The 144,179-nt window shown below is 41.6% G+C and overlaps 7 protein-coding genes and 1 non-coding gene across 10 annotated transcripts; 1 reads left to right on the top strand and 7 right to left on the bottom strand.

The window, feature by feature from the left end:
- Positions 1–20,074: 20,074 nt before the first annotated feature.
- Positions 20,075–21,004, bottom strand: LOC108709057 (olfactory receptor 52N4). Its single transcript, XM_018248687.1, has one exon. The coding sequence runs from the start codon at positions 21,002–21,004 to the stop codon at positions 20,075–20,077; it is 930 nt and encodes a 309-aa protein (XP_018104176.1).
- Positions 21,005–35,982: 14,978 nt separating this feature from the next.
- Positions 35,983–37,055, bottom strand: LOC108709056 (olfactory receptor 52N4). Its single transcript, XM_018248686.2, has one exon. It carries the CDS (start codon positions 36,940–36,942, stop codon positions 35,983–35,985), a length of 960 nt encoding a protein of 319 aa, XP_018104175.2. The 5' UTR covers positions 36,943–37,055.
- Positions 37,056–45,163: 8,108 nt separating this feature from the next.
- On the bottom strand, positions 45,164–46,106 carry LOC108709156 (olfactory receptor 52E2). The gene has a single exon (XM_018248762.2). The coding sequence runs from the start codon at positions 46,097–46,099 to the stop codon at positions 45,164–45,166; it is 936 nt and encodes a 311-aa protein (XP_018104251.1). The 5' UTR covers positions 46,100–46,106.
- A 10,094-nt stretch (positions 46,107–56,200) lies between these two features.
- LOC121400820 lies at positions 56,201–56,319 on the bottom strand. Its single transcript, XR_005965950.1, has one exon. It is a non-coding gene; the product is annotated as a 5S ribosomal RNA (ribosomal RNA).
- Positions 56,320–60,751: 4,432 nt separating this feature from the next.
- LOC108709155 (putative olfactory receptor 52P1) lies at positions 60,752–77,935 on the bottom strand. The gene is made up of 2 exons (XM_018248761.2): positions 77,848–77,935; positions 60,752–62,351 (listed from the first exon to the last, which is right to left on the bottom strand). The coding sequence occupies exon 2, from the start codon at positions 62,245–62,247 to the stop codon at positions 61,279–61,281; it is 969 nt and encodes a 322-aa protein (XP_018104250.1). The 5' UTR covers positions 62,248–62,351; positions 77,848–77,935; the 3' UTR covers positions 60,752–61,278.
- Positions 69,531–81,527, top strand: LOC108710084 (ecto-ADP-ribosyltransferase 5). Its single transcript, XM_018250482.2, has 5 exons — positions 69,531–69,910; positions 77,867–77,985; positions 78,863–79,559; positions 80,312–80,344; positions 81,257–81,527. The coding sequence occupies exons 1-5, from the start codon at positions 69,532–69,534 to the stop codon at positions 81,337–81,339; spliced, it is 1,311 nt and encodes a 436-aa protein (XP_018105971.2). The 5' UTR covers position 69,531; the 3' UTR covers positions 81,340–81,527.
- Positions 81,528–84,269: 2,742 nt separating this feature from the next.
- On the bottom strand, positions 84,270–94,775 carry LOC121400731 (probable serine/threonine-protein kinase mkcD). Its single transcript, XM_041584675.1, has 19 exons — positions 94,614–94,775; positions 93,929–94,139; positions 92,380–92,430; positions 91,292–91,345; positions 91,007–91,153; positions 90,713–90,817; positions 89,098–90,000; positions 88,582–88,656; positions 88,367–88,471; positions 87,728–87,763; positions 87,438–87,503; positions 87,173–87,229; positions 86,769–86,894; positions 86,461–86,568; positions 86,278–86,368; positions 85,898–86,016; positions 85,360–85,414; positions 85,102–85,180; positions 84,270–84,741 (listed from the first exon to the last, which is right to left on the bottom strand). The coding sequence occupies exons 2-19, from the start codon at positions 93,965–93,967 to the stop codon at positions 84,576–84,578; spliced, it is 2,382 nt and encodes a 793-aa protein (XP_041440609.1). The 5' UTR covers positions 93,968–94,139; positions 94,614–94,775; the 3' UTR covers positions 84,270–84,575.
- Positions 94,776–109,432: 14,657 nt separating this feature from the next.
- On the bottom strand, positions 109,433–138,162 carry rhog.S (ras homolog family member G S homeolog). 3 transcript variants are annotated; one of them, XM_018250481.2, is made up of 2 exons: positions 137,875–138,162; positions 109,433–112,862 (listed from the first exon to the last, which is right to left on the bottom strand). In XM_018250481.2, the coding sequence occupies exon 2, from the start codon at positions 112,836–112,838 to the stop codon at positions 112,263–112,265; it is 576 nt and encodes a 191-aa protein (XP_018105970.1). In that variant the 5' UTR covers positions 112,839–112,862; positions 137,875–138,162; the 3' UTR covers positions 109,433–112,262. The 3 variants fall into 3 exon arrangements, with proteins under 3 accessions (XP_018105970.1, XP_041440607.1, XP_041440608.1); XM_041584673.1 differs by lacking the exon at positions 137,875–138,162 and adding an exon at positions 112,962–113,427; XM_041584674.1 differs by lacking the exon at positions 137,875–138,162 and adding an exon at positions 113,004–113,427.
- Between the last annotated feature and the right edge of the window lie 6,017 nt (positions 138,163–144,179).

Genomic DNA, 144,179 nt, shown 5'->3' with positions numbered 1-144,179 from the left:
GGAATATACAGGGAATATACAGGGAATATACAGGGAATATACAGGAAATATACAGGAAATATACAGGGAATATACAGGAAATATACAGGGAATATACAGGGAATATAAAGGAAATATACAAGGAATATACAGGGAATATACAGGGAATATACAGGAAATATACAGGGAATATACAGGGAATATACAGGGAATATACAGGGAATATACAGGGAATATACAGGAAATATACAGGGAATATACAGGGAATATACAGGGAATATACAGGGAATATACAGGGAATATACAGGGAATATACAGGAAATATACAGGTTTAGTCACTAGTGATCTGCATTTGTACTGAAACATTCAGACTCATCACTTGTGTTAGACAGTTGTGGGCTCTTTATTCTCCTGATCTCCCCTATTTCTATCATTTCCTTTTCTATCCATGTCCTTCTCCTGATCCCCTTCCACATTCCTCTCCTGTGCCCCCAATTCCATCTCTTGTGCCCCCCACATCCATCCATTTTCTTTACCCCCTTCTTCTTCTGTTCACTCTGCTTTCCCCCTTTCTCCCAACTCTTTCTTCTTTTATGTTGCCCAACGTCTCCTCTTTCTTTATCCAAACCCCCAGCCCCTGCTTCTATATCATCCCTTCTATGTCCTCCCCTTCTCTCCTTTCCCATTTGTTTTTCACCTTTCTGCTTCTTCTCGTTTACTTCACTCCACATCCCCCCTCCATATTTCTTTCTCTTCATCTGATGTACTTGTCTCTTCTTATACCCTGTCCCTGTTCTTCTAAGTTATTTCCCTTTCTGTTCCTATTTCTCCCTTAGCTTGTCCTTTTCTATTCTCTCATTGTTAATTGTCTTCTGGTTCCTTTCAATTCCCTTTACCTGGAATGTTCCTGCCCCTATTTCTCTACCATTCTGCTCCCTTTGACCCTCCCTTTCCCTATATAACTCATTTGTCCTTCACTCAATTCTTTCCCCTTTTCATCATCTGTCTTCCATTCCCCCACACTTCTTCCTCTTTGCCTTTCTGAGCACCCTATCCCATCAACTCTATTAATTATGTGGGAGATGTGATAATTTAGACACCCTCACATAATATTGACAGGCAAATCCTCAGTATTATAGACACCTAAATGTGTCCTAATGGGGACCTGTGTCATTGCTCTGCTTATGTAAGCCCCTGTAGTTCTGACCGTGTACGCTAGATGGCACTGTGCTATAGTATAAAGGTCTAGGAAACCATGCGGTCTGGGTCCATTACTTTAGCCCTTACCTGAGCAGGCAGGAAGGGAATGGGTAGTGGAACCTAGGTGGTTAGGCCCTAGTAAAGTGATAGCTATCCTCTTTCATATGACCTATGATTAAGGGATTTACTCCCAAAACGCGTAAGGTTCTACAGCAGTAACCCCAATAAAACCCTTTCCAGAAGTGCCGTCTGCTTGTTTCGAGTTCATTGGATGTTCGCAGTGGGGACACTGTTCGACAGAGCACCTGGTCAGGAGTAGCGGTGAGCAGTAGCGGTCCCTTGTTCTCTATACTCTTTCATAGATCACTCTAGAAGTGACAGACAGGTTATTTAGCTGAGCAGCTCAAGGCTCCTACGAGGAGATTTAGAGGGATTTAGATCCCGGGTATTAATTGCCCAGAAGTAGGGACTAAGTGCACAGATGCCAGGGATCTAGTAGGTCTCCTGGGTTCCACTTAGGGAAAAGGCTGAAAGCTGGGGTACCTTCTTTATTGCTGCTTAACTATTGCTGTAACTGTTCCCTTGCCTGCAGGGATCAAACTGTGTTCTTTGGTGCTGTGAGTATAAACTAATCCTTTGTACTATATGCAGGGGCGCTTCGCCAATGAGGCAAGTTGAGGCTGTCGCCTCAGGCCACAGCGCCCCACTAGGTACCAGGGGCAGCAAAAATGCTGCTCCTGGTACTTTAAGAGCGAATTTCCGGGGGAGGGGGGTGCAGCTGCAACTGCTGCTGCCTCAGGCGGCGGAGGGGCCAGGATCGCCCCTGACTATATGTTCTCTATATGCTCCTTTGTGGATTGACCTTGTAAATAAATAAGTTCCTTGGTTAATCATAAACCTCTGGCGCCCAATTCTTGTGCATTGGTACACTGTTACAGTTGCACTAGTCCCTGCCACCACTCCGCTGCGAGGGAAAGGACTCATCCATGGCACAAATATATGAAAGTAAGCTTATAATAGAGACGGTGCCACTCAGTTTATTATAGCCCTACACTTAATTCACTAAGTTCACTAGGCACAAGCTGCCCCCAGCACTGCGGTCAGTGGGTGTCCTGGGATACTCCACTCAGGGGCCACATAGTAGAGTTGAGCCCCATGAGATGCTATGGTGTAATGACACTGTTGCTGAGCCATCAATGGATAGAGATGGCAGATGGGACTTCTCAGTTGGGATCATGGGGTTACTCCTAAATACCAATGCTCCCACTGTCCTCCTTAGCCCCACTTCTCATCTCTAAACCCATGCAACTGTGAGATTGTCCCTTATTCTTTAGTGGAAAATGAGATTATATGTGTCCATGGGCCCCTCTTTCCCCCGGTGTCTACTTGGGCCACAAAGTCATCACCTCTGTAGCTAAACCCACATTTTAATTTAAGGGACATTTTCCTGATCTCAGCAGCAGTCATTTCTGAAAACAATTAAATGGGTTTCACCCCTACCACTAGAGGTCGCTCTGTATTTGTCCTATTACGGGAAGGAAGGTTTTATTCTTTGTATATATATATATATATATATATATATATATATATATATATTCTGTATATTTAGGCATAGTTTTTGTCATGGTGGAACCATATGAGCTTTTGAGACCCCATATCTACCGTGTTCCACCTTAAATTGGAATAATCGAATTGTTTTTCCTGCATTTGTAGGGAGTAAAATCTGTATATGTCACTATGTGCTGATAAACATCCACAGAGCTGACACTCTGGTGCCAAGTGTACAGGGAAATCTGAGAAGCCCCCTTGAATAAAATGACTGCTATTAATAGGAAAGAAATTAGTACTATAATTATTATTATCCCCATAGGCCAATTCTCCCCAAAAAGTGCAAGTGGTGCCCTCCTGTGGCAGAAACAATATACACAACAGAGGCAATATGTGCCACAGTGCCACCCAATGTTAAAAGAGAGTAGTGCAGTGTGAGCAAATGATTTGCCAATTTAGATGCATTTTGGGTTCAAGCCCCTATTCCCAGACTATGGCACCCGGGAGGTGACTAATGAAGGGTCTCAACAGAACTGAATTCAACATCTGGGTATTTCTATGGGGTGGGAGGAACTAGAACTGAACAGCTGGGCATTTGGGTTGAAAAGGCTGATTCTGATCACTTGGAATTCTGCAGGAGGCGCACAGTCTTATCAATAAGCATTTTAAGATGTTAATAATTGATGAAAATATCTGAAATAGGAAACTTCATTCCAATTTTTTTAATAAATAATGGCCTCACAAATGTGTTACAATAAGAAGACCCATTTGCATGCTTTAAATCTACTAGAAAATTATGTAAACATTAAATAAACCCAATAGTCTGGTTCTGCTTCCAAAAGGATTAATTATATCTTATTTTGAATCATGTAGAAGGTACTTTTTTATTATTACACAGAAAAAGGAAATCATTTTTAAAAATTTGGATTATTTGGTTAAAATGGAGTCTATAGGAGACAGCCTTTCTGTAATTTGGAGCTTTCTGGATAATGGGTTTCCAGACAACGGATAACCTGTATATGAATGATACTCAGAGTTCCCTGTATAACTCAGCCTGCAGCCTTGTGCCTTTATATGGTCACAGAACAATCCCTCAGTGACTTCTAATATCCTTATCATTTACAGTAGGGGGTACATTATCCCTTATAATACATGAGTGATACTCAGAGTTCCCTGTATAACTCAGCCTGCAGCCTTGTGCCTTTATATGGTCACAGAACAATCCCTCAGTGACTTCTAATATCCTTATCATTTACAGTAGGGGGTACATTATCCCTTAAAATACATGAGTGATACTCAGAGTTCCCTGTATAACTCAGCCTGCAGCCTTGTGCCTTTATATGGTCACAGAACAACCCCTCAGTGACTTCTAATATCCTTATCATTTACAGTAGGGGGTACATTATCCCTTATAATACATGAGTGATACTCAGAGTCCCCTGTATAACTCAGCCTGCAGCCTTGTGCCTTTATATGGTCACAGAACAACCCCTCAGTGACTTCTAATATCCTTATCATTTACAGTAGGGGGTACATTATCCCTTATAATACATGAGTGATACTCAGAGTTCCCTGTATAACTCAGCCTGCAGCCTTGTGCCTTTATATGGTCACAGAACAATCCCTCAGTGACTTCTAATATCCTTATCATTTACAGTAGGGGGTACATTATCCCTTATAATACATGAGAGATACTCAGAGTTCCCTGTATAACTCAGCCTGCAGCCTTGTGCCTTTATATGGTCACAGAACAACCCCTCAGTGACTTCTAATATCCTTATCATTTACAGTAGGGGTACATTATCCCTTATAATACATGAGTGATACTCAGAGTTCCCTGTATAACTCAGCCTGCAGCCTTGTGTCTTTATATGGTCACAGAACAACCCCTCAGTGACTTCTAATATCCTTATCATTTACAGTAGGGGGTACATTATCCCTTATAATACATGAGTGATACTCAGAGTTTCCTGACCTGTATCTTCTAATATCCTCACGTTTTATAGAAGGGGTGTATAGTTTGCCAGATACTGATTCCAATAGAGCCTGAATGTTGGAAATGAAATGATAAGACGCATCAGACAAGTTGAATTGGGCCCCTGAACTATATGACCCACATTAGGGACAGCGCCTAGAAACATGGGATCAGAGAAGACTAGAGAAGAAGAAGCAGAGACAGTAACTGTATATGGAAGAAGCCATAGGGTCCTGTTCTGGCCCAATTCTCTCAATGTTATGTATGAGAATAACTTACCGGATGTTGGGAAGGAGCTGCCGTATGTCTGCGCAGCACATCAGCCTGAGATCCAGATACACCTCTCTGTATTTATATATACACAGCCCATATCACTAGTACAATTCTTCCTAATGACCTTGGAGACCCATCCAGGCTGTTCATTACATTCCCCATGGGACAGAAATACTAAAATAAACCTAAACCAGGAAAGAGACTGAGGAAATGGAAAAATCCATTAATGTCAGATGTGGGGGAGTCACGGAGCTTGGCTGTGTATCTGTGTCAGTTTGGCCACCACCCTCTGCCATTAGCCCAATTGCTCTGCAGGTTGCGCTGGGCAATGTTATGTTGTAACTTAATAAAGATTACATAGTTTGCAGGAGGTCTTGTAACCCATAGCAACCAATTATTATAGGTAACCTGTTGAAAGGCAAACATCTGACGGGAGGCTGAGAGTTATTGAACCAATGTTTGTGACTTTTATTACATAACATTATTATTTATTATAAAGGAACTGTAACCCCCCCCCCCCCATAATAACACAAATGTGGCAGATATGACAGTGACTGTCAGGCCCCAGTGGAGAACCGGCTCCCATACCAGTACTACCCCACTGACCATGGCTTCCCCATGATGTCAAGGTGGGTCATCCAAATTCTGGTAGATCCAATTGCACTGACCTGAAGAACTCTCTGTAGACCTCAGGCTCTGCTTTAGGTCCTAGAACTTCATACTGCCACTTGGGGTGCTAGGTGAGCATATAATTATGAAGCAGCTCTCCCAAGAAAGTCTGACCAATCAGAAACTATAATCCAGACCTAGGTTTCCCCTCTCATTTGGCTGGGGTTCTGCAGAGGTCTATAGGTGTGGCTGCAGAGCAGTTGATTCCTAGAGATCCCAAGACCAACAGTCACATCATTCTCTGCCATGAAATGGCATCTTCATATGTGAGTGGCCAATGGTCTTGATGAGGGATGATGACCAAGTCGGGCCTTAAAATAATCTCCTAGCTAGTCTATTCCCAATTCTCGCTGACACCTATGACAGGACTATCCAACTGTGGCCCTCCAAAGGACTTTTATGGCCCCCAGTCTGCTTGAAGGCTCTGTAGATTACACTGTATGAAATCATCCAACCATCAACCATGCTATATGAGAAATAATCAGACCACAATATATAATAAGTTGGGCAGCATTGTTCTACATCAAGCTCAGGGCCTCCATCTTTAATCATTGGGCCCTATACTACCCTCTCCCAGAGTGTCACAATTATCAGCCCACCAATATCATGGGGCCCTGGTCAGTGGGGGATGCCAGCAAGTAGAAATAAGTAGAATGAAACCCTCGTTTAAAAATGAATGGTCCACACACACACACACACTGCTATGCCCCTGATCTGTCCTAGCCATGTCCCATTATGCCAAATTCTACCCATAATCTGCCAAACCCTGCCCATTGCCCCTCAAGTCCCACTCCCCAGCCAGATCAGTCAATTGCATTTTTGTGCCTGTTCTTCCATGAAGCCCCTGGGGTACTCCCTGTATGCCCTTAATAGTGGCCCTGAACAAGGTTCACACAATTAGTCCTTACGCTACTTGGCTGCACCATTCAGAAATACAGATGGACTCTTGGCTCTTAGCTGGGCACCACTACTAAGATACTCCCTTGGCATCACTCTTCTCACATTCCCTAGTCTAAAAGGTCTTCCCTGTCTCAGACCCTCCTTTTATGTTCTCAGGGAATCCCCTCTACTGAGGGACCTCTCATTACTGGAACCTTCCTTACCATGGGGGCTTCCCTATACTGCACTGCCCTCTACAGACCAGAAATATAAACTAACATTAACCATTCCAAACTAGGTGCCATCAACCCCTCTGAACCTGTCAGTGTAGATTTCTTCTTACTTTATACACGAGACAAGAGATTGTCAAGAGCCAGCCCACCCTTTCCAAACATCCCTTGACCTATGGCATCTCCCACATTGAATTATGCTTTGCATGGACCTGAAACATGCTTTTATGACACCCTCTCTGTGGCATCTCAAAAAACCAAGGAGGGAAATGTATCTGGCTTATTACATGAATGAACTTGCCAAGTAGGCAACTGACAACATGGGGTTTGGCACAATGAACCTTCTGGATCCTGCATGAGATAGTTGAAGAGATACTGATGCCAGGGTCTCTATTTCCCAGCCTAACACATTCCTTTTCAAACCAAGGATTCCGGGGGTACTATATGTTTTTCATCAGTTGTCATAAAGCTGGTAACACAACAGCTTTACACAGAAATAAAAAGAGATAAAACATCTTGGACTCTGTAAGAACCCTAAAGTAGGAAAACACTAAACAAAATACATTTTCTTCTAAAATGTAATGGGACCTTCCAAGCAAACTCACGTTGGCTTCCCCTTTTATAGAAAAGACTTAGGACCTCACTTAGGTATCCAAACCTTTAGCGGACTGCCTGAATAAAGGGTAACTAAACTATCAGCCCCCTACTATATACATCTAGCTGATACCTATCACATTAACACTATCTAATAGCTGTGAGTGTGGGCCCTTGATGTTAAGTTTGCGGGCGGTTCAAGGAGGCTCAGTCCCATTGGGCTTCATACAAGTGAGGCAGTGTATGAATGTGGTGGTGTAACTCATACAGAAGTATAAATTGTGATGAAGTATGCAGATTTATTGAAACTGTGTAACAGAGGGGTAAAAATACACAATAATCAGTCCTGACTTATCTAGGAATAAAACAAATATTATAATTAACACATTCCCCCAGACAATTGAGGTGGTTAAACTGCTAAAACAGTCCAAGATAAATTTGCAGAAGTCTAAAACCTGTTACAACTCGCTCATTTACAGTCGTAAGTGCAAGTAGCAGCACAAAGTTGTGATATTCACTTCTTCAATGTGTCTTCAATGTGCCTGACAATCTCTTCTATTTCATTCACAAGATCATCACAATTTGATCTCAGGGCCTCGAGAGATTCCTTAATTATGCAACGAATTATTCTACAGAGAAACCGCTTAAGTTTGCACTGAACTAGCATTTTTTGCTGAAGTTTCTGGAGGCGGGAAAACAATAAGTCACAAGGATTAGTAGGCAGAGATAGGAGGGTAGTTGGGATGGGTGTGGTTGTATCTGAGATGGGCGAGAATGTATTTGGGATGGGTGTAATTGCGATGGGTGTGGTTGTATTTGGAATGGGTGAGGTTGCATCTGGGGTAGATGTAGTTGGGATGGGTGTAATTGGGATGGATGTGGTTGTATCTAGGATGGGACTTGCTGTAGTTGGGATGGGTATGGTTTTATCTACGATGTGTGTGGCTGTATTTACAATAGATGTATTTGGGATGGGTGTGGTTGTAGTTAGGAGAGGTGAAGCTAATGTTGCAACAGGAGCTGTTGGAAAGGTTGCAGCTGAAATAGTTCCACTTGCAGGCCGAACTGTGTCCACTTTTTGTGTAGTCGTCTCATTGTACTGAGTGGAGACATCTGAAACAGAGCAGAGAACATTTATTCCATTAAAGTATGATAGCTACTGATGGTTAATGGAAATGCTGATGGTTTATGGGCATTTCCATTGAATACAATTCAGGGAAATAAAAAAGCCAAGCTAAAATTGATATGGAAAGGGGTATTGCAGCAAGCAGTAAAAAGAATCTAGTTGATGAGAACAGAGAAAAAGCTGAGATTCTGAACTGTTATTTTTCATCTGTCTAAACAACTGAGGAACCAGTTAATGAAGGTTTACTTCTTAATAGTCCCAAATCTAGCATTACAACTAATGATGCATGGTTCACACACAAGGAAATTAAAAAGGGACTCAAACATGTTAAGATAAACAAAGGTCTGGGACCAGATGGTATTCATCCCAGGGTACTAAATGAGCTTAGCTCTATGATTGCCAAACCACTTTACTTAATCTCCCAGGATTCATTGAGACTGGTGAAATGCTATTCAAAAAGGGATCCCATTCTCAGCCTGAACATCGTAGGCCGGTTAGTCTGACATCAGTGGTAGGAAAGCTTTGAGATGGGGTATTAAGGGATAATATACTTGACTCTGTTGCAAATAATAATACTTTGAGTTTGTGCATAACAGATCTTGCCAGACTAATTTAATTTATGAGGAGGTGAGCAGGAACCTCGACTCTGGGATGGCAGTGGATGTGATCTATTTGGAGTGTCACACAGAAGTTTAATTGTTAAATTAAGTAATGTTGGCCTGGAACATAGTCATTGTACTCGAATAGAGAACTAGCTGAAGGATAGATAACAAAGAGTGGAGGTGAATGGAACATTTCCAAATTGGACCAATGTTGTTAGGGGAGTACAACAGGGCTCTGTCCTTGGTCCTTTACTTTTAAACTTGTTTATTAATGACCTGGAGGAGGGCATTGATTAAGTTCAACTAAATTTTTTAAGGAAATGAAAGAGTTAAATTATAAGAGGTGATTAACAGGTTTGGGGTTGTTGGAAAAAAGACATTTGAGAGGGGACATGATTGACAGATATATTAGAGGGCATTATAGCTGGGGATCATTTTCGACAAAAAGGATCACCACACCAGAGGCCCTGCCTTTACACTAGAGGAACAGAACTTTCAATTGAAGCAGCATGGGGGTTCTTCATATCGAGGACAGTTAGCTATACAAATATACCAACATAATACTGTGTTTCAAATGATGTTTTGTACTTACCCTGTAAATAGCACTTATCAAAGCACAGAAATAGGAACAGGACTCCCAGGAGGGTCTTCACTTCCATGATACTGACTTGTGCTCACAATGTACCTAATATATAGAGACAAGAGGAAAGTGCTGGAAGGGTTACTGTCTGCTCTCTCTCATTTCCCTACAGAAATAGGGATTGGTAACACTAGATAGGTACCTAATATATAGAGACAAGAGGAAAGTGTTGGAAGGGTTACTGTCTGCTCTCTCTCATTTCCCTACAGAAATAGGGATTGGTAACACTAGATAGGTACCTAATATATAGAGACAAGAGGAAAGTGTTGGAAGGGTTACTGTCTGCTCTATCTCATTTCCCTACAGAAATAGGGATTGGTAACACTAGATAGGTACCTAATATATAGAGACAAGAGGAAAGTGTTGGAAGGGTTACTGTCTGCTCTCTCTCATTTCCCTACAGAAATAGGGATTGGTAACACTAGATAGGTACCTAATATATAGAGACAAGAGGAAAGTGTTGGAAGGGTTACTGTCTGCTCTCTCTCATTTCCCTACAGAAATAGGGATTGGTAACACTAGATAGGTACCTAATATATAGAGACAAGAGGAAAGTGTTGGAAGGGTTACTGTCTGCTCTCTCTCATTTCCCTACAGAAATAGGGATTGGTAACACTAGATAGGTACCTAATATATAGAGACAAGAGGAAAGTGTTGGAAGGGTTACTGTCTGCTCTCTCTCATTTCCCTACAGAAATAGGGATTGGTAACACTAGATAGGTACCTAATATATAGAGACAAGAGGAAAGTGTTGGAAGGGTTACTGTCTGCTCTCTCTCATTTCCCTACAGAAATAGGGATTGGTAACACTAGATAGGTACCTAATATATAGAGACAAGAGGAAAGTGTTGGAAGGGTTACTGTCTGCTCTCTCTCATTTCCCTACAGAAATAGGGATTGCTAAGGCTTTGTAGGTTTATACTGCAAACATTAATGCGTTGGTTCCTCAGCAGCCCAGATCCCACCTTAAAACTGTGACCCGATTAACACAAAGTACTAAGCAGTGGAACGCCGTTGCCTTACCATCAGATGTCTCCTCTGGTCACAAAGTATCATATCTGGGACTTGGGTTTTTATAGGGAACCTGTTCTGCTTGTTATGGAGGGTGTTGCAGATATTTAGTCTGATATAGGTAATGATAAGATAATAAATTCTCTTCCCCAGCGATATCATTTAAATACAATCTGTTAAGCACCATGGACTGGGTGTAACTGGGTGTTATCTCAGAATTGTAGCTTGTTCAGGCTTTACAGGGTCCTGGAAATTCCTGCCTAAACCAATGTCTCCTTCCTCAATCAATCTCCTCTTCCCTCCAACACTTTAATTACTGAAGCATTGGCCAAATTTTTGTCTAGGGTCATTGGGTGGGATAATATTTATAATGTCCTATATAAAGTCTCAAAATACAACAAAGGGATGGCAAAGAGCATTCTGGGCAAAAACTATGACTCCTTTTAGGTACAAAACCTGCTTGATCTGGATGTATCAGGGAGGGTAAGTATTGTTTCATTCTCTTTCCTAATATTTGAGCATATAATTTCATATCGATATTAATTAAGGATATAGGCCTGTAGCTTGTACATAGCTGCGGGTCTTTATCCTGTTTGGGTATTATAGTTATTAATGCTTCTTGAGCCTGTGAATGAAATTTATTCTTATCTGATATTGAGTTAAAGTATTTATATAGCAGAGGTGATATATCTTCCTTGAATGTTTTGTAGAAGGAAGCTATATAGCCATCTGGTCCTGGACTTTTCCCATTTGGTAGGCTATCTATACCTTCTTCTATTTCTTTATAGGAGAATGGTAATTCTAAATCTATAGCTTGTTCATGCGATAGGGATTTTAAATTAGCTTCTTTGATAAATCTTTCTATTGTTTCCAAATTTTTTAGTGGAGCTTTATTGTTTTGTATTTTATATAATGATTGATAATATTCCTCAAATGCTGTTACTATTCCCTTAGTATCATAGTGGATTATGTTTTTAGCATTTTTAATGGCTGTAATATTGTTTTGAGATTGTGATGTTTTTAAGATTCTCGCAAAATATTTATTGCATTTATCTCCAAATTCGTACATGTTTTGTTTTGTTCTCAAGTAAGCCTTTTTCACTTTCTGATTTGTTAATGACTTCAACTGTGCTCTTTTTTCCTCTAAGATTTTAAATGTTTTAATTGCTAGAGACTCTTTATGGGCTTGTTCCAGTTGGGTTATTTCTTTTATTACACTTCTAATCTCTTCTTCCCTTTTTTTTTTCAGATTTGCTCCCAATGCTATCAGGTGACCCCTCAATACACATTTAAGAGTTTCCCATAAAGTCGCCGGGGTGGTATCTTCCGTATTATTATTTTCTACAATTTGGTTTATCCATGTGTGTATTATAACTCTATTTTCCTCTTTGTGTAGTAAATATTCATTTAGTCTCCAGTTAAATTCAATCTTTGCTATCTCTGGTACCCTATAATTTGCTATTATTGGAGAATGATCTGATAGTGTAGATATTGCTATTTCTGATTTTGTGAACAAATGAGCCCATTGTTGTGAAGCCATTATATAATCAATTCTGGAATAAACTTGGTATTTTTTTGAGAAATGTGTGTAGTCCTTTTTTTCCGGGTTAATAATCCTCCATATATCTACTAAATATAAATCAGCTAATGCTTTTTTTACCTTTTTCAAATTTTTATATGAGATGTTGGTTTTTCCCGACGAAGAATCGGACAAGGGATTTAGCATTATATTAAAGTCGCCCCCCAGTATAATTAGTCCTTCCCCAAAATTTTCAAGCTCTCGTAAAACATTCAGTACGAATTGTATTTGTTTACTGTTTGGGGCATATATATTTGCAATCGTACATTTCTGATTTGCTAATTTGCCCTTAACTAAAACAAACCTTCCCTCCGTATCTACTTTATAGTCTATTAATTGGAATGGTAGGTCTTTATGAATTAATGTCATTACACCAGTTGCTTTCTTCCCCGGGTTGTTACTCATATATATGTGTGGGAAATTTTTTAACTTTAACTGTGGCGTATGATTCTGTTTGAAGTGGGTTTCCTGCAGCATGACTATTTTAGCCTTATATTTCTTACATTCAAAGAAAACCTTAGCTCTTTTAATTGGTTCATTAATCCCGTTAACATTTAGAGATAGAATTTTACATTCCATATTGGCCACTTCAGTCATAGACTATATCTAGAATTAACCCTGTTATGGCCTTATCCCTCTGATTATCTACACAGATTGATATACCTTGGTTGTTTAATATCTTATATACTTTGTGGTTTACCCGAAAAAATAAAAAAAAAAGAAAGGGGAAAAAAAACAGCATAATAAAACAGAAGAAAAACAAACATATACAACACCTCAACCTCTGACAACATAACAAAAACAATCTCGGCAATCTACTACGCAAAAAAAACACATACCCCATTATGCTTGCTAACGACAGATGCAGAAAAAGCGTTTGATAGAATTTCTTGGGTATTTCTAGAAAAAACCTTGATAAATTTAGGATTTCGGGATCAATTTAGAAATAGAATAATGGCATTATATGATAAACCATCGGCTAAAATAAAAGTTAATGGCATCCTCTCACAGAGGGTTCAGATATATAATGGTACACGTCAGGGTTGCCCTTTATCACCTCTTTTGTTTCTCCTAGTGATGGAGGTTCTACTAGCACACATTCGAAATAATAGAGATATTTCGGGTCTCCAGATTAAGAGGCAAGAATATAAGAGTGCAGCATTCGCAGATGATCTGATGATGTATATAACAAAACCATTAGTAACAATACCAAACGTGATCAACTTGTTTGGACGATTTGGAGAAGCTTCGAACTTTAGAATTAATTATTCAAAATCAGAGATCCTTAATATCAATATTGCAAAGGATAAAGTTACTCAATTGAAAAGTAACTTTCCTTTTAAATGGTCGGATTATAATATTAAATATTTAGGGGTCAATCTAAGTGCGGACCACGAAAGATATTATCAGGATAACTATGGTATACTCCTAACTATGTTACAAAAGACTATTGACAAGTGGAAAAATATTACGATCTCGTGGTTTGGGAGAATCCAAGCCATCAAAATGATAGTGCTGCCTAAAGCATTATACCTTTTCCAAACTCTACCAATTGATTTACCTCGAAGCTTCTTCAAATCATTGAGAGCAATGATTAATAATTTTATATGGGGGGGGAAGAATGTGCGAATAAGTTATAAGATACTGGCAGAAACAAAGGAGGAAGGAGGGAGGGGACTACCAGATCCTTACCTATACGCCCTGTCTGTGCATCTAGTAAGAATATGGAATTGGACTACAAGAAAAGGGAAAAAAGATTGGTGTGAGATGGAACAGGCATGGTCCAAATACCCGTTAGAAAACTTACTGTGGGATGATAAGTGGGCAACAAATGACGAACTGTCTCAGCACCCCCTAATTAAGGCGACTCTGAAAACATGGCATAGTAACAAAATCGCACTTCAGCTAACGAACACCCCTTATGTATTACAACCATTATGTCGTAACCCAAATTTCCCACCAGGGGTGGAAAAGGGAGCATTCTCAAGATGGGAGAAATATGAGGAGAGACCAACTAGAATACAAGACCTAGTTAAAGGGAAAAAGTTGGTTCCATTGGAAGAGATACAAAGGAGGTGGGGGGAAACACCCCAGGGATTTATGGGGATATTACCAACTACATTATTTTATACAAATAAAGAAAGATAAGGAGTGGGACAGAACCCTAACACAGTGGGAAAAAATAATACAGGAAGACCAGGAACTAGATAAACCCCTATCAAAAATGTACACGATGATATTAAATAGAGAGAGTAATAAAAGTTATACATTTTGTAAATCCTGGGAGAGAGAACTGGGCATGACTATATCAGAGTGGACGTGGAAAAAAATATTTAAATATGGGGATAAGATGACAAAGAGCATGAAAATAAGAGAAGCAATATATAAAATGATAACTAGGTGGCACTATACACCGGATAAGCTCAATAAAATGAACCCACAGATATCAAATTTATGCTGGAGATGTAATGGGATAGAGGCTTCACACACTCATATTTGGGTGTCATGCCCAGTTCTCAAAAACTTCTGGACTCAGGTCCTAGAAAATATAAATAAAATAACTACTTTAAAAATTAAGTTAGAGGATTATGCGGTTATACTGCTAAATGTCCATTTAGAACATTCGAAAATGGTAGAGGATATTCTCACTTTCCATTTGGTACAAGCAGCAAAGTCCCTTATACCAAAGAAATGGAAGACAAAAGAAGCCCCCACAGTAAATGAATGGATAAGAGCGGTGGAGGTTGTAAGAGAAATGGAGGAATTAACTTCTATATATCATAATGAGAGCAAGTTATTTTGGAAGATCTGGTCCCCATGGACCGAATATAAAGATAAGTTAAACAAATAACACTAAGGGTTGTAATTTAAGGGTTAAGAGATAAACAATATATGTAAAGATGTACCTTAAAGTGTAAGCGAAATTTGTGTGGCCAAACCCGATTATTTTCCCCATTTTGTTCTTTTATTTACCCTCTTTTTTTCTGTACCCTTTTGATTTGAAAAAATTTCAAAATAAAGAATTATAAAAAAAAACTATGACTCCTGTTTATTGCTGTTGCACCTTGCCAGTTCATTCCTTTAAAACTGGGCACCAATAACATTCATCAGTTCTATGGTTGGTAAGTACCAAATGGTTGCAGTACTTTGTGCACTCTGCACCTAAAATTATTGTTAATGGCCCATTCATACCCAGTCATTCCATTACTTCTACTCCAGACACTGGTGGGGAGTGAACATTAGGTAGAGGCTCCTTGGGTCTTCGGGCACCTCCATGGGAGATTCTTGATTATTAGTGATCCATCATGGTATTGTTGCTCAGCCTCCTCCTCTTTTCCTTTCAGACCATCTGTATTTTTCCATGAATTTGGGAAGTTCACCAATATAGGGATATTTCCTCAAGGTAGGAAAACAGAGAGATGGTCTAGAGAGTGATCTAGTACTGACTCTACATGAAAAAGAAGAGATATATCTTAGTGTGTATAGAAAGTTAGATTGGTTTCTACTCTCCTCTACAGGACACATTAGAAATATATTGGAAATGTAAAAAGCCCTTCAGATACCAGCTAATGGATCCTATCATGAGTCTTTTAAGACATGTTTTGAGACTAGGCTACAATGCCTTCAATAAGGCAAGAAAGTACTAATTCATACTTGTCAGAAAGGATTTTGAAAGAGTTCAATGAATCCCGGGTACCACAATTCTTTACAGAACTACATAACACTACAAATGTATTGTAAACTCTTCTCATTCTGATGTTTGAACTGAAGTTCAGTACTGCTAATTGCATGTTTTTACTACAGGGTTTTAGGGATGTTCCATGTTATATTTGTATATTACATAACAGACCTGACTTTGGCATCAGAGGAACCTTTGCCAAAAGATCTCTGGTGCATCAAAGTCTCCCAAAGAAGATGTTCCCAACTGTTTTCTTTATTTTCTTGAATGACACAGAGAAGATACTGTAGCTGTGATTTACCCACCTCATTATATCTAGTTCCAGTTGTTTCCTATTGATTTCAGTTGTTCTCCATCAAGTCTTCTACCTGGGAAATTGGGGACCTGCCATGCACACTAAGCAGACCTCTCCTTTAATAAACCTTGCACTTCACTAGTGACTCCATGTTACTGCCAGGGCTGAATTTTGTTATTGCTTAAATGTTATTTTTCATGAACCTTTAATGTGTGGTGAGTCCTGGATGTCTAGAAAGATATATCTGCCACTTACTCTACCCTGTGGGAAATATCAGACATTCACCCATGGCTCAAATAATTCCTAAAACAGCAAAATGGTCCTTACTCAAAAACGGTAATTTAAATTCCCCCAGATTATTTGAGGCAGCAAAAAGTTATTAACCTCAAGAAGACTTGAATCAGAGTTTGGGAACCACTGGTATGACCCACAATTTCTCTCTCAAAGGCCTCTACTTTGTCCTGTAGATGACAATAGGTGCACAGATAAATCTCTATATACAATCCCCATTACAGAGAAATGAGGAGATTTCCAAAATTTGGCACCTACTCTCCCCTATAGGACAGACATTGTCTATATTCCGTATCATTTTTTTCATATCTCTACTCGGCCCTCTAGAAGGACAATTGGTTATGCACAGAATGTATATCTGCCAGAATTAAGGTGGCCAGCGACATTAGGATTTTTAAAAGATCTTTTCGTTATGGTAAGACCAAGCTTATCCAAGACCATGTCAAGCAATATTGTCTAGTTGAAGCCAGGAAAGCTGTGGGTAGCTGCCTGCTACAATGGATAGATTTCCGATTGTCTCACCTGGCCAGTCAATTTTCTGACTAATGTCAGACAAAACATTGCTATATGCATGATTGCTCGGTGCCCACTAATCTCCCGAGAATTTGATGGATTTCTCGGATCGCAGAAGAATTTGTCGTTCAGGAACAAAAAATGTTAACATCTATGGCCAGTTGACCACCTTAACTCTATCTGTACAGTCTCCTGTAGGAAGGAATCAACCAAACACTTGATCAGAAGTTTCAGATTGGTGACCTCATGTAATCCCATGGTACAATATCATTATGAGGCATAACACACTTTTTAAAATAGCGACAACTAATAGGGAACCATTCCAATATACATGTTGCATATGTCATTCCTGTCTGTAAGGAACAAACATAGTTCATTTTATTGATAGAAAGCAGCCTAACCCTGACCCTAACTGTTTTTGTGTGGGTGGGGTGGTTGTGAGATCAGTTGGAATACATTTGGATATAGGTGTACAATTCAGTATATGCCTAAGCAACCATTGCCCAACACTGTTTAGAGGCAAAACACCTTGTATCTACTTGCAATGTATTCCTACTAATTACACACCGACCCCACCCCGGGGCAGTGATGTTATTCAAATGATTGTATGAAAGAAAGCTTGTTGCATTAATATGTTGCACTGAATTAGCCTTAGAGATGTGAGCAGTTCATTCCAATCAGGCGGCTTTGTATCAGAACAACAACCGAGCAATGTCAATACAAGAACTATTCATGGGGCACGTTTTACGGGTGATCACGGACTATGGACTTCCATGAAATGTGTTTGGTGCATAATTTTTTTTTTATAATCCATGTTTAATGCATCATTTATTTATATATACAGGATAATGACATTTCACATGGAAAAATAGAGTTGTACATCAAAATCACATCTAACCATACGTTCTGATCAGTAAATAAAACAAAATCAATGAAATGGCTAAACGTAAGGTCCACCTGAAAGCTACACACAGCCAGGAACATCTTCACCTGGCCATACAATACCAGATTTGGTGGGTAGATTGTGACCATACTGCCCAAAGTTCTGGGCATGTAATACCAGATCATGGGTGGGTTTCAACTGACCGTCCTGTGATCATGTAGAATCAAAGAGGATGAATTTAGTGAAGATGAGACAAGTTGTGCCATAGGTCACCTCTTGTGGACAGTTGATCATATATGTAAAGCCAAACACACACTCCAATGTTTTAATACAAATTTCATATTATCAATCCAAGTTCATTGTCCTGTGACTAGGACCACACTCTTGATTAATATAGATGCCCCTGCACTTCTGCCTAACCCTTCAGATTTGATTTAGATGATCTGGGGAGGATCGAAGAGATGTCTTGAAGCAATGTAGTCTTGGCAGCTCAAATTAGTGCACTCACTATATAAACCCTATCATATAAACGGACACAGAAGTCTGATCAACAGAAGCCTATTCAAGATGTTATAATTGGCTTTGGCAAGCTTTGTGGGAAATAATATTCCCCTCAAGGCTACTCATTAGCCTAATTAGCATGTTACAAACAGGAAGCATGATAAATATGCTACGGACAATTCCATGACAATGATACTGGTGTCTGAAGATGGTACATCCTGTTGCCATCCAACTACAGGCTTCTCCAGAAATGTCCATCCCTAATGCAAATGATCTATCCCCTGTCAAAATTAGTACCTAACCAGTTCTCTTCAGTCACTTTCCTGACATTCCCAACACTACTCCATCCACTAGAGCAGGTTTAATCCTAAAGAAAATTCCTGGACCAAGAACTCTGGTATCCATGCCACATGCTTGGTGAAAGCGTTCCACAGGAGATTTGCTAGGAGACCGGTCAATAAGACTTCTTTGGCCACACTGGGGGGAGGGGTACTGTAAGATTTTTTATCTAGTGATGTCTTCCTACAGTCCCTCTTGGTTCAACCCATCACCTACTATTCTCCATCTTCTACAGTTGTTCAACCTCCCCCTTTCTTTGCCCTACAAATTCCCTCTATATAACCAATTTCATCCCAACTTCTTCTGTTCTCCTGCAGGTGCCTACAGTTTTCTGTTGAACTGTTATTATTTTCTAATTTTTATGGATCGCTGCTGTTCTTTTACAGCAACCAATCCAGTCTCCATTGTTCACCTACTAATGCTTACAGTTGTGCTCTGGTTGGTCCAGTCTTTTCCATCCTCCAACAGATGTCTACAGTTTTTTTGGCTGAACCAATCCCTACTGCCCTTCTACTGATGCCAATTGTTTCTCTCTTGCCATTTGGCACTGTTCTCTTAAAGAAGAGTATTTGGAGGGTGGGTAATTTTTTTATGGCTGTAGTGTAAATGATAGAAAATAGCTCTCTTCTGGTTGTCCTGCAGAGGCGTAAACTCTTTGAACTGTTAGCCCACTCTTCTCTCTTATTGTTCCCATATTTCCATAGCACACCATATACCCCCCATTCAGCTCCATCCACCATTCCCTACTAATTGTTCATATGCTTCACCCTCATCTAATCTGCCTCCCCAGGACCATAATTTATTAACTTTTTACTCTTTATTCCATATAAATTTCACCCTACATCATGCCTTTTTCTCAAATCTTAGGATTCCCAATCAAATTCCTCTTCCTGTCCATCTACTACCCCTCATATAATCAAACCTGAATTTCCATACACTTTTCTCACTCATTGCTCTTCTACTTCCCATAGACTGACCATCATCTTGTCCATTGCTTCCCCAAGAGCTGACTATCTATTCATAGTTCATCAGTCACATATTTGCTCCAAACGATCTCCCCATTCCATGCTCTTGAACTGTCATCCAAGGGCTTCTACACCAACTTTGTATTTCCTCATGTCACTTTAATTTTGCTATGGTTCATGGAAAATGGTTTATTATGAATCAGCAGCTTAAAAATTTAAATTAAGAAAATTTACCATATTGTTTGCTTGTTGGCTATAAGAACCCTAATAAAAAAAGACATTTCACAGACCCTTCTCTGCAAATTAAATAGATTTTGACATCTTTTTGCGAATTTCTTTGGTTTTTATGCCGTATATGATTGGATTAAACATTGGAGGAATGATCAGGTAAAGACTGGAAACAAGGATTTGGACAGATGGGACTGAAGAAGCCCCAAATCTCTGAGACATGAAGGAGAAGAGGGCTGGGATATATGCCACTAAGAGAACACCAACATGGGCAGCACATGTGTTACCAAATTTATATCTGGCTTCTCTGTTGGGAAGTCTCAGCACAGTCATTATAATCATGGTGTAGGACAGAATAAGACATGGCATGTCGGATACTACCACTAGCAAAGTAACAATTAACCCATACACAGAGTTGATTCTGATATCGCCACAGGAGAGCTTTGCCACCGCCATGTGCTCACAGTAAGTCTGTTCAATAACACGATTCCCACAAAATGGGAGCCTTTTGACAAGGAATGGATGAGGAAATATCAATAAAGTCCCCCTCATTGTCACAAATAGTCCCACTTTTGCAATCATGGAATTGGTCAGGATGGTGGAGTATCTCAGCGGGAGGCAAATGGCCACATAACGATCAAAGGCCATAGTCACTAGTACAGAGGAGCTCATTATGGAGAAGGAATGGATAAAGAACATCTGCACTAGACATTCCCCAATAGTGATGTCTCTTAGCTTGAACCAGAAGATCAGCAGCATCTTGGGAATGGCGGCATTTGATTGGACAAGGTCAGTGACTAATAACATGGAAAGGAGCAGGTACATTGGCTGGTGAAGCCTCCTGTCAGCTTTTATGATAAGAAGAACAGTAATGTTGGCTGAAATGGTTACTATATACATGCAACACAGTGGTATTGAGATCCAAACATGCATCTCTTCCATCCCTGGGATCCCAATCAGGATGAATGGAGAGGAGATCTGACTGGCTCTGCTGAGGTTTGACATGATGACTAACAGGAAAAAGAATATGAACAACATGAATATCTCTGCATAATCTTCATACTAAAAGGCAATGCTACGAGGTTAATCTATTTGTTCTTTGCCCAGTCTTTTCAAAGGGTCAAAAAAATTCTTCCTGCAAAAAAGTAACACAGACAGTAATTTCAAAACAGTATTATGGGATGTGTTTCCAGACTCTCAGCTTTTCCAAAACAACTGAGCTTTTCCCCACTGATACTATAAGTACCATTGCTCCTTACTACAGTATACTATTATACCACTGTTACTATAGGTATCATCTCTACCTACTATACCTGCTATCCCACAGTCACACTCCCTTCCCAGAGACTATTATCCACTGTTACTATAGGCACCATCTCTCCCTACTATACCTGCTATCCCACAGTCAACACTCCCTTCCAGAGACTATTATCCACTGTTACTATAGACACATCTCTCCCTACTATACCTGGCTATCCCACAGTCACACTCCCTTCCCAGAGACTATTATCCACTGTTACTATAGACCACCATCTCTCCCTACTATACCTGCATTCCCACAGTCACACTCCCTTCCCAGAGACTATTATCCACTGTTACTATAGACACCATCTCTCCCTACTAATACCTGCTATCCCACAGTCACACTCCCTTCCCAGAGACTATTATCCACTGTTACTATAGGCACCATCTCTCCCTACTATACCTGCTATCCACAGTCACACTCCTTCCCAGAGACTATTTATCCACTGTTACTATAGCACCATCTCTCCTTACTATACCTGCTATCCCACAGTCACACTCCCTCCAGAGACTATTATCCACTGTTACTATAGGCACCATCTCTCCCTACTATACCTGCTATCCCACAGTCACACTCCCTTCCCAGAGACTATTATCCACTGTTACTATAGACCACTCTCTCCTACTATACCTGCTATCCCACAGTCACACACTCCCTTCCCAGAGACTATTATCCCACTGTTACTATAGACACCATCTCTCCCTACTATACCTGCTATCCCACAGTCACACTCCCTTCCCAGAGACTATTATCCCACTGTTACTATAGACACATCTCTCCCTACTATACCTGCTATCCCACAGTCACACTCCCTTCCCAGAGACTATTATCCACTGTTACTATAGGCACCATCTCTCCCTACTATACCTGCTATCCCACAGTCACACTCCCTTCCCAGAGACTATTATCCCACTGTTACTATAGGCACATCTCTCCCTACTATACCTGCTATCCCACAGTCACAACTCCCTTCCCAGAGACTATTATCCACTGTTACTATAGACACATCTCTCCCTACTATACCTGCTATCCCACAGTCACACTCCCTTCCCAGAGACTATTATCCACTGTTACTATAGACACATCTCTCCCTACTATACCTGCTATCCCACAGTCACACTCCCTTCCCAGAGACTATTATCCACTGTTACTATAGACACCATCTCTCCCTACTATACCTGCTATCCCACAGTCACACTTCCCTTCCCAGAGACTATTATCCACTGTTACTATAGACACATCTCTCCCTACTATACCTGCTATCCCACAGTCACACTCCCTTTCCCAGAGACTATTATCCCACTGTTACTATAGACACCATCTCTCCCTACTATACCTGCTATCCCACAGTCACACTCCCTTCCAGAGACTATTATCCACTGTTACTATAGACACCATCTCTCCCTACTATACCTGCTATCCCACAGTCACACTCCTTCCCAGAGACTATTATCCACTGTTACTATAGACACCATCTCTCCTACTATACCTGCTATCCCACAGTCACACTCCCTTCCCAGAGACTATTATCCACTGTTACTATAGCACCATCTCTCCCTACTATACCTGCTATCCCACAGTCACACTCCCTTCCCAGAGACTATTATCCCACTGTTACTATAGGCACCATCTCTCCCTACTATACCTGCTATCCCACAGTCACACTCCCTTCCCAGAGACTATTATCCACTGTTACTATAGGCACATCTCTCCCTACTATACCTGCTATAGTACTCCCTTGACTATTATCCACCACATCTCTCCTACTATACCTGCTATCCCACAGTCACACTCCCTTCCCAGGACTATTATCCACTGTTACTATAGACATCTCTCCCTACTATACCTGCTATCCACAGTCACACTCCCTTCCCAGAGACTATTACCACTGTTACTATAGACACATCTCTCCCCTACTTATACCTGCTATCCCACAGTCACACTCCCCCAGAGACTATTATCCACTGTTACTATAGACACCATCTCTCCCTACTATACCTGCTATCCCACAGTCACACTCCCTTCCAGAGACTATTATCCACTGTTACTATAGGCACCATCTCTCCCTACTATACCTGCTATCCCACAGTCACACTCCCTTCCCAGAGACTATTATCCACTGTTACTATAGACACCATCTCTCCCTACTATACCTGCTATCCCACAGTCACACTCCCTTCCCAGAGACTATTATCCACTGTTACTATAGACACATCTCTCCCTACTATACCTGCTATCCCACAGTCACTTCTGCTATACCTGCTATCCCACAGTCACACTCCCTTCCAGAGACTATTATCCACTGTTACTATAGACACACTCTCCCTACTATACCTTGCTATCCCACAGTCACACTCCCTTCCCAGAGGACTATTATCCACTGTTACTATAGACACCATCTCTCCCTACTATACCTGCTATCCCACAGTCACACTCCCCTTCCCAGAGACTATTATCCACTGTTACTATAGACACCATCTCTCCCTACTATACCTGCTATCCCACAGTCACACTCCCTTCCCAGAGACTATTATCCACTGTTACTATAGACACCATCTCTCCCTACTATACCTGCTATCCCACAGTCACACTCCCTTCCCAGAGACTATTATCCACTGTTACTATAGACACCATCTCTCCCTACTATACCTGCTATCCCACAGTCACACTCCCTTCCCAGAGACTATTATCCACTGTTACTATAGGACACCATCTCTCTCTACTATACCTGCTATCCCACAGTCACACTCCCTTCCCAGAGACTATTATCCCACTGTACTATAGGCACCATCTCTCCCTACTATACCTGCTATCCCACAGTCACACTCCCTTCCCAGAGACTATTATCCCACTGTTACTATAGGCACCATCTCTCCCTACTATACCTGCTATCCCACAGTCACACTCCCTTCCCAGAGACTATTATCCCACTGTTACTATAGGCACCATCTCTCCCTACTATACCTGCTATCCCACAGTCACACTCCCTTCCCAGAGACTATTATCCACTGTTACTATAGACACATCTCTCCCTACTATACCTGCTTTCCCACAGTCACACTCCCTTCCCAGAGACTATTATCCACTGTTACTATAGACACATCTCTCCCCTACTATACCTGCTATCCCACAGTCACCACTCCCTTTCCAGAGACTATTATCCACTGTTACTATAGACACCATCTCTCCCTACTATACCTGCTATCCCACAGTCACACTCCCTTCCCAGAGACTATTATCCACTGTTACTATAGACACATCTCTCCCTACTATACCTGCTATCCCACAGTCACACTCCCTTCCCAGAGACTATTATCCACTGTTACTATAGACACATCTCTCCCTACTATACCTGCTATCCCACAGTCACACTCCCTTTCCAGAGACTATTATCCACTGTTACTATAGACACCATCTCTCCCTACTATACCTGCTATCCCACAGTCACACTCCCTTCCCAGAGACTATTATCCACTGTTACTATAGACACATCTCTCCCTACTATACCTGCTATCCCACAGTCACACTCCCTTCCCAGAGACTATTATCCACTGTTACTATAGACACATCTCTCCCTACTATACCTGCTATCCCACAGTCACACTCCCTTCCCAGAGACTATTATCCACTGTTACTATAGACACATCTCTCCCTACTATACCTGCTATCCCACAGTCACACTCCCTTCCCAGAGACTATTATCCCACTGTTACTATAGACACCATCTCTCCCTACTATACCTGCTATCCCACAGTCACACTCCCTTCCCAGAGACTATTATCCACTGTTACTATAGACACATCTCTCCCTACTATACCTGCTATCCCACAGTCACACTCCCTTCCCAGAGACTATTATCCCCACTGTTACTATAGGCACCATCTCTCCCTACTATACCTGCTATCCCACAGTCACACTCCCTTCCCAGAGACTATTATCCCACTGTTACTATAGACACCATCTCTCCCTACTATACCTGCTATCCCACAGTCACACTCCCTTCCCAGAGAATATTATTATTAGGTACCTGGGAAGGTCTCACTGATGATGGGAGAGAGGATTCAGCTCCTAACGATGCAGAGGAACCAGTCCCACTCCTTTCCTATGGGGCTGAGGATTTATTGGAATCAATTCCTTCTAATGGGAACCTCGTCCTACACAATCTGTACAGTTCTAGGGAAATGAATGGCAGTGCCTGAGGCTCAGAGCTGTCTGTATATAAAATGCCTTTGGTGCATGTTCTCTATGTGAGTCCAACTGTGCTGACCAATTGCATCGATGTAGGACCCACCTGCCTGCGCCTATGTACCTGCACCCACTGACCTCCACTGAACATGCCCAAAATTTCCACTGGATTATCAGTAAAAAAGTAATGAGACCTTTTCTATGAGCCAATGGATACAGACATTCACTTTCCCTTATGCCCCAGTCTCACCCCCACATATTAATGAGGCAACAGAGACAGAGGGGCAGATATGGAACATTTCAGCAGTGAAACAGCCCCAGTTACACAAGGTGTTGCCCCCAATCCCTGGCACATACCCAGTAGATCTTCCTCCGTTCCTCCGCTACATCTTCTCATGGTACCAGGGCTCCCACCAACCTGACACAACCTCCAGCCTTTCTGCCTGAGTTGACTGAGGAAAAGCTCCTTATAAACCCTATAAACTGCCTCCATAAATAATAGGAATAAATCAGCCTCAATTCTCTCCTGGATACAGTCTCTCCAGACAATTATTCCCTGTCCCTCATCCCCTCATTACAGACACACAAGGTGATGCTGATATAGAAATCACTTTGGATGTAATTAATATTATTATTATAATTCATAATAATAACATATTTATGAAGAGCAAACATATTCTGCAGCGCTGTACAATAAATGGGTTTGTACTTCATTATCTTCCTTAAATTTATAAATTTTTTATTCTCTTATATATTGCTGCCGACCTGCACTAGGTTCTGTTTCATGCACGACTGACACCTTCTGCTGCCCAGGTAACATTAGATTGCAAGCTCACGCTGTCTGTATTACTCTTTATTAGAAGGGCGCATTATCATTTACTGCACTGCAGCTGCTTTATCAGTGACAAATGTGAGGGTAATAAGTCAAGGCAAAGGTGGAGAACTTTGACATGTTAAAGACTGCTTGTCAACAACACAGCCCTTTGCCTAGACTCTATGGGGCAAATTCACTAAGCGCCGAAGCGCCGAACGCTAGCGTTAATTAGTTTTTCGAATTTTTGTTACTGCGCAAATTCACTAACGAACGCTGGCGTAGTTTCGCTAGTGTTACTTCGCACCCTTACGCCAGGCGAATTTTCGCTAGCGACGTAACTACGCAAATTCACTAACTTGCGCAGTGTACTGAACGCTCCCTTTTACGCTAGACTTCCTTCGCCACCTCAGACCAGGCGAAGTGCAATAGAGTAGATAGGGATTGTTTCAATAAAAGTCAAAAATTTTTCTAAGTCCCAAAAAACGCTGGCGTGTTTTCTACATGATGGCTGATAGGCTGAAAAAGATCGAAAAAATTTTTGGGGCTCCCCTCCTTCCCCCCTACATTTCCTGACTCATGGCAACTTACCTAGACAGTGGGCACATGTGTAGGGCAAAATAACATTTTTATTTGGTGATTTGAAGGTTTTCTTGGCATTTGTAGTGCTGATACGTGTTCCTCCATTGAAATTTGAATTTGGCGCCGTATGCAAATTAGCCTTCGCTAGCGTAACTTTGCTTTATATAGCGAATCAACGCTAGCGCAACTTCGCAACCTTACGCTACCCCTGAGCGCAACTTCGGATTTTAGTGAATTTGCGGAGCGCTGGCGAAACTACGCCTGGCGAAGTGCTGCGAAGTTGCGCCTGGCGCAACTTCGCATCTTAGTGAATTTGCCCCTATGACAATTTGACATCACCGTATCCCGTAATACCATAGGGAGAGAACAAGCCACCAAGTTCCCTACTGTTGTTTCATTGTTAATGCCTGGGGTCGTGTGCACCAGGGAAAAAGAAGGAAATTTGATGATGAGGTTTCATTTCCCCTTTACTATTCATTCAATCTTTATTAAGATTTCAACTAAAGGAGCTAGCAATGGTTTAGCTTTAGCAGGTGATAAATCATGAGATTGGGAGAGAGCCAGGGGTAGATACTTACCATTGGAGATAGGTCTTGAGATGCCCCTAAATACTCCTGGAGATGTCAGACTTTGTGGCAGCAGCAGAGACAGAGCTTTCCACACTCTCTTCCCCAAAATAAAAATCATATCTGAGAGAGGAGCTATAAAGCCACCTGGCTGGTTCTTAGCCATTTCTCTTCTCTTTTTGAGAATGTTTTTAGCATTCATTCAGAGTGTAGGGATCCATAGGTTTAGTAAGTCCTTATGGCTTTAAATCCCTACACTCCCTTATCTCTCTAGTGGCAATGCCTCTGTATCTAGTGGAATATCAGGTCAAGTGTAAACCTTGTTCTACTGTAAATAACTGGACATAATCTAACAAGACAAATAACTGCCCAGAGTAGCGTTACAAGAGGTATTTTGCCACTGGCACTGGTATCTGCGCTGGCATGGGGTCTGGTACTCTGTTTTTTGTTTTTACTTTTTCCTTGGAAGAAAGCTGTGAGATTTGTGCTTTATCTGCATTAAGCTGCAGGTTTTGCCCAACACGTCTCTCTAGCCGCGATGTGTGTGAGAGGTGCTGGTGCGCAGCGAAGTCCTTCACTTCCGGGTTTGGTCACGTGACGACCCGGCGCCAGTTTTTAAAATCAGAAATGGCGGTTTGCTGTGTAGCCTCCCTAAACACTGCGGCTGCTGTGATTTTGGCTACGGTTCTGGTGAGTTTTCCTTATGTTGTGTTTGTAAGTGTTTTGTGGGTTTTTTTTGCTGCAAATTCTTTTTTCTTTTTGTTTTAGTCATGTCCTCCCGCTCTGAAGATAGAGACCAGGAGAGAGAAAGATCTAAAAGATGTGCGCTATGAAAAACAAGGCTTCCTCGTGATTTTACAAAGAGGATTAGTCCGGATTGTTTTGAAGAGAATTTTCAGCAAGAAGTTCCTGAATCAATGTCACAGTTTATGTCCTGGTTCAAGTCCAATATGCAGCAGACCTTTGAGTCGTTTAAAGCCCCTTCTCAATCTCAACAAGTACTTCTGCAGCTTCACAGATGGAGGCGCCAGAGGTGCAGGATGTCTTGACGGATTCATCGGACGATGATTTAAGAGAGGATGGTCACATTTTTTCTGTGGAGAATATAGATCACTTGGTTAAGGAGGTAAGATCTTCAATGGATCTTAAAGATGAAGACAATCCACGTTCAAAACAAGATTTAATGTTTTTAGGTCGCAAGAAGAAACCTAGAGTTTTTCCACTGCATTTTGTTATTTCAGGCGTTATTTCCAAAGAATGGTTAAAGCCGGAAAAGAAGTTGATGCTGCATAGGAAATTGAAAGTCCTTTTTCCCTTTGATGACAAGGTGGTGGCCGCTTTGGATGTTCCGCCTAAAGTTGATGTGGAAGTCACCAGATTGGCAAAAAAGACGACTATTCCGATTGAAGATGGAGCCAGATTTAGGGATCCTATGGACCGTAAGGTAGATGCTGCCCTCAAGAAGCTGTTTGAATCCTCGGCCAGGGGTGGCCACAAATTGTGTCATCTGTTCAATTAGACTTTGACTTACACAGCTGGAGCAAGACATGGAAGATGGAGTCTCTAGAGAAGATATGAAAACTTCATTAGAGATTATTAAAATGGCTACAGATTATTTGTGTGATGATTCTGTTGAGAGAATTAGAAAGGTGGCTAGATCTTCGGCCTTGGCAGTTGCTGGAAGACGGGCACTAGGCTGGGCAGCGGATCTGGCATCAAAAAATAAGCTTTGTGCCATGCCCTTTGAAGGTCCTTTTTTGTTTGGAAAGGAGTTAGAGGCTTTAGTTCTAAATTAGGAGAAACGAAAAAGTATTTGCCTCAGGATAAACGTTTTTTTCCTCAGTGAAATTTTTTTCGCCTATCAAATCAGTACAAAAGATCGAAAGATAAGAAGAAGACCTTCTTTCGTTCCATCTGTGGCAGACCAGGTAAAGCTCAGAAAGGAGGTAATAGGGCAGAAGAATCTCGTAAAGCAGATAAATTCTGACGCCAGATCATTCAGACCGGTGGGGGGAAGACTTCGCTATTTTTTTCACGAATGGACAAAGATAACCAGCAATTCTTGGGTTTTAAGTATTATCAAGAAAGGGTACAGGCTGGAGTTAGCCTCTTACCCGAAGCCTCGTTTTCTTTACAAAAGAGTTCCCAGAAGGTTTGTGAAGAGTAGATTTCTTCTCAAAGGAAATCAAGAATTTGTTAAATCCCGCGTTTTGGTTCCTGTTCCTCGAGGTGAGGAAACGAAGGGAACTTATTCTTCAGTTTTTTTAGTCCCCAAACGGTCAGGCAAATTTCAAATGATAATCAATTTGGTTTGTTTGAACACTTTCATGAAAAAGATTAATTTCAGGATGGAAGGAGTCAGATCTGCAGTTTCGATTTTGCAAGAAGGAGACTTCATGGCAACGATCGATCTTCAGGATGCCTACCTTCATATTCCGATTTGGGAAGGACATCAACAGTTTCTGAGAATTGCCATCAGAGATCGGCACAGAATGAGCCATTATCAATTTGCAGCTCTGCCATTAGGTCTATCTTCATCCCCTCACATTTTCACCAAGGTTTTTGTTGTAGTAGTAGCTTTTCTGAGAACCCAGAGTATTCCAGTTGTCCACTATCTAGCGATTGGCTATTGAAAGCGTCTTCCAGCAGTCTTCTTCTAAGTCATATACAGAAGACAATTTCCTGTTTAGAGACATTGGGTTGGAAGATCAATTATCAGAAGCCAGATCTCGTTCCATCCCAGAGGAAGCAGTTCTTGGGGGTTGTGCTGGACTCCAAACAATGCCGTACTTACCTTCCTCAGCTGAGGAAGATCAGCCTGTGCAAGTCTTTGTTGAGTCTCTCTCAGCTGAGAGTAGTCTCAATCAGGCAGGCCATGTCAGCCCTGGGAACAATGACGGCGACGATAGATGCAGTGCCTTTGGCCAGACTGCACATGAGGCTTCTTCAGAAAGCAATATTGAGAGTTTGGGATGGCACAGAGAGATCCCTGGACAATCCCATGACACTATCTCCTCACGTGAGACACTCGCTCAATTGGTGAAAAGACCAGAACCTATCCAGAGGTGTTCCATGGTTCATTAGCAGTGGCTAATTCTCACCACCAATGCCAGCTGGCTAGGATGGTGTGCCACATTACAGCAGAGTGTCTGGCAAGGCACGTGGACTCCTCAGGAGTCTTCCAACCACCGGGAGCTCCCGGCTGTTTGGAAGGCTCTCAGAAAAACGGCATACCTGACCAGAGGTTGGTCAGTGAAGATTAGAACAGACAACACTACAGTAGTGGCTCATCTGAACAGACAGGGAGGAACTCACAGTCAGAGCCTACTAGAGCTAACACTCAAGATTCTAGGTTGGCCAAAAACACATCTGCAGATGCTACAGGCTGTGTATTTAAGAGGGTCAGACAATATTTGGGCAGACTTTCTGAACTGCAGACTAGTGCTGCCTGGGGAATGGTCTCTCAGTCAGTCAGTCAGTCTTTCTAATGCTGAGTCGACAATGGGGCTGTCCAACTATAGACCTCATGGCCACAAGAGAAAATGCCAAGGTGAACAGATTTTACTTTCTATCTCCCCAGGACAGACCTGCAGCAATAGATGTTATGCTTCAGTGTTGGAGGGGCAGTCTGGGATACATTTTTCCGCCACTTCCGAAGATAAGATCAAGTAGAACAAAGCCAGAGTCATTGTGGTAGTTGCGTATTGGCCAAGGAGGGCCTGGTTTTCTCTACTGCTGGAGATGGCAGAGAAGGACCCTATATTGTTGGGGGCCAGCAGGATTCTGCTTCATCAGGGGCCAGTGTATCATCCGAACCCAAGCAGCTCTATCAGCATGGATCCTGAATGGCAGTCGCTGACACAGCAAGTATTGTCTACCAAAGTCATTTCTGTTATGGATCACAGCAGGAAGGCAGGAACCAATAAGATTTATTCCAGAATTTAGAGAAGATTTTCTTTTTGGTGCAGAGATCACTCTATTGATCCTCATATAGCTTCTGTTCCTTAAGTTCTACAGTTTCTTCTGGAAGGTTTTCATATGGGTCTGAAGCCAGCTACTCTTAGGGTTCAAGTAGCAGCCCTATGAGCAATGAAGGGCATAGCATTGGGGGACAATCTCATTGTTAAACAATACATTAAAGCAACAAGTAGATTAAGACCTACTGTCTGTTAGGGATGTCTGTCTACTATCGGATCTCAATCTTCTCTTGTCCGTTCTATCAGAAGACCCGTTTGAGCCGATATCTTCAATACAGATTAAGCTACTTACGATAAAGACTGTAATTTTGGTGCCATTAACATTGGCTAGAAGGGTGGGCAAAATACAGAGTCTCTCTATGGAGGATCCTTATCTTCAGATATTTCCTGATAGAGTGGTGATAAGACTTCCACCCACGTTTATTCCTAAAGTGGCTTCTACTTTTCATTCTTCTCAGGAGATTGTGCTTCCTTCATTTTTCCCATGTCCGTCGGGAATAAGGAATGCAAGCTTCACAAGTTGGATGTTAGGCTGTGCTTAGTTTACTATCTATCCAGATCTGCACAGTTCAGGAAGTCAAATAACCTCTTCCTTAACTTTTTGGGCCCACAATTTCAAGATGGATCAAGCAAGTTATTGTTTTGGCTTATGAGTCTAAGAATCTTTCCCCTCCAGCCAGAATTAAACCACATTCAACCAGAGCAGTGGCGACGACTTGGGTGCATAGAGCGAAGGCATCGGCAGAACAAATTTATAAAGCAGCAACGTTCTCCAAGCATTACAAACTGGAGATATTTTCTTCAAGGGAGGCTGCTTTTGGTCAGAAAGTTTTACAGGCAGCTGATATTCCCTCCCCTTGATCTTTTCAATATCTCGTTGGTGTGCTGCCTGGGGACCTGAAGAAAGATAAGAATTTCTTACCTGTAAATTGTCTTTTCTTCAGGTCCCCTCAGGCAGCACCATTATCCCTCCCCCTCATTAAAATCTCAGTCAAAGCAACCTCTGTGTGTTTGGATCTTGTTAACTAACACAGGGGAACAGCGGGAGGGGAGGGTGTTTTTATGTTGTTTCCTGTCCCTAGTACGAGGGTCTATCTGTTTGGTGTGCTGCCTAAAGGGGACCTGAAGAAAAGACAATTTACAGGTAAGAAATTCTTATCTTTTCTTACATTTCTTACATCAGGCCACCTTTAGACATTCTAGCAGCACACAGACAGTTATGGGAATGATCAAGATAATGAAGAATTAACTTTTTAGAGCTAATTTTTATGTACACAGTTAAAGCCCATAACCCACCAATCACTGTCCCTGGTTTCCTGACCACTGGACATAGTGAAACCTATAAACAGACATATTACCAATTGTTTCAGTTGTAACCCACTAATTACCCAATCACAAGCTTAAGCCACTGGTATTCTTGTGATGTCATTAAGGTTGGATATGATGCAGTGGTTTAAGCCATAAAATGGAAAGTAAGGTCTGGAGAGGGGGCAGGGCCTAGACTAGTAAAGGTGTGGGGCACCTGTCACTTCTACCTGTCATGCTTCACTATTACCATGGAAGGAACAAAAAAATGCTTTACCATTAAGGAAAATATTGATAAGCCTCTGTTTCAATGGTAACTACACTTACTATATTAAAGTAAAACAAGAAGGGGTCACCCCCACCCAGGCCAACACATCCCACTCAGGTGTCCAGGTACAAGGGCTTCCTACCAAATTAGAGGTAAAAGTAATGAGGGGACATGCTACACCAGTAATGGAATTACGCCAATGGTCCCCCATAAGCCCTTCCATTCTCTGGGGCAGGTAATGATATATGAACTCTGCAGAATACCATTCAGGTATGGGACCTGTAATCTAGAATGATCTGGACCACATAAGGGGTCTTTCTGTAATTTGGATCTCTGTCCTTTAGGTCTACTAAAAAAATCCATTCAAACATTAAATAAAGCCATCAGGATTGTAGTTACTCCAATAAGGATTAATTATATCTTAGCAATAGTCCTACAATATCCAATTTCACTATAGTTTGTACTTGTTGTACTAGAAATTTGATTTATTTGTTTTGTTTTTTTAAAAAAATGAATATATTAGAATGCATGTATTAATTACCTAATTAATTATTGCATTTGTTTCTGTTGTTATTGTACATTTATGTCATTGATGTAACTATCTATTCATAAAATAATTTAAAAAAAAGTATATCTTAGTTGGGATCAAGTACAAGCTACTGTTTTATTATTACTCAGAAAAAGGAAATCAGTTTTAGAAATTTGAATTATTTGATTAATAATGGAGTCTATGGGAGACGGCCGTGCTGTATTTCTGAGTTTTTACCCCCCCACACATCTCCGTACACCATTTTCTAGTAATTGTTCATATGTTTCATCCTTATCCAAGCTTCTTCCACAGGGCCATTGTTTATCTACTTTCTCCTCTTTATTCCATATAAGTGTCACTGTTGGAAAACCTTCCATTATTTTCATTTTTAACTTCTCCGTATCTTCCTCATTTCTTGTATATCTTGCCCTTACAATTACCAGACATCAATTTCTGCTCAGCAGCCCCAACCCATGCATTGCTCTAAACATCCCACAGAATAGTCATTTCTTCATGCCACTTTGTCATCCAATCCACTCATGTCTTAAATTAAGACCAAAAAATACACATTCTCATCTAAGACCTAGTAAAAGTAGATGAAAAGAAGCTAAGGGGAACTAAAACTTCATCAGGAGAAAATCTCCATCTATATTGCAGAAGTATGGATTTGAGAAATGCTTAATTCCAGGCTTTCCCTACAATACTACACCCACTGGAGCAGGTGGGGTCCTAGAAATACTGTCAGGATTCAAACACTAACCTGTGTGTTGAGTAATATGTGTATTTCCCTGCTGAGCCACTGGAGGCTTTTGGAGGACATTGCTGCTGTTAATACTCACAACTATATGCTACCTCTTCTGTCACCTCGCCCTCCACATCCAGGCTCTTCAAGTCCAGGTGCCTGGTATTTAATTATCAAGGGCCTTTTTAAGTCACCCCCCCCCCCCCCGCTGGACTATTGACTTGTTCCATCGGTATGGCCCCTTGTTCCTGAGTTCATTGGTTTCTGTGTTCCTTGGTTCATGAGTAAGTTTATTTCTGCTTATCCTTTTCCTGCACACTTCATCTCCCAGTTTTTGACCCCTGACCTTTTTATATGGACTTGTTATTTGCTGCCTGCCCTGACCTTCAGCCTGATTTCAGACTTGTTTCTCATCTTACTGCCAGCCTTGAGTGTGATTAGGGACTTGCCTTATGCTAGAATGTATTTGTTCTCTCATTAAACCATTCATTGTGCACAAATACTCACTCTTTATTATTCAAAGCAACTTAACATGTGTACATGTGGGAATCCAGCACAAGTATCTGTACCTGACAAATGCTTCTGGGCCAAGAACTCTGATCTCCATGCTCCATGCTTGGTGAAAGAGTTCCAAAGCAGATTCCCTAAGACACCTCCACTGGGGAGGTATACTGTAAGGATTTGTACCAAGTGATGTCTCCTACAGATAACTACAGTCCCTATCAATCCAACTCAGCCTCTTCTTTTGTCCTACAGATGCCATCTGGCCAACTACAATTTTCCTTGGTCATGACTATAGTACAATCTCTGTCTGGATCATTCCCTGCCACTCTCCCACTGGTGTTTATCATTTTTTTCTTTCTGGCCAATTCCTCCTGTTCTACTACAGATGCCTACAGTTACAGTCCGTCCAATCCAGTCTTTGTTGTTCACCTACCAACACCAGCAGATAGAGTACAATCTTTTTGGTCCAGTCTTTTCCGTCATAAAGATGCTTGCAGTTTTTTTTCTGGCTGAACCAACCCCTGCTCTCCTACTAATACTCAGTTTCTCTTTGGCTACGGGAACCTGTTCTCTTAAAGTTTAATATTTGGGGGAACATAAGGTGATGATGTACCTAGCATGCCCTACAGACACATTACCTTACTTTTAATTGAAAATGCTTCTTTATTTATCCTGAAGGTGCCTATAATTCCTCTCTGTCTCAACTTAATGTCTGCTGTTGTTTTATTTTTCTTTATCCATCAACCAGTCCCTACTAATTGTCCATATGCATCATCCTTGTCCAGGCTTCTTCCTCAAGACCGTTGTTTATCTACATTGTCCTCTTGATCCCATATGAGTTTCCCTGCTAAATAACTTTTCATTAATGTCATTGTTCTCATGATCTTCCAAAATACTTATATACATTGTTCTTACATTAAGGAGACACTATTCCATTAAGTGTCCTTGACTTTCAAACATTTTACTTCAATCTGTTAATTCCACATCAAATTCTTGTCAGATGTTTTTCAATTGTCTTTCTCCTCATAATTCCATCAGAGTCCATGTCTTTAGACTGCCCATCATATGATTATACATTAATTTTCCCTTTGCCCTTTCATTCATTGCACTTACACTTCCTAAGGACTGAAAATCACCTTGTCCCTTCGAATCCCCTAGAGCTGATTATCTATTTATTCTCCAACAACTAGGGGAAAATCAAGAAAATTAAACTAAATCAAATTCATCACCTTCTTGTGAATCTCTTTGTTTTTTATACCATATATGATTGGATTCAACATTGGAGGAATGATCAGGTAGAGGTTGGAAATAAGGATTTGGACAGATGGGACTGAAGAAGCTCCAAATCTCTGAGTCATGAAGGAGAAGAGGGCTGGGATATATCCAACTAAGATAACACCAACATGAGCAGAACATGTGTTACCAACTTTATATCTGGCTTCTCTGTTGGGAAGTCTCAGCACAGTCATTATAATCATGGTGTAGGACACAGTAAGGCATATTATGTCTAATCCTGCCACTAGCAAAGTAACAATTAACCCATACACAGAGTTGATTCGGATATCGCCACAGGAGAGCTTTGCCACCGCCATGTGCTCACAGTAAGTCTGTTCAATGATGTGATTCCCACAAAATGTGAGTCTTCTAGTAAGTATTGGGAAAGAAAAAGCCAATAAGGCCCCCCTAAGTATAACAAACAGTCCCATTTTTACAATCATGGAATTGGTCAGGATGGTGGAGTATCTCAGTGGGAGACAAATGGCCACATAACGATCAAAGGCCATAGTCACTAGTACAGAAGACCCCATTATGGAGAATAAATGGATAAAGAACATCTGCACTAGACATTCCTCAAAAGTGATGTCTCTTAGCTTGAACCAGAAGATCAGCAGCATCTTGGGAATGGCGGCATTTGATTGGCTAAGTTCAGTGACTAACAACATGGAAAGGAGCAGGTACATTGGCTGGTGAAGCCTCCTGTCAGCTTTTATGATAAGAAGAACAGTAATGTTGGCTGAAATGGTTACTATATACATGCAACACAGTGGTATTGAGATCCAAACATGCATCTCTTCCATCCCTGGGATCCCAATCAGGATGAATGGAGAGGAGATCTGATTGGCTCTGCTGAGGTTTGACATGATGACTAACAGGAACTTGTTGCAGGACATCTCCTCATATTCTTGCCACTAAATGGAAATGTTACTTCTATTTCTAGTCTTTTTCTTCTCTGTCCAGTTATACAGTCTTTGCAATGGACCATGGGAAACTATTTCTGCAAAAAAACAACACATCCTTTATAATTTCTATTTTGCATTTTTCCCAGAGACTATTATCCCACTGTTACTATAGGCACCACCTCTCCCTACTATACCTGCTATCCCACAGTTACACTCCCTTCCCAGAGACTATTATCCACTGTTACTATAGACACATCTCTCCCTACTATACCTGCTATCCCACAGTCACACTCCCTTCCCAGAGACTATTATCCACTGTTACTATAGGCACCATCTCTCCCTACTATACCTGCTATCCCACAGTCACACTCCCTTCCCAGAGACTATTATCCACTGTTACTATAGACACATCTCTCCCTACTATACCTGCTATCCCACAGTCACACTCCCTTCCCAGAGACTATTATCCACTGTTACTATAGACACCATCTCTCCCTACTATACCTGCTATCCCACAGTCACACTCCTTCCCAGAGAACTATTATCCCACTGTTACTATAGACACCATCTTCCCTCACTATACCTGCTATCCCACAGTCACACTCCCTTCCCAGAGACTATTATCCACTGTTACTATAGACACCATCTCTCCCTACTATACCTGCTATCCCACAGTCACACTCCCTTCCCAGAGACCTGATTATCCACTGTTACTATAGGCCACCATCTCTCCCTACTATACCTGCTATCCCACAGTCACACTCCCTTCCCAGAGACTATTATCCACTGGTTACTATAGCACCATCTCTCCCTACTATACCCTGCTATCCCACAGTCACACTCCCTTCCCAGAGACTATTATCCACTGTTACTATAGACACCATCTCTCCCTACTATACCTGCTATCCTACAGTCACACTCCCTTCCCAGAGACTATTATCCACTGTTACTATAGACACCATCTCTCCCTACTATACCTGCTATCCTACAGTCACACTCCCTTCCCAGAGACTATTATCCACTGTTACTATAGACACCATCTCTCACCTACTAATACCTGCTATCCTACAGTCACATCCCTTCCCAGAGACTATTATCCACTGTTACTATAGACACCATCTCTCGCCTACTATACCTGCTATCCCACAGTCCCTTCCCAGAGACTATTATCCACTGTTACTATAGGCACCATCTCTCCCTTACTATACCTGCTATCCCACAGTCACACTCCCTTCCCAGAGACATTATCCACTGTTACTATAGGCACCATCTCTCCCTACTATACCTGCTATCCCACAGTCACACTCCCTTCCCAGAGACTATTATCCCACTGTTACTATAGGCACCATCTCTCCCTACTATACCTGTTATCCCACAGTCACACTCCCTTCCCAGAGACTATTATCCACTGTTACTATAGACACCATCTCTCCCTACTATACCTGCTATCCCACAGTCACACTCCCTTCCCAGAGACTATTATCCACTGTTACTATAGACACCATCTCTCCCTACTATACCTGCTATCCACAGTCACACTCCCTTCCCACAGACTATTATCCACTGTTACTATAGACACATCTCTCCCTACTATACCTGCTATCCCACAGTCACACTCCCTTCCCAGAGACTATTATCCACTGTTACTATAGGCACCATCTCTCCCTACTATACCTGCTATCCCACAGTCACACTCCCTTCCCAGAGACTATTATCCACTGTTACTATAGACACATCTCTCCCTACTATACCTGCTATCCCACAGTCACACTCCCTTCCCAGAGACTATTATGCACTGTTACTATAGGCACCATCTCTCCCTACTATACCTGCTATCCCACAGTCACACTCCCTTCCCAGAGACTATTATCCACTGTTACTATAGACACCATCTCTCCCTACTATACCTGCTATCCCACAGTCACACTCCCTTCCCAGAGACTATTATCCACTGTTACTATAGGCACCATCTCTCCCTACTATACCTGCTATCCCACAGTCACACTCCCTTCCCAGAGACTATTATCCACTGTTACTATAGACACATTATCTCTCCCTACTATACCTGCTATCCCACAGTAACACTCCCTTCCCAGAGACTATTATCCACTGTTACTATAGGCACCATCTCTCCCTACTATACCTGCTATCCCACAGTCACACTCCCTTCCCACAGACTATTATCCACTGTTACTATAGACACATCTCTCCCTACTATACCTGCTATCCCACAGTCACACTCCCTTCCCAGAGACTATTATCCCACTGTTACTATAGACACATCTCTCCCTACTATACCTGCTATCCCACAGTCACACTCCCTTCCCAGAGACTATTATCCACTGTTACTATAGACACCATCTCTCCCTACTATACCTGCTATCCCACAGTCACACTCCCTTCCCAGAGACTATTATCCACTGTTACTATAGACACCATCTCTCCCTACTATACCTGCTATCCCACAGTCACACTCCCTTCCCAGAGACTATTATCCACTGTTACTATAGACACATCTCTCCCTACTATACCTGCTATCCCACAGTCACACTCCCTTCCCAGAGACTATTATCCCACTGTTACTATAGACACATCTCTCCCTACTATACCTGCTATCCCACAGTCACACTCCCTTCCCAGAGACTATTATCCCACTGTTACTATAGACACATCTCTCCCTACTATACCTGCTATCCCACAGTCACACTCCCTTCCCAGAGACTATTATCCACTGTTACTATAGGCACCATCTCTCCCTACTATACCTGCTATCCCACAGTCACACTCCCTTCCCAGAGACTATTATCCACTGTTACTATAGGCACCATCTCTCCCTACTATACCTGCTATCCCACAGTCACACTCCCTTTAAACTGTAGTTTTCTTTTCCCAACATGCATTTCTTTTTTTCGTGTTCCCCACAATTCCAGAATCTTAGCAAACTTTTGTGAATAAATGAATCTTGCTAGAGATTGGCCCCCATATTGAAAATAAGCGGCATAATTCAGTGAAGTATATTTCCAAGCCTGCGGATTCCATTGAGCTCAATAATATGGAGTTTCTTTGGAGTTTCTGCTAAAAAACACAAATACTTTTGTTGCGTGGCAGATGGCTTACAAATGCCCAGTGGGAATTACTATAGTGCATATCCAATTATTTCCTATAGGGTTTCATTTTGAGTGTATTTACACTTGACTGCACTTTTTAAAAAATGCAGAGTAAAAATGCCACGTGACCTTGCACTTAAACCAGTGCAGCTCAACACTATATTATATTGCCATTCCTTAAAAACAGTTTAATTTTTTGGTGTTACTGTTCCTTTAACACTATTAGATTGTAATCTGGCCTTGTTTTAATAAAGAGATACTTGCCTTGAGCTGTGAGTGTTATATGAGATGGAGGAATCAGCCCCAGTATGATTTGCTCTCCTGGCATAATACCTGTGTGATCTCTCCTGTATCCTGTAATAATATCCTGTAAAAATGTCTTGTAATAATATCCTTTAATAATTTTGTGCAATAATATCCTGTAATAATATCCTGTAATAATATCCTGTAATAATATCCTGTAATAATATCCTTTAATAATTTTGTGTAATAATATCCTGTAATAATATCCTGTAATAATATTTTGTAATAATTTTGTGTAGTAATATGCTGTAATAATGTCCTGTAATAATATCCTGTAATAATATCCTGTAATAATATCCTGTAATAATGTCCTGTAATAATGTAGTGTAATCGTGTCCTGTAATAATGTTGTGTAATAAAGTCCTGTAATAATGTCCTGTAATAATGTCCTGTAATAAAGTCCTGTAATAATGTCCTGTAATAATATCCTGTAATAATGTCCTATAATAATATCCTGTAATAATGTCCTATAATAATATCCTGTAATAATATCCTGTAATAATATCCTGTAATAATGTCCTGTAATAATGTCCTGTAATAATGTCCTGTAATAATGTCCTATAATAATATCCTGTAATAATGTCCTGTAATAATGTCCTGTAATAATGTCCTGTAATAATGTTACCTGTGCCGTCCCAGCCGTCATTAACCCAGTGATACCCAGGTCCGTAACACAGTCACCCAAATCACTGAATTTAAAAGGTCTGTCCCCCTCTCATTCCTGCACTGATAGTTGGGTGTATAACAAAGAGCTGATAATATGTAATTTGATCTGAGCTCTATAATGACTTTACAGAACTGATATTTGTTTTGAACTCAGCAAATGTACAATTGTGTTTTCCATGTGAGTCCAAACATTGAGACAAATTGCATGGATGTAGGATCCACCTGCCTTGCCCCCAATCCCTGGCACATACCCAGTAGATCTTCCTCCGTTCCTCCGCTACATCTTCTCATGGTACCAGGGCTCCCACCAACCTGACACAACCTCCAGCCTTTCTGCCTGAGTTGACTGAGGAAAAGCTCCTTATAAACCCTATAAACTGCCTCCATAAATAATAGGAATAAATCAGCCTCAATTCTCTCCTGGATACAGTCTCTCCAGACAATTATTCCCTGTCCCTCATCCCCTCATTACAGGGACACACAAGGTGATGCTGATATAGAAATCACTATATGGATGAAATATATTTAATGTGATTGTAACCCCATGTAGGCTGGGCTAGACCTTGTCTGGTTAGGAAACAGGCCGAGCACTGGTTACAATTGACCCTCTCTCCACAGGATGGGCCTTTGGGTGATGGAATGGTGTTGTGCAACTACACCTCACTTGTGCTGTGTGACTAAACAAAAGAATTGGACTCCAGAAGGTTCTTGAACAAAACAAAAAGCACCAGGCTTTATTCTCTCAAAGCGCAAATACTCACAATGTCAGGTACATCACAGCATTTCAGAGGCAGCAGCTTGTGACCCATGTGGAGATAGAGCACAACACTGAATAGATACAACTTCAGGGTCTCAGCACCGTGACCTGAATCCTCACACATTGGATCAGGGAAATCACTAAACCTTAATCCTTATCAGACTGTGATCCCTACACTACAGGCCAGTCTTGTCTGAGGGGAGAGCGTCCCCCTTGTTATCCCTCTTAGTTGGAGCACAAGCTGCTCTTGCTAAACTACTTCTATCTGCCTCACTCTCCTACAAATTGCTGTTACAGAGAACTACCATGTCCTGACTTCACCTCATTCACGGGGTCCCTGTATTTTTACCCAGGGCCTCGTCTTGGGCTCTTCTCTTTACTGAGGCCTAAGCTCCAGGCTCCCATTACCATCCACTCCCTCCTGGAATAGAAGGGGAAAGAGGAAGCCCCACCCTCCCACTCAAGTGTGACAGGAGCTTGTCATCAGCTTTTGAGCCAATCATACACTGTATCCATTATGCTAATAAGCAAAAGTAGATACACAGGCCTTCTGCTGCCCAGGTAACATGAGATTGCAAGCTCTTTAGTATACTCTGTTATACTCATCAATATGCTTTTAAACCCCGCCACATCCCAGTCTTCACCAGACTAAAAGGTGACAACCCTACAAAGTGAACCTTATCGCATACACCTACACACAATGACACTGACCCCTCCCTACTGTCACATAAATTCTATATACCAACGGTATCACAATAGCCTTTGTATTATGTCTGTCCAAGAAATCCTCCAAGTCCCTCTTATAGTCATTAACTGAATCATCACCCGGCAGTGCATTCCCCAACCTCACTGTCCTCACTGTGATGAACCCCCTACTCTGTTCCTTTAAATGAAACTTCTTTTCCTCTAGTCTGAAGGGGAGGCCTCTGGTACGTGATTCTCTTTATGGGTAAAAAGGTCCCCTGCTATTTGTCTATAATGTCCTCTAATGTACTTGTAAAGTCTAATCATGTCCCCTCACAAGCGCCTTTTTTCCCCCAGAGAAAACAACCCCAACCTTGTCAGTCTCCCCTCATAATTTAACTCTTCCCTCCCTCTAACCAGTTTAGTTGCACTTAGTCTCTGCACTCTCTCCAGCTCATTTATATCCCTCTTAAGGACTGGAGTCCAAAACTGCCCCCATACTCCAGATGAGGCCTCACCAGGGACCTATAAAGAGACACAATTATGTTTCATCCCTTGAGTTAATGCCCTTTTTTATACAAGAACTTGATTTGCTTTAGTAGCCACAGAATGACACTGCCCAGAATTAGATCCTTCTCATTTAAGGAAACTCCCAACACACTGCCGTGTTTATTTACCAGTAGATAAGTAGATGTTTAGGAGACACATCTGACTGAATATGAACAAGTTTTTTCCTACTTCATGTTTATCTCTAAGGTTATTGAAAACTGAATGTGGTAATGGGAATTGGTGACTCTGAGCACTGACATTACCTTCTCCAACTGAGAGAACTCAGGTTGAATACGGAATATAGTTCCCAAGAAAGGTCATATCTAACCGTCTCCGTTTTTTATTCCTATCAGTCATTTTACAAATGTTTTTACATTTTACTAAAACCTTCTCAATCAGTATAATATATTTATCACTTAATTGGCACATGAGTGTTTTAAAATGTACTTTTTTAAGCAATGATTTTTGTATGCTATAATGTGGGACAAAAAAATATTTTTTCATGAAGAAACGGACACTTTTTATCAGATTATGAAGTACACTGTATTTATTTCATCAACAATGACCACATATTTGAACACAATAGATTAATTAATTGGGATTATTATTCCCACCCAGCCCCTGTGTCTTTCCTGCTCTCACTTAACACTATTTAGCACTGAGGGGTGTCCATGACTATAGACTTGATAAAGGGCCCTGTGAGGCCTGAAATATTGCCTTTGTCTACTTGGTTTAAGCCAATACAATTGCACAACTAAAAAGTTGATTCGCTCTGTCAGTGTGTAACAGTAATTTGGACTATAAAGAAGAAAAATAACATGTCACCTAATTCTGGGACCAAAGATCAAAATAGAAAACTCTCTGAAAGTCTTGCAACACAGACACAGTTGAAGAAAGGTGGAGCAGGACTTACAGACAGACAACGTACATTGGTCAGACATTGTCAACATGGGTTTGTAAGATGCCTTGGTAAAAGCTAAAGATGATTGGAGGATGCCAAGACCCATTTACAGTATGAAATTGCCTCCACATGGAGCATTTTGATATGGATTTAAAATCAGTGCTTGACAGTTTGACATGGCCAACATGGAATTGGAAGACACCTTGGAAAATGCTATAGATAACTGGAAGGTGCCAAGAGTCTTAGCATGGAGGGATTTGTTATGTCAGTGCTCTTGGTTGGGTTAATAAGGAGCCATGATGGAGTCATTAGCTAGCTTGTCTGGGAGGTGTCATGGGATACCTTAATCAATACATGTACAGTTGCTTCTTATGTTTATCAGTTGGGTTGATAAAATGGTTGTGGCTTTTCTCCACCTTGATATGTTATTCAGTAAATAGGAACCTGTTATCCAGAATGCTCAGGACCTGGGGTTTTCTGGAAAACAGATCTTTCCGTAATTTGGATCTTCATACCTTAATTCTACAAGAAAGTCATGTAAATAGTAAAAAAAAAACAATAGACTGGTTTTGCTTCCAATAAGGATTAATTATATTATATAATTATATAAGTATGATGTACTGTTTTATTACTACAGAGAAAATGGAAATCATTTTGGATTTTCTGGATAAAATGGAGTCTATGGGAGACAGCCTTTCCGTAATTCAGAGCTTTCTGGAATGGGTTTCTGGATAACAGATTTTATACCTGTATATATACATGATGCTCTGTTATTCATTATCAGCTGTTTAGCATACCTCTGCCATGATCAATGGTTTCTTTAATCCATAAAAGCTGATTTATATTACAGTGTATGTACTGTCTGGTGTCTAAACAAAGTCTCACCATTGGATGGGACATATTAGTGCCCCATGAGCAAAAACTATGTAAAATAAACTATGAATATAGGCTTTATGTAAGTATATGGTTAAATGGTCTAAAAATCATTTAGGTCCATATTTTAAGCCATTCAATTTCCATCAACGGTTCTCTTTGCTTTGGTCCATCAATTGATTGAGATTTTGTGCAGAAGAACAGGCCTTTGTCTACAGGATGATCATGGGAGCTTCACCTCCACGGCTCAAGTGAAATAGTTAAGTCATGTGTATGTATCATTACTTTGGCTATATCACATCATAGCCACTGGATCTGGAACAAATTATAATTGTAGTGTTGCCTGTGAGGGACATTTCACAGATCCTTCTCTCAGAGGGCAATTAATTTTGACACCTTCTTGCGAATCTCTTTGGTTTTTATGCCATATATGATTGGATTCAACATTTGAGGGATGATCAGGTAGATGTTGGAAATAAGGATTTGGACAGATGGGGTTGAAGAAGCCCCAAATCTCTGAGACATGAAGGAGAAGAGGACTGGGATATAAAACACTAAGATAACACCAACATGGGCAGCACATGTGTTACCAACCTTATATCTGGCTTCTCTGTTGGGAAGTCTCAGCACAGTCCTTATAATCATGATGTAGGACACAGTAAGACATGTTGTATCTAATCCTGCCACTAGCAAAGGAATTATTAACCCATACAAAAAATTGACTCTGATATCGCCACAGGAGAGCTTTGCCACCGCTATGTGCTCACAGTATGTGTGTTCAATGACACGATTCCCACAAAATTGGAGCCTTAAGACAAGCATTGGGAGAGGAAATATCATTAATGTCCCCCTTATTATCACAAACAGTCCCAGTTTTGCAATCATGGAATTGGTCAGGATGGTGGAGTATCTCAGTGGGTGGCAAATGGCCACATAACGATCAAAGGCCATAGTCACTAGTACAGAAGTCGACATCAAGGACAAAGAATGGATAAAGAACATCTGCACTAGACATTCCCCAAAAGTGATCTCTCTTAGCTTGAACCAGAAGATCAGCAGCATCTTGGGAATGGCGGCATTTGACTGGACAAGGTCAGTGACTAACAACATGGAAAGGAGCAGGTACATTGGCTGGTGAAGCCTCCTGTCAGCTTTAATGATAAGAAGAACAGTAATGTTGGCTGAAATGGTTACTATATACATGCAACACAGTGGTATTGAGATCCAAACATGCATCTCTTCCATCCCTGGGATCCCAATCAGGATGAATGGAGAGGAGATCTGATTGGCTCTGCTGAGGTTTGACATGATGACTAACAGGACCTTGTTGCAGGACATCTCCTCATATTCTTGCCACTAAATGGAAATCTTACTTCTATTTCTAGCCTTTATCTTCTCTGCTCAGTTATACAGTCTTTGCAATGGACCATGGAAAATTGTTCCTGAAAGAGAGCAACAAAGACAGTGATATATCAGAACATGAAACAGAATTTGCACGTGGACTGTCACTTTATCCAAGACCACAGAACCAACAGACACAATAATGATCCCATCAATAAAGAGAAGAGGACATTGTCCTTAGTTTGTGTCGTATGAAATATCTTCCTACACTTACAAATCATCCCACGTCCGTCACATGTGAAAAACCATCCGACCTGTATTGATATCTGTCCGACTGCCAATTATGGTACAAAACTGTGTGTTTGGTGTTGGTATAAGTGTCGTTCTCTGTATCTCGTCTTCTCTTGTGTGAGACACAGGTCAGTCCCCTCCTGTTTGGAACCCCCCCGAGCACTGTCTGATTTACACAAAGTAAATTCTAATGAATGAAATTTATAGAATTAATGTTATTTAAAGGGGAACTCCAGCTTCCAAACCAAAATTTGATAAAGAGGCCACATAACACAGAAACCCCTAATATTCCCATCACAGTTACCGGTTTCTTCAAAAAGTATAAATAAATGGCATTTTCTATGCTGAAATCCAGCTGTGTAAAAGTTCTTCGCACTCTGCATCATTTGAAATCCTGGCAGGGAAGGGACTAAACACTAATTACAGACACATGCAGGAACTACATAACCCACAATGCATTGCACTGGGATGTTCCTTTCCTTATTGAAATCACATGTGCAGGGAATTGTGGGGTTTGGAGGATGCAGGCTGAGGACAGATGCTGTTGATACAAAGTAACAGTAGTCAGACAGCTCAGCAAAGTAGTCAGACAGATCAGCAGGAGAGCAGGGGGCTGGGCTTAGGGAACTGTCAGAAACCATTAAAAATCAGGAAAAGTCGGGGGGCGTGGCCAACCTAGGATCGGGAAGGACGCACGCTGAGGAGCTCCTCCACTAATACGGATTTATTCGTGATTTTGAGTGAGATATATATCACAAAACTCACCCATTCTGTCTCTAAAGCAGAAGTCTTTTGCCGGGGAGTGTCAGTTAAAACCAACTACAGCGAAAGTGGACCCGATCCTAAGAACAGACATAGAGGCCTAGGACCAAGAGGCACCTTCCACTGCTGGTCTATGCCACGTGAGTGATACACAGCTCGGCGACCCTGGACTCCCTGCTCGGCCGGCATCAACAGTGGTAAGCTGTACTTAAACCCCTGCAGCTTCCATAGCGCCGGTAGTCCTTAGAAGCGGTCAGCCCGGGCGTGTGACGGATCGCAGAGGCATTCCACGCTGGAACGCAGATCATACTGTGTACTACGCAGCCGTTCACTGTTTGCCAGACAGCGTGTCGCTCACCGCCACAACTCTGGAGCAGGCGAAACCTTTACGCTATTTGTGCTCTTTATTGTCTGTATGATATCCTAGTAGCTGTACTATCCAGACGGTGGGGCTGCTTGGGAGGTTTAGACCCCACGAGGCAGAGCGCCATTGCAACAGCTCCCGCCATTCCCTACCACTCAGGAGGCACATCCCCACTTGAACTATATACAGTGCAAACTTTGATAAAGGGATTATACAACATAACTTCTTGAGCATTAAGGCCACAAGGCGATGTAATTGGGAAGCGCAGCTATTCTACCGCACTACTGCAATAGCCCTCTACAAATAAAGGAACTGCGCCATAAATTTGCTCGGCCTACTCCTGTACAGTTTGGTCAACTTACCTGGAATTCCTGGCCGCACAGTACAGCTACAGCAACAACATACAGGGCTGTAGATTCTTCATGTGCAGACGGTGACCACATAATGTCTGTTGGTTTAATAATGTGATAGCTTGACTTCTACTGCACCCGGGACAATATCAGTGTATCCATCTTTATCAAGGGCACGAATAGAGATTGTTGCAGCTATCCTCACACCTCGACTATCAATAGTTTCTTTTGGCATAGCAAGATGGCTCCCAAAGCTAGAAAAAGTACTGACTCTGACTTAAGAAATATATTTACTAAACACGCCAAAGAGAAATCACAGGATAACCCTATACAGGAAGAAGACGAAGACCCAGGAGAATCAAGTCAGGTCTCCAAGCAGGATCTGATGCATCTTTTTTATAACATCGAAAAGGCAATTAAAGCTGAACATGCAAAGACAACCAAAGAATTGTCTACTGAAATAGCAAGTTTGGGTAACAGACTTCAGGAAGTGGAGCATCAAATGAGCGAGCTTACTGAATATTCTCATCAAGTGGAGAATGATATTTCATATCTCTTTAATAAAGTGGAGAACCTTGAATCCCAACAAGAGGATATTGAAAACAGAAACAGGCGTAATAATATCAGACTTAAAGGTCTTCCAGAAACAGTCATGGACCTCGAACCACTGCTGATAGAGGTATTTCAAAATTTACTCCCCGACTGCTCGGTGGAAGACTTGGAACTGGATAGAGCGCACAGAGCTCTCAGACCTAAGCCACAGCCGACTGAACCCCCAAGAGATGTAATAGTTCGTCTGCACAAATACCGGGTAAAAGCAGCCCTCATGGATGCAGTGAAACCATCCGGAGAAAGATCACAAGATACAAATATATCCAGACCTAGCTCCGTCTATTCTAGCGAAAAGGAGAGCCTTGAAGGGTCTTACATTATACCTCCGCCAACATAACATCCGATACAACTGGGGATACCCTTTCAAGCTCATAGTGCATATTGAAGGCAGAATTTATATGCTCAGACATCCCCGAGAGCAAAAAGCATTTTGCCACAAGGCGCGACTGGATTATAATCCTCCAGATGAACCACTTCCTCAACGCCAAAGACCACCTCCGCATAAGCAACTTATATCTTTTATCATACATATTGCTTTACCTGTTCTTCAGCAAGCAGCACCCCTTCTCTGTATCTCTTCCCTGTCATAGAGGGGTTTTATTATAAGGCTTAACCTGTTCTTCTCTCCCTTTGCATTTATCCTGTTTAAACAATTATCCTAAACCAGCCGTGAAATATATCTGTATCCTTATTGTCTGCCATAATTCCCCACAGAAACACAAATCTACTCACATAGCAGCAATGAGATTTTCTCTTGTCTCAGCTCAGTGTTAAAGCTCTTGCTGTAGCTTCCTGAAATGTCTTTAAAGGGGAACTATTGTAAAAATAAAAATGTAATATAAGCCTCATTGTACTGAAATAAGAAACTTTCTAAATACAATCAATTAAAAATTCTGCATTATTTCTGAAATAATCAAGTTTATGTTCACTATTCCTCTCTCAGCATCTGTTTCTCTTCATTCTGTCTTCATTCAGCAGTTGGGTGTCAGATATTCACTGACAGTTAGATCCAATATATCTTATAGGGGGGCTTCTTTCCTAGCAGATTTATTAGAGCTCACTCAAATAACTGATTCCAGTACAAACAAAATCTAACAAAATAACTGCCTTTTGCACAAATTCTGCATGTAGAGAGACATGATGTCTGGTGAGTTTAATAGAGTGACCTCTAATACATCTTCTAGGCAAAAGGAGCCCCTTCCCCTATAACATATATTGGCTTTTTAATTGATTGTATTTTGAAAGTTACTTATTTTGTTATGCTGAAGCTTATATTATTATTTTCGCAATAGTTCCCCTTTAAACAGCAGCCAGTAAGAGTGTACACTTCTCTTAATAGATTGCATGCGTGAGACAAGAACTACAGGAGCTCATGTAGGCCAATCCTCCCACACGCTGTCCACTCCTACCGCTGTTGTTTAAAGAAGTTCATTAGATGCAATTGACGCAGGAAAAGATCAAATTGTTACTCTGTGTGAAAAGATTTGTGTTGTCAGTGGCAATGTTAGGGCAACGGTGTTTCTCCTCCTGGTCCTTCACCTTCTACTAACTTACAAAAAATAACCTCTGATTTTCTGAATCATTGTATCCCACCTCAATTCCAGCACTGGCTGTGAGTGTTATACGAGACTGAGGAATCAGCCCCAATATGATTTGCTCTCCTGGCATAATACCTGTGTGATCTCTCCTGTATCCTGTAATTATATCCTGTAATACTGTCCTGTAATAATATCCTGTAATAATGTCCTGTAATAATGTCCTGTAATAATGTCCTGTAATAATATCCTGTAATAATATCCTGTAATAATATCCTGTAATAATGTCCTGTAATAATGTCCTGTAATAATATCCTGTAATAATATCCTGTAATAATGTCCTGTAATAATATCCTGTAATAATGTCCTGAAATAATATCCTGTAATAATATCCTGCAATAATATCCTGTAATAATATCCTATAATAATGTCCTGTAATAATATCCTGTAATAATATCCTGTAATAATGTCCTGTAATAATATCCTGTAATAATGTCCTGAAATAATATCCTGTAATAATGTCCTGAAATAATATCCTGTAATAATATCCTATAATAATGTCCTGTAATAATATCCTATAATAATGTCCTGTAATAATATCCTGTAATAATGTCCTGTAATAATATCCTGTAATAATATCCTGTAATAATATCCTATAATAATGTCCTGTAATAATATCCTATAATAATGTCCTGTAATAATATCCTGTAATAATGTCCTGTAATAATATCCTGTAATAATATCCTGTAATAATATCCTGTAATAATATCAAATAATATCCTATAATAATGTCCTATAATAATATCCTGTAATAATATCCTGAAATAATATCCTGTAATAATATCCTGTAATAATATCCTGTAATAATATCCTATAATAATATCCTGTAATAATGTCCTGAAATAATATCCTGTAATAATATCCTGTAATAATATCCTGTAATAATATCCTATAATAATGTCCTGTAATAATATCCTGTAATAATGTCCTGTAATAATATCCTGTAATAATATCCTGTAATAATATCCTATAATAATGTCCTGTAATAATATCCTGTAATAATATCCTGTAATAATGTCCTATAATAATGTCCTGTAATAATATCCTATAATAATGTCCTGTAATAATATCCTGTAATAATATCAAATAATATCCTGTAATAATATCCTGGTGTTACCTGTGCCCTCCTAGGCGTTATTAACCCAGTGATACCCAGGCCTGTGGCACAATCACCCAAATCAGTGATTTTACAGGGAATAAACCCAGATCTGCTACTGATTGCCATTGCTGGGTGTATAAGAAGGAGCTGATTATATATAAAGTGATGTAGAGCAGCAGGACTTTCCCCCACAGACAGGATTAGGTACCTGGGAAGGTCTCACTGATGATGGGAGAGAGGATTCAGCTCCTAACGATGCAGAGGAACCAGTCCCACTCCTTTCCTATGGGGCTGAGGATTTATTGGAATCGATTCCTTCTAATGGAACCTCGTCCTACACAATCTGTACAGTTCTAGGGAAATGAATGGCAGTGCCTGAGGCTCAGAGCTGTCTGTATATAAAATGCCTTTGGTGCATGTTCTCTATGTGAGTCCAACTGTGTTGACCAATTGCATCGATGTAGGACCCACCTGCCTGCGCCTATGTACCTGCACCCACTGACCTCCACTGAACATGCCCAAAATTTCCACTGGATTATCAGTAAAAAAGTAATGAGACCTTTTCTATGAGCCAATGGATACAGACATTCACTTTCCCTTATGCCCCAGTCTCACCCCCACATATTAATGAGGCAACAGAGACAGAGGGGCAGATATGGAACATTCCAGCAGTGAAACAGCCCCAGTTACACAAGGTGTTGCCCCCAATCCCTGGCACATACCCAGTAGATCTTCCTCCGTTCCTCCGCTACATCTTCTCATGGTACCAGGGCTCCCACCAACCTGACACAACCTCCAGCCTTTCTGCCTGAGTTGACTGAGGAAAAGCTCCTTATAAACCCTATAAACTGCCTCCATAAATAATAGGAATAAATCAGCCTCAATTCTCTCCTGGATACAGTCTCTCCAGACAATTATTCCCTGTCCCTCATCCCCTCATTACAGGGACACAAGGTGATGCTGATATAGAAATCACTATATGGATGAAATATATTTAATGTGATTATATAAAACTTGTGTGCAGTGATTCACATAGGGCAGAGCTGTAATTAACTGTATTTGCAATTATTATCTTCCCTTTATTACTTGTAACAGTTTATTTCCTCTTTATTCTCTTATTTATTGTCATGTGCTGCTGATCTGCACTGGGTTCTGTTATATAAGAAGTGCGTTTTCAGAGATTTCTTGAAAGCAGAAAGGTTGGAGAAAGTGGGACAGACCGTGGGAGAGAGTTCCAGAGGAGGGGTGCAGCCCTGGCAAAGTCTTGAATGTGAGCATGTGAGGAGGTAATGAGAGAAGAGTTGAGTAGCAGGTCAGTAGAGGAGCGTAGTAAGCGGTTGGGTGAGTATATAGAGATGAGTTCAGAGATGTAGGGTGGAGCAGAGTTATGAAGTGCTTTGAAAGTCAGTGTCATTAATTTGAATTTGATTCTGAAAGGTAACGGAAGCCAGTGCAGGGATTGACAGAATGGCGAGGCAGAGGAGGAGCGGTTGCTGAGGTGTATGAGCCTCGCAGCAGTGTTCATTATGGACTGGAGAGCTGACAGTCTCTGGAGGGGGAGGCCAATTAAAAGAGAGTTACAGTAGTCTAGACGCGATATGATGAGAGAGTGAATAAGAATTTTGGCAGCATCTTGGGTGATAAATGATGGTATTTTGGATATGTTCCTTAGGTGGAAGTGACATGATTTAATAAGTGACTGGATATGAGGAGTGAATGACAGGGCAGAATCTAGGATAACCCCAAGGCACCGGGCCTGGGGAGAGGGGGTGATAGTGGAATTGGTAACTATGATGGATACTTCTGGGATGTTACTGGTGTTAGTTGGAGGAAAGAGAACCATTTCAGTTTTAGAGAGGTTTAATTTAAGGTAGCGTTGCGACATCCAGGTAGAGATAGTGGACAGGCAGGAGGAGACGCGAGTTAGGAGTTCTGGGTTGAGATCAGGAGATGAGAGATAGATCTGAGTATCGTCAGCATAGAGGTGGTAGTGGAAACCATATGAATTTATTAATTTGCCAAGGGAGGAAGTATAGAGGGAGAATAGTAATGGTCCCAGGACAGAGCCTTGAGGAACTCCAACAGAAAGAGGTAGGGGAGAAGATGATACTCCATTGTAGGAGACACTGAAGGAACGATTGGTGATGTAAGAAGAGAACCAGGACAGGGCTGTGTCACGAAGGCCAAGTGACTGGAGGGACTGGAGGAGGAGAGGGTGATCTACAGTGTCAAATGCGGCTGAGAGATCAAGCAGTATTAGTAGTGAGAAATGATTGTTAGCGGTTAAAAGGTCATTAGTTAGTCGAGTCAGGGCAGTTTCAGTGGAGTGTTGTGACTTTAAATGCTTTGAATGCGCTTCCTTTAATCAAACTCCTTTCCAAAACAGTGTCTCCCTTAATTTAAGTCCCATTTTTAGGTAAACACAGGTCTCTCAAAATTCTAGATGTCCTGCACTTTGATGGTAAACAGCGGTATGTTCCTCCCCAGAGCGCTATCTCCTCCACTTCCTCAGCCTCAAAGATACAAAAGAGACAAGGAACACAAATTGCCTTCGTTACCTGCACCGGGTCCCCGCTGGGAAATCGTACGAGCAACGAAAAAGAGAAAGCTCCAAATTTTCAGATAAGTTTTATTAAAAATAATAATATGCACTTACAGTAAAGCACAAATCTCTCGGCCTAACGCGTTTCTTGAATACATTCACTTCCTCAGAGGTTAGATTCCTAACTATCGGGCACCCCTTTTTTTTTACATAATTGAATCATTATCATCAATTAATGAATTCTTAACAGTCTTCCAGTTAATAAGTGATAAATAAAATGCAATCTATTGATTAAAACAAATTAATAACTGACATGGAGATTTTCACAATTTAAAATATATCTCAAGCCTAAAATTCAAATCGTAGGGTATTTTTTAGTGAGCAAAGCAATATCAAGCTGAATCAATTTGTATCAATAACATGAATATAGATACAGAAGATCTAAATGAAACAAATTATATCCAGGTCTATATTTAGACCACAAGGCTGTAGCGTTTTTAAGGATATAATCCAACGAGTCTCTTCCAGTGTTTTATTTTGGTGGAGATCCCTGTAATTTTTAGTCCACTTGGATCGCTATTATGATAATGAAGAAATTGTTCAGAAACACTATGGGGCACATTTACTTAGCTTGAGTGAAGGAATAGAATAAAAAAAAACTTCGAATTTCTAATGTTTTTTTTGGCTACTTCAACCATCAAATTGGCTACTTCGACCTTCGACTACGACTTCGAATCAAACGATTCAAAGTAAAATCATTCGACTATTCGACCATTCCATAGTCGAAGTACTGTCTCTTTAAAAAAAACTTCGACCCCCTACTTCGCCACCTAAAACCTACCGAGGTGCAATGTTAGTCTATAGGGAAGGTCCCCATAGGCTTCCTATCAATTTTCTGATCGAAGGAAAATCGTTCGATCGATGGATTAAAATCCTTCAAAGTTATATCCTTCGACTTCGAATATCGAAGTCGAAGGATTTACCGCATTTCTTACGATCGAACGATCGAAGCAAAAATCGTTCAATCGTTCGATCGTAAGAAATGCGGTAAATCCTTCGACTTCGATATTCGAAGTCGAAGGATTTAACTTTGACGGTCGAATATCGAGGGTTTATTAACCCTCGATATTCGACCGTAGGTAAATGTGCCCCTATGTGTCTTTAGTCCTTTCTTGATGTTTCTTATATGCTCTCCTATTCTCAATTTTCTAGTAGTTCTCCCCACATACTGTTTTTTACAGGGACACTCTAATAAATATACAATATTCACTGTATCACAAGTTATTAATGTATTAATGTTATATTGCCGTTTCGTTTGCTTTAAAAATACATGTTTGTTTTTCTTTATTTTTAAGTGTTTTACAAGCAACACATTGGATACACCTAAAAAAGCCTTTAGTATTTCCCAGCCATGTTGGTGTATTTGTTTCTTTTTTAAAAAAACTGGGTATCTGGTCTAGTAAAGACAATTGATGGTCGTTCCCCAATTACTCCCTGTAAATCTTTATCCATTTGTAGGACATGTCAATGTTTTCTCAAAGGGATACTGTCATGGGAAAACATGTTTTTTTCAAAACACATCAGTTAATAGTGCTGCTCCAGCAGAATTCTGGGCTGAAATCCATTTCTCAAAAGAGCAAACAGATTTTTTTATATTCAATTTTGAAATCTGACATGCGGCTAGACATATTGTCAATTTCCCAGCTGCCCCAAGTCATGTGACTTGTGCCTGCACTTTAGGAGAGAAATGCTTTCTGGCAGGCTGCTGCTTTTCCTTCTCAAAGTAACTGAATGTGTCTCAGTGGGACCTGGATTTTACTATTGAGTGTTGTTCTTAGATCTACCAGGCAGCTGTTATCTTGTGTTAGGGAGCTGCTATCTGGTTACCTTCCCATTGTTCTTTTGTTAGGCTGCTGGGGGGGAAAAGGGAGGGGGGTGATATCAGTCCAACTTGCAGTACAGCAGTAAAGAGAGATTGAAGTTTATCAGAGCACAAGTCACATGACTTGGGGCAGCTGGGAAACTGACAATATGTCTAGCCCCATGTCAGATTTCAAAATTTTATATAAAAAAATCAGTTTGCTCTTTTGAGAAATGGATTTCAGTGCAGAATTCTGCTGGAGCAGCACTATTAACTGATTCATTTTGAAGAAAAAATTTTTTCCCATGACTGTATCCCTTTAAGATTTTTGTTAATTTATAGCCCCCCTTACTAAATTAAGTAATGAATGGTACACATTGTAAATCCTTTCCCTTGGTTTTTGTCGCCAATAATTCCGATCTATTTATCTATCCATCCAGGTACTAACCAGGCCTGACCCTGTATCACTTCACAGATCAGACGAGAGCAGGCACTTTCAGGGTGGTGTGGCCATAGGCGATGAATAGCAGCACCTTTTAGCTCCATGACTTGTCGGCGATGCTGTGGCAAAATACAGTTGAAAACTTTGAAAAGCCTACGACACCTGGTATTCCCAGGCGGTCTCCCATCCAGGTACTAACCAGGCCCGACCCTGTATCGCTTCTGAGATCAGACGAGATCAGGCACTTTCAGGGTGGTGCGGCCGTAGGCGATGAACAGCAGCACTTTTCGGCTTCTTGACTTGTCAGCGGCACTGTGGAAAAATGAAGTTGAAAAACTTTGAAAAACTGAAACTGAAAACTGAAAAATGAAACTTTGAAAACTTTGAAAAATCAAACCTTGAAAACGTTGAAAACGTTGAAAAAATGAAACTTTGAAAACTTTGAAAAATCAAACCTTGAAAACGTTGAAAAAATGAAACTTTGAAAACTTTGAAAACGTTGAAAAAATGAAACTTTGAAAACTTTGAAAAATCAAACCTTGAAAACGTTGAAAAAATGAAACTTTGAAAACTTTGAAAAATCAAACTTTGAAAACTTTGAAAAATCAAACTTTGAAAACTTTGAAAAAATTAAACTTTGAAAACTTTGAAAAATTAAACTTTGAAAACTTTGAAAACTCAAAGTTTGAAAACTCAAACTTTGAAAACTTTAAAAAATCAAACCTTGAAAAAGTTGAAAAAATGAAGTGTTGAAAACTTCTCAGGCGGTCTCCCATCCAGGTACTAACCAGGCCCGACCCGGTATCGCTTCTGAGATCAGACGAGATCAGGCACTTTCAGGGTGGTGTGGCCATAGGCGATGAATAGCAGCACCTTTTGGCTCCATGACTTGTCGGCGATGCTGTGTCAATGTAACCATTGTAATTTTCCTTATTTAAATCATAATAATTCCCCTTAGTTATATAGTTATGTCTCCTACCTCTTTCTGTGAATCTCTCAGTTCTTTGTGTCTTAGTGGGTCTGTCATATTCATTATATTTCTCTTTTCCGATCTTATCTTTCATTATCCAACATTCAGTGGAGTGTTGTGGCTTAACACCAGATTGTAGGGGGTCCAGCAGGTTATTGTCAGAGAGGAATGAGGTAAGTCGGTTGTAGACTAGGCGCTCAAGTAGTTTAGAGATGAAAGGTAGCAGAGAGATAGGTCGGAGGTTGTCAAGATTGGAGGGATCAAGAGAGGGTTTTTTCAGGATGGGGGTGACGAGCATGTTTTAGTTGAGAAGGAAACAGTCCAGTTGAGAGGGAAAGATTAAATAGGTGAGTTAAGGCTTTGATTAGACAAGGATTGGTATTGGGGAGAAGTTTTGAGGGAATTGGATCAAGCGGCAGGTGGTAAGGTGAGAAGAGGCCAGAAGCTTTGAGATTCCTCATCAGTGACAGGGGTGAAGGAGCACAGGAGAGACTGGGGAGTGTGGAGGGAGGGGGGTGGAAGTCTAGGGGGGTTGAGTAGTGGAATGTCCCTTCTGATAGTGTCAATTTTGTTTTTGAAGTGCTCAGCAATATCTTGAGCTTTGAACTTTTTACAAAGTTAAATAAAGATTTAAAGGGAATTTTCCTTAAATGTAGAGACCTTAATATGATGTCTATTTGTTGTTATTCCCTTATGATTTTAATATATAACATTTAAATATAGAAAACAAGAGACTCCAAAGAGATATTGAACAGCCTTTGAAAATCTGAAAAGTGCCTAAAACTCTCCTGCTGCCAAAACTAGTTTCTACTTAATTCATTAATATCTTTAATTCTCAATGCAGCTAAACTGTCATAACCAAAAATGTTGGGGGGTGTTTAGTAAAACTGGACTGTGCGTCAATTTCTAATTTTCGATTTGATGCCTCTTGACAATTATAAAGTCCAAAAACATGTTCCAAAGGTTAAAGGGACCATCTGCCATCGACTTTTAGATGATTTCCACAGGTTTTAGTTTTCAGTTTTTTTAGTTCTACAGGTTTGAGTATTTTCAAATTCGAATTTTTTGCAGCTTCAGGGTATAACAAATCTCAAACAATTTTCAAGGTTTTTTTTCTCTAAAAATGCGAGTTTTTCCCCTTGACCTTTTACTTCCAATCCATATTGTTCCTTTCATGGCAAGTCTTAGAGAATATGGGACAATCCTTTAGTTCAGATCTTTATATTTTGAATAATAAGGGAGATAGGTCTATAATGATGAATGTACAGGAAACTCTTTATTATCGTTGGAGATCCAGCTCCAATTTGAATGGGAGATTGAAATCAACATTTTGCCATTAAAACATTATTAAAATATTTTAGTCATAAACTGAGCTATTATAAAGTTCAATCATTTGTTTAAAAAATGGGGATAAACCATCAAGCCCTCCTCGATTTCTGTTGAGGATAAAATGTCTGGTAATATGTTTGAAAAATCTTGCTAATTTCTCTTAAAGGGATACTGTCATTTTTTTTTTCAAAACACATCAGTTAATAGTGCTGCTCCAGCAGAATTCTGCACTGAAATCCATTTCTCAAAAGAGCAAACTGATTTGTTGATATTCAATTTGAAATCTGACATGGGGCTAGACATTTTGTCAGTTTCCCTTGCTGCCCGAGTCGTGTGACTTGTGCCTGTACTTTAGGATGGAATTACTTTCTGGCAGGCTGTTATTTCTCCTACTTAATGAAACTGAATCAGTCTCAGTGGGACTTGGCTTTTCCTATTAAGTACTGTTCTTAGATCTTCCAGGCAGCTTTTATCATGTGTTAGGGAGCTGCTATCTGGTTACCTTCCCATTGTTCTGTTGTTAGGCTGCTGGGGGGGGGAAAGGGAGGGGGTGATATCACTCCAACTTGCAGTACAGCAGTAAAGAGTGATTGAAATTTATCAGAGCACAAGTCACATGACTGGAGGCAGCTGGGAAATTGACAATATGTCTAGCCCCATGTCAGATTTCAAAATTGAATATAAAAAAATCTGTTTGCTCTTTTGAGAAATGGATTTCAGTGCAGAATTCTGCTGGAGCAGCACTATTAACTGATTCATTTTGAAAAAATGTTTTTTTTCCCCATGACAGTATCCCTTTAAGTTGTTGGTTAGCTTTCCATACCTAGCTTTCGAGTTTAAGATGGGAGAAGGTTTGTGTAAGTTTAATTAGTTAACTTGAGAAAGCTCCTCACTCTACAGCCTTCCTTAGAGATATGATATGAGATAAGAATGTTGACAGAATAGATTGTCCTTATTCTCTACTTAAGCTTTAAATAATCCAAATAAAACAAATGAGAAAGACAGGAGAAGACCTGTGGCCAGATCTTTTACAAACTTTCTACAACCTTTCTGTATTTTTGTAAACATACTTAGTGGGAAGCACTGGGCCCAGTCTATTTAAATATATATATATATATATATAGACAGAATTCTTGGTGGACTACTGATGTTTTTATATGATTAAATATTTTCCTAAAAGATATCAGTCATGAAAATGTTGTATTGGGACTGTAAGGACATCAATCCATGAGTTGGAATGTTGGCAGCAAAGTCTATATTTGATGTGAAGGCAAGCATCTCTCCAGCTTATAAGCCTAACTCTTATTGGGTGTTTAAGGAACTTATCCAACTGCCATGTGTGTAAAAAGATTTACCAAAGTTTCCTTAAAGTGAACCGGTAAGGAAGTTTGACCTAGAATGGATCACACCAGTGGAACTGGAAAATAAGGATGCGTCACTTGTGAGTGTACCCAAATCACAGGATGGTGGAGCTTATTGGGTCTGGGTTTAGTGTGGGCTTTTTATTCCTTCAGCTGAGGCTAGTGATATTTTAATTTTCCGAGATAATTTAAAATTGAATTTGAAAACTAATCAAAGGAATTGCCCCCCAATGATATTAGTGTCCTTTACAATGATATTCTATTTGCAAATTTTAGAGAATTTTAGAGTGGAACCTAATGTAACCTACATGGTACAGCTTAATGAAAATGAAGGGGTTTGAAAAACATGGCAGGATTTGTTTTTCCTGAAATTGCAAAAAGAAGAAGACTTCACTAGGTCCAGCATATACTGTAGTAAAGTGTTTAATGCATTAAATTTACTTTTCATGTTGTTTTTGGTTCTTCCTCAGGTTTGTTTTTTGGCTAACCTAAAATGTTTACATTTCTTGTCATCATTTTGCAACCCTTAGGGTAAATGTATCTGGAAAAGGTACATTATTGTCACTGGGTGCCCAATACAGGCCTTTTTAGCTTTCAACAAAAAAAAACAAGACTGCAAATGGAATCATCATTTTTTAATTGAAGCTCATCTTCAGTTCTTACCAGATTTCAATTTGTGATGTGTAACATGGGTGGGTGTCTCTCTATCCTATTATCAGCCACATTGATGTAAGAGCAGCCACCCAGTTAAAAAAACTAGAATCTTTCTAGAATTTATTATACCCAAGCATGGAAAATGCAAAAATCAGTTAATAGGTACAGATATGGGACCTGGGGTAATTTGGATCTCCATACCTTAAATCTACTAGAAAGTCATGTAAATATTTAATAAACCCAATAGACTGTTTTCGCTTCCAAAAAATGTTTTAATTATTTCTTAGTTTGGAACAAGTACAATGTACTGTTTTATTACTACAGAGAAAAAATTACATCATTATTTGGGTATTTTGGATAAAATAGAGTCTATGGGAGACAACTTTCTGTAATTCAGAGCTTTCAGGATAACAGGTTACCGGATAATGGGTCCCATACCTGTATATATATATATATTCAGTGCTCTGTTATTCATTATTAGCATACCTCTGCCATTATCAATAGTTAATTTAATCCATAAAAGCTGATTTATATTACAGTGTATGTACTATCTGAGGTCTAAACAAAGCCTCACCATTGGATGGGACATATTATTGCCCCATGAGAAAAAACTATGTAAAATAAACTATGAATATAGGCTTTGTGTAAGTATATTGTTCTATCTAAAAATGATTTAGGTCCATATTTTAAGCAATTAAATTTCCATCAAAATTTCTCTTTGCTTTGGTCCATCAATTGATTGAGATTTTGTGCAGAAGAACAGGCCTTTGTCTACAGGATGATCATGGGATCTTCACCTCCACGGCTCAAGTGAAATAGTTTAGCCATGTGTCTGTATCATTACTTTGGCTATATGACATCTTGGCCACTAGATCTGGAACATATTGCCTGTGAGGGACATTTCATAGATGCTTCTATGAGAGGGAAATTAATTTTGACACCTTCTTGCGAATCTCTTTGGTTTTTATACCATATATGATTGGATTCAACATTGGAGTAATGATCAGGTAGATGTTGGAAATAAGGATTTGAAGAGATAGGGTCGAAGAAGCCCCAAATCTCTGAGACATGAAGGAGAAGAGGGCTGGGATATATGCCACTAAGATAACACCAACATGGGCAGCACATGTGTTACCAACTTTATATCTGGCTTCTCTGTTGGGAAGTCTCAGCACAGTCATTATAATCATGGTGTAGGACACAGTAAGACATATTGAATCTAATCCTGCCACTAGCAAAGCAATAATTAGCCCATACACAGAGTTGATTCTGATATCGCCACACGAAAGCTTTACCACCGCCATATGCTCACAGTAAGTCTGTTCAATGACACGATTCCCACAAAATTGGAGCCTTAAGACAAGCATTGGGAGAGGAAATATCACTAATGTCCCCCTTATTATCACAAACAGTCCCAGTTTTGCAATCATGGAATTGGTCAGGATGGTGGAGTATCTCAGTGGGTGGCAAATGGCCACATAACGATCAAAGGCCATAGTCACTAGTACAGAAGTCGACATCAAGGACAAAGAATGGATAAAGAACATCTGTACTAGACATTCCCCAAAAGTGATGTCTCTTAGCTTGAACCAGAAGAGCAGCAGCATCTTGGGAATGGCGGCATTTGATTGGACAAGGTCAGTGACTAATAACATGGAAAGGAGCAGGTACATTGGCTGGTGAAGCCTCCTGTCAGCTTTTATGATAAGAAGAACAGTAATGTTGGCTGAAATGGTTACTATATACATGCAACACAGTGGTATTGAGATCCAAACATGCATCTCTTCCATCCCTGGGATCCCAATCAGGATGAATGGAGAGGAGATCTGATTGGCTCTGCTGAGGTTTGACATGATGACTAACAGGAACTTGTTGCAGAACATCTCCTCATATTCTTGCCACTAAATGGAAATGTTACTTCTATTTCTAATCTTTTTCTTCTCTGCTCAGTTATACAGTCTTTGCAATGGACCATGGGAAATTGTTCCTGAAAGAGATCAACAAAGACAGTGATATATCAGAACATGAAACAGAATTTGCACGTGGACTGTCACTTTATCCAAGACCACAGAACCAACAGACACAATAATGATCCCATCAATAAAGAGAAGAGGACATTGTCCTTAGTTTGTGTCTTATGAAATATCTTCCTACACTTACAAATCATCCCACGTCTCTCACATGTGAAAAACTATCCGACCTGTATTGATATCTGTCCGACTGTCAATTATGGTACAAAACTGTGTGTTTGGTGTTGGTATAAGTGTCGTTCTCTGTATCTCGTCTTCTCTTGTGTGAGACATAGGTCAGTCCCCTCCTGTTTGGAACCCCCCCGAGCACTGTCTGATTTACACAAAGTAAATTCTAATGAATGAAATTTATAGAATTAATGTTATTTAATGTTATTTAACACCATTAAGTGCATTATGTGCCAGAACTCAGGGTCAGACTAGGGGGCCCGGGGCCCACTGGGACTCCATCCAGGGCTGCTGTCCAAGGCCCCCTCCGAACCCCCTACTGCGACGCCAGGCATGCGCAAAAGGAGCCTCGCAAATTGTTTTTTTTTTGTAGGGCCAGGAGATCACGAGGTGGGGTCTGGCCCAGCTGGGGCCCATGAGGGCCAGTTGGTCTTCTAGAAGTTGTTCTTCCTCTAATAATTAGTTTTTCTGCCTTGAGCTGTGATCAGTGCTTGAATTTGGATAAAAAAAAGTAAAAGGGTGGAATGTGTGGCCCCACCCACAAATATTAGCCACACCTACCATTATCATAAGCCTCGCCCTCCAATACTTTCTAGTTTCGGCCACTTTAAATCAAGACAATTTTACGATTTCCATGTTTATTAACAACTTGGTCCAACACAATCAACAGGTCACATTGACACTAACCTGGAGAACATTTCATGAGCAATGGCTTTATTTACATACATCCCTGGTTGGTATAAATGTGACATGTTGATTGCTGTAGGACTGTGTTGGATTTGCTAGTTCAGCAACACCAGTGCCATTTGCAATTCAAACACGGAGCCATTCTGCTAGTAGTGACTATAGAAAATAATAAATGAATAATGAAAATGTGGTCCATTTTAACCACAGAAATGCTAGCAACCATAATAGAAAATGGATGTAATTAACCTCAGAGATGCCAATAACCACCTTAGAATATGGAAAATTAGCATTAACCCTGGGTGTGCCAAAACTCACTGCAGTAAACAAATAGAGGCTTTAACCCCAGTCATGACAGAAATACGTGATGCACAGTAGGCAGTAATAGGTAGTAACTGTCACCCCAAGTACAGTATCAAATACAAATTTCAAACCCAGCAACACACTGAGACAAAAACTGGTACACCCAAAGGATCCAAGACCTAAAGAAAAACAAAGCAATGTGGTATATGGAGTCCAGTGTAGTGAGGAGAGCACAGATCTATACATTGGGGAGACAAAACAACTGCTCTCCAAGCGAATGGCTCAGCACAGGAGGGAGAACTCTACAGGGCAAAACTCAGCTGTCTTTCTACACCTAAAAGACAAGGGACACTCCTTTGAAGATAACAAGGTCCAAATCTTGGATAAAGAAGACGCTGGTTTGAACGAGGAGTGAAAGAGGCGATTCATGTCAAGGTGGAGAAACCATCCCTGAACAGAGGCGGGGGCCTTCGACACCACCTGTCTGCTACATACAATGTGTTCTAACATCTGTACCCCGGGGGATTCAGAACACTTCACACATCCATTCATGCAACTCTCACAAGTAACAGCTGTATCTAGGAGTCACATGACACATTGGATAATCCTATCACAGTTACTACACACAATCTACATCTCTGTGAGTTAAATGAGATTTTTTCAGCTCTGTGCAAATGCTCTTCCCTTAGTTCCCTGAAATGGAAATTTAATATAAGCTTCATCGTAATGAAACAATAAACTTTCTAAATACAATCAATTAAACATTCTGCATCATTTCTGAAATAATCAAGTTTATTGATTGTATTTAGAAAGTTACTTATTTAAGTATGCTGAAGCTTATATTACATTTTAATTTTTGCAATAGTTCCCCTTTAAACAGCAGCCAGTAAGAGTGTACACTTCTCCTAATAGATTGCATGCGTGAGACAAGAACTACAGGAGCTCATGTAGGCCAATCCTCCCACACGCTGTCCACTCGTACCGGCTGTTGTTTAAAGAAGTTCATTAGATAGAAGATCAAATGTAATAATATCCTGTAATAATGTCCTGTAATAATATCAAATAATATTGTATAATAATGTTCTGTAATAATATCCTGTAATAATATCCTGTAATAATGTCCTGTAATAATGTCCTGTAATAATGTCCTGTAATAATATCCTGTAATAATATCCTGTAATAATATCCTGTAATAATGTCCTGTAATAATATCCTGTAATAATATCCTGTAATAATATCCTGTAATAATGTCCTGTAATAATATCAAATAATATTGTATAATAATGTTCTGTAATAATATCCTGTAATAATATCCTGTAATAATGTCCTGTAATAATATCCTCTAATAATATCCTGCAATAATATCTTGTAATAATGTCCTGTAATAATTTCCTGCAATAATATCCTGTAATAATATCCCATAATAATATCCTGTAATAATATCAAATAATATCCTATAATAATGTTCTGTAATAATATCCTGTAATAATATCCTGTAATAAAATCCTGTAAAAATATCCTGTAATAATATCCTGTAATAATATCCTGGTGTTACCTGTGCCCTCCCAGCCGTCATTAACCCAGTGATACCCAGGCCTGTGGCACAATCACCCAAATCAGTGATTTTACAGGGAATAAACCCAGATCTGCTACTGATTGCCATTGCTGGGTGTATAAGAAGGAGCTGATTATATATAAAGTGATGTAGAGCAGCAGGACTTTCCCCCACAGACAGGATTAGGTACCTGGGAAGGTCTCACTGATGATGGGAGAGAGGATTCAGCTCCTAACGATGCAGAGGAACCAGTCACACTCCTTTCCTATGGGGCTGAGGATTTATTGGAATCGATTCCTTCTAATGGGAACGTCGTCCTACACAATCTGTACAGTTCTAGGGAAATGAATGGCAGTGCCTGAGGCTCAGAGCTGTCTGTATATAAAATGCCTTTGGTGCATGTTCTCTATGTGAGTCCAACTGTGCTGACCAATTGCATCGATGTAGGACCCACCTGCCTGTGCCTATGTACCTGCACCCACTGACCTCCACTGAACATGCCCAAAATTTCCACTGGATTATCAGTAAAAAAGTAATGAGACCTTTTCTATGAGCCAATGGATACAGACATTCACTTTCCCTTATGCCCCAGTCTCACCCCCACATATTAATGAGGCAACAGAGACAGAGGGGCAGATATGGAACATTCCAGCAGTGAAACAGCCCCAGTTACACAAGGTGTTGCCCCCAATCCCTGGCACATACCCAGTAGATCTTCCTCCGTTCCTCCGCTACATCTTCTCATGGTACCAGGGCTCCCACCAACCTGACACAACCTCCAGCCTTTCTGCCTGAGTTGACTGAGGAAAAGCTCCTTATAAACCCTATAAACTGCCTCCATAAATAATAGGAATAAATCAGCCTCAATTCTCTCCTGGATACAGTCTCTCCAGACAATTATTCCCTGTCCCTCATCCCCTCATTACAGGGACACAAGGTGATGCTGATATAGAAATCACTATATGGGTGAAATATATTTAATGTGATTATATAAAACTTTTGTGCAGTGATTCACATAGGGCTGAGCTGTAATTAACTGTATTTGCAATTATTATCTTCCCTTTATTACTTGTAACAGTTTATTTCCTCTTTATTCTCTTATTTATTGTCATGTGCTGCTGATCTGCACTGGGTTCTGTTATATTCACAGCTGACGCCTTCTGCTGCCCAGGTAACATTAGATTGCAAGCTCTTTTGGGATATTCAGTTAAACTCATCAATATGCTTATAAACTCCAGCAACATCCCTGTCACATTGCAAACATCACCCATTTTTTATTACTCTTTATCAGAATAGCACATTATAGTCACATAGTAACATAGTTTAAGTTGGGTTGAAAAAAGACAAAAGTCCATCAAGTTCAGCCCCTCCAAATAAACCCCAGCGCACATATATACACACACCTATATACTTCTATCCATACACTCACGTTTATAAACTATATATACCACTATAGTCTCTGCACTCTCTCCAGCTCATTTATATCCCTCTTAAGGACTGGAGTCCAAAACTGCCCCCATACTCCAGATGAGGCCTCACCAGGGACCTATAAAGAGACACAATTATGTTTCATCCCTTGAGTTAATGCCCTTTTTTATACAAGAACTTTATTTGCTTTAGTAGCCACAGAATGACACTGCCCAGAATTAGACAACTTGTTATCTACAAAGACCCCAAGATCCTTCTCATTTAAGGAAACTCCCAACACACTGCCATTTAGTGTAGAACTTGCATTTATATTATTTTTGCCAAAGTACATAACCTGCATTTATCAACATTGAACCTCATTTTCCAGTTTGCTGCCCAGTTTTCCAGTTTAGACAAATCACTGTGCAAAGTGGCAGCATCCTGCATGGAACCTATAGTTCTGCACAATTTAGTCTCATCTGCACAAATAGAAACTGACCTATAGTTTTCACACTTAGAACAGGATCCCTTTTTGAATAGAGGCACCACATTAGCAATTGTCTCTCGGCTCCATACCAGACCTCAATTAATCCTTAAAAATGAAGTAAAGAGGTTTGGCAATCACAGAGCTAAGCTCATTTAGTACCCTTGGATGAATACCATAAGGTCCTGGAACTTTGTTTCATTTCACATGGTTTCTTTTAAAATTTCTTTCATAGTCACCCATGTACAGTATAGGCATTTGTATTACTAGAATTGGATGTATTAACAAGGAATAGTGATTGGCGAATTTATTTGCACGATTCGCCACCGGCGAAAAAATTTATGAAACGCCCGCAAAAATTTGTTGGCGAAAATTTACCGGCGTAAAAAAAATTTCGGAATACAAACGGATGCCTGCGCCGATAATGGGCGCCGGCGTCGGAAAAACGGGCACCGGCGTCAAAAACGACGGTGCCTTTTCGCGAATTTTTTTGGGGCGAAACGGCGGAAATTCGCCCATCACTAACAAGGAAGCCTCATTAGTTGGCTGAACTTAGTTTAGAATCTCTGCTTTTTCACTGCTCTCAAAACCAACTGACCCCTTCTGATAATAAGGGTTCGACCCCTTCTTGCTTAATTTTTTACTATTAAAATATTACAAAAATCAGTTGGGATTCATATCACTCCTTGCTTCAATAATACAATTTTCTAGCTTTCAGAAACTTTTTAGAAACGTGTCATCTTTTATATATAATAGATGAAGGTGAAAGTTTAAACAGAATTTGCAGTTTATTGCAAAGGAATGTCTCAAACTCACTTCAGACCTCCAATATGTATGGGCACGACCATAAATAATGAAATAAGTTTACTCCAAATCCAACACATTTTTGAAGAACAAAAAACTGTTGGTCTCTCCAATTTTAAGAGAAATTAGAATATTTACATTTTTGCAATGGTTCTTTGGATTCTTTAGTTTTAAAGATGTGAAAAGTCATTGGGAAATCATTGCATACTTATAAAATCTTTTGAACTATGATAAAATAGCAAGAGAAATAAATATAGGTTTTTCAAGTTAAATAAAGCCTTGAAAGGGAATTTTCCTTAAAGGGATATTGTCATGGTAATTTTTTTTTTTTAAATGAATCAGTTAATAGTGCTGCTCCAGCGGAATTCTGCATTGAAATCCATTTCTCAAAAGAGCAAACAGATTTTTTTATATTCAATTTTGAAATCTGACATGAGGCTAGACATATTGTCAATTTCCCAGCTGCCCCCAGTAATGTGACTTGTGCTCTGATAAACTGCTGAAAGCATCTCCATTTGTTGAGTCTTCTCAGCAGAGCAACGTCGAGTTTTTCTTGAATTCCTTTTAGAGAAACAAACAGATGAACAGATCATTGATGATGGATCAGAACCTGTATAAGGAACCACGTAGAAGCGCGCGTATCCGAGCCATGAAAGGAAGGAAATCCCAGGAATCAGAGAGAGAAAGAAGTAATAGTGAACCTAGATGTTCCTCTGATTATAAAATAGTGCACCTCCCGCACAACATGGGGCAGCCTCGGGGTACAACATGCAGGATCAGTGTGATTGTGTTCCTCACACTTGTGTTACTTTCCCTGGCAATGTGCCACATGGGCTTTATTCATGTGTTTAGTGAGAGCACAGGCAGCACTGCCTCAGAGCAGGAGCACATAGTGGCACTAACAAGGGCAGTAGCAATGAAGCTAAAGGAGAAAATGGCTGCACTTCAGCTACAACATCAGGACACCATGGTGGCAATATGGGCCATTTAAGGAAAGAACTGGATGAGATGAAAGCTCAGCTCCTGACTCTCCAGAGAAATGAGCAATCAGTATGGCAGCGCCTCAGCAACACTCTCTCCTCACTCACAGTTAATGTTCTTAAAAGATCCTTTCGGCACTGAAATTGAATAATGTCGGGGTTGTGTGAGTGACGCGTGAGCCTAGAAGTGGGGTGCTCATTAGCCCCCTGATTACAGCAGCACAGAGCCAAGATCATTAGAGCAAATAACATCAATGGCTGAGTTATACAGGTCATGGAACTCCGAGGTAACTTCTAATATCCTCATATTTTACAACTGGGGGAACTTTATTTATTATAATACACAAATTTCAGTGAGTCATGTGACAGAAATGACATCAGAACTCACCGTTTATAACTGATGACATCAGAACTCACCGTTTATAAGGATATAATTTACGGGATATTCATGGCTTTTGTGTATTATATAGTGGATAATGTACCCCCTACTGTAATTTATAAAGATATTATGTTACCGAGGAGTTATGTGACCATATAAAAGCACGAGGCCGCAGGCCGAGTGCTTTTATACAGGTCACATAACTCCGAGGTGACTATTAATATCTTTATAAATTTTAAGTGGGGGGTACATTATCTATTATAATCTACAGTTTCTGGGTTCAGTTTTACTTTTTTTGAAGTGTCTCTACAAGTTGATTTTTATCTTTAACTGCAGCTCTTTTAGGTACCTGTATTTTATTCTTGCTTTCTAAATGGCACACGTCTCCTGCAGCTGCCTCCCTGGTCTCGCTCTTTTCCTCACAGGATTCCTCTACATTTTCACTCCCCCTCCCGTCCACTATCTAAAGAATCGCTCCCCCTCTGTGTCACATCATTTTCTTTTACCGGTCATGCAGGGAAGGAGGGGGAGCGAGTGGACGGGAGGCAGAGCGAGACTTTGTAGTGTAAGGGAGGCAGAGCGAGATTTAGGCAGTGTAAGGGAGGCGGAGCGAGACTTCAGACACTGGACGGGAGTGAAAATGGAGCCGAATCCTGTGAGGAAAGCGACACCAGGGAGGCAGCTGCAGGAGACTTGTGACAGGAGTGAGAGATGCGATGAAGGAAAGAGAAGCCCTTCATCGCATAAAACGGGTAAATCCATTGTGGGAAGTGATTAGATGGGGAGCCCCGAAAGCTATAGCGGTGGGAAGCAAGGCTGCTTGCAGCTGCGAGTGCTGTCTCTTTAAGCTTATAATCGGCGCGTTCTGACGCATGAACGCGCCGTTTATAAGGATATAATTTACAGTCTGGTCCCATAGGGAAATGACCAGACTGTAGATTATATATAGATATATATATATACTGTATGTTAAACCTAAATAAAGCTTTATAAACAGAAGACGCGAGTGTGAGTTGATAGCAGCAAAGGGAATTAATATATAAACTTATCATGAGTGATAATAAAACTTTCATTGATACATTCAGGCACCAGGCAGAGCAAAGGGAAAGCAAACCACTAACAGCACAAATAGAGTTGGTGTAGTGAGGGTTAAACTAAGATTAGGCTTTGGCTCAAATAATGGCAATAGCGAGGCCCAGGCTGGCAATCTATAGATTAGGGATGCACCGAATCCAGGATTCGGTTCGGGATTCGGCCAGGATTCGAATTCGGCCGAATCCTTCTGCCCAGCCGAACCGAATCCGAATCCTAATTTGCATATGCAAATTAGGGGCGGGGAGGGAAATTGCGTGACTTTTTGTCAGAAAACAAGGAAGTAAAAAATGTTTTCCCCTTCCCACCCCTAATTTGCATATGCAAATTAGGGTTCGGATTCGGTTCGGTATTCGGCCGAATCCTTAGTGAAGGATTCGGGGGTTCGGCCGAATCCAAAAAAGTGGATTCGGTGCATCCCTACTATAGATAATGGCAAATGCCATTGGGGCTGCTCTGAGATGCCAGAGATTGGAGGAAGGAGGAGCCAGACACTTATTTACACCATTGTTTCTTCTGTTTGATAGTCCCAGTATGAAGGAGAGGGGAAGAAGGGCTGACACTCTAATATTTTCAAGTTAAAGGGGTTGTGCACCTTTAAATTAACTGTTAGTTTGATGTAGAGAGGGATATTCTGAGACAATTTGCAATCGGTTTTCATTTTTTATTATTTGTGGTTTTTGACTTATTTAGCTTTTTATTCAGCAGCTCTCCAGTTTGTAATTTCAGCCACCTGGTTGCTAAGGTCCAAATTCCCCTAGCAACCATGCACTGATTTGAATAAGAGACTGGAATATGAATAGGAGAGGCCTGAATAGAAAGATGAGGAATAAAAAGTAACAATAACAATACATTTGTAGCCTTACAGAGCATTTGTTTTTTTTAGATGGGGTCAGTGACCCCTATTTGAATGCTGGAAAGCGTCAGAAGAAGAATGCAAATAATTCAAAAACTATAAAAAAGCAAAGAAATAAGCCCAAATGAAAAGTTGCTTCGAATTAGCCATTCTATAACATAAGTTAACTTAAAGGTGAAACGTGCATTTAAGGGGCCACAACTTTTTTTTTTGTAACTTATATTTTATTTCACATCAAAGAAGAAAATACAAAGAAATAGCATGTTTGGTACAGTCATTACACATGGAGCAGAAGGAACAAAGGGGGGGGCACAACTTTTAACCTTCAGCGTATTCTAATATGATATATTTATAGTGATTTTATTTGTATTGATATTAATACTGGTGGACATTACCCAACTGATGTGCAACTTCTACATGGAGAGGTGGAGCTGAGTGGGAAGAGGTGGAGCTTAGAGGAGAGAGGTGGAGCTGAGAATGGTACAGCTCATGTTACATGATAGTTCCCCTTTAATCCCTGTAAATGTGAATATCACATGTGTTTCTATTGGATAATGGACTATTCCCAGTGGAACAAACTACTGGAGATCTGGTGGGGGGGGGCACATAATTCATGGTGGGAATTTCCCCTATTCCTTTTCTCTGTCGCTGCCAACTGTCATATTGACTCCAGCTATAGAGCCCGGCTCAGTGATCAGCAGAACTGCAACATTTTCCTTATTCACTGCGATTCACTGCTTGTCTGACTGCAGAGCCAAAGTACCACTGACACCTTGTACTGACAGTTGTCCCACACTGCACTTCCCATAATGCTTTGCTTCTTCAGGGATTTACAGGCCTGAGGAAAGGGGGAGGAGATTAGCATGAAAGGCATTATGGGAAGTGTAGTCCTGGCTGGGAGAGAGTCAATTACAACACATGGTACAAGTAGGCAGGAGTCAGAACCAGCAGTAGAGAAACAGACAGACAATGATTTCACTGCAAGATACAAATACATTTCATTATTAACATTTATAGAACTACAGTATGTGCCTCCCTGTAATCAAGTACCTGAGTGCCGGGCTCTGGGTAACACTGGGGCAGATTTATCAAGGGGGCACATTTCGATTTTGAAAAACTTCGAAATTCTAATTTGAAATACTTCGAAATTCTAATTTGAAAAACTTCGAAATTCGAATTTGAAAAACTGCGAAATTCGAATTTGAAAAACTTCGACATTCGAATTTGAAAAACTTCGACATTCGAATTTGAAAAACTTCGAAATTCGAATTTGAAAAACTTCGAAATTTGAATTCAAAAAGACCAACCAAAATGAAATCGAAGTTTTTGTTGGCCAAATAGGTCTGTTTTAGATCTAAAGCTCCCCATAGACACGACGATTCTTCTTGAAAAACAACCGATTTTAGGGAAGTCCGACCAATCCTTCGAAATTATCGTGCGGTTAGTGGGATTCAAATGATCGTACATCTTATGATTTTTCGGCCGACATCTGTCAGGAAATTGATCGACCAGGTTAAAAAATCTTTGTTGGTCCCAGTGCAATGTTTCTATGTTTGCAGGGCCAAGCAGCTCCCCTTTGTTTTCCTGCCAAATTGGTCTTTTTAGTTGATCAATTCAATTCGTACGATCGTTCAGATAAAATTGTGGTCTCACAATGACGATCTGATCTTTTAACAATCTCAACATCTATGGCCAACTTTATTTGAATCGTATGAAGTCCACCAATTTACTCCAAATAGGTTCTAGGAGGTCCCCCATAGGCTAAAACAGTATTTCGGCAGATTTTAGATGGCGAATGGTCAAAGTTGAATTTTTAAAGAGACAGTACATGATAAATTTCAAAATTCAAATTTTTTAATTTGGACTATTCCCTAGTCGAAGGACACAAAAATTAGCTTGAAATTCAAATTTTCACTTCGACCGTTAATAAATCTGCCCCTTAGTGAATGGTGAGCAAGGCACAACGGGACATGATTGGCTGGAAGGCAAGCGGTGAATTACACTAAGGAACAGAAATGCATTTACACAAAACATTCATCTGTGCTAGAATCTTAATTTATTTCTGCCGGCTCTTGTGAGGCGAATTATGAATCAAAGACTTGGCTGAACTCAATAGACCAGGTGGATATGTCATTGTACAATAGGCAGAGAAGATCAGCTCATCAGTACAACACTGCAGATATAAATCAGGGCTTCTACTTCAATGAACCACATTCACATTTACAGGACAGAAGTAATGCTTGGCCCCATAATCATTCCAATAATAATTATAATAATAATACTAATAATAATATGAATGATAATAATACCAGTAATCATGAGGATAATAGAATTGGGTGTCACTGGCAGTCGGCAGAAAATTCTGTATAAGAGGCTGAATGTTCTTTGTCTCCCCCTTGTGGGACCAAATGGAACTGATACAACACAATGTGATTCTGTAGCATCAGGTGAGTGACAGGTGAGACTAAGGCTGGACTACCTGCAGCACAGGTGAGTTGGAAAATAAAACACAGTAAGGCATACAAGGGGTTAATCAGTCCCAGGCAAGTTCTGTGCTCCCATTCTAAGCACATGGGCATATCTGGGGCCCTGTCCGTCTGGGTGATAAGTGATAACATAACCCACAAGGTGCACAATAAACTCTCTAAATAAAGTCCATTCAAACTTCTATGAAATAACCAAGTTCCCCTTTAAACTCCCCCTCCCAGGCACCTGTCTCTGTCTCTACCTGCACTGGGGCACGAGGCAAAAGTGACTCCATATTAAACACCAGTCCCTTATGAGCAGTGCAACTCAGAAGGTGGCGCTGTCCTATTGCAGTTCTATGGGGCAAAGTGGTGGGAAGCGGTACTGCAACTAATCATCTATAAACCTGTTTTACAGAATCTCGTGTCTGAAATCACTTTTCCCCATAAATGGCCTGAAATACCTGCTAGAAAGAATAATTTTGATTTAAAACCAGTATTTCTTTTTGTTTATATACAAGGAACTGAAAGGCAAAATGTCAATGATAATAAATATATGGCGACGCTGCTCAGAAACTGTGATTATGAGAGTCGGACCCACTTGCTCTCCGGCACTGATACAAATCAGCTGATCACTTTCACCAGGGAATGTCCCCTTAGGGTGTCCTTCCGTACCCAGAATGCAGCATGGAGGGGCTCAGTGAATTGGGCAGAGAAGGTGTGTAAGTGTCTGATTGGCTCACTGAGTTCATAGAAGGACAGACGTCCGGCCTCTTAGTCCAATGAGATTCTGATTCTGGTGCAGGAGGGGACGTGGGGCAGCTCAGTTCCGTGACTGTCGTGTCTGACGAGTAGCCGTTGTTTCACCTCCATAAACACCACGACTTGATGTTGTTCCCAATCCAGAACTGGTTCTTTTCCTCCTGATACTGGGATAGGCCACCGGCCCTCCAGCTCCCAGACTCACTCACCTCCATGTCCCAGAAATATTGCCCCGAGGTGATGGAGTTGGCGCTGAGAACCCGGAAACTCATAAATCTGGAAGGCGTCTGGGGCCTGAGCTGATTGGCCGATGTCCATGATGCAGTTCTCTGGTCCATGTTTTTACTAGCGGTGTCTATATCCAGTAGTATGTGTGTAGCCCCCTTCCCATACACCCCCTATCCCTTGGCCATCGTGACAATGCTGTCTAGGCCAGAGTGCAACGTCTCTGAGATCAGATCCTTATCCAGATCCCCAACTTGGGGTCACGTCTCTCTCTCCCCCCATCATCCTCTGCTCCATCTGATTCCCCTGCCTGTTGGACGGCCAATGAATCCGCCATGTTGCTCAGTCTGTCAAATCTTCCTGGTAAGCTCCTCGTTCTTTACCTCCAGCTGTTGGATCAGCAGAAAGACCTGCAATGAAAGGTCCTCCTCCTGCCGGGTGAACTCCCTCAGGACTCGCTGCTCCAGGACTTCCAGATGTAAATAATGCGACGACTCGCTCTGTGTGACCAGTCGCTTGTTCCTGCACTTCCATCCTGCGCTCCTGCAGCCTCCGCCCCCTCACTCCGCCTCCTCTATCATCAAGGGCAAGTTCAGCAGAACCTTCCTCAGTTTCTCCTTCTTCTTCTCTGAGACGTTGCTGAGCAGTTCCACCCTGTGGCACTTGTGTTGGCAGGCCAGACAGCAGGACGGACAGATACGACGCACAGATACACAAGGAATCCACGTAGCAGTAATACTTGAGGGGCTCTTGATGGAAGGAACATTTCCTCTTCTCAAAGTGGCAGGTGTAGTCAGTACATGATCCGCCGACCTGCTCTGCACCTGATTGTGGGACTCACACTGAGAAGCCTCACACAGGAGACAGGACTTGGCTGCAGGTACCAGGGAGTGAATACAGTAAGTGCAGAAGATCCCTGTCAGGTCCGACTCCGGCTGAGCACAAAGGAACCGCTCCGCTATGTTTCCCAAAGTTCTGTTCCGCTGCAGAGCCGAGCTCCTCATATACTGAGCTCTGCACTCTGGGCAAGTATAGACTCCCCCAGTATAGACTGAGGAGTCTATCAGAGGAGAGACCCTCATGAGATGAGAGAAAGGAGAGCAGTGGAGGCAACTGAAGGAGAAGGAGTAGGGAATCAGTAGACCAAAGAAGTGAATAAGAAGGTCAGAGATTGAGAAGAGGCAAATCCCACCTAAATGAACCAAGCCCACTCATTCCAGAGTAGGTCAGTAGAGACAGATACTCACAGACCAACTTCTGTTTCCATCTTGTGGCCCTTAGGACTAATATTTTAGTAGCCTATTTATAAAAGGTAGAACATTTCCCAGAATACTCTAGTAGTCCAGACAAGTGATTTAGTTGTGAGAGAATTTTGTCTTCTGAAATGACCCCATTAGAGTCACAGCTCATATCGCTTTTACTAATAACATAGTTAGAGAAAGGCTTCCCAAGGCATCAGTAAATTCAGTTTCATGACTTGGAGAGGCTACTAACTGATAAGTGCTTTGTGCTGTAGTCTATGTAACTTGTGTGTCTGTGTGTGTTAGAGCTGTGTGTATGTTCTCTCCACAGGAATAAACATATCTTCAATCAGACTGGTCTATCCAACTGTTTCTCCTTAAAGGAGAAGGAAAGGCTACAATTAAGAGCCTTATCAGAAAGGTCTATATAAATACACCAGTAATCCCTCAGTAATGTTGAGTCCTCTGTCAAAAGAAACAGCACATTTCTTTCCTTCTATTGTGTACTCATGGGCTTCTGTATCAGACTAACTGTTTTCAGCTTAAACCTCCAGGGCTAGGGCTTGAGCATGCTCAGTTTGTTCCTCTTTCCCTCCCTGCTGTAATCTGAGCCCGGAGCTATCAGTGAGCAGGGAGAGATTCAGGCAGGAAGTGATGTCACACCAAGCTAATATGGCAGCTGCTATCCTAAACACACAGAGAGATTCTAGAGCTGTTTACTCAGTTATGGTAAAGCATTTTGCAGAATAAATATAGTGTTATAGCTTGTACTATTGTGGCTAATCTATTGGCAATAAACTGCTTCAATAGCTTTCCTTCTTCTTTAATAGCTTCTATGTTGAATCTCTGCCATAAAGTGAGGCAATGCTGCCATAAAATGCAGATACAGATTTGTTTTGTGGTTCTGTGCTGTGGGGAAGCTAAAGGAAGCTGCAGCATAAGAAAGTCAAAGGGAAAGCGCTCAACACAGACAGTTCCTCTGCATTTGAACCTCAGATAAACAGGTCGCTGGCAAGAAGGAGCAGACGCAAGGTAAGAATCTGAGTCTGATTCACTCAGTTTTATAAATGCCATTTCTTGCTGTGGGTTTATACGAAGTACAGGAGCCTTGAACTTGTGGTACCAGGATATAGTGTTGCCATGATTTTCTAGTGAATTAGTGAAGTCACTTATAGCAACATTACTCTGCCAGTAATATCATAGCAGAAGCATCACCATCATTGGAAGTGGAACCTACAGATGGAGTCCAGTTGGATTAGGTGCCAATTGGTGCTCAGGTTGCGGCACAGGTCACTTTTGCCACATAAAGAATGAGCTTCAACAGCACACAAGCACTTTTATCACTTTCCACCAACGACAAATGGTGCTGCAAGTTAATTGTGATATCACTGCCCAGAAATATTGAAGCCCATTGTTTCTCACCAGTCTAATATATGACTACAACCAACACTAATATCATTAATATTCTTCTGGGATTTGGCAGGGACAGCTTCTATTTGACTGATCAGTTATTGGAGGGCCATTTAATAAAATTGGGTGACCCCCTTCCATCAGTTTCCATCTCTGTGGCCCCGCTGGTGCACAAAAGGGAATGAGTCAAAGGACCCATTCAGAGAGGCAAGTTCTTTTGTAGCAGCACAGGACAGTCCAGTGTTTACCTAATTTTAGGGGCCTGGGGGTCTTGTAGCAGTAGACACAGGTTTAAGACCTACTTTATTGTTTCCATATAACTGAAAGCCCAGCTTAATTAAGGTGAGATTTGGGATGAACATTTCTTTGCTGCCCTAGATATTCTTGGAACTTGGACTTTATATCAATGGACTGTTGCTGAGACCCATTAAGCAGGTAGAGCAGCACGGTGGCTTCTTGCTATTGTGACCATGAGTTGTACTGGCAACTGGTTAGTGGAACTTCTGAAAATCAGATTTTTGTTTATTATAGTCCCAGGCTCAGAATATGGAGGGGTTGTGCTATGAACCCTGTTTCTTCCTGTACCCTCAAAAAGAATGTCAGGGCAGGTAACGGAAAGTGTAACTTCTGCAACTTACTTTGTATTTACATGACCAGAATGTGGCGTCACTGCTGTCACTGAACGAAGACATCTGATGATGATGATGATGATGATGAACTGGTTCATAGTGAAATGGATTTCCTTATGTCTCATCTCTGAGATCCTGGGGCAGCAGGTGAGTTGAAGCCTATGCTCAGTCCTCTTCCCATTGGTACATTATCCAGCCAGAAGGTCCAACTGACATTTATGTGTAATGCACAACTTGCTGTAACTGCTGTTCTAGTAAATGCATTCCAGCAGGTAAAGGTTGGAGAGCACCTGTCAGAAAGTGAGGTTTTTGTATGGCCTTATGATAAAAGAACTACACCCAGGGGCATTTCCTGTTTATCTTCGCCCCACCCCATAGCCCCATGACCACATCCCATTACTTCCCTTGCAGCACAAACTGCTCACCCTGCCTGTTACTAAGTATATTCTGGTATATTTTCAATATTTTTCAATGGCCAGGGTTAACATCAAGTGGGAGACTGGGCTGTTACTGTAGTAGGTTGACACCCCAAAAACAATCTGTGTGGTTTGACATATCTGTGTTTTCCTGTCATTGGAGGAGAACTTAGACCAGTCCCACTGGTGATGTAGATCTTGCACAGGAGGGCTCAGGGGGGCCATGTGTGAGTATCCCCAAGAAATAAGGGGGAGAAGGAGCCTACCTTCAGGAAAGTAGGGATAATGGGAGAACTTTGGGCCTACCTACAGAAGATGTAGATCATGTAGGACCATGTGACATATGGGATTAGGTGTCTCTTATTCTCCTTATGGAGGAAGGAGGCTGCAAGTCCAGAACATGATACTGGAGAACATCAGGGAAGAGAGGCTCGAGTTGGGAAGCCATTGAATGACACCCAGCTCAGCCAGAGAAGTGGTTTTGGTAATTGTGGTTAGTTATTAGTTATATTGGTGGGGTTGGATGGGGCATATCTTGAAATGGCCTGGGCAGGTGGAGCATTATGTGTTCCATACAATACAATTACTCTTTCCTCTAATTTATGCAGATCGAGGAGAAAAGTCTAACAATGAGCAGCGGTGTCTTCGATGATCAATATGAAACCTGTGTTGACAAAATGGAATCCAAAATATTAGAGGGGCTGTTGGTTAAGGAAAAAAATAAAAACTCAGATCTGGACAAAGCCTGGAATGAAGCAGCAAAGAAATGGGAATCAAAAAAAGGACAAGTTAGTGTTCCGAGGGGCTTCCGAGATGAATATGGCATCGCACTTATGGTGTACAGTAATAATAAGAGTAACGTTTATTCCAATTTCAATAACGCCGTGAGAAACTATCAAAATACTACATCAGATAATTTCCCTTATCACTCTCTCCACTTCTTCCTGACGAGAGCAGTGCAAGTGCTGAGGTCCAGTTGTTGGTGGAAACCTTGGTCAGTCTATAGAGGGATGAAAGGGGTCCACTTCCAGCATGAACAGAACATCAGGTTTGGCCAGTTCTCCTCTTCTTCCACCGACAAGCAAGTCGCCCTGGGCTTCGGCAATCATTCCTTCTTCACCATCACAAGCTGCTTTGGAGTTGATATTAGAAGGTTCTCCTACTTCCCGGAGCAAAAAGAGGTTCTGATTCCAGTGGACGAGGTGTTCAAAGTGATTAGCCTAACAAAGCAAGGAAACTCCTACCAATATGTGCTTGAGACCACCAAGAGAAGGTGCCACCACTACAACTGCCATAACCTAATAGGTAAGTCTCCTCAACTCCCATTATGAAGAATGTTCCAAAACAGATGTGTGCAATCTGCCAAAAATCAGCCCCATTTCCTACAATTCAGCAGAATCTGGGGGACAGTGGGATGTGAGAGGCAGAATCTGGGGGGACAGTGGGATGTGACAGGCAGAATGTGGGGGACAGTGGGCTGTGAGAGGCAGAATCTGGGGGACAGTGGGTTGTGAGAGGCAGAATCTGGGGGACAGTGGGTTGTGAGAGGCAGAATGTGGGGGACAGTGAGCTGTGAGAGGCAGAATCTGCGGGACAGTGGGATGTGAGAGGCAGAATCTGGGGGACAGTGGGATGTGAGAGGCAGAATCCGGGGGACAGTGGGATGTGAGAGGCAGAATGTGGGGGACAGTGGGATGTGACAGGCAGAATGTGGGGGACAGTGGGCTGTGAGACGCAGAATCTGGGGGACAGTGGGATGTGAGAGACAGAATCTGGGGGACAGTGGGATGTGAGAGGCAGAATGTGGGGGATAGTGGGATGTGAGAGGCAGAATCTGGGGGACAGTGGGATGTGAGAAGCAGAATGTGGGGGACAGTGGGATGTGAGAGGCAGAATGTGGGGGACAGTGGGATGTGAGGTGCCCAGATTGGCAATTATTTGCCACTACTATTGGATTGTAGAATCAGGGGCTGCTCTGGGGATCTGGGGGCTGCAATAGGGATTTGCTTTCAACCATTATATTTGGCAGGAATTAAAGATGAATGTTTGTGTTTCAGGTGGGTACAATGGAGACTGTGTGTACAGCAGGGGTAAGTCTTTCTTTCCTTCTTTCATTGCTAATGGTTTTGTTCTCTAGACCTTGGTACATTATTTCACCCAGCTTTTTGCATCTGTTCCATGGCACCCCGTGCCCCCAATCTTTCAGTGGGGTGAGGGGACAGGGGAGACCCTTACTAAGTATATGGATGAAGATATAGATGTATTCTTGCCAGTAACAGGACTAGAAAAGCTGCTGATATTGGCACACGTTTAAAGACTGTCATTTGTTTTACTTATTTAGATTTTTGCATTTATTTTATGGCCTCGCAGCAGCACTAATGGGGCACAATGTTGGCTCTGTGCTTTCATTTGTTGGGCTGCTGCCTGGTCCATGCTCATCCCCCACTACCTCCATCCCCCTGGGGGTTTAGTGGGTTTTTGGACCCAGCATTAACTGCCACCCATTTGGCACTGATAAAAGCTGTGGCTTTTGGATTCTTGTACCTTGAAGACCCATATTTGGCCTGGGCCCACCTTTGTCCCTAGGAAGGTTATCTGAAGATATTGGTGTAGCAGCCGTTCAGCCCTAGTCCCAGGCATATCTTTGGCAATACATATGAGCCCACCCCAAATCTTCCACTATCATGTTGTAGTAGAGCAGCTACATGAGGAGCAGTCTTCCCACTAGAGGAGCTACTTCCATATGTAATTTATTTGATACATATGGAAGTAGCCTTACGCATTTCACAAACACTTAATCAAAGGCTCCACTATATCTAGCAAAGCAAATAGATCTTCTCCTGAAATATTTCCCCAACTGGCCTTCAGACTGGGCACCCCAAGCCTCTGAGCCCACCTAGTGGCACAATTTAGGAACCTCTAGTGTCCAGTGCCGTTTCTGATTGTCTATGTGAGTTCTTGTTATTCAGCCATTGCTCATATATATCTTTATTCTGTTGCAGGAGTGAAGATGAGCACATCACTAGTGATACTTTCCCTTTTGTTTGGATTCCCTTTTTTCCTGCTTCCACTTCCAGTTTTCTAGGAATCCCAGTGGGACTTGCCCTCCTGGGATGTTCAGCTCAGAGACCCCCAGGCCTTCATGAAGCAGAACAAGATGAGTTACAGAGAGAGAAGCACCGCCATTCTACCCATTGTTTATAAGGAATGTGCTAGACACATATATATATATATACATACAATAATGCTAGTAAAGTGAATTGTTCATCTCTACTGCCTGCTATGTGTCTATATTGAAGGGTGGGTGTTTCTTATTGAAATTAAAGGACAGGGGGGAGATAATAGAACACAATGTCACCCAAAGAGGTCAATTTAGATCTGGGAAAGTCTTAGAGTCATACAACTCTCCTGGAGGGCCACATTCAACTGTCAGGCCTCCAGCTGAACAACCCTGCATTAGAGCATTCTGTACACAAGTTTTACTTACCCTTTGGGGTTGTCAGTTTCATTTCATTATTTCTATTTGTTCCCACAGTCAATTGTCAGGCCACAAGTAATGTGAATGTCAAGCAGAGGAAACAGTTGTGACGTGGGAGAGGTTTGTGGTTGGGTTGAGAGAAGAAAACAAGTCTCAAGGGTCCCTAGAGCTGCACAGTTACTGGTGAGTCTCAGGCTTAAACTGGGGCCAATGGGAGAGCTTCTAGCAATAGAAATGTCTCTCATACACTGAGACCCAAGTGGAGCGGTTCCATTTACAAGAAAACACAGTTCCTAGAAGAGAATATTCTGTGTGTTCCACCAAAACAAGTTGAAATCAGACCTTTGCCTCTGCCTTTACCCTTAGTGAGGCTCAGGCTGAGGACAAAACCAAGGTGAAAACTGACATAAATCTAACCTGTGATCTGATACAAGAGAAGTCCCTCCATTAATCTGGATTGGAAGTTTCATCAAACTCGAGGAACCTTTACTTGTCACTTAGTGATACAGGGACTTTATTTTCTTGCGACATCTCAGCTAATTACAAGCCTTCGATTGTTTTCAGGGTCCACTTATAAAAGCCAAGGTAGTTGAGCTAAATGGAAGGTTTTGCAGCAGTCAGTGGAGCCGCTTACAATTTAGCTTTACAGTGTATATTATTTTATATAGGGGCTTGTGAGAGGGGGAGTGACAGACCCCTGTAGGAATTTCCTAGCACTTTCTTTAAGGCATAAAACTCTAGGTTTATATTAAGCAAATGATCCTTCCATTTGGCATCTAACTGGCGTCTGCCCCATAACACTATATAACACTACTAATAGATAGCATCGGCTGTGTGGGCATCTATCAGGGGCATCTATCAGGGGCATCTATCAGGGGTATCTATCAGGGGTATCTATCAGGGGTATCTATGAGGGGCATCTATGAGGGGCATCCTAGTCTAGACTGGGAGGTCTATAAAGGGGTGGTGCTTGCAGTTGAGTGGGTGGGGCCTAGGGCAGTTTGGGGGTGTTTATAACAGGGTGTGGGTGCAGTGGATCAGGACACGGACTAGTTAGATGGGGATTAAAGTTGTCACCCAGGGAGGGACAGACATGTGGTTCCCCTTCTGGCACAGACCAATCACTGCTCTCGGTCTGGAGGTCCCACACGTGAGAGCTGAGGGGCAAGATCATATTACTGAATATATAAATGTAAAGATCTGAGCTGCCCAGGGTCTGGCTAATGCCTATTCTCCCCGAACACTGCCTGGTACACTGGGGGTTAACATACAACTTTTACTGATTCTAATTAGTTGCCATTTGTACTATGGGGGGATCTGTAACTGTAAGAGGCCTTGGGGTGGCAGTGACCCCAATAATCTGACAACATTGCCACTTGCAAGCTAAAAATATACTCAGTAGTAAAGCAAAAACCTTACTTATCCTAAAAGTTCAAGAACTTCCCCTTTAACATCACACATGGAGTCCTTGGTTTGTTGACATGGAGACTGGGGTTAGAGTGAGACCAAGTAATAGAGATCAATAGAGATCAATAGAGATCAATACATCTGATAACGACTCTCCTGTCTCCCAGGTATTGTCTGTGTCCTGCCAACAGGTGGCGCTAGAGCCCATAACACAGGGGCCCATTTCTCAAGCCGAGCTATGGAGGGTCCATTATATTCCATTAACAATGTATTGTTAATAAAGGGGTCATTCACCTTTAAATGAGCTGTTAGTATGATGTAGAGAGGGATATTCTGAGACAATTTAAAATTTGTTTTTATTGTTTATTATTTTTGGTCTTTGAGTTATTTAGCTTTTTCGTCTGCCACTTTGTAATAACAATAAATGTGTGGCCTTACAAAGCATTTGTTTTTGTAGACGGGGTCAGTGACCCCCATTGTAAAACTGGAAAGAGTCAAAAGAAGAAGGCAAAAAATTAAAAAATTATAAAATATAAATAAGGCCAATTGAAAAGTTGCTTAGAATTGACCATTCTATTACATACTAAAAGTTAATCAGTGGTGAACCACCCCTTTAAAGCATATCCGTTCCTTTCCTTCTCCATCCCTAGACAGTATGTGGATAACTGAGCTCACCCATAATAACAACTTGACCAGTTATAAAATCTCTTCCATTCATACCAGTAGCCGGAGCCTCCTCTTCACTTCTCATGTCACTTACCTGAGCAGCTCGGTGCATTTTCAAGTAGACTCTGCATGTTACTACTTTTCTGTCTGCTTTTAATTTATAATTTATATTTCATTGGAGAGTCAGATCTATAGTTACTGTGAGCTATTTCTCTTTGGCATCTATTTAATAGGTCAGCTTTGTGTCCCGTCACTCCCCCTATAGCCCCATTATATCCCAACCCTGTACAGCAGCTTCTCCATAATGGCCCAACTCATGCTCCCCCCTTGCCTAGTTTCACCATTAATCCAGCCATTCTTTCCCTTAGCGCAGAGACCCCCTTCCAACGAGGAGCATCACAGCTAAAGACAATGTACCCCAAGGAAAAATCAGCCACGTCTCCCAAATATTAGTGCCGCTAATAAGGAAATACAGTTATTTAATTGCAGTCATACATGTGTCACTATAGAAGAAACTAAACAATTATGGACTCAATACATTTTTCTTGACAAACAAAAAAACAAAACCAAATAAATCAAATGAATAATGAATAGTTTATTTGTTTCTTTTCAAACAAATAGATGTTGTTCTTTGTTGGATTCCATATTTCTTTCTTGTAGGCTGCCATCGGGGACCAAGATGTTATACTGGGGCCCAAGATGACAAATGGGCCCCTTATGCCCCCGTCCCTCCCCCCGATGGTGCCTTTGTGCTTCAGTTCTCCAGTTCTTTAGTTCTTCCACCCTTTCTGTAGTTGTTTAGCGATGCTCCTCTTCACACCCATTTCATCATGGAGCCCAGTAATAAAGGGGTGCCCGAGGAGCTGGCGTGCGGTGGGTCTTTTATTTGGATTTTTCTGCACGCACTCGCTGATAAAGAAGTAGAATTCTTCACTCCTGGAAAAAACAAAATTGAGTCAATATTATAATTGTTCATGTTATAAATATAATATGTTATGAAACAGTTCATGCCATAAAAAGACTATTAAAGGAATCAGAACCCACCAGGACAGCCATGTGCCCTGAATATCCCATAAGCCTCCCTGTTTAAAGGAACTCACTGACACCAATTAATCATTAATCGCCAATCAGTAAGTCTTGATGGTGTCGCTCCCCATCCCTCCCTATAACTTCTCCCTTGTCTAATCCCCCCTCTTTCACCCCGACTCTCTTTTTCTTTTGTACCCCCCTTACTCCCATGTCAATTTGCCCTCCTCCCCCTCACTCTCTTTTCCTATTTCAGGGGGAGTCACTCACCAGTTGTTCCCCGTGAGTGTTACAGCAGGACCTTTGAGAATTCTGTTGATCAGCTTGTGGCCCCTCAGATTGCCGTATGCTACAGGTTAGAAGAAAATAATATATAAGAACATGGTGATAATGACACTATTTAGTACAATTCATTGTTTCATTTACAAAGGATACAACATTATTCTATGTTAGACACATTAATACCCTGTGTCATTGTTTGTAACAATTCTTTATGGATGATGGGACAGACACATAAGAGTTACTTACGGAGATAGCCCTGTGCCATTTCAATGGCGCTGACTCCCAATGACCAGATGTCGGCCTACATATCAAAATATAGGGGAAAAAACAAATATTAGACAAGAGTTTATACAGGGGACATTAAAAGCATTCCAGTAATAGATTATTCTGATAGTTCTGCTCTCAATCCACCCCCTGAAAGTGGCTCTATGTGAAACTGTGAATAACTCACCCATTAGAATTATGCCACTCTGTACTGATAGAAAACATGTCATTTTCCTAAATAATGGCACTAAACAGAGCCCCAGAGAAAAGTCTGATGTTACACAGAGTTAGAAAAACCCAAAAAGAAGAAGTAGTTAAATGAGGTTGGTTTGTTCCATTCTTGTTCCCTGCACTTAGAATGAATTTCTCTCTCTCACTTCAGATCCCCCTCTCATAGCAGGGCAAGTACTTTACAACTTTGTTTTCACTGTTATGAGAGACTTATGTGAAATGAGTGAGCAAACATTGCATGCGCTTCACCCCATGTAGCCGATATACAGAATAAATAAGGTAACAATACCCTGTGGTCATAGTCCAGATGGTCATCTACGAGACAGGCAAGTGCCTCGGGAGCCATATATGCAGGAGTCCCGTTGGTGCTGGAACTCCTCTTCCCAATGGTGGCAAATTCAAAATCACCTGAAATTAAATGACAGAAACATGAATTCTAATGTCCAACAATAAAATATGAAAGAACCTATTTATTGTTCATTTTCTGGAAAACATTTGCATGGGAGAAAGCGTTAGTGAGGGAATATTGTTTATGTCGGATTAAAGATTTTCAAAGGTTTATGTAAATATTTGTGGCCTTGTGAGACTAAGCAAGAGAAATTGAGAGAGAAAATGAAACAATATCACATTTCCTAAATCTTCAAAATGTCCCCCCTAAGTGTTACTTACAGATTTTCACATCGCCGGATGACGTCAGCCTGAGGTTTTCAGGTTTCAGGTCATGATGAATGACATGATATTTCTGAAGATGACACAGACCCTGGGAAATGAATAAAATCAAAGTGAGAAAAGAAATATTTAACTATTGACATAAATCGTGAATAGAAGCAGAGAGGTTCCCGTATGACATACCTTTAAGACCTCTTTGCAAATGTACGAGGTCCACTTCTCGCCCAGTGAATTGTTTCTCCTTGTCTCCCTGAGGCCACTGACTGAGCCCTCAAAAAGTTCCAGAGAGATCTAGAAGACAAATAAAGAACATAAAGCCTATAATTGCCTACAGTTATACAATATATGACATGTAACTGGGCTGTTTTATGGTGACGTGCAGTTTTACCAAACAAATCCTATTTCCATGTAAAATACAAGTTTATATTAATTCTCTTGATTGGCCAATTTGGTCCATAAAGTTTTACCTATCTGAATAAACATTTCCTTACCCATAAACCTTGGGTTTTTGAGTTGTTCTTTGTGTTGTGATAGTAGGCCCCATAAAAGTCGATGATGTTTCGGTGGCCTGGAAGCTTTGGGAGAATTTCCAGTTCATCATTGAGGTATTTTTCATTCTAGTTTCAAACAAAAGAAACACAATTAAATAAAATAGATAAAATGAACATTTAAAATACCCCAACCTAGTTATAAAAAATGACAAACAATTCCATCCATCAGGTTATTACTGCCATTCTATAATGCATCTGCTAAACCCAGAAGAGCATTTCACTGGCACAGACCTGGGGACATGTCAGTATTTGGTTATTATGTTCTACTTCTACTGATAATCATAACATAGGTGCAACCAGAGGCTTATTAGTATCTAATAATAGGAACAGTATGAAGTCATTACCTCCCTGTTGGGTATAATATTGATGGCCACCTCCATTTGTTTCTCACAGTGCCATCCCTGGAACAAAAGTAGAAAGAAGCTCTGTTATGATTATGAACTTAACAGATGGATAAAGCCAACAGATATTGCATGTGACTAGGGCAAGGTTTAGAGGCTAATTCAGAAACACACAATAAATACAGAAAGGACAATACTATAGAAAGTAAGACCAAGTGGCAGAAATAGAAAATCATCCAAAAAGACGACATTGAATGAAATATCTCACCAAATGAATTGGTCCAAATCTGCCCTCTCCGATGGCCTCGCCCAACTTCACAAATCTCGCGGGTTCCTAAAAGGTAAAATTGTATTTCAAAACATGATAAATAATTCTATTAAAATATTCATATTGAAAAAATGTAATGTAGTTGGATAAATAAATAAATAAACAGGTGGTGTAGGGAAAACTTGTAAATGTTATATTAAGGGAGAAGACAGAGGGCTGGAGTAATAAAGTAAAACCATGAAAATTGTGCTTTTAGTGTTCCACAATACAGTTTTATAACATTTCCTTACCCGGAGCTTCTTGGAAAGAGGAGATACATCATCCTCCTGGGGAAGAAAAAAGAAGGTTTATCAGATGAGTTCAGTTAAAACTATTATTGATGGAAAGGTTAATATGCTGGGGGCCAATACAATAGGTAGAAATGTCACTGCTTTGCACATATAATCTGTATAATGGATTCTCCTTTTTTTCTGGTATCACTTTGATACATTTTTTTCTTATGTGAACTGAACCCTGAATGAAGGTGTATAACGGGGAAATATCTTCCCTTTCTCAACACTAGTTTAATTAAAAGGGCTGGTGTTAAACTCTACTTTGCCTATAGTTTGAATAAAGACATATCTATGATTTACATGAGCAGCTCGTTATAGAGTAAAATTAGCAAGAGGTCATACATCCTCTTTAAATGTATATTGAGAAAAAAAGGTTTAATTAGATATTTCTGCTCAAACTTCTTTTGGGGGTTTTCTTGATCTCCGACCTGGATCTTGGTTTTCAGTGCTCATGTTCTTCTAGGGTGTATTTGCATTTGACATTTGGTTATGGGAGAAGGGGGGGCTAAATAGTTTTTGTGGCATTTAGTTGGATAGGGGGGTCTATGCATGGACCAAAAAAAGGTTGAAATGGTTTAATGTTAAATAAGCTCAAACCTCCACAATTTCCTCAGCCTCATTCTCACTGAAGTGACTGTCCAGCTGTTCTTCATCTGGGCAGTCATTCTGGCTGGTGTCAATGCCAGTTTTTTCTATTGACTCCTGTTAAATAAAAACACGTGTCATTAATAACATGTTTTCTCACATCTATTTGGCTCTATAGGAAAGCTGCTAAAATATAGATTTGCATTTGCTGGTTATTTTCTGCTTACCTGGCAGTGGCTGGAGTTAGAGGCGGTCTCCTCCTCATCAACATCCTCCTCCTTCTGCTCACTCAGTTGTTCTTCCTGTTTAAGACAGAAGAACATGATCAGGAACAAATATTTGCCATAAATGCAGCATTTTTCTCATAATTCTAGCATAATCATGGCTGCACTGTCAGTAACGTAACTAGAGGGGGGCGGGCCCTGGCGTGGGATGCGCAGCCGGGCCCCCCAGCCGAACTCCGTACACTATTTACGTTTGGAATCTAGTGGCACGAGCTGCTGGGAGGCCCTGAGGGGGTGCGCTGTTGCATCTACTGCAATATCACATGACTGGAAATATGGATTTTATTGCACTTGCATTATTGAGCACCTGTGCATTTGGAATTTAGGTATTAGGGAACAGGGGCCTACATAATCATTTGTGGGATTTGATTGGATAGGGGCCTATGTTGTGGCCAAAATAAATTTAAAATGGTTTAATGTTGTACTGGGAAAAAATATATTTGACAGTCAAGCTCAAACCTTATTGCTCTCTTCAAGCTCTTCCTGGATGATGGTAGGGCCCAGGTCCTCCACTACCTGGCAGTGGCTGGAGTTAGAGGCTGTCTCCTCCTCATCATCATCCTCCTCTTGCTCACTCAGTTGTTCTTCAAGCTCTTCCTGGATGATGGTAGGGCCCAGGTCCTCCACTAACTGGCAGTGGCTGGAGTTAGAGGCTGTCTCCTCCTCATCATCATCCTCCTCTTGCTCACTCAGTTGTTCTTCAAGTTCTTCCTGGATGATGGTAGGGCCCAGGTCCTCCACTAACTGGCAGTGGCTGGAGTTAGAGGCTGTCTCCTCCTCCTCATCATCCTCCTCTTGCTCACTCAGTTGTTCTTCCAGCTCTTCCTGGATGATGATAGGGCCCAGGTCCTCCACTAACTGGCAGTGACTGGAGTTAGAGGCTGTCTCCTCCTCATCATCATCCTCCTCTTGCTCACTCAGGTGTTCTTCAAGCTCTTCCTGGATGATAGTAGGGCCCAGGTCCTCCACTAACTGGCAGTGGCTGGAGTTAGAGGCTGTCTCCTCCTCATCATCATCCTCCTCTTGCTCACTCAGGTGTTCTTCAAGCTCTTCCTGGATGATAGTAGGGCCCAGGTCCTCCACTAACTGGCAGTGGCTGGAGTTAGAGGCTGTTTCCTCCTCATCATCATCCTCCTCTTGCTCACTCAGTTGTTCTTCAAGTTCTTCCTGGATGATGGTAGGGCCCAGGTCCTCCACTAACTGGCAGTGGCTGGAGTTAGAGGCTGTCTCCTCCTCATCATCATCCTCCTCTTGCTCACTCAGTTGTTCTTCCAGCTCTTCCTGGCCGATGGTAGGGCCCAGGTCCTCCACTACTGGTTCTTCATCCTGGCAGCTGGTATTGCTAGTTTCAACCAGTGTCTCCTGGTAAATAGAGAGATCATTTGTGAATCATCTATGGAGGTGCTTAAAGGAATACTGTCATGGGAAAACATGTTTTTTTTCAAATGCATCAGTTAATAGTGCTGCTCCAGCAGAATTTTGCACTGAAATCCATTTTTCAAAAGAGCAAACAGATTTTGTTATATTCAGTTTTGAAATCTGACACGGGGCTAGACATACTGTCAATTTCCCAGCTGCCTCTAGTCATGTGACTTGTGCTCTGATACATTTCAATCACTCTTTACTGCTGTACTGCAAGTTGGAGTAATATCACCCCCTCCCCCCCCCCCAGCAGCCTAACAACAGAACAATGGGAAGGTAACCAGATAGCAGCTCCCTAACACAAGATAACAGCTGCCTGGTAGATCTAAGAACAGCACTTAATAGGAAAAGCCAAGTCCCACTGAGACTGATTCAGTTTCATTAAGTAGGAGAAACAACAGCCTGCCAGAAAGTAATTCCATCCTAAAGTACAGGCACAAGTCACTTGACTGGGGCAGCTGGGAAACTGACAAAATGTCTAGCCCCATGTCAGATTTCAAAATTGAATATCAAAAAATCTGTTTGCTCTTTTGAGAAATGGATTTCAGTGAAGAATTCTGCTGGAGCAGCACTATTAACTGATGTGTTTTGGAAAAAACGTGGATTCGGTGCATCCTTAGTTAAAATGGTTTAATATTAAATAATGTCAAACCTCAACAATCTCCTCGGCCTCAATCTGGCTGAGTTCACTGTCCAGCTGTTCTTCCTTTGGGCAGTCATTCTGGCTGGTGTCAGTGCCAGTTTTTTCTATTGACTCCTGTTAAATAAAGACACATTTTGTGGGTGAGGAGCTTAAACACATCATTAGAAACATTTCTCATCACATTCATTTGTCTCTCTAAAGAACTTGTTTAATTGAATATTATGTGGCTCAATGTGATGCTGAGTTGGTGGTTTTAATCTTATTGTGTGTATTGTTTATAAAATCAAATCCTTTGCAGGTTACCTCACAGATCTCATTCAGAGGGTCAATAGGTTCTTGGAGGTTGTCAGTCTCTTCCAGCTCTTCCTGGCCGATGGTAGGGCCCAGGTCCTCCACTACTGGTTCTTCATCCTGGCAGCTGCTATTGCCAGTTTCAACCAGTGTCTCCTGCTAAATAGAGAGATCATTTGTCAATCATCTATGGAGGTGCTTAAATGTGTCATTAATAACATGTTTTATCACATCTATTTGGCTCTGTAGGGAAGCGGCTAAAATACCGATTTGGATTGCTGGTTATTTTGTGCTTACCTGGCAGTGGCTGGGGGTGGTGTTAGATCCCTCCTGCTCACTCATCTGTTCCTCCTGGTTAACACAAGAAACAACATGAAGAATCCATTAATCACTGATCAATGTAATGCAAAGTAACACAACGTTTGGCTAAGTATTCCAGAAATAGATTGTAAATACAGCGGCTTATTGACTGTAACACAGACATAAATATTATATTCATTTTTGTTTCACTTCACCAAAAATGCATTGATGTCTATTGGTGACCAATTTCACCCATTAGTCTATGGGCATCATTTTTGCAGAGAAATGTGGCAAATCGGGTAATAATCACTAATGGGAAATTCTTATATTTCCATTAATAGTAACCATTGAGCTCAAGTTCAACCAACTATGTCTGCATCAATTCCATGGCTTTGTGCCACTTTTTCCATAGTGAGTTTGGTTGAAAAAAGACACACGGCCTTTTATGTCTATATATAAATTGTCTAACTGTCAGTTGATCCAGAGGAAGGAAAAAAACCCCTTCTGAAGGCTCTCAGAGGGGAAAATTCCTTTCTGACCCCAAAATGGCAATGGGACCAGTCCCTGGATCAACTTGTACTATGAGCTATCTCCCATATCCCTGTATTCCCTCACTTGCTAAACACCATCCAACCCCTTCTATCCTGATGTTCCAATGAGAGAGCAATGAGCTATTAATACTTATATTAAATAGGGCTTCAACTAAAGGAATCTCATCTAACAAGCCCTTGTGCCATTGCTTAAGTTTGGTAGTAATAATGGAATAATAATAATAATAAGAATGATAACTACAGTCAGGGTCTGTGTAGGGATTAAGTCTGATATGAATCAAAAGCCAAGAAAGGAAAGGAAAAGAGATTTTCTCCTGAATAAAGTCAAGTCTATGAAGTGATAGAGCTGCTACTGGATGATTCTGAATTTCAATATTAGATTAGGTTTAAGCTGTGCTTGTGGTTATTGATGCAATGATATTATTCAAAGGAGAAATAATGGGGAAATGTGGGGCAAGTGTATGAATGAAGTGACTAAACCCTCAGTATAGTAGTATAGTATAGTAGTATAATAGTACAGTTTTCTCTGCTTACCACAATAAATTCGGCTTGATCCGTAGATTTCTTTACATTTTTGTCTTTTTTCTATTGAAGAATGAAAAAAAAAGTTTATATCACAAAAAGAAATATACAAATAGGCAAAGATATAATTTGAAAGATTTAGTTAAGAGAAAATTCCTATATATATATATATATATATATCACATTTCAAATGTCCTGTATTATATTACAATACAAACAAGATAAACTTTACAGTCAAATTGCAATGAATTCATATTTTCTGAACAGAATAAACTGTGCCCTTAAATATTAGTGGTTTATCTATTAAAATTAAAATAAGTCAAGTCAACCGTGAGTGTGGCTTAACTATAGAGGAATCAGAGGCTGCCTCCCCAGGGAACACAAGTCTCCTTCCTCTATAGTTACATGGAATTCTCCCTCCCCAGTCACTCTCCTAATTGAGAGCTGGGGGGCATTGACAAAACATTCCTGGCAGTTGGGTGGGGTGTAGTGATGTGGGGTCGGTCTGATACCCGAGGGACCCCTGGGATTTAGCTGTGGGTCGGGTGGGTTTGTACATCTCTTGTGGCCTTACACTGCCGGTTCTGACTTCCAGCTTCAGGTTTTATAGATGCCTCCTGCCCCGCCCCTTTTGAGACATCATTGGTGGGGCAGGTCAGTGCTTTTCTATAAAAGGAGGAGGAGTCAGATGCGGGTGGGACGGGTTGGGGGGTGTGGGTAGGGGCCGGGTGTGGGTTGAGTTTTTCTCATCACTATCACATCACTAGTGGGGGGGCTGTGTGAGCCGGGCCCCTCTTTAGAGTTATTTATGAGGGGGCCCAGCAGCACTTTGTTGCAGCACTGAACCTCGACTAAATTCACATTCTATATATACACACATATATATATATATATCATTATCATTGTAAAATCACATTTCAGCTTGTTTGCAGCACAATACACAGTTAGACTGGGGAGCTAGCAATCTATTGACTCGTGTTCAGTATCACTGGGAACTAGGGTTGCCATTAGTTATGAGCAAATGTATTCATGAGCCATGGATTCGTGGTGAAATTTAAAATTTTGACGTTAAATGTTTTTGCGAAACTGCAATGAAAATTTGTCACAGAAAAATTTGCCAAAAGAAAAAATACCCATTGACTTTAATGAATTAGGACAAAAAAGTTGCCAGCAGAAAAAAAACACCCATTGACTTTAATGAATTAGGGGGAAAAAGTCGCCATAAGAAAAAATGCCCATTGTCTAATGCGTAAGGACAAAAAAGTCGCCATAAGAAAAAACGCCCATTGACTTTAATGAATTAGGACAAAAAAGTCGCCAAAAGTAAAAAATACGCATTGACTTTAATGCATTAGGACAAAAAAGTCGCCAAAAGTAAAAAACTCCCATTGACTTTAATGTGTGTCGTGAAATTTGGCTGTTTTGCAAATATTTTCGCAATTTTGCGCATTTTTCAGCAAAGGGAAATGGGAGAGATTGACCAGTTTTAATGATAAAGTTTGTCCTCCATCAAGTTAGTCACTAAATGAAATGTCCTGTTACAGTAGAGCCACGTCCTTACCTTGCGAAAGCAAAAGCATTTGCGCAACAATCTCAACATTTTCTTCTGTTGTTCTTTTCTGATCTTTCTTTTCTACTTTTCTTCTTTTCTGATCTTTCTTTTCTACTTTTGTTGTTTTTTTATCGTTCTTTTGTAGTTTTTTGATAATTATTTAGTAGTTTTGTGATTGTAGTTTAGTCGTTTTGTTCTCTTTGTTGGTAGAATGTTCTCTCTGTAGAGACAAAAAGAAAGACTTTAGTAATGCCAATATGTGTGTGTGTGTGCATGTATACATAGATATACAACTATGGGATCTGTTATCCACAAACCTGTTCTGCACAAAACTCCATATTACACAAAGGCCGTCTCCCATAGACGCCATTAATTCAAATGTTTAATAATCATTTCCTTTTTCTGTGTAATAAGAAAACAAGAGCTTTTACTGGATCCCAACTAAAATAGAATGAATCCTTATTTGAGGCAAAACAATCCTATAGGGTTTAGTTCATGATTAAATGGTGTTTTTGCAGATTAAAGGGCTGGAGATGCAAATGAGCCAAACCCAGTAGAGAAATAAAATTGTGAGTAAGTCCAGACAGTGTAACAAACGTATGATACTGTTAGCAGTCTGTAATCCCACATGGGACCAGTAGAAAATGATTCTTTTTAATCCCATTTGCTCCCAAATATACAGAGATCTACTCACCTCAGTCTCCTGATCAAGAATGAGAAATCTCGGGGCTGCAGCCGGACACCTGGACTTTTTCCATTATGACATCACCGTGACAGTTTTTCCATGATGACATCACAAAGACTCAGAGCATTATGACATCACAAAGACTCAGAGCATTATGACATCACAGGTGCAGCTGAAGGCAGGACAGTTCTATTAGCAAGTTACATAACGGTCACTGAGTTCAGTTCGTTACAAATAAGTTGTGGAGTAAAATGCAGTGGGTTTTGTTGCCATGACGAGAGTGTGTTTATTCAGTATCCATTCTCAGTATAGGGAATGACAGCCCTGCAGCATGTATAATTATTTGTATAAGGAATGGTACAATGAATAGAATACACACACTGCCCCATTATTATATGTAATGTATATGAGAATAGGGAACACAGTGTTGGCTTGTACCTGACATACACTCACTTGGACTCACATTCTCACACTATTTCCAATTGGTCCTCGTTTTTTTATTTTTTTATGACTTCTGAGTTATTTAGCTTTTTATTCAGCAGCTCTCCAGTTTGCAATTTCAGTAATCCTGTTGCTAGGGTCCACATTTTCATAGCAACCCTGCACTGATGAATAAGAGACTGGAATATGAATATGAGAGACCTGAATAGATATTTGTTGCCTTACAGACCATTTGTGTTTTACATGTTTCCCAATGGGCCTGTACACACAGCGACAGAGATATATTCTGTATGAGAAACAACAAAACTGCTCCCTGCTCACACTGTTTTACACAGAGACGGACCAGCCATAAACTGTAACATGTGGGCTTTACTCATTAGTAGTGGGATCTGTTATCCAGAAAGATCCAAATTATGGGAAAGAACACAGCAGCAGAGAATATGGATGGAGAGAGAATGAGATTGTTTTACACAGACAGTGGACCAGCGATAAACTGTAACATGTGGGATTTACTCATTAGTACAGGTATGGATCTGTTATCCAGAAAGATCCAAATTATGGAAAAATACAGCAGCAGCAGAGAATGTGGATGGAGAGAGAGAATGAGATTGTTTTACACTGACAGGGGACCAGCGATGAACTGTAAAATGTTGGATTTACTCATTAGTACAGGTGTGGGATCTGTTATCCAGAAAGATCCAAATTATGGGAAAGAACACAGCAGCAGAAGAGAATGTGGATGGAGAGAGAATGAGATTGTTTTACACTGACAGGGGACCAGCAATAAATGTAAAATGTGGGATTTACTCATTAGTTCAGGTATGGATCTGTTATCCAGAAAGCTCCAGTTTATGGGAAAACACAGCAGAGAATGTGGATGGAGAGAGAATGAGATTGTTTTACACAGACAGGGGACCAGCGATAAAAACACTGCCTTTAGCATTGCAGTTGAGTAGTTTGATGTAGAACGAAATAACCATTTTGGATTCGTCAGAATGTGTATTATTTAAAAATATTAGATTTTTTTTAGAAAAAAACGACCAATTGCAATATTTCTAGGCGATTTTCAAAAATGTCATAAAAACCGCTGCTTTTAGCGTAGTGCTGCAGTTGAGTCGTTTGAAATAGAAAGACTTAACCACTATGGATTCGTCAGAATGTGTACTTTCCAAAAATATTAGTTTTTTGGTGAAAAAACGACCAATTGCAATATTTTTAGGTGATTTTCATAAATGTCATAAAAACCGCTGCCTTTGGCGTAATGTTGCAGTTGAGTAGTTTGAGTTAGAAAGACATAACTATTTTGGATTTGTCAGAATGTCTACTTTCCAAAAATATTTGTGTTTTCTTTTTTAGAAAACACGTGACCAATTGCAATATTTTTAGGCGATTTTCAGAAATGTTACTAAAACCACTTCCTTTAGCAAAGTGTTGCGGTTCAGTTGTTTGAAGTAGAAAGACAACCATTTTGGATTCGTCAGAATTTGTACTTTCCAAAAATATTTGTTTTTTTAGAAAACATGTGACCAATTTTTAGAAAACATGTGACCAATTAGGCGATTTTCATAAATATCATAAAAACAGCTGCTTTTAGGGTAGCTTTTTTTTAGAAAACGTGACCAATTTTTAGAAAACATGTGACCAATTAGGTGATTTTCATAAATATCATAAAAACAGTTCAGTAGTTTGATTTAGAAAGACATAACCATTTTGAATTCCAAAAATATTAGTTTTTTTTTAGAAAAAACGACCAATTGCATTATTTTTAGACGATTTTCATGAATGTCATAAGTGATCCCGTCCTCTGTCTTTTTGGGGCGACACTCTGAACACCTCCATTTTTCCATTGACTTTGGCAGGGGACGATTTTTAAACTGCTGCCAATGTTAGAGCTTGGAGGCTTCATGCACCAAGCATACATCACATAGTCATGGGATCAACCCAAATGTAAAGGTGATATTAGTTGGATGCCCCAAAGTGGGAGGAGCTAACATCTCTCAATGGGAAAGTGTAAATCACTGCCACTATTACAGTTTTGAGGTTACACTTACTGAACGTGCCTTGCTCTGGCAGAGAGTGAAAAGGTTGAACTTGATGGACGTGGTTTTTTTTTCAGACTGGGTGGCCTCAAGTCTCAGGTTCAATTCATGGAATAACCTTGTCAAACCTTGGAATGACTCAATCTAATCAGAACTGTCCCTTGAAAACAAGAAAACAGTGACTTTATCTTGGTGAAATGACCAGCAATAAAGAAATTGTCTCTGATCAGTAGTTCATATCGCTCCTGAAATCAAGAACAGTCAACCCAAGGCATCATTCTCCTAGAAAACTTTAATACAGTATATTTAAGCCACAAATGAAACCTTACACATCTATTTACATTTTGGCTTTGTATGTTCACAACCCAATCAAGTCCCTCAGCCTGTGCGTGTTGGTGGGGACGCCCGGAGCAGCCGTCGCACTCATGTGCTTTTACTTCAGCACCAACGTGCGATGTTCAATTAAATACCTTAAAGGGCCCTTTACATACAACTCATTACCCAAACGTCTATTTCAATAGTTCCTGGGTATTATTTGTAAGTGTTCTGATGTGTTCCTTGACCCCTCTCCTTGTTCTCTGTTCCAGTTACAATGTTCAGTTCCCTTGCCTGTCCTGAACTCTCTCGCTGGTCCTCTCACGTTGAGACCTGGTGGCACCCGGGTATTGGAGGGCTTCCCCCGAAGTAAAAGGTAGTTGTTATAGTCGGAAGAGTGAGCCGTACAGTCACTATATAGCGCATTTGGATTCTATGGATTCTACATCACAAATACTGTCAAAGTTAATGGATAATATTCCAGAACTGGATTCCAATATGATACCGGATCCTGCATTAGCCTGGAGAAGAAATACCCTCCCTTGCCTCCTCTACTCTCTATAAGAGCATCATACATTCAGTGAAAGCAATGGGAGATAGACCAGTCCCACAACCCCTACATAACTTTACTTTTACCCAAATGACTCCCCTCTCCCCAAGGTACTGATCTTTGTCTATACAAAGTAATATACAACTACTGTGATTTGTAGGAGTGATCAAGTGGTTGTATTGGGATTCAATGATCCTATTCCCATAAATCTCTATAGGAACAAGTAATATGACGGCAATACACTTGACAAAGCGCCTATGGGCTCTATAGGTACTGTACTATAGGTAGTACGTATAATAAACATGTTTTGAACAGGTAACCCTGCCCCATTCTTGTACTACTATAATGATCTTGTTGGCTTGTGCACCTATGGCAGGGGTAGACTTCAAGGATTCAGCTGAAAAGATTCCTTTTTCAAGGATAACAGACACCGCAAAACTTTTTTTTTTGGAATATGCCGATAATGGAGCTTTGACTGCTAAAAAGTGGTGTACCAAATGATATATGATGTTCTAGGTAGCCTGGCAAGGTGTGGGTTCCTTTAACCGCCCAGTACAAAGTAAACACTTGCTGTATTTATAATGAGAGTGAATACAGAACTCTCTGTTTTACTAAAACATGTAAATCAGAACCAGGAACAGAAAATAGAAAGAATATCAGCAAAGAACAAAGTAATAGAGTTATTAATGATTCATTAACCCTCGTGGTGCAGCACATATAACTGACAGTTGAGGTTGAGTTGCTGGGGACACTATAGGTTGGTGGCAATTTGAGTTTGCAGATCGTTCCTATTCACCCGAATTAAAAAATTTTCTAATTTTTTAATACATTTCAATTGGTCACTTGTTTTTTTGAATTTCGATTTCATGGGAGTTTTTATAAACTCCCATAAACTCTAAATTCGTCCGTTAATAAATATGCCCCGTAGTGTGTAATCATGTCCCCTCACAAGCGCCTTTTTCCCAGAGAAAACAACCCCAACCTTGTCAGTCTCCCCTCATAATTTAACTCTTCCCTCCCTCTAACCATTTAGTTGCACTTAGTCTCGGTCGTATTGTCTTCTCTGAGAATAATAATCCAGGGCCGTGATCCACTGCAGGACTGGACTAGGGCAGTTATTGTGTAACCAAAGAGATTGGACAAATGATGGCTGAGCAATTGGGTGGTGAGATTAGAGCAGACACAAGCGGATCAGGTCCAGGTTTAGGGGTTGAATCTAGTGGGTCAGTGAGTGGAGTAGATTTGGGATATATAATGGTCCAATACACACTTACACTTGTGCTCCTTTATCATAGGCTACAGCCCCTGTCCCACCGGGTGGACCTTGGTACCTACAGGTGACAGTGTTTTTGGGTTCCAGAGTCAGACCCAAAACTTTCCCATCCACCACTTCATTCATATTTTATAGCACTTGCTATATCTGTTAAACTATAGCAAGTGCTACTCCACAATACATTGATGTAACCCAACGAGTTTCAAACGGATACCCATAATCAGTTTTATATTTTGACCTTAAAACGTTTCATGTGCGGAGTTACCTACTTTTCTTTTTCTGTATTCTTTGGGGTGATATATGGGTCAACCCCCTAGTGACTGCACCCCAGTTTAGATGTGGGGCCACTAACCTATAATCTCTCCAGAAATACAATAGTCTGGACAATTGCTGTATTTTTACTTAGAGATGTATCACTACATATGATATGTAACGTCCTTGGGCTGTCACTACCCACTGCTTCTCATTATATTAAATAGTTCTCACTCCTTTAACCACAATACATAACACTGACCCAATCTGAAAGCAACTTACACCCATTTACACTTATTTATCCAGGACCCTGATATATATATATATATATATGGTCACACCCTCATTGCACCCCCGCCTAATGGTTTTAAAAAATAGTGGTGAGCACAAGTTTCCCTTGTTTGTTATAGTTTATACAGGAGCAGTGACCAGCTCCATGTTGTAGCTCCACCCTTCCCAGCTATAGTCAGGTGATCCCACTGGTGGCCAATAAAAGGGCAGCCAAGTTTGGGAGTTTTACTTTGAAAGCAGCAAGTTAAGTTGCAGGTAAAACCAAGTCCCTTTGTAAAATGTATAATGAAGCAATAGAATTCTTAATGAATCAGATAAAATTGAGCATAGGACTGGCCAGATATGGGATGACTTTGACGTAGTTGTTCAGCTTAAATATATTGCAATATATGGACAAACAATCCCTGTTTTGTTTAAAGGGTAAGGCATTTTTCAGTAGCAGTAGCACAAAATGTCGCTGTCTTAAATATATTGATAATGGGTTGAGTGCAGAGGACTCTTGTATTTGACTATATATATATACAGTACCGCTCCCATGTTCCATCACTTAAAGGGGTATTTCACAAGTGAATTTTTGGTATGTTATAGAATGGCTAATTCTAAGCAACTTTTCAATTGGTCTTTATTTTTTCTTTTCTCTGGTTTTTGAATTATTTGCTTCTTCCCAGCTTTCAAAAGGGGGTCACTGACCCCATCTAAAAACAATTGCCCTGTATGGCTACAAATGCATTGTTATTGCTACTTTTTATCACTCATATTTGTATTCAGGCCTCTCCTATTCATATTCCAAATCAATGCATGGTTGCTGGGGAATTGGGACCCTAGCAACCAGATGGCTGCAATTGCAAATTGAAGAGCTTCTGAATAAAAAGCTAAATAAGTAAAAAAAACCACAAATGATAAAAAATGAAGACCAATTGCAACTTGTCTTAGAATATCCTTCTCTACATCATACTAACAGTTAATTCACAAGCTTACCGCCCAACATTTGATGTTAGAGACTGAACGCTGCTGGGAGTTAATATAATTATTATTGTTATAGTAATATTATACTATAATATATAAAGTTATATACAGAGAAGATTCATCATTTTGTGTCCAGAGAAACTTGTAATGTATGGTGACAACCTACTTTACTAAACAGAGACAGACAAAAAGAAAAACACACACAAGCTAATGTGGCCATTGGATGGATCCTGCCAAGGTCGAAGTTCCAAACTGATTGATTTTTTCCAGATAAATATCCTGTCGTGTGGGAGAAAACGAATTTGATTTGTCTTGTCCAGACAGTTTTCGTATCTTGATGGCGTGATTCCTGCAATAACTGAGCGGTTGTTTCACTCCAAGAAAACCCATTAAACCCAAAATATCACTTAGCAGTGAAAGTAATATGGAAGCCAGGGGCAACACATGAAGGAGATCCAGAGAGAGATATAGAGCAATGTAGAGACAGATAGAAATGGAGAGAGATGAAATAGCACTTATAAAATTGCATTCCAGAGAAAGGGACACCCTGGAAATAAATGATGTGGGTCCTAGAGGAGACACAGACCAGATCGTTTTCCTACTTTCTACTCTAACGTCATCAGAAAGCAATATTTACCCCCAATAATCCTCACATTTAATAATTTACTCCAAGGACAGACCTTTAGCACACAGACATTGGAAGAACACATTATGGTTATTTTAAAAGCCAACTTAAATTTTGAGAAAACAGTAACAAGTAAAAGATGGAAAGTCATTGAAAAAAGTCTTTGTTTATGGAGAACAACTGAAGGTGAACACCCCCTTTAAGTTGTCAGAGTTTTTACTTGTTTTTTCCATGCAAAGTTTTTTTCCCTTTTTGCATATTTTTAAATTTGGACAAGACCTAGTCCCAGTGTGCACCCCAACTTTGGGATCAAGGCAACTAGTATTCTGTTTAACTTGCACCTGTTCAATAACTAAAGGGACTCCTGTTTGGAGGAACTGAGGAACTTGCTAAAAAACATTTAAAGTTAATGAGTTTCTTCTGGAAGGAGCCGTAATGAAGAGGCACTTTTAAAATAAATAATTAGCAGGAGTTACTTTGTGATGGAGAAATATCATTTTGAAGATGGGGCTCTCTTGGTGGGATGGAGAAGCTGTGTGGTGGAGCACAAGAAGTCTGTTGAGGAAGAGGCACTGCTGGGCGGAGCATCGGTAGTATCAAGATGACTATCATAAAAAAAGGAGGCACATCTGAGGGTTAAAGTGGCAATTTGAAAATGAAAACCATTTTCTAGAAAAGGATGAACTTACTAATGGAGCAATAGCAGAATGAAGATCTTTTGGTGGGGTGGAGAAGCTGTGAGGTGGAGCAGTAGTAGCCTGTTGAGGAGGACACACTGCCAGGTGGATTATTGGCAGAATCAAGATGATGTTGATGAAGAGAGGAGGGGCACCTGTTGGAAAGTGACACTTTGTCCTCTATTGAAAATCATTTTAATCTTTCAACTGAAGGGACAATCATTTGAAGGAGAAGTCACTGGGGCTCATTTATCAACAATCTGATTGGTTGCTATAGGTAACAGCCCAGGGGCAAATTTGCCCAGTGTTTTGATAAATGAGCCCCACTGTCTGGTGAAGTAGTGGCAAGATAAAAACAAAGGTCCAAAGGAAGAAACCAAAGATTCAGAATGGTTGAGGCACAGACTTCAAAAGTTGGTTGGCATTACACGGCTGATGATGTGGTAGTACAGAGAATAATCTACCAGTGTGGTCATTGGGAAACGAGCCGAGGCTTGTGGGAAAAAAGCCACAGTTGCCAGAGCTCTGCTGTCTGTAAAGGAAGACACCACTGGTGGAACTGTTACCTACTTCTGTATTGTTAAAGGAGAAGTAACCCCTGATTAAAAAAACCCTACCCCCATCTTACCTCCTCCCATCCCAGCCTAGCTGCTACCCCGGGCAAATGCCCCTAACTTTTTATTTACCCCTCTGCAGAGTCATGGCATCGGAAGTTCACGGGTGCCATCTTCTTCTTCTTTGATCTTCATTGGCTCTTATTCTGGCGCTTCAGCAATATCGTGACTTTCGGCGCATGCGCAGTAGACAACACCCCGAAGTCTGCTCCAACTGTGCAACATGAGCCGATACGGAACTTACTTCCCGATGAAGACCGAAGAGAAGAAGATGGCTGCCGTGAACTCCGATACTCTGGCCGGGGTAGCAACTAGCCTGCGGGGGAGGGGGGTCTATGTAGTGTAGGGGGGTAGGGTTTTTATTTAATAAGTGATTTACTTCTCCTGTAAAGGAGGTTCCTTTTCTGAGCAGTTTCCAGGAAGGGTGATTATTTTAATGCACAAAGAACAGAACAAAAATTGAAGTTCTTCAGGAAGTCTTTTCATGTGCACCTATTTCTCCACTAATAATAATAATAAGCTGAATGTAAATGGGTGACAGCAGAATAAAGTCTAAGAGGAGACATGAGAGGGGGATCGTTTAATAAACACTAACAGGACGGCTCTTCCAAAGGAGAATCTGCCCATCGATATCTGCCCGGGACAGTTTTGGGCCTTGTACTCCGACTAATCTTTTATAAACTCATTTTCGCTAAAGGTACAGACTTATAGAGCCCACACTCCAGTTGGGAGGAACAGTAGTTTTATATTTAATTGCCCCCCTCCCGGGAACGAGCGGCCATGTTGTTCATGACTCATTATGTGTGTGATGTCAGAAGCGCATGAAGCGTATGCCCCACCCCCTCTTCAGGCGCATTTTCTATAGCAGATTTGCGTCGGTGCCAGTGTCTGGCCCTGAGAGGGGGCCCTGGTTCAATCACACCCCTAGTAGTTCCTCCCGTTTTTTTCAATATTTCTTTTGGAATTTTCCTTTTGCTCCTTCACATGATCCAAACTGTATATTGTAACTGGGAGCCCTAAACGTGCAGGAAAAGACTTAAGGTTTTACTACAGTGCAGCACTTGTGTCCTTAGGGGCCCCTACAGAAATAACTTCTACAGGGGCCCCAACGTTTCTGCCTCACTCTCAGCAGTAGAAAGTAAATAAAGGGCAGATATTAATCCCACGACACTGAGCTCAGGAGGGTTGCAGGGAGTTGTGAGGTGCAGCCTCAGGCTCATTTACTGTATTAGGACTTTATACAATGTAGCACTGCCCCATATCATCTCTCCACACACGTATAATGACCCACTCGCCTACTCGCTGACTGACACACTATTGCTGCCGGCAGGCCCGCCCCGACTTGCTTTCTCGTCTCTCCCGCCTATTCTGGCTTTCCCTATAGGCCAGAGTGTACGTCAGTCATAACTGCGCTGACCTATAGGAAGAGAGTCAGTTGGCTGCGCAGGAGGGGAGAGCCGGAAGGGGAGGGACTGCCTGAGAGAATTGGTTGCCGGATTGGCCGAGAAGCTGAGCTAATTAGTGAGGTAGGGTTAATTAATGAATAAGGTACAATAGTCATTACAATGTGAGAGAGGTTGAATCAGTTGTCAGCAGGTGGCGCCCCTCCTCTCATGACTCACTGACTGGAATCACATTATAACTCCCCGATGCTCTTTGTGGCGGCAGCAAATGTGACTCCCCGTTTATAAGCAAAAGCTTCTGTATAGAAATAAAGGGCAATTGTTTGTCAGTGTGGGAAGCAAAGGCTCATGGGCCCACGTTTGGGGTCACTCTTCCTCCTCACACAACTTGCTGATCCTTCTATTCCAGGGACTTTATTGTCTCCCATGAGTTGCTGCTGCGGAGGGGACACAATTAAACCGCACAAAACAGTGAGGCAGGTGGTACATGAGGAAGACTGGCCGCCGGATCTACTTCCCTATACTCCAGGGTCACACTGGGCTGCTGGGACTCATGGGAGCCACACCCCCTCCTGACCCTGCCTGAAACCTTTGCACTGACCCCTGACCTCCTGCTCGGCCCTGATTGCGGCTGAGAACAAGGTGGGGGTGTTGGGGCCCCTGAAGCAGCAGCAGTGCCAGACCCCCCAGTCTAACGCTTGTTATTAAAGGAGACTCACTGGGCTCTTTATAAACACTGGGCAACAGTAACCCATAGCAACCAGTCAGTGATTAGCTTTTGTCAGTCACCCAAAGCGCAATTATCGGATTGGTTGCCATTGGTTACTGCCCAGGAGCAACTTTGCCCAGTGTTTCTAAACAGCTGCCCCGGGAGGAGGCTTCCAGTACCAGCGGCCATGTTGGGGCACATTTATTATTGCTCATTAAGTGCCTGACGTCACAAACACATTTCAGCTGCACTTTCACTGACATGGCCCCTTGTCCTGGGAGCTCCCTCTCGGTGCAGGTGTCCTAGCGCTAATGAGGGGCAATTAAAGCAAAAAAACGACTGTTCCCCCTCCAACCAGAGTGTGGGCTCTATTGGTCTGCCAATACCCTACTAGTCCCGCCCATCCATTCCACTTCCTGCTGCCTCCTTTCCCAGGCTGTGTAGGGGAGCTGGTGGCACTCGGGTCACTGCACTGTAGGAGAGGAACCAGTAAGAGAACTACCCCACACTGGGACCAGCAGCAGTCGCACCCCTGTAATTCCTCCACTGGACTGGATCAGCAGCTAGACTGACCTGATAGGGAACTGAAGCCTGTCTGTACTTGTGTAACCGCAGGGCTGACATTAGTTGTCTCCCATCTACTGTACTCTTGACATTTAAGGGACAGGGCACACAGGCAGATTCGGACAACAAATCTCTTCTTCGGGGCGACTAATCTCCCCAAACTGCCTCCCATTGGCTAGAATATAAATCGCCGGTGGAATGGCACTAGGAAACTTTTGGCGACTTCAGAAAATGAATCGCTCCAAGTGCCATCCTGACGGCGATTTACATTATAGCGTGCTGGAAGGCAATTCAGGGAGATTAGTCGCCCCAAAGAAGAGGAGATTTGTTGCTGGGCGACTGATCTCCCCGAATCTGCCTGTGTGTCCTGACCCTAAAACACAGACAGGGACTGTAGCAGATCTATAGGGAGCTCCAATAAAGGGCCTTTTTAAGATAATATTAATTTTCAGGCCAAAGTAAAGCCAGTACCATATATTGTTCATTAGTGGCTACAAGATTAGGGATAAGTTCACTTATACTGTGTGTGTCTGATATTTATAAGACAGAGGAGGAGGGAAGATCTAGTTCTACCCCTGTGGTGTCAGGAGAGTGGGAGATGTTGTGCAGGTGGGTAACACATGTTCCCATTACAAACTCATCTCAGAGCAATAAATGAGCCCCCCCAGCCCCACTCACTCCACAAACAATTTGTTACTGAAGGGAAACACATTAGCCCGTCCCAGGGGGGCAATACTGGGGACAACTGGTTCCCATTGCCTCTGTCAGACTGGTCTGTTGGAATCAGCAGGGACCTATACCAGGGTACAGGGAATCCTTGGCATTAATAAGTAACGGGAATGAGTAAGGGACCTATACCAGGGTGCAGGGAATCCTTGGCATTAATAAGTAATGGGAATGAGTAAGGGACCTATACCAGGGTGCAGGGAATCCTTGGCATTAATAAGTAACGGGAATGAGTAAGGGACCTATACCAGGGTGCAGGGAATCCTTGGCATTAATAAGTAACGGGAATGAGTAAGGGACCTATACCAGGGTACAGGGAATCCTTGGCATTAATAAATAACAGGAATGAGTAAGGGACGTATACCAGGGTGCAGGGAATCCTTGGCATTAATGAGCCATGTGTAGATTTGTTATGGGGAGCAGCACTAGTGGGAGGGTGAATCTGAGTAAATGAGACATTTGTGTCACCAATGACACAAAAAAAAGAGACTAATCGTGATTTGACCTTGAAATAAGGCAAAAAATCACCAAACTGCCAGATATGTTCCATTGTTCAGTTTCCACCCACACCACCAGGGGGCGTCACCCACTTACATTAATATGTGCCTGGAGGGGCAGTACCACTGAGACAGGGGCATGACAATAACCCCCATATCTGTGCCTGGTACATCTGAGTGTCCCCTGCATCAGGGGTGGAACTATAGAGGAAGCGGGACGTATAGGGGCCCCATGAGGCCCTAATTCTTATACAGTTTCAATAAATATTAGTAAAACAAGTCTAAACATTTTGGGGGCCTGAAAAATAATTTGCTGTGTGGCCCCGTAATATGTATTTACTCCACTGCTTGGTACTTGCTGCCATCATGAGCCCAGTTGGATCAGAAAGTTCCAGGGTGGCATGAAAAGTGGTTTGATGCTGTGTTGTGGTGAGAACCCCCAGTACATAACGGGTAAATATAAAGGCACCTATTGCCTGGCACCCAGTCACATATACTGGCACTGCCCTTCTCTTCAGGGGCCCTTGGCATTGTTTGTATTAGTGAGTGTAATGGGTTGCAATGAATACAAAGCCCTGTGTGTATATGTGATTGTGAGTGTGTGTGAGTATGTGAGTGTGTGTGTGTGAGAGTGAATGTGTGAGTGAGTGTGTGTGTGAGAGTAAGAGTGTGAGTGTGTGAGAGTAAGAGTGGGTGTCTGAGTGTGAGAGTGAGTGAGTGTGTGTGACAAACACTTGGCTCTCTATACTGAGGCTACACAAGGATCACACTACAGATACTCAATGACTACAACGTGTTTGTAACATTTCTGGACACAATCAGTAGTTTTACTTCATTTCAGTGACTGCTCCGAAGCATTTACTCATCTCTATATTCTCTGCACTGGGAGTGGGTCTGTAAGAAACTGAACAAAGGCAGAGGAAACAAAACCAACTGCTGCTGCACAAATGCGACACTCGCAATAAAACATAAGAATATAGAGAGGAGGAGCCTAATGACGCAGGGCTGACACACAGACTAAAGGGTTAACTTTCATTTCCCTTCCACTCTGCAGCCCCATCAATGAGGAATTTGTTAGTAAAATAGGAGGATGTGCAGCCGGTCCTGGGGCAGGACAATGGGCTCCTGTCTGAGCAGAAGGGACAGTCTCAGATATATATGGGAGGGGGTTGCATGCAGTTGGGGCAGGGAACAGATACTGGGAGGGGTTGGGAGAGTGTCAGGCAGTGGTACAAGAGTCTGGGCCAAGTTCTGTCTCTTTATTCTGCTTTTCCTCTCAGCACTTCATGGTATTGGCCAGTTGTGTTGATCAGCAGGGGCCCAGCTGCACCCAGTTTATCAGAGTAGGAGGAGTCAGTGCATGTGTGGGTGCAGATACAGCACCTATAGCTCTAACACTTACTGTCACAATAACACTAGCTCCCCTGCATCTATTTTCAGCCCAGGCTTGGGGATGTGGCGGGACATTCAGTTTTCAGCTGAATTATCAGAAAACATGAGATGCGGCACCCAACACCCAACTGTGGCATCAGAAAACCCACCTCTCCTGTCTCAACATACCGTGGCCCTAAACCTGGGGCCACACTGGGAGGAATAGAAATGATGCCTCATTTGTTAGGTTTTATGTAGAAACAAGTTTATGTACAAACTGGCCAGGCCCACAGCTTGGGGTTTCACCCCTTTAATTCTCACCACTCAATCCTCATTCTGTGTGGCTAATTAGTAATTAATTCACATTACAGTGGCTTCTGCACCTCTATATGATTTAGTCACTAGTCATGAGAGAAGAGGTGGTCACTATTAAAGAGGTGGAGGCATTATTCATGGGGGGAGATACCTGAGAAAGGGACGGGCAAAGGAGATAAACTCTGCTGGACCTTCACCTCTGAGCTGGACTATGTAGCAAAGGCTGGGCAACCCTTATCCTACTGTCTCCATCTTGTCCTACTGTCTCCATCTTGTCCTGCTGTCTCTATCTTGTCCTACTGTCTCCATCTTGGTCTACTTTCTCCATCTTGTCCCACTGTCTCCATCTTATCCTACTGTCTCCATCTTGCCCTACTGTCTCCATCTTGTCCTACTGTTTCCATTTTACACTACTGTCCATACTGTGTCCATTTTGTCCTGCTGTCTCTATCTTGCCCTGCTGTTTCCATCTTGTCCTACTGTCTCCATCTTGCCCTAATGTCTCCATCTTGTGCTACTTTCTCTATCTTGTCCCACTGTCTCCATCTTGTCCTACTGTCTCTATCTTGTCCTACTGTCTACATCTTGTCCTACTGTCTCCATCTTGTCCTACTTTCTCTATCTTGTCCTACTGTCTCCATCTTGCCCTACTGTCTCCATCTTGTCCTACTGTCTCCATCTTGTCCTATTTTCTCTATATTGCCCTACTGTCTCCATCTTGTCCTACTGTCTCCATCTTGTCATTCTGTCTCTATCTTGTCCTACTGTCTCCATCTTGTCCTATTTTCTCTATATCATGTCCTATTTTCTCTATATCATGTCCTACTGTCTCCATCTTGTCCTACTGTCTCCTTCTTGCCCTACTGTCTCTATCTTGCCATGTGTCAGGGTGGGCTTGCTGTTATGAGATGAAACATGGAATCCCCCTGAAATGCCAATAAAAACAATTGGAAAAGAAAAGAAAGGAATCCCCCTGAAGGAAAGTGAAATGCCTCACTCGCTGACACCATGAACAGTTGGTTCTCACTACTGAACAAGCAGAAACACATTCGCTCTGCAATGCTCTTTGCACTTCTACTTCCCTTTTTTGTGTATGAGGAAGTGCAACACATGGAGGTTGAGGTGGAACCCCGGTGTGATACAGATTACTAGTTTGGCCCTTACAAACTCAAAAAGCACAAGAATGGAGGAGACATTGACCGATATATATATATTTTTTTATTACATGGTTTTGTTTGAGCTTTCTCATCTCTCCCACTCTCGCAGTCACAGGCCTGTCCTTCCATCTTGTATAGGAACAGTAAAAGTATATTGTTGGGCACATGTATTGATTGTGCTGTAGGTCTTACAAGTAAATGACTAGAAGGGAAGCCTATAAAAGAGATTTTATTGGTCACCCGAGGGCCGGCGGATATAAAACATTTCAGACATGTAGTTACATCACAAACATCTGTTATTTTCAAAACACACAATAAAAAAGCCAGAGCAGTGGAGTTGCCATACAGCACGAGCGAGCACATGGCTCCCAGCAGCTACAGGGTTAATGGGACACTTGATCTTTAGTAGATGAGAGGCAATAATATTCTGGACCCACCCACAACTCAGCGCCTTCCACATAAACCACAGAGGCCCATTTATTTGGCTTGGAAACTCGGCCAATAACATCAAACCATATTCAGCTCCATCTGCTCCTTGTGACCACATCTGGGCATGTGATACACAGAATGACTGGGTCCTTTACATGGGTGAATGGCAACTGACCCCCACAAGGAATTCTGGGATTCCCCAGGTACAACAGCTGGAGGGCTACAGGTAGCTCAGCACTGTGGGACAAATCAGCAAATCCCACAGGGCCCCTCGGGAACAAACAGGAAATCTGCTGATGTCTGATAATAAGAGCTGGGAGTTTCCTCTGATTGGCCGGTCATTGGCAAGAATAGAATTTAGAAATTTGCTATAAATAATCTTCTGACTAATCAGCCACATTTGCATATTTCCACCCTTGCTCATAAGGAGGTGCCAGGCAAGCGGAATACATGAGAATCATAACAGAAACTGTTCCTCGGAGACCGTCACGTTCATTGCTCAATGGAGAGCTCTTGTGATGACCCACAAAAGAAAGAACAGACACCCTATTTGTTAGCCCCCCGGTCACTCATTCTCATGCGCTGGTACCGTATGTGTTGACATAGTGACCCACTGCCCTCAAGATGGAGTTCCCACATACACTGGTGTTTTATTTCTTGCACATGTTCCTTTGTATTATCGGCTCCTCCTGGGCGTCGTCAATATGCAATGATACGGGTTTGCAAGAATTAAAATAGCAGTGTAGTTGGGAATCACTTTAAATAGGAATCAATGACTTTGCTAAGATATCAGACACATTGTAACAGTTATAGGAGGACCTGAGTATAAGGACCGCCCCTGAGGAACCCCCTGTGTGATGTAAACCTGAGTGGCTGCTCTAACTGGAAGCTTTAACAGGACAACATTTAATAAAATAATTAGACATCCCAAAATCTAACTTTACTCCCCCAAGACATTCAAAACAATATTTGTCCCAACTGACAGGTTATGTCCCAACCTGCTATGGGCACCTCAGGGAGTCAAGTTTTGGTGCACAGCAGAGAGTCAGCTCATAGTGAGACAGACATGGGCATTTTGAGGCTGTAACCCCCCCACCCCCAGAATTAGGCTGATGTTTTTTTTTAAAAAAAAAAATCTGTATCCAAACAATATTAAAGTGGCAGTACATACCTGTGCTCAACAAAGATTGAGTGGACATTGGCATTTTGCATATTATTCTAAATGAGTTTTAAGTTTTATTTTGCATTAGGTAAAGCAAAATAGCAGTACTTAAGAACTTAATCCCACTTCCAAGGTTCTTTAGAGCAGTTGTAGGAGGAGAAGGAAGCTGTTTGAACTTCCAGTCACAATGAAACCTGCTGTACAAGAAACTCCTCCTTATCTGTAAGTCCAAGACACAAGTAGCCAATGGATATAGCGGACAAGTAAGGGTGACGACAAAACAATGATCAGGCACATTCCCAATTTAAACTCTAGTTATTACGCCCATGCTGAACACAGGTGTACTTCCCCTTTACCCATTCCTATCTGTTATGTCTGTAAATAGTGGCCATAACTCCCTACAATTACTAAAATCCACAGGGGTTTTGCATGTGTTGGGCACCATGGCACCTTTTCCACAGATAAAACCATTTAATAATACACATAGGAAGCCACCCCTATTCTCCTCCCAATAAACTAGATAAGGCCAAAATATTGACTTTGGGGTGCAGTACCAAGATATAGAAGCGATACGGGAGACATTAATCCAACCTCAGTAAATTCTAGACAGACAGGGCTGACTGCCCTAGAACTTGATTTAATGTGGTGAAGAAACCCAATAGTTGTGGCATTTTCTTCATGTCTTTGGTAAAATGGTTAAAAGAAATGTCCCAGTATATCACCAGATTGTAGGAGTCCAACCAAAGGAGAACCTGATAGCTGCACAAAGGAGAATTGGAAGTTTTTTTTTCTTGTGCAAATGCACTTGGCTGAGTGAGGTCATTAAGGATGAAGTAAAGAGTGAAATAAGAGACAGAGGATCTCAAACCATCAGTAGAGCCACCACAGCAAAGCCATGGCATATGAAGGAGGAACCCAATAGCTGAGACATTTTCTCGATGACCTCAGTGAGTAAAAACAATTATAAATATAATCCTAGTAGATCACCAGATTATGAGACGGATTTGGTAGCTGCACAGAAGAGGACATGCATTTTGTTGCTTAGGCAATTGGGTAATTGAGGTCACTCAGGGTGGAGTAAAGAGTCAGTTGAGAGATAGAAGACCATAAACCATCAGTAGATCCACCACAGCAAAGCCATGATAGTAATACTAACTAAATAGTGGGGTAAAGCATCAGAGATGTGGAACCTCAAGAGAGAGGAGAAGGAACTAGAAGATGCCAGAATGACACATGGAGGCATTGAACTCAGCACTGAGAGCAGAGGGAAAGTAACTTCTGCTCACAAAATGAAGCAGCTCTTTTTGTCCTTGACGGGGGTCGGGTTGAGAACAGCTCGCACAGCCTCCACAAACACTTCCTTGATGCCATCTTGACTCAGCGCCGAGCACTCCATATACTTTACGGCATGGATCTGCTTGGCCAGATTTCCACCCTGATGGTTAGTGATGGGCATTTGGTTCTGCTCTTTCAACTTCTTTATGATATCTGCGTTGTTCCTAAGATCCTTCTTGGTGCCCACCAAGAGAATGGGCACGTTGGGACAATGGTGACCCACCTCAGGGTACCATTTGTGCTTTACATTCTCATAGGAGGTTGGGCTGGCGATGGAAAAGCAGATGATGAAGACGTTGGTCTGTGGGTAAGAAAGTGTACGTAGTCTGTCATATTCTTCCTGGCCAGCAGTGTCCCACAGGTTCAAGCTAACTGTCCTCCCTTCAATTGCCGTCTGGGCGCTGTAGTTATCAAACACCGTGGGGATGTATTCCTTAGGGAAGGCATTGGTTGTGTAGCAGATGAGTAGACAGGTCTTTCCCACTGCTCCGTCGCCCACCACCACACACTTAATGCTCTGCATACTGTCCTACCGGGAGTCAGCAGCCTGCAAACAACAACAACACGTTTAGAAACAATGAAATGACCAATGGACTTCACTGTCCCCATTGGAAGCTGCTGTATATGTCTCTATAAATACAAATACCCTGTAGAGCAGTGATGGGAAAGAGAATGCTGACGTTTTCACCTGAGGATCGTTACCCACCAGCACCAGTTTGTTGCATCACAGAGACTTTCCCCAAGTGCCGTGTCAGTAACAATGAGGAAATCCAATTGTTGTCTCCTTCCCGCCAGCCACAAATGGAGAAGTTTCATGAGATAGAACGTTGCAGGCTCTATCCTTCCTCATTTCAGTAATGCATCGTTGCTTTCCTGCCCCTCACGTGGGCATTAGCCCTCCCAGGTCACTAGTCGCCATTATACATTATAAGGTTTAGGGCCAGGGAGTGGCTGGTAATAGAGCAACTCAAAGACAGCAAATAATTTCTGTGCTGTTTCCCATGTTCTAGACTATTACATTGTTTCCGTGAGTGTCACATAGTATGAGACTTCCTCTCTGCATTGTATTAGGACTTTTCAGCCAAAAGAATTAAAAAGATTTTGCACAAATGTTACAGATTCCCTGTTCTAGGCCCACCCTAGGGACACCTTGCCCCTTCACTGAATTGAAAGTCACCACTAAAGAGGAAGGATAGTTCTGTCAGTAGTTACATAGTTAAATTGGGTTGAAAAAAGACAAAGTCCTTCAAGTCCAACCCCTCCAAATGAAAACCCAGCCCCATACACACCCCCCTCCCTACTGTCACATAAATGATATATCCCCATATCTATACTAACTATAGAGTTTAGTATCACAATAGCCTTTGTATTATGTCTGTCCAAGAAATCATCCAAGTCCCTCTTATAGTCATTAACTGAATCATCACCCGGCAGTGCATTCCCCAACCTCACTGTCCTGACTGTGATGAACCCCCTACTCTGTTCCTTTAAATGAAACTTCTTTTCCTCTAGTCTGAAGGGGAGGCCTCTGGTACGTGATTCTCTTTATGGGTAAAAAGGTCCCCTGCTATTTGTCTATAATGTCCTCTAATGTACTTGTAAAGTCTAATCATGTCCCCTCACAAGCGCCTTTTTTCCCCCAGAGAAAACAACCCCAACCTTGTCAGTCTCCCCTCATAATTTAACTCTTCCCTCCCTCTAACCAGTTTAGTTGCACTTAGTCTCTGCACTCTCTCCAGCTCATTTATATCCCTCTTAAGGACTGGAGTCCAAAACTGCCCCCATACTCCAGATGAGGCCTCACCAGGGACCTATAAAGAGACACAATTATGTTTCATCCCTTGAGTTAATGCCCTTTTTTATACAAGAACTTTATTTGCTTTAGTAGCCACAGAATGACACTGCCCAGAATTAGACAACTTGTTATCTACAAAGACCCCAAGATCCTTCTCATTTAAGGAAACTCCCAACACACTGCCATTTAACCAGTAACCTTCTGTGTGGCACTGTATCAAATGCTTTAGCAAAGTCTAAGTAAATCACATCCACTGCCATCCCAGAATCGAGGTCTCTACTAAAGAAATTAAGTTAGTCTGGCAAGATCTATTACGCATAAAACTATGCTGTCACACATTCATAGTATTATGATTTGCTATGAAGTCCAGTATCTTATCCTTTATTAACCCTTCGAAAAGCTTTCCTAACACTGACGTCAGACTAACTGGCCTATAGTTTTGAGGCTGAGAACGGGATCCTTTTTTGAATAGAGGCACCACATTAGCAATTCGCCAGTCTCTCTGCACTATGCCACATCTCAATGAATCCTGTTGCCACAGAAGAAGTCACTAAGGGGTTCTATGACCATATAAAGACACAAGGCTGCAGGCTGAGTTATACAGGGAACTCTGAGTATCACTCATGTATTATAAGACCTCTGAGTATCACTCATGTATTATAAGGGATAATGTACCCCCTACTGTAAATGATAAGGATATTAGAAGTCACTGAGGGGTTGTTCTGTGACCATATAAAGACACAAGGCTGCAGGCTGAGTTATACAGGGAACTCTGAGTATTACTCATGTATTATAAGGGATAATGTACCCCCTACTGTAAATGATAAGGATATTAGAAGTCACTGAGGGATTGTTCTGTGACCATATAAAGACACAAGGCTGCAGGCTGAGTTATACAGGGAACTCTGAGTATCACTCATGTATTATAAGGGATAATGTACCCCCTACTGTAAATGATAAGGATATTAGAAGTCACTGAGGGGTTGTTCTGTGACCATATAAAGGCACAAGGCTGCAGGCTGAGTTATACAGGGAACTCTGAGTATCACTCATGTATTATAAGGGATAATGTACCCCCTACTGTAAATGATAAGGATATTAGAAGTCACTGAGGGGTTGTTCTATGACCATATAAAGGCACAAGGCTGCAGGCTGAGTTATACAGGTCAATACAATTAATGTTGTTAATTTCAGGGTGTTTATTACTAATCTGTAGCTAGTGGAAGTACCTTAATTGAGTATATAAAGTGCACAATATATATGTATATGTATGTTCGCAGCAGAAGGCCAGAGGAGCCCAATAAAGAAGTAGCAGCCCCCAGAGTTGGGGAGTCTATTTTTATACAGACTACAAGGCTCAGGAAACAGCCGAGTGCTTCCTCCCACTACTAAAGGCCATAAAGCAACAGAAAACAGTACAATTTTTTTTTTTTTTTTTATAAATTCCTGTCATTCTTGGCTATTTGTGGGGAGCCGCCCTTCCTGCTTTGGCCAAATAAAGTGAAAGAGCTTGACTGATAGACAGAACCATATGAGATGTCAGAAGCGCTGGCGCATTGCTAGAGATGCTCTAATATGAGCCATCACTTATTTCCCAGCATGCTTTGAGCTGTTACAAAATGACGAGGTCTTTGCAGCCATTGAGAGGACTGATAGGGGGCAAGTCAAGAGAACTGCTGCAAAATGAGTAAAGGGAATGCACGAGAGTGTAACTAACGAATGGGTAATTGACTGTGAGAAGAGACTGTAAGACACTGAGCGGGTGAGGTTGGTGGATACAGTAGATATGAGGCTGGAATGTCACAATGCTTGGCCCATTGTACAACATGTGGCGCTGGTGTTGGGAATGGGCTGAGTGGCTCATTTACTAATACAGTGCTACGTAATATGTTGGCGCTATATAAATACATGTTAATAATAATACTGGCACAGTTTCTATGAAATCAGTCAGTTTGTTACACGGAAATCATGACATGATGCAAATATCTGGGGTGTTTGCCGGCACTGTGTTTACGGGGGTCATGATACAGAATTGGGTTCCTATAGAGATGCCCCCGGGCTCAGATGTTTGTGGTCGGACTGTGGGGCTCAGGGAAGTGCAAATGTGTGGGACAATGGGCTGTTCCCTTATACCCTGATATAAAGCTCTTGCCACAGACCAGCCTGACAATCTGCTGCTATATGAATATATGTATAAGCCCAGCTGTTTGCAGCAGCATCGAAATTGTCAGCATTAAAGGAGAAGGAAAGGCTACAATTAAGATCCTTATCAGAAAGATCTATATAAATACACCAGTAAAGCCTCAAAGTAATGCTGCTCTGAGTCCTCTGTCAAACATCACATTTCTTTCCTTCTATTGTGTACTCATGGGCTTCTGTATCAGACTAACTGTTTTCAGCTTAAACCTCCAGGGCTAGGGCTTGAGCATGCTCACTTTGTTCCTCTCTTCCCCTCCCTTCTGCAATCGGAGCCCAGAGTGAGCAGGCAGAGACTCAGGTGGGAAGTTATATCACACCAAGCTAATATGGCAGCTGCTATCCTAAACAAACAGAGAGAGCTTCTAGAGCTGTTTAATCAGGTATGGTAAAGCATTCTACAGAATAAATACAGCATTCTAGCTTGTACTATTGCTAATCTATTGGCAATAAACTGCCTACGTAGCTTTCCTTCTCCTTTAAAGGAGCATTTCCCCTTTACTGTCCTTGTCATTTTCACTTATTACTGATTTTCTAAACAGTTTTACAGTTTGATAAGTTAATCCATTTCTCAGCAGCATCAAAGAGTGACAGAAAGAATTGTAGCAAGTGGATCTGTAGCTCAGTAGGCGCAGCTGCTGGGAAATGTACTCGTGCCTCAAACTGTAACATTTAGGGCGAGGCCAGACGTGGCGTTTTTGCACCGTTTTTATGTTGCGTTTTTAAAAATGAACAGCCAGGCGTAAATACGCATAAACTGCACTACCACTGAAACTAATGGAAAACGCACTATGACAATTCACACAGGGGGGAGCTACTGATGAATAAAGCATCCGACCCTTCCTTATACCTATCTAATGTATCAGCCTGTACCACTGATTCACTTCCCAGCTCTCCCTGTAACACCCCTTTCCCTCCTCTAATCTCATTGGCTCCCTCCTGTCTGCTGGGAGGAGCTACTGGTGAATAAAGCATCCAACCCCTTCTTATACCTATCTAATGTATCAGCCTGTACCCCTGATTCACTTCCCAGCTCTCCCTGTAACACCCCTTTCCCTCCTCTAATCTCATTGGCTCCCTCCTGTCTGCTGAGAGGAGCTACTGGTGAATAAAGCATCCGACCCTTCCTTGTACCTATCTAATGTATCAGCCTGTACCACTGATTCACTTCCCAGCTCTCCCTGTAACACCCCTTTCCCTCCTCTAATCTCATTGGCTCCCTCCTGTCTGCTGGGAGGAGCTACTGGTGAATAAAGCATCCAACCCCTTCTTATACCTATCTAATGTATCAGCCTGTACCCCTGATTCACTTCCCAGCTCTCCCTGTAACACCCCTTTCCCTCCTCTAATCTCATTGGCTCCCTCCTGTCTGCTGAGAGGAGCTACTGGTGAATAAAGCATCCGACCCTTCCTTGTACCTATCTAATGTATCAGCCTGTACCACTGATTCACTTCCCAGCTCTCCCTGTAACACCCCTTTCCCTCCTCTAATCTCATTGGCTCCCTCCTGTCTGCTGAGAGGAGCTACTGGTGAATAAAGCATCCGACCCTTCCTTGTACCTATCTAATGTATCAGCCTGTACCACTGATTCACTTCCCAGCTCTCCCTGTAACACCCCTTTCCCTCCTCTAATCTCATTGGCTCCCTCCTGTCTGCTGAGAGGAGCTACTGGTGAATAAAGCATCCGACCCTTCCTTGTACCTATCTAATGTATCAGCCTGTACCACTGATTCACTTCCCAGCTCTCCCTGTAACACCCCTTTCCCTCCTCTAATCTCATTGGCTCCCTCCTGTCTGCTGGGAGGAGCTACTGGTGAATAAAGCATCCGACCCTTCCTTATACCTATCTAATGTATCAGCCTGTACCACTGATTCACTTCCCAGCTCTCCCTGTAACACCCTTTTCCCTCCTCTAATCTCATTGGCTCCATCCTCTCTGCTGGGAGGAGCTACTGGTAAATAAATCATTAGAGAGATTATTATATGATCCCCTTATATATTTATACATAGTTATCATATCACCCCTTAAGCGCCTCTTCTCCAGCGTGAACATCCCCAATTTGGCCAGTCTTTCCTCATAGCTAAGATTTTCCCTTTACCAGCTTAGTTGCCCTTCTCTGTACCCTCTCTAATACAATAATGTCCTGTTTGAGTGATGGAGACCAAAACTGTAGGGCATATTCTAGATGGGACCTTACCAGTGCTCTATACAGTGGGACCCCCTCCTCCCGTGACTCTCTGCCCCATTTAATACAAGTCAAGACCTTATTTGCCCTTGATGCTGCTGACTGGCATTACTTGCTACAGACAAGTTTATTATCTACAAGGACTCCAAGCTCCGTCTCCATTATGGATTTGCCTAGTGCAGTCCCATTAAGGGTATAAGTGGATATTGTTACATCCCAGGTGCAGGACTTTACATTTATCAACATTGGATGTTACTGTGTGTGATGCTATAGGTACATGTATGTTACTGTCTGTGTGTGATGCTATAGGTACATGTATGTTACTGTCTGTGTGTGATTTTATCTGTAGATTTTCGTGCTGCTCCCAAATTGTGGCTGATTTGCTTGTTCCTGTTTTACAAACACAGACTTCTCTATTAACTCTTGCGTTGCACATGTATGATGAGCCACTCACTATATATATAAATATACAGACTCTCTACATGTACAACTGGTGCTGCCACATTAGATCCATAAGTGACCGGTGCTGCTGGACTGGTCCCATAAATAATGATTAAACTCCAGCCACTCACAAGTGAACATGCAGAATACTGAAAGCCAATCACAGTCAGACTTGTGCACACGTCACAGCTTGAGCTTATGATGGGCTGCTGGGAGTTGTAGTCTAACAAGAGCTGAAAGGGTGCAGGCTGCAAATACAATAAGTGAGGCTTTTATTTCTCAGCCTAATAATATGTAACTATGTTCATTCTCGGGCTGGATTGTGCCGCCTTGTGGGCAGGGTAACATCTCCCCGTAGGCATGAGAAGGGCACTGAATCCCCAGCAGCTTAGACACGAAACTCTGTTCTATTTATTTTGTGTGTTACATAAAGAAAAACCACAACAAGAGAGCGGCTTCCTCCCCCCGCAAAACAGGCAGTTGCTATCTGATCGTCCCCTTGTTACTGCCTGTGGTGCTGCCATTCCTCTGTATTGTACCAACGCCACTGTATGAGTCTGAGCTGGGCAAGAAGTTCAGACGTGCAGGAGGACTGGGAGTGCAGGAGGGCAGAAAGTGCAGGAGGGCAGGAAGTGCAGGAGGACAGGAAGTGCAGGAGGACAGGAAGTGCAAGAAGTGCAGGAGGACAGGAAGTGCAAGAAGTGCAGGAGGACAGGAAGTGCATGAAAACAGGAAGTGCAAGAAGTGCAGGAGGTCAGGAAGTGCAGGAGGGCAGGAAGTGCAGGAGGACAGGAAGTGCAAGAAGTGCAGGAGGACAGGAAGTGCAAGAAGTGCAGGAGGACAGGAAGTGCAAGAAGTGCAAGAAGTGCAGGAGGACAGGAAGTGCATGAAGTGCAGGAGGACAGGAAGTGCAGGAGGTCAGGAAGTGCAGGAGGGCAGGAAGTTCAGGAGGGCACAGTGTGGGCTGGAGAAATCATTCACTTATATAATGACTCCTGTTCCCCCCTTTATATGCCGCCTGTCTCCTCTCAGAGCCATTGGTTTCACTGAGGCTTCAGATAAAGCACTTGGGCCCCACTAGTGAAACCCATGTGCAGGCGCCGCCCTGTTGTACTCAGGCACCTGTAAGGTTCAGTTATGGTTAGTGAAGCTAAAGGGAAAGTACAAAGAGGGAGAGATGATTCTGCTCATTGCAACTGACAGGGAAGATGAGGCTTCCATGCTGCACATTTTACTGTTTTATTTTACTGCTTTATGTGCCAGAGGTTGTGAAATACAACAGGTTAGTGCTTTATGGCTGGAATGTGACCTCTCAGCTGGTTCATGTCATTGGGTCACACCAGATCCTTCTCCCAGATGCTTCATGTTGAATAACTTCTCAGAGGGGACAGATGTACTAAGGGCAGCATTACAGGCAGCGGCAGGACTCCAGCACATGTGCCCCATGGTAGAAAGCCCTGAATAAAAGCTTATCGCTACCCTACAGTGTATATTTAAATCTAAACTGAATTGATATCTAGTGCTTCTCTGAGCAATTTTGTGTTGAATTTTCTATTCTTATTGGTTTCTGAGACACTTGCAGTTTTATACTGCTGGGCAGGCTTCAGTTTAGCGGCTCTCATTGAAGGTCAGTGAACCTAAGTGCCTATTCGCTGCCTGGATTCAGTTAACCCTAGCCTTGCTGATAGATATAAATACAGCTGGTATTAACAGTCTAAAATAAAAGTGTAAAAAGCAAAGAAAACAGCAGAAATGCTGAAGGAAACTGCATGATAAAGTTTACATCAATTTGGGTTTAGATTCTATTTGATTATAAGACTCTCACAGTGGAATTTCTATCCCTGACCCTACACCCCTTGAGTCCCTATGTGCCGGGGTAGATCTGATAGAGAATCAGAGTTTGATATGTTTACTTTATATTAGGGATGCACCCATACCTCCCAACATTTTGGAAGTAAAAAGAGGGCCAACAAATTTTTTCGCACGTAGCGCAGCAAAAATTTTTGACCAGGCCCCTTTTCTGTGGCCACACCCCCTAATTACCATGTTCATTTTACAAAATTTGGCAAGTTATGAAAGTTTGAAAATATTTCTCCTTATCTAAACTGGTTTTTTTGTGTCTCAAAATTGTTACAAAGTATCTTATTTGCACCTGTTAGCTGTTCTGGGCTCTCTGCTAAAAGCCAATTAAGTGAGAAACTTTGTTTCTTTTTCTGGCTGTTCAGTGCAGAGAAAAGAGGGACTTTCCAGTACAAATGAGGGACTGCGGGTTGAGCTGTCAAAAGAGGGACTGTCCCTCTGAAAAAGGGACAGTTGGGAGGTATGGATGCACCGAATCCAGGATTCGGTTCGGGATTCGGCCAGGATTCTGCCTCTTTCAGCAGGATTTGGATTCGGCCGAATCCTTCTGCCCAGCCAAACCGAATCCGAATCCTAATTTGCATATGGAAATTGGGTGCCGGGAGGGAAATCTAGTGACTTTTTGTCACAAAACAAGGTAGTAAAATTTTTTTCCCGATTCCCACCCCTAATTAGCATATGCAAATTAGGGTTCGGATTCGGTTCGATATTCGGCCGAATCTTTCGTGAAGGATTCGTGGGTTCGGCTGAATCCAAATTATTGGATTTGGTGCATCCCTACTTTATATTATTATAATACACAAAAGCCATGTATATCCTCTAAATCAGGGGTCCCCAACCTTTTTCACCCGTGAGCAACATTCAGATGTAAAAAGTGTTGGGGAGCAACACAAACATGAAAAATGATCCTGGGTGGTGCCAAATAAGGGCTGTGATTGGCTATTGGTAGCCTCTATGTGGACTGGCAGCCTACAAGAGGTTCTGGTGGGCAGTACATCTGGTTTTCATGCAACCAAAACTTGCCTCCAAGCCTGGAATTAAAAAATAAGCACCTGATTTGAGGCCACTGAGAGCAACATCCAAGGGGTTGGGGAGCAACATGTTACTCACGAGCTACTGGTTGGGGATCACTGCTCTAAATGATATCCTTATAAATGGTGAGTAGTGATGTCATTTTTGTCACATGACTCACTAAAACATGTGTATTATAATAAATAAAGTCCCCTTGTTGGAAAATATGAGGATATTAGAAGCGGAGTTCCATGACTCTGCCTTCGGCCTCGTACTTTTATATGGTCATGAAACTCCTCGGTGACTAATAATATCCTTATATTTTACAAGAGGGGGTACTTTATTCACTTTATATTCACAATATGAATGAAATAAATGTATATTCAGTGTGTACTTTAGTTACCCTTTAAATGGATACAGATGTAAGAACTATTTCACAAGGGCGGATGTTTCACAAATATGTTATTTTTGTTCCTACAGCAGTGGGCGGTTCTCTTTTAAAGGGGAACTCCACCCCAATGAATGAAAATCTAATTCTGAACAACTTCCCAATATCTATTTATTTCTTGTTCTCACTGGGTTTAACTATGTGTGTAAATGTCACTGAAGGATCTGTCCGTCTGTTTCTATTGCCCGTTGCCTTCTCACTTCTGAGCTATGAAGCAACTGCCAGCTACAGACATGGAGCCAAACTGACTGCCGCTACATTAGTTGGTCACACACAGACACACAACTAATGACAATAGTGAAATGTATGTTATACGGCATAATTAAACGCATTCAGTTTAGCACAATCAAGTCCTATGTATTGTTAGTGACACCCCCCCTCCCCTGGTGATATTAACCCATTCTAACAATTTGAGTTTCAATCAGGATAGATGATATGGAGGCATAGTAGTACACTATGGGGGGAATCGACAAAAGTGCTGATATCGAGACAGAATAAAAGTAGAAAAAAAAAAGTTGGATTTCCCATCAAATTCACAAACCTCTATTTCCACTTTAGCGAATTTGGCTTTTAAACTGACAGTTTTCAGATTTTGTCTTTCGCACGACATTTTAACGACATTTCTCTTGAATTTGTCTTTAGCTCTTACTACACCTGTCACTCAGACATCAAATTGGAATTTCCAGGGGAGGGGGTTTATTTTAATTAGGAAAATTAGACATCATTTTTGTTCAGGATAACCCGGGAATTCTAAATCTGCCGACGTGTTTGTTTAATTCCACTTCTGTAACAAGATATAAGGGACTAAATACAAGAAATGTTATTTTGTATAATATAGGGATTTGTATCAGAAATATGTTTTATTATCTCAGGTCAAAGTGTCTAATTGCTGCTAAAACTAAAGAAAATAGCTGGGAGGCTTTACTTATCCTTTAAATAATATACTCAGATTGCTAATATTGCCTCATTCATTAAAGTAAAACTAGTAAAACAACAAAAGTTTTGATAAAAACACACTTTTTTTGTGTAATCCGTGTTTGACTTGTTTTGTTAATGAGGCTTTTACACCTATAGAGTAAAGTTGTCACACACACAGGAGATCCACTTGTTTGGTGATGTTGCCAATCAAACAGATCTCTCCCCAAATGCCCACATTGAGGTGGGTGATATCGGGCTGATCCGATCGTGGGCCCTAGGGCCCAATGATCAGATCAGAATGAAGCAACAAAATATATCCAAACCCGCACAACTTGGCCTTCGAATTACTATAAACCCAGTGCTCAATGACGAAGGGATCGGCACCCTCCGAATCCAATGGGCCAAAAAATGTTCCCTGGCACACGTGGCAAATACAAGCAGGGTCAAGCCCTTGCAATTTATTAGTGAAAAAGCGAAGTTTTTGGGTAAACCCCTTTGTCAAGCATCAGAATGATGGCCATATGGGCGGTCAGATAGCGGGACCGCATCAACAACCGGCCTGCGATCTGACGGGATTTTTTACCCTGCCCGATCTGTAGACTTTTGGGCAGATATCAATCGGGAACGCGCGTCAGATGGCCCCACACACAGCCCAATAAGCTGTCGGGGAGGGAAAGGGGTGTTACAGGGAGAGCTGGGAAGTGAATCAGGGGTACAGGCTGATACATTAGATAGGTACAAGGAAGGGTCGGATGCTTTATTCACCAGTAGCTCCTCCCAGCAGACAGGAGGGAGCCAATGAGATTAGAGGAGGGAAAGGGGTGTTACAGGGAGAGCTGGAAAGTGAATCAGTGGTACAGGCTGATACATTAGATAGGTATAAGGAAGGATCAGATGCTTTATTCACCAGTAGCTCCTCCCAGCAGACAGGAGGGAGCCAATGAGATTAGAGGAGGGAAAGGGGTGTTACAGGGAGAGCTGGGAAGTGAATCAGGGGTACAGGCTGATACATTAGATAGATACAAGGAAGGGTCGGATGCTTTATTCACCAGTAGCTCCTCCCAGCAGACAGGAGGGAGCCAATGAGATTAGAGGAGGGAAAGGGGTGTTACAGGGAGAGCTGGGAAGTGAATCAGGGGTACAGGCTGATACATTAGATAGGTACAAGGAAGGGTCGGATGCTTTATTCACCAGTAGCTCCTCCCAGCAGACAGGAGGGAGCCAATGAGATTAGAGGAGGGAAAGGGGTGTTACAGGGAGAGCTGGGAAGTGAATCAGGGGTACAGGCTGATACATTAGATAGGTATAAGAAGGGGTTGGATGGTGTTTAGCAAGTGAGGGAATACAGGGATATGGGAGAGAGCTCATAGTACAAGTTGATCCAGGGACTGGTCCCATTTTGGAGTCAGGAAGGAATTTTTCTCCTCTGAGGCAAATTGGAGAGGCTTCAAATGGGTTTTTTGCCTTCCTCTGGATCAACTGACAGTTACACAGGTTATATATAGAATTATAAGGTTGAACTTGATGGACGTGTGTCTTTTTTCAACCTTACTTACTATGTTACTATGTTACTATGTACATATAGCATCATACACAGACAGTAAGATACATGTACAGATAGCAAACAGTACCCATGGGATGTACAAGAAACAAATCATTGAGGGGCTCAGGGTTTAGCGCCATGGAATATACAATATCATTGGATCGTACAGACACCCCCACCCACAGGCCTCACTAACCGCTCCAGCTCTCTGTGCAGCAACATGGCAGCCCCCGTGCACTTATAACTAATGAGGGAGAGTCGTGTAAAGGAAATGTACGTGTGTCTGGTTGTAACACCCAGCTCAGTGCAGCAGTCGTGTCTGACATGAAACAGTGCAGCTGTATCTGTCCCTTGTGTTGTGATCACTTTCCATCAGCTGAATCCTGTGGCTCCAGCCTGGCCTCTCTGTCATCCAATTGGATCCCTCCTACCCTGTGACATCACACAACTGGGGGACATCCCTCCAATACAGTCTGTCCCTGCTCAATACATTCACACACATTAAAGGGGAGGTTCACCTTCAAACAACCAGTTGTTTTCAGATAGATCACCAGAAATAATGACTTTTTCCAATGACTTTCTATTTTCTACGTGTGACCGTTTTTCTAATATTGAGGTGTCAAGTGTCTTTTTTTCACCTTCTGAAGCAGCTCTGGGAGGGGGGGTCGCTGACCCTGTACACTGATCTAAATTGATACATTTAGTGGATACATTTCTTATCTCTGTCCCTGCTGAGCAGAATCACTGGGTTTCATTACAGGCAGCTGTTAGACTTGATACAATAGTTACTGATACTCCAGAGATGAGAAATGGATCAACTCAACATTGTAAAATTATAACAAAATCTGAACCTGAATTACTGAGCTGTCACTCAAACACCAGAGACACAAACATTCAACTTTACACTTAGGGGCCCATTCACCAAAATTCTAAGTAAAAAAAACTTCGAATTTCGAAGTTTTTTTGGGCTACTTCGACCATCGAATGGGCTACGTCGACCTTCGACTTCGACTATGACTTCGAATCGAAGGATTCGAACTAAAAATCATTCGACTATTCGACTATTCGATAGTCAAAGTACTGTCTCTTTAAGAAAAAACTTAGACCCCCTAGTTCGCCATCTAAAAGCTACCGAACCCAATGTTAGCCTATGAGGAAGGTCCCCATAGGCTTGGATAAATTTTTTTGGTCGAAGGATAATCCTTCGATCGTTGGATTAAAATCATTCGAATCGTTCGATACGAAGGATTTAATCGTTCGAACGAAAGATTATTCCTTCGATCGTTCAATCGAACTTTTTGTGCAAGAATCCTACGACTTCGATATTCGAAGTCGAAGAATTTTCATTCCCAGTCGAATATCAAGGGGTTAATTAACCCTCGATATTCGACCCGTGATGAATTTTCCCCTTAGATTTTGGAAAAATCTAATAATGGAAAGTAATTGAAAAAAGTCTTTATTTCTGGGGAACAATCTGAAAACAACTGAATTAAAAAAAATGTTTGGAAGGTGAACATCCCCTTTAAATTCTGTATGTGAGTGCAGGGAATGGTCACTCATGATCACATGACTTTCATCAGCTCCTTCTAATCCAGTGACAATCAACATGGCATCTCTCACTATTGTGGCACTTGCTACACAATAGATTGTCACTATGAACTGGTGTGTGTGACTGGCTATAGTGTTGTGATACAATCGCAGTGACAGCAGGAAGGCTACACACAAATGCAGTTGTAGGTAAGAAATATAAAAAGGCCTATATACGTAAATACGTTATTAATAATAATAATAATAATAATAGTCGTGGGTGAGATAACTGCCTGTGCAGCACTAGCCTGAGGCTTCTTATTATGAGAACGTGATATAAACGTGATATAATGGCTTCCAGCTTCACATTCTCTAGCCCATCTGCTGTGTGGCACGGGGAGGGTCTGGCTCGGCTTCTCTGTGGTTCAATGAAATGAGGGAGTTTAGTGGTTTCCAAACCAGTGGGAAAATCATTGGGTCCTTATAGTGGAGATGCTTCTATAAATATAATATGGTCATAGATATTTGCCCCCTCCAGAGTCAGCGCTTGGTACAAGCTCCTTTGGCTGCCGTTACTGCTGCGACTTTTGGGGGGTTTAGTGGGTACCGGTTTGTTCAGGAGGGATCGGGGCCCATTTTTCCAGGCAGATTTGCTTCGGGTTGTTCTGGGAAGTTGGAAGAATCCTCAGTTTTCAGATAGGGCCACATATTCGGAGATGGACTGGGATTAGGGCTGAGCCTGGTTCCGAAGGTTTAAGAGCCACAAACAGGTTCTCTTGCCGGATTTGCTTTGGCATTTGCCGTTCTTACTTTTATTGTAACCACATGTAGTGATGGGCGAATTCGCGCCGAGCGAATAAATTCACGAAGCGCCCGCGAAAATTCGCGGTAAAAAACGGGCGCCGGCGTCGGAAAAACGGGCGCCGGCGTCAAAAACGAGACGCCGGCACCGTTTCGCGAATTTTTCGCCATTTCGCGAATTTCGCGCGAAATTTGCGAATTTTTCGGCGAAACGGCGCAAATTCGCCCATCACTAACCACATGCCCAGTTTGTGCTGATGAGGAGCAGCCCCCCAGTATCTATACTCCCATACTTCTCTGTATATATGGCGTGTTTGAGGAGACCACCATATTGCTCAAGTCTTTATCCAAAAACCTCTATTTTGACTACAACTATTCCCCTAATTTCACCTGATTCTCTTACATCAGATTTCCTCCCATCAATGCCATTGTTATGCTCTTGGTATGGAGGGCCGTAGCTGGGGGGCAGCAGGGTCCGGCCATTTCTCTTTCAGCACAATTATGTCCCCAATACACAGAGCCTGGGCCATACAGAATGGGTTTGCCAAGAACCTGACTGCACAAAACCCTGACCTCAACCCAACTGAACCCCCATGGGATGATTTGGAACCCCGACTTAAACCCCAACATCACTGCCCAACCTCATTAATGCTCTTGTGGCTGAATAGAAGCAACTCCCAGCAACAACTCCCAGCAACAATGTTCCAACATCTAATGGGAACCTTCTTAGAAGACAGGGGGCAGTTATAGCAGCAAAGGGAGGGGCAACAGAACAGTGTGTTGTTGCAGAACTACACTCCCCTGCTTGTTTGTGCTCCTATTAACTTATTTATTCTCAGTTCACAATTTAAAGGGACTTGTTTAGTGGCAGAAAGGCAAGGGAGTTGTGTGTGCCATTCACAAGGAGTGTGTAACGGTCGGCACTCAACACCAGAAAAAATGCCAAGCACCCTGGTCTTGGCTCGTGCTTCACCAGTAGTGTGACCACCTTTGGCCTCGGGAGGAGCCTTCAGCTACTTGGGTGCCACCCGGACTTAAACGAGAGGTGCAAGGCAAAAGGTTCTGGACAGGCAGTTTAGCGAGAGTCTTTGGGCAGAAGGTCGTAGTACAAGGCGTTAAGCAATAGAGTAGTCAGATCAGGCCGGGTCGGGGCAGGCAGAGAATAAACGTAGTCAGGCAGGCAAGGGTCAAACCAGGAAGTCAATCAGAATCGGAGTCGGTCAACAGGCAAGGGTCAGGTTACAGAGAGTAGAATCGTCAAAGCCAGGCAGGAGTCAAAACGGGTATCAGAATCAGAATAAAGCTCACAAACCACCAGGAACTATCACAGGCAAGGTCTCACAGCCCCAATGAGCCTTATATACTGTTCAAATTTCACGCCATTTCGCGCTGGCGTCATCATGCCAGCGCGCCTGCGCCTTTAAACCTCACAAGAGTGCGCCGCGCGCGCCCTAAGATACAGGCGCCAGCGGCCTAACAGAGCCGTGCCGTCCCCCCACTAGACCACCAGGTAAGTTCCTCACAGAGGGTCTCAGATCAGTGGTGCCTAGGGTTGCCACCTGGCAGGTAAAAATGATGCTTGGTGCCAATGTTATTAATAGGAAAAAAATACAAGAATATAGAAAGGCCGGTATTTTTTTCCAGAAAAGGTGGCAACCCTAGTGGTGCCACTAGCAGAGATTTAGAGGCACATTTATCAAAGGTTGAATTTCAAATTCGTGTGAGTTTTTAAAAACTCCCCTAAAATTCCATAAATTCCACCAATCAAAAATTGAATTTTTAAAACTCTAATGAATTAAATCGACCCAAAAACATGAATGGAATTAGTTTTGAATTTAAAAAAACTCAATTCGAGTTTTGTTTTAGAAAAAAAACTCGAATGTCAGGACGGCTGCAAACAACTCCAAACTGATCCCTGGACGTCTCCCCCTGACTCAAACTGCAATTCGGCAGGTTTTAAGTGGCCAATAGTCGAATTCGAGTCGTAAAAGGGCCATAGTATGATAAATCTTAAAAATCGAATTCAATGTTTTTTTTAAAAAAAACTCAAATCAAATTTGATAACTCCCTAGTCAAATTTGACAGTTTTGACCATAAAAAATTTGAAAATTCGAATTTTCAATTCGACCCTTGATAAATATGCAACTTCCACTTGCACAAACTTACTGTTTATAGAAGTGCAAGATGCCCTTAAAGGGGAAGGAAACCTAGTCAGCGCAAACCCCCCACCCCCCCTCCCGTTTGTTGCTCTCCCTCCTCCCTCCCCCCTGGCCTACCCGTCCCGATGGGCAAATGCCCCTAACTTGTGGCAGATCGGGTGGAAGAAGATGTCGTCGGTGAACTCCCTGGACTGGACCTGCGCAGAAGGGTAAGTAACAAGTTAGGGGCATTTGCCCAGCAGGATGGGTAGGCCAGGGGGGAGGAGGGAGGGTGGGCAACAAACAGGAGGGGGTTGGGGGTTTGCGCCAACTAGGTTTCCTTCCCCTTTAAGGCCCCCATACACGATACAGACCGAGTTGGCAGCTTATTGGCCCGTGTGTGGGGACATCAGGCAGAAAGTGTTACAGATCTCATCGGGCAGGTTAAAAAATCCCGTTGGATTGCAGCCACATCTGTGCGTTTGTGCGTTCCCGCAATCCAAACGCCCGTATCAGATCCATTATGGTCCGATTGTTGGGCCCTGGACATATCGAGGGGATCTCTACGTCTATGGCCACCTTTAGTGCTCATTCTGTCTGGGGTTTGGCTACACTTTGCACTTCACACCACTATTCTGGCACAAGGTTCACAGTGCAGCAAGTTAGGTCACAAGTCAGCTGACTGCCTGTCATAGGGTTATGTCACTGCAGCCTAACTTGTGCATGTAAATGCTGAAACCCCTCATGAATACAGCGGTGCCAGATGCAGGAAGAGCAGCATTCATGGGGACGGCCACAGGTCTCTGCATACAGAGCAGGGCACAAAGTGCAAAAACATGGGAGATTGTACCTGTTTTATACACTTTGCTCCCAAAGTATATTTGTATATGTACAAAGTATATATATATATATATATAAAACAGGTATATTGTAAATGACCGTTTAAGTTTACTGAGGAACAATCGGAAAAAGTGTCAGCCCTCGATGAATCTGACATTCCTTGCGGAACTAAATCTTGGTGGTTTTCATCCATGCCCACAGTATGCCCTGCTATGCCAACCAAGCCCCTGGCTCTATCCTGAGGGGGTGACTCCAAAAAATCCAGGAAGGTTGAAAGGTTGGTGAGGACTAATTCCGGTGAGATGGGCCAGACTATTTGGTTTCCTGGTTGCTCTAGCTGCATTACTGAATGGAGACATTTTGGGTGAACAATTATTTACTGGCCAAGATATTCTTGAAACGTTTCTATATATTTGTAGCCTTGTTATGAGCCGAGGGGCCCAGACAGGGACAGCGGGGCCACATAGTAACAGTAGGGCCATTGGCCTATAATAATTTATAACCAACCTGCAACTGCCAGCTGGGGCATCATTGGCCAGTTAGAGGTGACTAACCCACAAAAGGGCAAAACCATTGAAAACATATATATGTGTATGATATATGTGTATAATATATATGTGTATGATATATGTGTATGATATATATGTGTATGATATATATGTGTATGATATATATGTGTATGATATATTTGTGTATGATATATGTGTATGATATATAGGTGTGTAATATATGTGTATGATATATGTGTATGATGTATGTGTATGATATATGTGCATGATATATATGTGTATGATATATATGTGTATGATATATATGTGTATGATATATATGTGTATGATATATATGTGTATGATATATGTGTATGATATATAGGTGTGTGATATATGTGTATAATATATATGTGTATGATATATATGTGTATGATATATATGTGTATGATATATATGTGTATGATATATATGTGTATGATATATGTGTATGATATATAGGTGTGTAATATATGTGTATGATATATGTGTATGATATATGTGCATGATATATATGTGTATGATATATATGTGTATGATATATAGGTGTGTAATATATGTGTATGATATATGTGTATGATATATGTGCATGATATATATGTGTATGATATATATGTGTATGATATATGTGTATAATATATATGTGTATAATATACAGGTGGTATGTGTATGATATATATGTGTATGATATATGTGTATGATATATGTGCATTATATATATGTGTATGATATATATGTGTATGATATATGTGTGTATGATATATGTGTATGATATATGTGTATAATATATATGTGTATGATATATGTGTATAATATATATGTGTATGATATATGTGTATAATATATATGTATATAATATATATGTGTATGATATAAATTTGTATGATATATTTGTAAGATAAATGTGTATAATATATATGTGTATGATATACGTGTATAATATATATGTGTATGATATATGTGTATGATATATATGTGTATGATATATATGTGTATGATATATGTGTGTATGATATATGTGTATGATATATGTGTATAATATATATGTGTATGATATATGTGTATACCGTATATACCCGAGTATAAGCCGAGTTTTTCAACATCCAAAATGTGCTGAAAAAGTCTACCTCGGCTTATACTCGGGTCAGCGGCACCCGACCCGAGTAGCTGAGATTGCAGTCACTTTTAATCATTCCTATACCAACAGTTCACTTGGGGAGAGACTGCAATATCCCACAATGCCCTCTGTTGGTTATATGAAAGAATAACAGTGCGCCCTCTGTTGGTTATATGAAAGAATAACAGTGACTGCAATATCACACAGCACCCTCTGTTGGTTATATGAAAGAATAACAGTGACTGCAATATCACACAGCGCCCTCTGTTGGTTATATGAAAGAATAACAGTGACTGCAATATCACACAGCGCCATCTGTTGGTTATATGAAAGAATAACAGTGACTGCAATATCACACAGCACCCTTTGTTGGTTATATGAAAGAATAACAGTGACTGCAATATCACACAGTGCCCTTTGTTGGTTATATGAAAGAATAACAGTGACTGCAATATCACACAGCGCCCTCTGTTGGTTATATGAAAGAATAACAGTGATGGCAATATCACATAGCGCCCTCTGTTGGTTATATGAAAGAATAACAGTGACTGCAATATCACACAGCGCCCTCTGTTGGTTGTATGAAAGAATAACAGTGACTGCAATATCACACAGCGCCCTCTGTTGGTTATATGAAAGAATAACAGTGACTGCAATAGCACACAGCACCCTCTGTTGGTTATATGAAAGAATAACAGTGACTGCAATATCACACAGCACCCTCTGTTGGTTATATGAAAGAATAACAGTGACTGCAATATCACACAGCACCCTCTGTTGGTTATATGAAAGAATAACAGTGACTGCAATATCACACAGCGCCCTCTGTTGGTTATATGAAAGAATAACAGTGACTGCAATATCACACAGCGCCCTCTGTTGGTTATATGAAAGAATAACAGTGACTGCAATATCACACAGTGCCCTTTGTTGGTTATATGAAAGAATAACAGTGACTGCAATATCACACAGCGCCATCTGTTGGTTATATGAAAGAATAACAGTGACTGCAATATCACACAGCGCCCTCTGTTGGTTATATGAAAGAATAACAGTGATGGCAATATCACATAGCGCCCTCTGTTGGTTATATGAAAGAATAACAGTGACTGCAATATCACACAGCGCCCTCTGTTGGTTATATGAAAGAATAACAGTGATGGCAATATCAAACAGCACCCTCTGCATATGGTAGTGGGACAGTGGGACAATGCACACAGTAATCCGTTTGGCAATTCTCTGTCACCATCAACTTTGCAAAGAAGTCCGGTTGATCGCTGGGGGGGTCGCTTTGGCAGAATGTGCGCTGCTGGGAGACAGGGCTGTAGTTGTGTCTAGGCTTATACTCGAGTCAATAAGTTTTCCCAGTTTTCGTAGGTAAAATTAGGTACCTCGGCTTATACTCGGGTCGGCTTATACTCGAGTATATACGGTAATATATATGTGTATGATATATGTGTATAATATATATGTGTATAATATATATGTGTATGATATAAATTTGTATGATATTATTATTATTATTATTATTAACATGTATTTATATAGCGCCAACATATTGCGTAGCACTGTAAAGTAAATGTGATTATACAACTACATCACATGAATTACATACATAGAATATATGGAGTAACAAACATCACAATCAATACAGGTACAAAAAGGTGAGGAAGGCCCTATGCATAGGCATACAGTCTAAAGGGAAGGGAGTAATACACAAGGTGTGGGAGTGGGCAAGATCGAATTAAGTGGGTGAGAAATGTGGTATTGCGTTTGGTAGTTAAGCAGAGTGAGGGTAGGCTTCTCGAAAGAAGTGCGTTTTCAGAGATTTCTTGAAAGTAGAAAGGTTGGGAGAAAGTCGGACAGACCGTGGGAGAGCGTTCCAGAGGAGGGGTGCAGCCCTTGCAAAGTCTTGAATGCGAGCATGTGAGGAGGTAATGAGAGAAGAGTTGAGTAGCAGGTCAGTAGAGGAGCGTAGTAAGCGAGTGGGTGAGTATATAGAGATGAGTTTAGAGATGTAGGGTGGGGCAGAGTTATGAAGTGCTTTGAAAGTCAGTGTCATTAATTTGAATTTGATTCTGAAAGGTAACGGAAGCCAGTGCAGGGATTGACAGAATGGCGAGGCAGAGGAGGAGCGGTTGCTGAGGTGTATGAGCCTCGCAGCAGTGTTCATTATGGACTGGAGAGGTGACAGTCTCTGGAGGGGGAGGCCAATTAAAAGAGAGTTACAGTAGTCTAGACGCGATATGATGAGAGAGTGAATAAGAATTTTGGCAGCGTCTTGGGTGATAAATGATCGTATTTTGGATATGTTCCTTAGGTGGAAGTGACAAGATTTAATAAGTGACTGGATATGAGGAGTGAATGACAGGGCAGAATCTAGGATAACCCCAAGGCACCGGGCCTGGGGAGAGGGGGTGATAGTGGAATTGTTAACTATGATGGATACTTCGGGGATGCTACTGGTGTTAGTTCGAGGAAAGAGAACCATTTCAGTTTTAGAGAGGTTTAATTTAAGGTAGCGTTGTGACATCCAGGTAGAGATAGCGGACAGGCAGGAGGAGACGCGAGTTAGGAGTTCTGGGTTGAGATCAGGAGATGAGAGATAGATCTGAGTATCGTCAGCATAGAGGTGGTAGTGGAAACCATAAGAATTTATTAATTTGCCAAGGGAGGAAGTATAGAGGGAGAATAGTAATGGTCCCAGGACAGAGCCTTGGGGAACTCCAACAGAAAGAGGTAGGGGAGAAGATGCTACTCCATTGTAGGAGACACTGAAGGAACGATTGGTGATGTAAGAAGAGAACCAAGACAGGGCTGTGTCACGAAGGCCAAGTGACTGGAGGGACTGGAGGAGGAGAGGGTGATCTACAGTGTCAAATGCGGCTGAGAGGTCAAGCAGTATTAGTAGTGAGAAGTGATTGTTGGCTTTAGCGGTTAAAAGTTCATTAGTCAGTCGAGTCAGGGCAGTTTCCGTGGAGTGTTGTGGCTTAAAACCAGATTGTAGGGGGTCCAGCAGGTTATTGTCAGAGAGGAATGAGGTAAGTCGGTTGTAGACTAGGCGCTCAAGTAGTTTAGAGATGAAAGGTAGCAGAGAGATAGGTCGGAGGTTGTCAAGATTGGAGGGATCAAGAGAGGGTTTTTTCAGGATGGGGGTGACAAGAGCATGTTTTAGTTGAGAAGGAAACAGTCCAGTTGAGAGGGAAAGATTAAATAGGTGAGTTAAGGCTTTGATTAGACACGGATTGGTATTGCGGAGAAGTTTTGAGGGAATTGGATCAAGCGGGCAGGTGGTAAGGTGAGAAGAGGCCAGAAGCTTTGAGACTTCCTCATCAGTGACAGGGGTGAAGGAGCACAGGAGGGACTGGGGAGTGTGGAGGGAGGGTGGTGGAAGTCTAGGGGGGTTGAGTAGTGTAATGTCCCTTCTGATAGTGTCAATTTTGTTTTTGAAGTGCTCAGCAATATCTTGAGCAGAGACAGATGTGCATGGAGGGGGTGGAGAAGGGGAAAGGAGAGTGTTAAAGGTGGAGAAAAGTTGTGCTGGTTTTTTAGAAAGGGAGTTAATGAGTGAAGTAAAGTAAGTTTGTTTGGCTTGGAAGAGGCTGGTGTTAAAGGAGCGCAGGGCAGATTTGTAGCTCCAAAAGTCTGATTCTGAACGGGATTTGCGCCAGCGACGCTCAAGTGCACGTGAGTGTCTTTGGAGCGCTTTTGTATGAGCAGTATGCCAAGGTTGAAGTGGTTTGGGTCTAGAACGTTTAGTTTTTAAAGGAGCAAGCTCATTTAGGGCAGTGGTGAGAGTACTATAGTAGATAGAGGTAGCCACATTAGGACATGAGATGGCTGAGATATTAGAGTGAAGAGAGTCAAAGGAAGAAGAGAGATGTGACACGTCTATAGCTTGCAAGTCACGGTAGGTACGTGTTTGGGGAATAGCAGGGGGTGAGGAGGGAGTTAGTGAGAGTTGAAATGTGAGCATATTGTGATCAGAGAGGGGAAATGGGGAGTTAGTAAAATTGGAGGTTGAACAGAGTCTGGTAAATATGAGATCCAGAGCATTACCATTGGAGTGAGAGGGGGAGTCTGAGCACAAAGATAAGCCTAGGGAGGAGGTTAGTGAAAGAAGTTTAGAGACAGAAGAGTTGTTAATGTTGTTAACGGGTATATTAAAGTCACCTAATATGATGGATGGTATGTTAGATGAAAGAAAGTAAGGAAGCCAGGCAGCAAAGTTGTCCAGAAATTGTGCAGTTGGTCCTGGTGGTGGATATATAAGAGCAATGCAGAGTGAAACCGGAGAAAAGAGCCTAATGAGACTCAAATGAGGAGAATGATAGAGAGGGAACAGGTGGAAGAACTTTAAAAGTACAGCGGGGAGAGAGAAGCAAACGTACCCCACCTCCAGGTCTGTTACCAGGTCTGGGAGTATGAGTAAGGTGTAGGCCCCCATAGGACAGGGCAGCAGGTGAGGCGGTGTCAGTAGGAGAAAGCCAGGTTTCAGTAAGTGCGAGTAGGTTAAAGGAATTTGCAATGAAATGGTCGTGTATAGCGGTGAGTTTGTTGCAGACAGATCTGGCATTCCAGAGAGCACAGGAAAGATTAACTGGGTTTTTGGGTATAGGAGTAAGTGTTCTGTACTGTGTGAATTTGCTCTGGAGAGAAGGAGCTCGTGGTTGTGATATAACTGGGATGGGGTAAGGGCCAGGGTTTGGGGAAATGTCCCCAGCTGCCAGCAATAGAAAGGAAAGAAAGACTAAGTGTGAGTGGGATTTATAAGTCCTTCGTTTGTATGAAAAGGAGGAGTTTTGTGGAATAGCTAAACCGAGTACTTTATAAACTTCATGTGTGGAGAGGGAAGGAGAGGAGAGAAGAGAGGCTGAGATTTTTATAGAAGTGGGACTTGCCGGAGGAGGTAGTGAAAAATGTTTTATGAAGCATGAGAGTGAAAGGAGGAGAAATGCAGGATAAAGCATGTTTGGAATAAGAAGTAACAAACTAGCAGGTACTATTTGTAAGATAAATGTGTATAATATATATGTGTATGATATATGTGTATAATATATATGTGTATGATATATGTGTATAATATATATGTATGATATATGTGTATAATATATATGTATGATATATGTGCATGATATATATGTGTATGATATATATGTGTATGATATATATGTGTATGATATATGTGTATAATATATATGTGTATAATATACAGGTGGTATGTGTATGATATATATGTGTATGATATATGTGTATGATATATGTGCATTATATATATGTGTATGATATATATGTGTATGATATATGTGTGTATGATATATGTGTATGATATATGTGTATAATATATATGTGTATGATATATGTGTATAATATATATGTGTATGATATATGTGTATAATATATATGTATATAATATATATGTGTATGATATAAATTTGTATGATATATTTGTAAGATAAATGTGTATAATATATATGTGTATGATATATGTGTATGATATATGTGTATAATATATATGTGTTTAATATATATGTGTATAATATATGGACCCGGAACTATGGCTCCTACCCACTGGCCTAAAGTCCACATCTTGCCCTAATGTCACCAGTTTGTTCTACTTTTGCCATCTTGTACAACTGTCACCAGTTGAATAGGAGAGAACTGGATAGAAAGATGAGTAATACAAAGAAGCAATAACAATACATTTGTAGATTTGCCGAGCATTTCTTTTCAGATGGGGTCAGTGACCCCCATTTCAAAGCTGGAAAGATTTAGAAGAAAAAGGCAAGTAATTTAAAAAAAACTATTAAAAATAAATAATGAAGTCCAGCTGAAAAGTTGCTTAAAATTAGACATTCTATAACATACAAAAAGTTAACTTAAAGGTGGAGCACCCCTTTAAGGCTGTGTCTCTCCAATTCCTGCTGCAAAGAGAATGCTGGGAGATGTAGTTGACATGGAAGATCTCTAGACTGTTCCCTTAGCAGTGGAACAAGGCCCACACGTGTCACCAGTGGAGTCTGTGAGTACAAGAGATGCCCCATAATTCTATGACATGGGTGGGCGGTATGATATATAAATGCTTTCCTGGCCCCATACACTATCATTAGTACATACAAAAAGCCCCTTTCACTACCCGGCTGATAACATGACAGTTTGTCCCCATGAAACCCAACCCAGGGGCCACTCATCCCTCTCTGTGTTACTCACCGCTCATATCTCTGTGCTGGAGACCAGGGGTCCGACTGGGGGTCTCTCTGAGCCTGGAGAGGGTCCCTGGGTACCCGGATACAGTTACTGGGCAGCTGGGGGTCCCGGGTCACATAGAGGGAGATGCTGTGAGGATTGAGAGGCAGGAGAAGATGTTCTCTGGGTGGGACACACTGGGGTCCCTGGGAGTCAGAAGAAGAGAAGTTGGCCGGGGCTGCAGGGCTGGGTTTGTGGCTGAGAGAATCTCACTAGATCAGGAGGAAGTGAGACAAGAGGAAGTTACAAGAAAGACCTTGTTTAACCCTCTCAGCCTTAGAATCAACTCTCCCCCACCCCAATTTTAACCCTCTGCCCATCACATCTGGAGCCCATTGCAAGCCCAGGGGTCAACCATAAGCCAAGACCCCCACATGTTTCTTATAACCCTTTCACTGCCGTGTTACAGAGCCCCAGACTGGGCAGTACAGTGATGAGTAATAGATCAGTGTTACCGAGGGGTTAACTAGTAACTAGGGTTTCTGGCAGCAGTGCAGAGAAGAGAAAGGGACAGACACAATGACAGTTACACAGAACTATAAACCCAGTGAGAATGAGGAATGAATGGATATTGGGAAGTTGTATCAGGAGTCAGAAGCAGCAGTGCAGAGAAAGGGACAGACACAATGACAGTTACACAGAACTATAAACCCAGTGAGAATGAGGAATGAATGGATATTGGGAAGTTGTATCAGGAGTCAGAGGCAGCAGTGCAGAGAAGAGAAAGGGACAGACACAATGACAGTTACACAGAACTATAAACCCAGTGAGAATGAGGAATGAATGGATATTGGGAAGTTGTATCAGGAGTCAGAAGCAGCAGTGCAGAGAAAGGGACAGACACAATGACAGTTACACAGAACTATAAACCCAGTGAGAATGAGGAATGAATGGATATTGGGAAGTTGTATCAGGAGTCAGAAGCAGCAGTGCAGAGAAAGGGACAGACACAATGACAGTTACAAAGAACTATAAACCCAGTGAGAATGAGGAATGAATGGATATTGGGAAGTTGTATCAGTAGTCAGAAGCAGCAGTGCAGAGAAGAGAAAGGGACAGACACAATGACAGTTACACAGAACTATAAACCCAGTGAGAATGAGGAATGAATGGATATTGGGAAGTTGTATCAGGAGTCAGAGGCAGCAGTGCAGAGAAAGGGACAGACACAATGACAGTTACACAGAACTATAAACCCAGTGAGAATGAGGAATGAATGGATATTGGGAAGTTGTATCAGGAGTCAGAAGCAGCAGTGCAGAGAAGAGAAAGGGACAGACACAATGACAGTTACACAGAACTATAAACCCAGTGAGAATGAGGAATGAATGGATATTGGGAAGTTGTATCAGGAGTCAGAAGCAGCAGTGCAGAGAAAGGGACAGACACAATGACAGTTACACAGAACTATAAACCCAGTGAGAATGAGGAATGAATGGATATTGGGAAGTTGTATCAGGAGTCAGAGGCAGCAGTGCAGAGAAAGGGACAGACACAATGACAGTTACACAGAACTATAAACCCAGTGAGAATGAGGAATGAATGGATATTGGGAAGTTGTATCAGTAGTCAGAAGCAGCAGTGCAGAGAAGAGAAAGGGACAGACACAATGACAGTTACACAGAACTATAAACCCAGTGAGAATGAGGAATGAATGGATATTGGGAAGTTGTATCAGGAGTCAGAAGCAGCAGTGCAGAGAAGAGAAAGGGACAGACACAATGACAGTTACACAGAACTATAAACCCAGTGAGAATGAGGAATGAATGGATATTGGGAAGTTGTATCAGGAGTCAGAGGCAGCAGTGCAGAGAAAGGGACAGACACAATGACAGTTACACAGAACTATAAACCCAGTGAGAATGAGGAATGAATGGATATTGGGGAGTTGTATCAGGAGTCAGAAGCAGCAGTGCAGAGAAAGGGACAGACACAATGACAGTTACACAGAACTATAAACCCAGTGAGAATGAGGAATGAATGGATATTGGGAAGTTGTATCAGGAGTCAGAGGCAGCAGTGCAGAGAAGAGAAAGGGACAGACACAATGACAGTTACACAGAACTATAAACCCAGTGAGAATGAGGAATGAATGGATATTGGGAAGTTGTATCAGGAGTCAGAAGCAGCAGTGCAGAGAAAGGGACAGACACAATGACAGTTACACAGAACTATAAACCCAGTGAGAATGAGGAATGAATGGATATTGGGAAGTTGTATCAGGAGTCAGAGGCAGCAGTGCAGAGAAAGGGACAGACACAATGACAGTTACACAGAACTATAAACCCAGTGAGAATGAGGAATGAATGGATATTGGGGAGTTGTATCAGGAGTCAGAAGCAGCAGTGCAGAGAAAGGGACAGACACAATGACAGTTACACAGAACTATAAACCCAGTGAGAATGAGGAATGAATGGATATTGGGAAGTTGTATCAGGAGTCAGAAGCAGCAGTGCAGAGAAAGGGACAGACACAATGACAGTTACACAGAACTATAAACCCAGTGAGAATGAGGAATGAATGGATATTGGGAAGTTGTATCAGGAGTCAGAGGCAGCAGTGCAGAGAAAGGGACAGACACAATGACAGTTACACAGAACTATAAACCCAGTGAGAATGAGGAATGAATGGATATTGGGAAGTTGTATCAGGAGTCAGAAGCAGCAGTGCAGAGAAAGGGACAGACACAATGACAGTTACACAGAACTATAAACCCAGTGAGAATGAGGAATGAATGGATATTGGGAAGTTGTATCAGGAGTCAGAAGCAGCAGTGCAGAGAAGAGAAAGGGACAGACACAATGACAGTTACACAGAACTATAAACCCAGTGAGAATGAGGAATGAATGGATATTGGGAAGTTGTATCAGGAGTCAGAGGCAGCAGTGCAGAGAAAGGGACAGACACAATGACAGTTACACAGAACTATAAACCCAGTGAGAATGAGGAATGAATGGATATTGGGAAGTTGTATCAGGAGTCAGAAGCAGCAGTGCAGAGAAGAGAAAGGGACAGACACAATGACAGTTACACAGAACTATAAACCCAGTGAGAATGAGGAATGAATGGATATTGGGAAGTTGTATCAGGAGTCAGAGGCAGCAGTGCAGAGAAAGGGACAGACACAATGACAGTTACACAGAACTATAAACCCAGTGAGAATGAGGAATGAATGGATATTGGGAAGTTGTATCAGGAGTCAGAAGCAGCAGTGCAGAGAAAGGGACAGACACAATGACAGTTACACAGAACTATAAACCCAGTGAGAATGAGGAATGAATGGATATTGGGAAGTTGTATCAGGAGTCAGAAGCAGCAGTGCAGAGAAGAGAAAGGGACAGACACAATGACAGTTACACAGAACTATAAACCCAGTGAGAATGAGGAATGAATGGATATTGGGAAGTTGAATCAGGAGTCAGAGGCAGCAGTGCAGAGAAAGGGACAGACACAATGACAGTTACACAGAACTATAAACCCAGTGAGAATGAGGAATGAATGGATATTGGGAAGTTGTATCAGGAGTCAGAAGCAGCAGTGCAGAGAAGAGAAAGGGACAGACACAATGACAGTTACACAGAACTATAAACCCAGTGAGAATGAGGAATGAATGGATATTGGGAAGTTGTATCAGGAGTCAGAAGCAGCAGTGCAGAGAAAGGGACAGACACAATGACAGTTACACAGAACTATAAACCCAGTGAGAATGAGGAATGAATGGATATTGGGAAGTTGTATCAGGAGTCAGAGGCAGCAGTGCAGAGAAAGGGACAGACACAATGACAGTTACACAGAACTATAAACCCAGTGAGAATGAGGAATGAATGGATATTGGGGAGTTGTATCAGGAGTCAGAAGCAGCAGTGCAGAGAAAGGGACAGACACAATGACAGTTACACAGAACTATAAACCCAGTGAGAATGAGGAATGAATGGATATTGGGAAGTTGTATCAGGAGTCAGAAGCAGCAGTGCAGAGAAAGGGACAGACACAATGACAGTTACACAGAACTATAAACCCAGTGAGAATGAGGAATGAATGGATATTGGGAAGTTGTATCAGGAGTCAGAGGCAGCAGTGCAGAGAAAGGGACAGACACAATGACAGTTACACAGAACTATAAACCCAGTGAGAATGAGGAATGAATGGATATTGGGAAGTTGTATCAGGAGTCAGAAGCAGCAGTGCAGAGAAAGGGACAGACACAATGACAGTTACACAGAACTATAAACCCAGTGAGAATGAGGAATGAATGGATATTGGGAAGTTGTATCAGGAGTCAGAAGCAGCAGTGCAGAGAAGAGAAAGGGACAGACACAATGACAGTTACACAGAACTATAAACCCAGTGAGAATGAGGAATGAATGGATATTGGGAAGTTGTATCAGGAGTCAGAGGCAGCAGTGCAGAGAAAGGGACAGACACAATGACAGTTACACAGAACTATAAACCCAGTGAGAATGAGGAATGAATGGATATTGGGAAGTTGTATCAGGAGTCAGAAGCAGCAGTGCAGAGAAGAGAAAGGGACAGACACAATGACAGTTACACAGAACTATAAACCCAGTGAGAATGAGGAATGAATGGATATTGGGAAGTTGTATCAGGAGTCAGAGGCAGCAGTGCAGAGAAAGGGACAGACACAATGACAGTTACACAGAACTATAAACCCAGTGAGAATGAGGAATGAATGGATATTGGGAAGTTGTATCAGGAGTCAGAAGCAGCAGTGCAGAGAAAGGGACAGACACAATGACAGTTACACAGAACTATAAACCCAGTGAGAATGAGGAATGAATGGATATTGGGAAGTTGTATCAGGAGTCAGAAGCAGCAGTGCAGAGAAGAGAAAGGGACAGACACAATGACAGTTACACAGAACTATAAACCCAGTGAGAATGAGGAATGAATGGATATTGGGAAGTTGAATCAGGAGTCAGAGGCAGCAGTGCAGAGAAAGGGACAGACACAATGACAGTTACACAGAACTATAAACCCAGTGAGAATGAGGAATGAATGGATATTGGGAAGTTGTATCAGGAGTCAGAAGCAGCAGTGCAGAGAAAGGGACAGACACAATGACAGTTACACAGAACTATAAACCCAGTGAGAATGAGGAATGAATGGATATTGGGAAGTTGTATCAGGAGTCAGAAGCAGCAGTGCAGAGAAGAGAAAGGGACAGACACAATGACAGTTACACAGAACTATAAACCCAGTGAGAATGAGGAATGAATGGATATTGGGAAGTTGTATCAGGAGTCAGAGGCAGCAGTGCAGAGAAAGGGACAGACACAATGACAGTTACACAGAACTATAAACCCAGTGAGAATGAGGAATGAATGGATATTGGGAAGTTGTATCAGGAGTCAGAAGCAGCAGTGCAGAGAAAGGGACAGACACAATGACAGTTACACAGAACTATAAACCCAGTGAGAATGAGGAATGAATGGATATTGGGAAGTTGTATCAGGAGTCAGAGGCAGCAGTGCAGAGAAAGGGACAGACACAATGACAGTTACACAGAACTATAAACCCAGTGAGAATGAGGAATGAATGGATATTGGGGAGTTGTATCAGGAGTCAGAAGCAGCAGTGCAGAGAAAGGGACAGACACAATGACAGTTACACAGAACTATAAACCCAGTGAGAATGAGGAATGAATGGATATTGGGAAGTTGTATCAGTAGTCAGAAGCAGCAGTGCAGAGAAGAGAAAGGGACAGACACAATGACAGTTACACAGAACTATAAACCCAGTGAGAATGAGGAATGAATGGATATTGGGAAGTTGTATCAGGAGTCAGAGGCAGCAGTGCAGAGAAGAGAAAGGGACAGACACAATGACAGTTACACAGAACTATAAACCCAGTGAGAATGAGGAATGAATGGATATTGGGAAGTTGTATCAGGAGTCAGAAGCAGCAGTGCAGAGAAGAGAAAGGGACAGACACAATGACAGTTACACAGAACTATAAACCCAGTGAGAATGAGGAATGAATGGATATTGGGAAGTTGTATCAGGAGTCAGAGGCAGCAGTGCAGAGAAAGGGACAGACACAATGACAGTTACACAGAACTATAAACCCAGTGAGAATGAGGAATGAATGGATATTGGGAAGTTGTATCAGGAGTCAGAGGCAGCAGTGCAGAGAAGAGAAAGGGACAGACACAATGACAGTTACACAGAACTATAAACCCAGTGAGAATGAGGAATGAATGGATATTGGGAAGTTGTATCAGGAGTCAGAAGCAGCAGTGCAGAGAAAG

The sequence above is a fragment of the Xenopus laevis genome, chromosome 2S (assembly GCF_017654675.1).
Source record: "Xenopus laevis strain J_2021 chromosome 2S, Xenopus_laevis_v10.1, whole genome shotgun sequence".
In the NCBI taxonomy this organism is placed as follows: domain Eukaryota; kingdom Metazoa; phylum Chordata; class Amphibia; order Anura; family Pipidae; genus Xenopus; species Xenopus laevis.
This window is presented reverse-complemented; position numbering and strand designations above follow the sequence as displayed.

Excerpts from the sequence above, each read along its gene's own strand:
- LOC108709057 (XM_018248687.1), bottom strand. The coding sequence starts at position 21,004 with ATGTCAAACCTCAGCAGAGCCAGTCAGATCTCCTCTCCATTCATCCTG.
- LOC108709056 (XM_018248686.2), bottom strand. The coding sequence starts at position 36,942 with ATGTCCTGCAACAAGTTCCTGTTAGTCATCATGTCAAACCTCAGCAGA.
- LOC108709156 (XM_018248762.2), bottom strand. The coding sequence starts at position 46,099 with ATGTCAAACCTCAGCAGAGCCAATCAGATCTCCTCTCCATTCATCCTG.
- LOC108709155 (XM_018248761.2), bottom strand. The coding sequence starts at position 62,247 with ATGTTCTGCAACAAGTTCCTGTTAGTCATCATGTCAAACCTCAGCAGA.
- LOC108710084 (XM_018250482.2), top strand. The coding sequence starts at position 69,532 with ATGGCACACGTCTCCTGCAGCTGCCTCCCTGGTCTCGCTCTTTTCCTC. Across the intron at positions 69,911-77,866 it reads CCCTTCATCGCATAAAACGG|AATGTGGCGTCACTGCTGTC; the intron begins GTAAATCCATTG and ends TTACATGACCAG. Across the intron at positions 80,345-81,256 it reads AGACTGTGTGTACAGCAGGG|GAGTGAAGATGAGCACATCA; the intron begins GTAAGTCTTTCT and ends ATTCTGTTGCAG.
- LOC121400731 (XM_041584675.1), bottom strand. The coding sequence starts at position 93,967 with ATGTTGAGATTGTTGCGCAAATGCTTTTGCTTTCGCAAG. Across the intron at positions 87,764-88,366 it reads AGGCTGAGGAAATTGTGGAG|GAGGATGATGTATCTCCTCT; the intron begins GTTTGAGCTTAT and ends TTTCTTCCCCAG. Across the intron at positions 85,415-85,897 it reads ATCTGGACTATGACCACAGG|GCCGACATCTGGTCATTGGG; the intron begins GTATTGTTACCT and ends TTTGATATGTAG.
- rhog.S (XM_018250481.2), bottom strand. The coding sequence starts at position 112,838 with ATGCAGAGCATTAAGTGTGTGGTGGTGGGCGACGGAGCAGTGGGAAAG.